Consider the following 142303-nt stretch of genomic DNA (forward strand, 5'->3'; position numbering starts at 1 on the left):
CAGGCAGAGCTCACATCAGGACCCCCAGACAACCCCACGGATGCCAGGGACACCTGACAGCACAACACTGGCGAATGCCGTTGGCAGGGGAGCTGCAGAAGGGGGTCACTGTTCCAGGAGCCCTCCTGACATCCTCCTGGCTCACCACAAGGCTGAGGTGGAGATGAGCAGCATGGGGCGTGCAGACGGGCCCCTTCCCTGGAGTGAGCTCCTCCCAAGGAGAGACCCCAACTGTGTGAAGGGCCAATGGATCATCACCATCGGACCTGGAAGCCAACTTAACATCCCTGACAGCGGGTCAAAGAGATGTGAACTGTCTCGGCATGGATTCCTATGAAGGACACATGGTCTCACTGAAATGCAATCTACCCAAAGGATCAGGGTGCATCTATCAAAGCTTTTAACATTCCAGGTTTCAGGACATGATGGAAGGCGTGCAGCCTGTAGGACAGCCTGGATTTCACTCAATTTCTGTAGCTCACAGCAGCAGAGCTCCAAGGGCATGGTGCTGGCATCTTCTTGGCTTGTGGCGAGGGCACTGTGCCATGCCACCGTGGTGGAGACACACAAAGCAGAGGTGGGAGTGTGTGGCAGGAGCCCGTGTGGGGCAGACAGAGGGGAGGCTGAGCCACTCGCCAACAATCCACTCTGTAACGGACCCATGAGCCCAAATCCAGTCTTAGTGAACCCACCCAGTCTCTCCATAAAGGCACCAATCCACTTACTAGGGTGCCCCCATGACCTGACCATCTTTCACTAGGCTCCCTCTTACAGGATGCCGTTCTCAGTGCGGCCACACTGGGACCAAGCTTCTAGCAGATGAAGCTTTAGGAGCAACTTGCATCCACAGCACAGCCCCTGCCTGGTCCCGCAGGCCGCTTTCATGGAAGGTAAGGAGCTAGTGAAGGATTCGACAAACAGAAGACAGATACTACTGACAGCCCCGGGCTTTGGCTGCATTCTGGCAGGACAGGCTCAAGGTGGAGACCTCAGGCGTTTCCAGACAGCTGGAGCCTTGGGTTGGGGGGAGCTGGTGTGCACCTCCTGTTCCTCCCAAGTGAAATACAGAAGGAACTCTGGGAACACGGGCAGGTGTCTTTCTTGACACCAGACTGGTAGTTGAGCAGCAAATGGTACTGAGGGGTGTTCGTGGTTTCCCACAGATCCCCCCCAACCCCGCGGCCTTACGGCAGGTAACACTCCACGTGGGCCGCTGGGTTGACCGGCGCTGGCTGAATGCACGCTGCCACCTCACTGTGTGGTCTCCCTTAAGGCTGTGACTCATCACTGGATGGAGTTTCAGAAGACTGATGAAGGTCGGAAGCTGGCAGAAGGACCAACTCAGAGTCCACTGCAACCCCACACAAGAGGGCCAGGGCTGGGCTGCAGGTTCCGAGTGTGACACAGCTGCTGAAGCTAAGGCCCCTTGGGAGGGTGTCAATTAATGGGGGGCGGGGGAGCCACTCATTTGAAGGGTGCACTGCTCAGGCTGAATCTGGAACTCTGTCCACTCCTGGGCCTGTATTTTCAGGGCAGCTGACAATGAGTGCCTGAGGAGGTGTGGCTCTGGGACCTTGTTCAGCCTCAAGTAGCTTGGAAGAACTTGGAGTTTGACTTAGAGAAGGGAAGACTGGGCCGGTGCCATGGTTCAATAGGCTAATCCTCTGCCTGTGGCGCCGGCACCCAGGGTTCTTGTCCCGGTTGCCCCTCTTCCAGACCAGCTCTCTGCTGTGGCCAGGGAGTGCAGTGGAGGATGGCCCAAGTGCTTGGGCCGTGCACCCCGTGGGAGACAGGAGAAGCACCTGGCTCCTGCCTTCGGATCAGCACGTTGCGCTGGCTGCAGCGCGCTGGCCGCGGCAGCCATTGGAGGGTGAACCAATGGCAAAAGGAGGACCTTTCTCTCTGTCTCTCTCTCTCTCTCTCACTGTCCACTCTGTCAAAAAAAAAAAAAAAAAAAAAAAAGAGAGAGAAGGGAAGACTGGACGCTGACCTTTCTAAGATACTTAAAGCCTGTCTGAAAAATGGGTCAGACTTGCTCTGTTTTACCCACAGGACAGGCCTGGGGCGCTGGGAGCCAGGTGTCAGCTCAATTTAACAAAACACTTTCTAAGAGTCAAAACGATATGAATTCAGTGGGAAGAGAATTTCTCTGGGAAAACCATCTGGGCAGAGGCTGGGTGAGGAGCAGCAAGGGTGTCTCCAGGTCGGGGGTGGGAACTAGATAATCTGTCTACTCCCATCATATGTGTGCAAATGAACACTTAACATTCTAAGAAAGTCACAGGGCATTTGGGAAGGAGGGAGAACATGTTTTTGGAGAAACAGCCATTTAAGTGGGAATCTAAGTGAAAATTTATTTCCAAGTTCAGCACAGTATCACGGTGAAATTGAGATGCCTTTAATTCTGTTTCCCTAAGCCTCCACTGTTGGTCTGCAGATTCAGCTTGAAACTAAGTCCTGTGTTCTCTTTCTGATGTCAAACCAGAGTACTAACTGGGGCAGGGCGCAGAGGGAATTTACAGCCGTGTGTGAGAGCAGAGTGCAGAGCGAGGCCATGGAACGGCCTGCAGGCTGCAGCTCCTCTGAGAATGTGAACCATCAGGATGCTGCACCTGACAGCGGCTCTTAACGCAGTGTCTGCTGGGGTCCCGGATTCCCTTGATGGTATTTTCCTAGGGGGAACGTTCCGGTTTTCGTGGTGGCTTCTCAAAGGTATTTACAGCCAAGGGTGAATGATGAGTCTCAGGAGGCAACTGTCGCTCGCGACCTGATGCTGGGCCCGGAACTCCTCTCTGGGGCTGCAGCCTCCTCACTGCTGCGTGGTGGGATCAGGCATGATTCCCACTCTCCCTTCTCGTTCTGGGACACCAAGGCAAGGAAACAGAGGCAGCAAGTGCTGCGGCTCTCGGCGCCAAAGCTTGGTCTGCAGGCCTTGGGGACACAGGGTAGGACTTGTCCCCAGAGACTGTGACAGACGCATCCACTTACACGGTCAACGTGTATCAGATGCTGGCTGCAGGACACATGGCTAACCACTCTGTCACATTACTGATTTTGTTGCCAACTTCCCTAATAAAAAACAAACAAAAAATCAAGTAATTGCCTTATAGTCAAAGGTAACCTCATACTTACATTCCCATGAGTAGACACAAAATCTTCTGGACAGTAAGCATACACGTTTTGACATGTTAGTGCACCTCACCCAACCCCAACTTATATGTACATTTCAGTTGTCAAACAAACCACATTGTAGTGCTGTCCACAGTGAAACTGGGAGAGCCTGCTATGATCTGGCTCTACTGGATGCTTAATGTCCACCAATGGCCCAGGTGTGAAAGGTGTGAGGAGATGGGGCCTGGTGAGAGGGCCTCAGGTCATGGGGGCTGCCCCTGGAAGGCGGGTCTCGGAAGCAGGTTTGTTAGAAAAGCTCAGCCCGGGGCCCAGCTCTCACGCTGCTTCCCAGCTCGCCACAGGAGCCTTCCTCTGTGCGTGCGTCACTGCTGCCAGTCACCATCCTCACCAGATGCCAAACCAGGGAGACCACCTGATCTTGGAATTCAGCCTCCAAAACCATGATAAAGCCAACTGCCTCAGGTATTCCACTGTGGGACACACACAGCAGTTAAGAGAAAAAAAAACTCACATCAACACCAGGAACACTTTTCTTCTCTTAGACCTTTAAAAACAGGACTGACACTCCCCTCTCTGGAGTGATACTGAGCCTTCGGGGGCCCTTCCGCTGCTGCGGTTTCAAGTATTGAACTCCCAAAATGCCTTAAAAGCCGTGGCACAGTGCACAGAGCCCATGCACCACTGGGAAAAGAGAGCCTGGGGCAGTCCCCTGGCTGCTCCTTACAGGAAAACAACTACACCGAAGCCCTGAGTATTCAATCTTGTACCCGCATGTTTTAGGAGTCAAAACTTACGGCCTCTGCTTTTGAAAATCTGGAAATTCAGGAATCTGCAGAATATGTTCATTGAGAGAACTGACAGAGAAATGTTTTTGTGTCTCAATTTACAAACATTTGCTGATACCAGATGGAATCATGGCACTCCAAAATCTACCTGTGTTCACGTGAAATCCTGTAATCGGAGGTGGTGATACAGAAGTACACAATCGTCATGAAAAACAAAACAAAAAATTGGACATGCTATACATTTCTCTTTTAAAATGTAGTCTGTATTATTTTCACCAATCAAAACACACACAATATATTTTATTATAAAACATTAGGCAATGTTACTTTTGAGATATGCAGTCTGAAAGGTCACACCTGTATTTGCTATCATATGAAATACCAGAGGAGTTACATTGGAAATCAATCAGACGGACTCAGACATCATTATCCTTACACAGCATGAAATCCGGATTAAACCGGTATTCCACTCTGTGTTTCACACTTGGGCTCTGGGTGTCAGCAGGGCCCCGGCGAGGGTGCTCGCCTCTCGGCACTGAGGCTCCCTGTTCCAGGCCCCCGAGAGCTGAGCCTTGTTTCTATCTCCCGGCCCAGAGCCCGGCCAACGTGGTGTGGCCAGTGTTTCCAGACTGTTCTATTCTGGTAGAACTCTCTCTGCTCTCCGGAACCTGCATTTGAAATGAAGACCCAGGCATCAGGGAGGCAGTCATTTCCTTCTGGACTGAAAATGAAGCCAATAAAAGAAACAAACCTAGTCCAAATTCCAGGATAATAATAAATTACCTGGTTTATAAAAATACATGTCCAAAATAGTTACTTCCAGGGTTGTGTACAATATAAATTACAAAAATAAAATAGAAAAAATGAGAAAGTTGAGCACATTTTCAGTTCTTTATCCCACGACAGCATTTATCCCCAGCACTCTTACTGCACCAGGACCCTGGCAGATGTCGGCTCACAAGGGGGGACCCTAATACTGGGTGAGGTATGTCCGTGGAGCTCGGTGCCTGTCCTGGTGCACTCTCTCTGGTGGAGACCCTGTCCACGCTGACACGGCTCCATTCAGGACGGCAGACTCACTCAGTGCACAGAGCAGTGCGCGGGCAGAGGCCACCCTGTAGGACCCAGAGGAGGCCTCACCTGTGGCAGGTGACGTGTTTGTAAAACTCTCCCTTTTCTTTGTTTCTGCCTTTAAACTAGATTTAGTAAAGTCTCTTTATTTGAATGTGTGTTAGAGAGAAGGCCATCATAAGATGCTGACGTGTGCATAGTGATGCCTTCCTCACCGAGACCATCAGGTCTACAAGGTGGAAATGCCCCCAAGCCACGGAACAGGTGTTTTGGCCTCAATCCAAGTTACTGTTTCCTCTTTGTTCTTGAAGGTGTCTAGAAGACACTTCAGGAAACTACTTCTTATCTCAATGTCAATTTTGTTCCTCAAGGGTTCCAGTCTCCAGTGACAAGACCGACCAACCAACCGATAAGATACAACCGGTGCAGATAGAATCATATATTTTACATCTAGCATGAACTTTCTTCCTCCTTCAGAACACATTCTATAGAATATTGACCAAATAGCTTCAAATAAGTGAATACGAGATAATGAATTGGTAACAACATAAGCTCGAGGGGAAACACATTAAGAGCACAGGCAGCCAAAGTGTGATCGCCCTAACTCCATTTCTGCAGTGACACTGTATACTCAGTATCTTAGTGCATCTTGAAAACCTGACATTTCATCACGTCTGAAAGCATCAATTTCAGGTGAGCAGTTTAAAATCAGAAGGTAGTCAACGTTAATCACTACTCTGGAGGGTTTCTCCTTCACATTCCTCTGCAGAGTGTCCCAGGACATTCACAGATTTCCCTCAGCGAGGGAGGGCAAGGCGGCTAGGCAGCCACAAAAGGCAACAGCAGCAGCAGGCGGGCCTCCCGACTCAGCCCCACCCTGCGACAGACCAAAGGGACACTCACCTGGCTTCTTTCAGCAGAGAAAAAGCCAAGTGAGAACGCGGGGTTGGCCGAGGGAACCGCTGCCTTTTGAGATCTCCTGTTTCACCCCAGGGACAGAAGTGAACCACCTACCCCAGTCTCTGACGAAGTCAATGATTGCAACAACTGTCAGCGACCATTTCGGAAAGTTTAACACGACCATTAGGCAGCGGATTCAGGAATCTGTTTGCCATCGTATTATTGAGACAGGTGTCATATGCTTAATAAAGCAGATGGGAGTTTCAGGTAGTATTTTAAATTAATAGTAAGCCCAGAAGACCCAGAGAAAACGGCATAAGGAAGACAGGACTTCAAAGGTGAGTGTGTTTTAAGTAGCACAAAATAAAACAGAACTTGATCATGCAGTAAAGCTGACTGTACAATCACCCGAGACCAGACCATTCAGAGAAGACAGCATCCAGGGATGTGGTCCTGGTGATAGCAGTGAGACTTCTCAGCCAAAACATGGCAAACTTAAGAAAGCTATATGTTTTATTTATTAAATAGATTCCATTATAATCTTTCTGAAATACAAAAGATAGAATAAATCATACCGTAAAAGAAGGTAAGATATGATAATATGATGGTGGCCAATTAATATACATGAACCTATTTTTTTTCCGGACATCCAATTACTTAGGAAGATTAGGAGATAATTCTAGAAGTAGCACTACCTGGAAGATTACTTGGCAATTAAATACTGATTTCCAAAGTGCTAGATGGGCAAGTCACGCAGGCATTTGTCGTCACATGCACATGAGACCCAGCAGTTACGGATGAGTGTCACCACCACCACCTACAACTCAAACAAAAGTCACCTTGTCTAATTGCTCACCTGAAATGATCTTGAACAAAATTTTTAAAACTGTGGCTTGCACTTTTTTTTTCTTCAGACATGATCTGCTTCGTTTTTATAATCTAAGCAGGCAATCCTAGCAGAACTGAGTAGGGGCAAGACATTGTGTTTCTTACATGCAGAACATGGAGTTTTTCTATTTGGTTCCATCAACTCCCAAGCATTTCAGGCCCAGGAAGCGAGAGTCCCTTCACTGATGACAAGTCTGCTATTTCTGACTCATCATCGACAACCTTCCAGAGGTCCTGTCGAGGCATCAAGACTGCTGTCTGTGTCTGAGGCCAGTGTCTGCTCCGTGGACATGGATGAGATGTCATTGATAGATGACGACTGGGAAGGAGTGGCGTTGCTACTTACTGCTGCATCTGTGCTAAGAAAACCAAGCAGAATAAAATCTGAGGCACGACATTGCTGCCAGTCCAGGGAAGCAGGCTCAGGCCCTTCCCTGGTGCTGCCCTTCTGCAGCTCCCCATCCTAGCTACTAGCAAAACACGAAGTCAGTCAACTGGGCATCACAAACTCTGTCTGGAGCCTGTCTTTAGGACCAGTGTCCCAAATATTCCCGTCTTTTCCCCTTTTCTTCCCGATGGTTAAACATACATAGATTATCAAAAAGTTCATTGAAAATATGTATCATGAAAAATCTATGTATGGTTCTAAAAAACATTTTATAAAAGATTTATGTATTTATTTGAATGTCCGAGTTAAAGAGAGAGAGGAAGAGAGACAGATAGATAGAGGCTTCTATCTGCTGGTATCCCCTCCCAGATGGCAACAATGGCCAAGGCTGGGCCAGGCAGACGCCAGATGCCAGGAGCTTTTTCCAGGTCTCCCACATGGATGTATGGGCCCAAGCACTTTGGGCCATCTTCTACTGCTTTTCCCAGGCCAGTCCCTGAATTTAAAAATTTTTTTTGCAACAAAATAAACTTACCTCTTGATTGTATTTTCCATGAACTTTTTGAATTACCCTTGCATGTAGTCACGTATAATTACACTATCTTAAAAAAAAAAAAAAAAAAAAAAAAACCCTGGTGATTTCAAATTGATGTTAAAAGGAAATTGCTGTACCTATCCTAAAACTCAGTATCACAAAGGCTTAAGCCTGGATGGGATTCAAGTATCATCAGACATTTCAGTTGGAACATTATTTATGTTCTAAGGAAAAAAGCATCAATATTCAAAGAAAACTTCTCATATAAAAACACCTTCTGGGTGCTGGTATTGTAGCATAACAGGTAAAGCCGCTGCCTGTGATGCCAGCATCCCATCTAGGCGCCAGTTTGAGTCCTGGCTGCTCCATTTTGGATCCAGCGCCCCATGAATGGCCTGGGAAAACAGCAGACGATGGCCCAGGTTCTGCACTTAACTGGATGGGACTGGGACAAAGACTAAATTCGGGTTTCCTCATCTGGGAATGGGGTTGGCAGCAGCTCTTGCAGCAGCTCAGTGCCTGGCACGTCAGCAAATTGTCAGCCACCAGCAGCACAGGCCAAAGGGCAGGCTCTTTCCACAGAGTCCCCAAATCCCAGGCTGGCCAAGCCAACACTTAACACACTACTGCCATCTGGAGAAGCTGCAGAGGCAAAGGAGACAGCGCACTGGCCCGCGAGCAGTCAGAGCAATCACTAACCTGAAGGCTGATCTTTCACAACACCATTCTTGCTTCTTTCTTCCCAGTCCATTACTTCTTTGTAAATTAGCTCTTCAAACAGAGATGCAGGTGAAATGCCTCATCAGTATCTCTGCTGGCTGAGCTCTGCTTCAAATCACCCCCCACCCCCCACCCCCAGCTCCAGGCTCCGTGGTGAGCGCTTTAAACTGTGACATTCAGGCAATTCAGTGACAGAGTCTGCCTAGGCCCAAACATCCACTCACAGCTCCTCCACACAACCAATAGGGTAGCTAGAAACACAGGGCCATTCTGAGTTCAACAGGGGGTGGGGAAGGAGTCAAGGGAGAAAGGGAGAGAAGAGTGGCTTCCACCGACGTTTTAAAGGACTGGATGTTCTACCCAGTGGCACGCACAGGCTTCTTTCCACTGTCACAGTGGTTCTGCGAGTGGCGCTGGCCCGTGTGGGCTATGGCCCCTGCAGCTTGGCCAGAAATCAATCTGTACACCTCAGTCTTTTCTTGGCTTCAGCTTTAGTTTTCCTCAACTTTCACTAAGAAGAACTCACTGCCTATCAAGTACGTTATTAGGGGTGTCTAAAATGGCAGTGATGTGAACTGACGTTGGCACACTGTAGCATTTCCTGAGGCCTGTGAGTGTCGTTGTGGGTACGGCCGGGCCAAGGGAACCGGCTCCCCGTGTCACACCAGCAGGGCTGACCCCTACTGGCCCTGGCTCTGGGCTCTCAGCAACCAGGGACCTTGCTTTTGAATGAGAACTTGTCAGTCAACCTCCACACTGCTGTCTAGGTTGTGGCGGTGGTCGGGTGCCTGGTTAATCTCAGGTGATAATAATATCTACTTGCATATTTTTGATCTGCAACTAGATTTTGTAATGTTGTGTGCAACTGTATGGCTTAAACACACCAGCAGAGTTCCCATGTCTGCTTATGTGAACAACCTGACACATCATCAGTGAGACCATCAATGGGGTTCAGTTTACAAAGCAACATCTGGGAACCTAAAGTCAGGTGAAGAAGCCCTTGAAACAAGCAGTATGAGGCCACACACGTTCCTCTCTCTCTCGGTTAGAAAGAGGTGAGTGGGCTGGGGTCTCTGGTCCTTCCCAAAGGGCTGCTAGCAAAGGGAAAGCCCCCTCCCCCCATTACCTTTCCACTCCTCAATCGCATGTTCTCTTTCTTCCAACTGGGCATCGTAAATCTGAGGTGGTGGCTAAAAACCAGATTACATGTAAAGTCAACTTCAAAAAAAGGTGAGACACTTGGCAGATTAGGATATAAATTTCTTTTCATTAACAAATGATTCATTAAAGATTTTATATCAGTTTCAATTTCAATATATATTTGAATACATTTCAATATATATATCAGTATATAATTTTATATCAGTTTCAGAATCAAAATGGTTAAGAAAGAATTAACCAGAAATTGAGCTATTAATAATAATCCTCTTAATAATTGCAGGACCTCAGATATTCTAATGACATCTTCTCAGAAACAGTTATAAAATGATAATCACAGGCCGCTCCCTGGAGCTCCCCAGACAAGGCCTTGTGTTGGGAGCTATGGAAGGGGTGGTACTTTCTTGGAATACATTTTGTTTCCTTGTGGTAGAACTCCCAGTCCCAATACCTAACTCACAGATGTGCTATTCCACACACCTGCTTCTAAGTCAGATGCTTTTCACACCAACAATGTTGAAGTTGGTGCTGGAATCCACAGGCCAATGCTCCGAACCTGCCAGCACGGACTGAGGACGCTGCTGTCGTTCACTGGCAGCTGGAGGTCATTCAGCCCAGCGTGGCCATGGACAGTACACCGGGGGCCATGGGAGGCATGGACGCCCTTGGGGTGGGTCAGTGTGCTCTCCAGCAAACTACTCAGCCTCTCTGAGGAGGAGCCTGAGGAAGAGGACTTAATCTGAGGCCAGGCACTGAAGAGACACAGAACAAGGGACGGATCTGGCTAACACCTGACGATGCCTGCAACGGCGCTCCTATAGATTATATTGCCTGGTGACACTGTGGTTTTGTTAGTGCCTACGCAACAGCGCACTGCCCAACGACAGGCTTCTTAGGACACAGGCTCGGTGTCAAGTGCCACGTGTTGGCATTTGTGTAAGTGAAGACAGTTGTCTCCACGTAAGCTTGTTCATGCTCTAAGCTGCAGCCCCAGCAGCAACTGCCCCAAACTGGTCCTGACCAGGTCTCAAACAACGCTTGGCCCTTTTGCAGTCAGGAGCCTTAAACCCCGCACCTGTCTGACCCCGCGTGGCCATGCTGGGCCAACCAGGGGGAAGCCCAGCATCTGCCTTCTCAGCATCCGCACTCACCGCCTCTGCCTCGGCGGGGTCGTACCAGACAGTGATGTATGGGTGGCGCAGAGCCTCGTCCACAGAGATCCGCTTGTCGGGGTCGATCACCAGCATTTTTGATAACAGATCCCTGGCTTGACTCGCTAGGGTGAAAACAAAGACTGGTGAACTCAGGAAAACACCCAGTGAAGAACTAAATGTGTACTACACACACAAAGATAAATGAACGCTGAAGAGATGTGACAGGTCAGAGATCACAGAGCCCAAAGCCTTAAGGAAAACTCAAACAGCCACTTTCACAAAACAACAACAAAAAACCCAGGATTTCCAACGTGTTCTTATTCCTCTGACCAGGAAGGGGAGGAGAAGTCTGTGTCCCAAGATGGAGTGGGAGGCCCCGAGGCACCTTGGGCCAGTGTCTGGAGGGGCCCGCAGCTGAGAGAACATGACAGGGAGAGGGGCGCGGGGTGAGCACTCAGGCGGCACTGCCAGGGGTGTGGGCATGAAGCGGGGGGTGAGTATTTTTTTCCCGTCACATTAAAATGAAATTAGAATGATCTTTTAAAACCACACATGAATCTGATATTCCCACAAAGATAAAACACTGCACAGATGCCTCTGCTTGGCCTAGCTGTATACAATGTTAGCAATATTCACTTTTTTTTTTCCCCTAAATCTAGAGATTAGTAGTTAGGGAAAAACCAACAAGTTCAATAACTAAAACGCAGGCTCAGCTAGGTTCTGGCAACTGAATGAAGTTCACAACTTGTACAGACAAAGCAAGGCTGCAGCTCGATGTGGATGAAAACAAATCGACCGTTTTCCTTAACAACCACATTTCAGTGAAGGACACTGAAGGGCAGGAAAGGTCTTTTTACTGAACAACGAGCATGGATTCTGACTCTGCAACCTTTATTCCAGCTTTCTTTATACCCAACGATGTTCTGAATTTCAGCTGCTGTGACTGTGGCCTGAGAACCTCTCAGGTTGATCTGAACACGGAGGACAACACTTCCGCATCTGTAGCCCCTCCCCACAGTGCTTTCACATATCAGGCGTCTGGCCTGCACCTGATTGTAGTCTGCAGTTTCAACTATTTCTCCTCCTAACATTCACAGGCTTTAGAATGGACACATTAAAAAAAAAAAAAAAAAAAAAGCAAGCTTTTCCTGGATTTCAAAAGTAAGTATGAGAGAAAGAGGATATCTTACTTTTTATTTTGTCTCGTTCTGATTCTGATGGGAATATCCAATCTGGAAAGAGCTCTTCAAATTTGATTCCAGGGTATTTCGGTCTGTTTTCCACATAGTTCCTCACAGTTGGCTGAAGTTTCTTCATGAACTCTGCAGACGGTGTTCCTAGCTGCTCAATGACTTTGTTCCACTGATCAATATCTAAGAGGTCTCTTGAGGAAAATGCAACTGAAATGCCTTACATTCACAGTACACTAAGTAGCACCATCTGAGGGAGTACTTAAATTACATTTATACTCAATGACAAGGAATTAATGAGGCTACCCCACTGGGTCAGAAGAAGCACTCGAAATGGTGTTCAAATAAGGTTTCTGTTTCTAGGTTAGATTATTTTTAAAACTCTTACACTCTGCACCTTATCATCATAGTTTATTAAATCAGCACAATGAGGGCTATCTACCTTTCCATTCTTGTCCAAAATTAACTTACAACTAAGAGCACCTAAGGCGGCAATGATTAAACATGGAATCAGATAGCCACCACTTGACACTGAAATCAGTTTCCTAAAGTTCTCTTAGATAAAGAGATCCCGGCTGGCTAAAGTGGGGAACTTGAGAGACCTGTGGAGAGAACTTCTCTGCTGTCCTCAGTGTACAGCTAGGGACTCAAAGCCCTGCCATGGGCCTGGCCCCAGGTGGCAGGTGGAGGGGCAGGGCAGGACCTAGCCATGTCTGTACCTGGCTGAGACAGAGCCAGGGCAACCAGAGAGCTTGGCCCTGACACAGTCTAACACCATGCGCATCTGCTTCCTTTCAAAGCACGTGACCTGGTTTCAGACTTAGCTGTGCACTAAACACTCCCACATCCATCTTCCCAGGGGTCAGCTTCCTGATTTGCTCGGCGCAGATGACAGCAGCCGTGCCCCTTTCCCAGGGTGCCTGTGAAGCTTAGGACGGCTGGAATGGCAACCATGGAAAGTGATACTGAAACCGCAAACTGAACCAGAGGAAGCCAGCCCGAGAAAAGCACGGACAGAGCGGCTTACAAAGTGACAGGGCCTGTCTCAACAACGAGCCCACAGCACTGTGGAGCAGCCCAGGCGGGGCTCTGACGAACCAACTCTGCGCTCCTGGGCGTGCCTGCTGGATCTTCTCCTGCATGCCTGTTTCACACACATTCCCACATCAGAGGCATGCCTACCTTATACTGTCCTATTTGACCAGAATGTGACAGCTACTTCACAACTTTCCTTCTCTCCTCTTTCCCAGAAGCACCTCGGGCGCCCAGGATGCCCCTCCCCACACCTACACAGCATTTACCACTGGGGGGCTGTCTGGGCCTCTGCTCGGCACCCCCATCTTCAGCCTACTTGAAGACACACTGTCATTGGTTCTCATCTGCTACCTATCACTCCATTCTTTATTCCTACATTCTCTCAAGAGTTGTCTTTTCCTGTGTCTAATTCCCAGCCTCTCACTCTCACTTAAGCCTCTCACTTAAACACATTCTTCCCAGGCTTTCCCCTACTCCAGGAAACCTGTGCCCATCAGGGTTGCCAGTGGCCAGCACCCCATCCAATGGTCAATTCTTAGGCCTTAGCTTGTTCATCCTTGGCCCTTCTCTCTCCTCTCTGCAGGCACTCACTGCCAGCCTCGAGGCTTCAGTGCTACCATCAGCCTGACGGTCCCCTCCTCTCTTTATCTCAGACTGTCTCCTGAACTCCTCACAGGGTTTTTCTACTAACAGACATCTCCTAACTCAGCTCTGAAGTGCTGACCGTCTCCCCACCTGCAGGCCAACCAGTGTGGTGGCCTCCACCATTCCCACGGGTCTCCTGCGTCCAGCCTTCCTCACCAGAATGAGCCATTCAAAACCTAAGTCAGATCAGGAACCTGGCCGAATAAACACCTGCTGGATAAAGAGTCATTTTTATAGAACCCACGGGCCCTGGAGCAGAACCCAACCAGCCTGGGGGACTTCTGGGAATATGCAGATGCTATTGTTTAACGCTCAAGATCCTGAGGGGCAGAAGGCAAGTCTCCCATCTTACAAAAGGAAAACCAAGGTTCTGAGCAGGATTGCTCAAGGTTGTGCACAGCTGCCATGGGGAAGAGCCCAAACTGGGGCTGAAGGTGGCTTGGCTAACACTTTCTCTTTCTCATAGGCCACAGTGGGTGAGGGCACAGGAATTTCCTGCTCTGGTTGCAAATCTGAAGCGGATCTCTGAGAATCTCAGTCTGGTTTCCAGAACCTTTCTTAATCCCTCAAAATCTCAATGCAGTATTTGAAAAAGCTGGCAAAATTTCCCTTAGAAAATAGTGTGGATCTCTATGTAAGGTGTGAGAACAACATTAGGTAACACTATAGATAAAAGCATGAATTACTGACATTATATTAAATATGAAGTAGAAATTTCAAATTACTAGAGTATACCAAAATGTACCCACATTTTTCATTTTTGTACTTATTGAAGAAAATATTTCTTAATTACTAAAAGAAAGGCATAAAATAGTAAGAATTGAGACAAACTAAGTTCAGTTTTTAATTATTAGACTACCATAAGTTTTCCCTTTTTAGTTGAATTTACTCAATTTTATTGCAAAATACTTATAGTTTGAAACAAATGAATTTAAGGTAAAGGTATGGAAAAGAGCTTGAAAATTTATAAGAACAAGACAAAATGCTATATTTATCTTCACATATTATATAATCTGTAATTACGATGTGGAAAATAAAAATAAAAATAAATAAAATGATAGGAATATAGGATTTTTTCATTTCAGGTTTGTGTTGTGAAGAATTCATAAGAAAACTATCCTTGTAAAATTATAAAGAACAAAAATTACTTTCATAAAGTACACACAAATCACTAACTACAGAGCCTGATTTCCTATCAGAGCAGCCAGCATCGGCTGGCAGAGGGGCCACTATTACCTTTCAGAGCAAAACACAAAATCAACACCAACAGAAAGATGAAGTGGTCAGAACACAAGTGGGAAGACGCATGCTGGGGTAGAGAATGCTGGAGATGGGAGAATCACGGGATGAGGAGGAAGGGCTCTCACAGCTACTGTGTGGTCAGCCTCCTGTCTGCTCATCAGGAACCTGATTGCTGACCACAGGATGGGTCAATCTTTGCATTTAATATTTACTTAACTTCCCCAGTGTGTCACAACTAAAATTTCTATAGAGTAACAAACAAGTAAACTTAAGATATTGTTTCTCCCCAAGTTCCTATTTTAAACTTTTTCACTCTGGTCTTCGGTAGTAAACTTCAGTTCTTACACTGGGGGAAAATCTTGTAATACATACTGACAACTAACTAACTAGTCTTTAATTAAAATCATGCAAGCATTTTATCCCATTAAATTTAGACAGCACCTTTTCTAGTTGATAGAATGAACTAAATAAAACAAAATTTTCATTTAAATGACTGAATGCATTTATCAAACAGTGAATAACTTATTCTGCATAAATTTCCAGTTTTTTTTTTTTAAATAAAATTAAGAGCTTAGCGCAACTCTAAATCTCAATGAAATCATCATAGGTAGTCAAGTAAAAAAGACCACTTGCTTTGTGACGCTAATTTAACAGACACAATAAAGACCCCTTTAGAACACAGTGTGGAGGACGCCGTTTTCCTTTGGAGCATTCGTGCAAGCAGGTGAGATCATGCTGCCTGTGGCATTTATGGAAAGCATGGCCGGGGTCAAGGTCCCGGGAAGGATACGGTCAGTGCCTTGGAAAATCACACAACCTTTCACCAGCTCTCCCATGATGCAACCCACTGACCAGATATCAACTGAAAATAAAATGAAATGATAAAATTATGACGTGCCATGAACAAAACAAAGGTGAGGAAGAGGAGTTCTAACAGTGCACTAAACACACATATACGGGAGATAAACTGCTAGCTAAGGGTGAACTTTTCACACAATATGAATGATTGCTGACCTCTATTTTAGCCTTCAGTTTGCAGCAATCTGGGATTTTACTGCCAAAGATTCCAATACTTTACGGCTTAAAAAAACAAAAACAGAAACAGAAAAGCAGAAACAAGAAGTGTGTGTGCACACCACGCTTTCAGGCCCCTCCCGTGAAGGATACAGTCTCTTCCTGGGAACAGGACTTTATGGAGGACCATTTCTGCCATGATGCACCCGACAGACCAGATGTCCACTACCAAACACCAGGTGGTTACTGACCAGCCAGAGCCCCCGCACCGCTTTCCTCCAAACCCCTCCCAGACAAAACAAATCTGCTCCATTGCACCAGGTTGTCAGGGGGAGCTTCTGTAAAACATGGGTACCACACCTCCGGAGACAGCCTTCCCCAGGGTGCCACGTCAGAAAGACAGCAGCGTCCAGTGGGCACAGCCACAGAGGCGGGCTGGCATGGCTGGGCTCAGTGAGGCTGTGCCAGAGGGGGCCCCACTTCTCCTGTGGGGCCTCGGACAGCACAGCAGAGCCAGGAGGGGCCCCTTATGGGGGAGGCAGGGGGTGGGGGTGGGCACATGAACTGGGAATCTGATTTTCTCTCCCTTCCACAGGAGGCACACAGAGCTGTGCCCCTCAGAGCAGAAGCACAGGCTACAGAGCATCTACACATGCCTGGAGCAAAACTCACTTCTGCTGTTTTCTTCTTTCGTACGAGTAAATGTGATTTAGTTCTTTTCAACCAACTTGTTGAAAAAGAACTCTTGTTTTCAAAGAGCTCTGATACTGCTAGAACAAGATGAGTTTTCAGGTTAAAAACACCAATTTTACATAAAAACAGCACGTTGCATTATTCTGTTTAAAACAAGTTCAAAAATAAATGAGGCCAGTCAGTGGTGCTGGAACTCAGGACAATGGCCACCCTTGTGGGCGAGGCCTGGGGGGTGTGGGAGGCCCTGGCACTGTTCTTCCTGGGGTGTGTTGACCCCAGCTGCACACCCAGCATCTGTGCACTTTTCTAGTAGTAGTTACATTTTTGTAAAAATTTCAAAAATAATTTCAAAAGTGAATTTTTAAAAGTGAATGCTTTTAACCATTGTAAATACAAAATTAATGATTTTTTTTAATCTATGGACTATGATAACCTACATATAACACTGTCTCCACATTACACTTCATACAGTGCGAAGAAAAAAGAAAAACTAGTACTAACCTAGCGCTATTTTTAAACAACAGCCTCTTCAGCTCCCTTCTGTACTCACCGTTCTCTTTGTAGCCCATACCCAGGATGACTTCAGGTGCCCGATAATACCGCGTTACCACATAGGGGGTCATCATGAAGTTGGTGCACGCTGTCCGGGCCAGGCCAAAATCAAGGATCTTAAGGGTGCAGTCTGATTTCACTACAATGTTGCTAGGCTTCAAGTCCTAGGAGAGAAATGGTTTAAATTAATAAAATGAACACCACATGGCTGAGGGCTGGTGCATCAGTGCCTACTAAAGTGAGTGAGTGTAGAGAAAAGGTCAGAATTGAACTCTGTTTTGGGAATGATTTTGGAAAATCCTACTCTTAAACTAATCCAAACCAGGCTGAGGAGATCTGGAGCTCCCCTTGTATGGAAACTTTGGGACCTTCCTTTATGTAAAACCTCCAGAATGGCACAGCCCTCCCCTGCCCAGGCTGTCCAGCCCCGGCACCCCCCTTGCAGCCACCACCCACTCCACCCTCCCACCTGCTCTGCCTTCACTTCCTCCAACTCCCTTTCCCCAAATCCTCAGACCAGGGCAGCATGGACCAGTAAAAATACAATGTAGACCCCATGTTTGCATTAGATTTTCTAGTAGTCATGTAAAAAAGTCTATGCAGAAGATGAAATTAATTTTAACCATCTATTTTTTTAGCCCAATACATTCACAGTATTATTTTAAAATACAAGTGACACAGAACAATCACTAATGTGATATTTTGCAATATCTTTCAGTGCTCTGTCTTCGGTCTGCACTTTATAATTATGGCCACATTTTGTGTGCTCCAATGCCTCACGTGGCCACCATTCCAGACAGCACAGGCCCAGAGTTTTCTGGCCTCCCTATGGCTCCTTCTCCCCTTGGAATTCCAGGATCACCAATTTCAACTCCTGCACACTGCCCCCTACAGGAACTTGCTTCTCCCTACAGCACTACCTAGGCTATGGTCTCCACAGTCCCAACTGGCACAAGTGAAACCACCTCCCTGACCCTCCTGGGTAGGAGGCTCCATTCAACACACACATTCAGAAAATTTTTGCTTGGAATGAACACTTTCCTCACCCTCCACTGACTTCCAGTGCCTAACACACGTCATAAGGGCCTTTCTTCATGTGGATCCCCCATGTCCCAGACCCTTCCTCAGGCCACAAGAATCTGACTTTTTGCCTGGGGACTACCATCTGACCCTAAAACTGACTTTTAGACAATCCATATCTGTTCTTCTTCCCAGAGTATAACATTAAATGGCTAAATCATTGCCATGTGAAAGAACCCTGGATACTTTTAAATGTGAAGTTTCAAGTTCCATAAAACTGTTCAGCAACTGAGTTTAAAACACCCTAGCTGCTGGGCCACAGATGGGTTGCAAACCTGGTGCCTCGGAGACGGTGACAGCTGTGGTGTTGTGATCAGGATAAGCAGAAATCCACTTAAAAATTTACAACAGCTACAATTATGTTTCAACACTTCAATGTTCTGAATTCAGGAAAATTTAAATTACAAACATAATATTTAAAAATACAACAAAGGCTGGCGTTGTGATGCAGTGGGTTAAGCTGCTGCCTGCAACACTGGAATCCCATGAGTGCTGATTCAAGTCCATGCTGCTCTGCTTCTGATCCAGCTCCCTGCTGATGCACCTGGGTAGGCAGAAGAAGATGGCCCAAGTGCTTGGGCCCCTGCCATCCACATGGGAGACCCAACTCCAACTGCTTGGCTTTGGCTTAGCCCAGCATTGGGCTGTTGTGGCTATTTGGGGATTGAATCTGTGGATGGAAGAGCTCCTTCCTCCCCTTGCTGTCTTTCTCTCTCTTCTTCTGTCTTTGTAACTCTGCCTTTTAAGTGAGTAAGTAAATCATTTAGAAAATAAAAATACAACAAAAATTTTCAGCAGGCCCCATAAGAGGACCTGCCCCGCCCTCCCAGTCCACCTCAGGGTATTGTGCAATTAGAGTTGTCCTTGGTATCCAGAGGAGACTGGTTCCAGGACCCCTCATGGGTACCAAAGTCTGCAGGTGCTCAAGTTCCTTTCACAAAAAGGTGCAGTGTTTTCATAGAAGCCCCACACAGCCTTCTGTATACTTTAAATAACCTCTAGATGACTTACCATACCTGATACAATGTAAATGCTTTGCAAATAGTTGTCATACTGTATTGCATAGGGAATAGCAACAAGGAGAAAAAGAGTATATACATATTCAGAAGAGATGCAGTTTTCTTAGAAATGTCTTCATTCCATGGTCGGCTGGATCTGGGGACACAGAGCCTGCAGATGCTTCACCACAGAAGCACGTGAGAGCCAACCTGGCCCAGGACCAGAAGCACGCCTGCAGGATGACAGTGATTGCAGCAGTACAGCTCTCACAAGGGCTAGTGCAACCATGGAAACCAGCTGAGGGGCTGGATGACCTGAGCCAATCAGCCACCTGTCAGGATGTGTGAAACAACACACTTTACTGCCATCTACTGGAAAGCTAAGATAACACTCACGTCTGGAATATCTGTGACTGGGACAGCCATCCTGACATGTGGAGCTCTGCACAAGGCAGTGCCAGCCCCACTTCTGCCCAATGGGGAGACAGTAGAGGCCACAGGGGCTCCAGAGAGCTCTCCCACACTCACAGACTCTGTCCAATCAGCCTCCACAGTACAACCAGTCAGCCTTCCCAAACCAATGAACCTCCAGAATCAAGACAGCAGAGTCAACATAGTTCTCCCCCTCAAATCTTTTTTTTAAAGATTTATTTGAAAGAGTTACACACAGAGAGAGAAGGAGAGGCAGAGAGAGAGGCAGAGAGAGAGAGAGAACGAGAGAGAGAGGTCTTCCATCCACTGGTTCACTCCTGACTGGCTGCAATGGCCAGAGCTGCGACAATCCGAAGCCAGGAGCCAGGAGCTTCTTCTGGGTCTCCCATGCAGGTGCAGGGGCCCAAGGGCTTGGGCCACCTTCTACTGCTTTCCCAGGCCACAGCAGAGAGCTGGATTGGAAGCGGAGCAGCCGGGACTCAAACTGGCGCCCATACAGGATGTTGGCACTGCAGGCAGCGGCTTTACCTGCTGCGCCACAGTGCCGGCCTCGATACCCCTGAAATCTTGAAAGCCATCAGAAACCAGAAAAACAATACACACCAGGGACGATTAAAGTGACCCAAGCCCCATGGATCAGGCTTGACCCAGAGCATGGTACTTCTGTGAGCACCCAACAATGTTCACTGTAGAACACTTGTGACCAAAACCAGGCAGGCGCAGAGTGGCAGCAGGTAGAAGGGTTGTCCTGAACAACCACCCTCATTGCTTGCTCAACTCCCAGGTCCAGGCTGGCTGAAGGAAGAGGTGTCCTAGGAGGGAGGACCCAGCACACAGGGACAAGTGTCTGCAGTCTGCATTCCCCTGGCTCTTCCGCACAGGGACCTTCAGCCACTGTCCCTGGTGGCTGCACAATGGGAAAGGAGAAAAACCTAACAGTGAGGACAATGAGACACAAGCTCCAGGTGGATCCTAAAGCCTGGATACCCAAGCACCACCACCCTACACCACCTCCACTGTGGGCTGGCAGGACCAGAACTACAGGCCCACATCCACCCTCAAGTCATGACAGAGGGCAGGAGAGCTAATCCAGGCCTTAGGGAAATGGAAAAGATACCACTGTCCATCCACACATGTGCAGAGCTTCCTGGGCCTGTTTCAGTTAGGATGGAGAGAGGCACGTGCTGGCTCAACACTCGGGTGTGGGGGCAGCAAGCTGCATCCTGCTTGGTGACGGTGTACCAGGCTGCCAGTTACTGAGCCTGTGTAGCGACAGCCACTCTCCAGCCCCATTGGGTTTCCCCAAGGGCCAGATGGGTGAGAGAGCGCAGGGGCCACTGTCTGCTTCCTCCTTTGCTGTTCCCACCCCCTGGGGTGCAATAACCTCTTTGATTCATTATCTTGAGAGGGCAGGTCCCCGTTTCCAGTTGGCCTTCCCTATTACAAAAACTCTCACTCCACACGCCAAGATTATTCAACTGCCAAGCACGTCATAGCCAGCTGTGTAGCTGAGGAATGGGGTGGCATCCACTGGGGTGGCCCATGGTGACTCCCAAGCTTGGCCCCTCAGGAATGGAAGTTTGGGCCACACAAACCTGCCCTGGCCAAGGCTGTGCATGACTGATCAAGAAGGAAGAGGAGGAGCAGGTGCTGTGGCCAAGAGCAGCTGCAGGCCAGGGGCCATGACTTACTCTGCTAAGCCCATCCTCTAAGCCTCCCCTGGGGAAGAGGAGGCCGTGGGAAGCACAGCAGAGCTGCCTCCTCAGCCCCCATGCATAAGCAGAGCTGAGGGGAACAGGGACTGTGGAGGTCATGGAAATGCACTCTGTGGTCTTCCACTGCACAAACAGAAGGGACAATGGCCCCGTGGCAGCTTCTGACCACATCACCATGACCACGCCTCCCATGCTGACTCGGCCATGACTGAGTGGACAGGAGACCAGGAGGCACAGAGTCCTCTGACAGGCTCGGACTCAGCTGCCTCCCACTCCCCGCTCCCCTCCCACAAGGAATGAGCCTGGACTGCCCTGACAGCCCTACCCTGCTGACCTGCTCCCCTTTTCCCTTGCAGGCCTTCTCCCAGTAAACCTCTCCTTGCCTAAGCCCATCATCACTGGTGCCTTCAACGGCAAGCCTCATGCTCTATGGGGTGAAAGGCAGCAGAGGAGTGAATGACTTAGAGCAGAGATGGGGATCCCAACCTCTGTGCTGGCCCGTAACAGCCAGGAAAGGCCCAGGAAATAGACCACAGGTGCTACAGAAGGCAGAACAAGGCGGGGAGCAGAACATGGAGGCACCCCCCAGAACCCCACCTGTACCCTGGGAATGAGGCCTCTGCCTTTTTCCAGATCTGGGAGGTCAGGCACAGGACCGACACATACTCTTGTGTTAGGCACAGAAAAGAGCGTGGCTGAGGCCCCACTTAAGACAGCACTGGTGAGCAGAAGTCTGTGTTCTGCCACGTTAGAATCCCAGCTACTCCTGGCCTTGCCCTGCCCCAAACAGCCCCATATTACCAGTAGCCAGGTGTGCATCGTGTCCCTGGCACTGCAGGAACCTTTGTGGAGAAACTAAGTAGCCCCAGAGATAAGACCCACAGGACACCTGTGGCTCCTGTGGCCCTGGAGAAATCCAACTTCCTGTCCATGCTTCCAGCACTGCCAGTGCCTTCTAATGCTCCTGTCTCAAACACCATCAGCCCACAAAGCACGCAAAAGCCCTGCACAGGACATGGAGAGATGAAACACACTGCAAATGGAGCCCAGGGCAGAGAAAACCAACACTGGGTGTAATAAAAAAAAAAACAAAAAAACTTTCAGAGTAACAGATACTCTCCGAAGGATGCCAGTGCACCCGGGCAGCAAGAAGAAATGCTATGAAAAGGCATGCGCTGAGGACCTGGAACAGCTTCCCGGAAGGGGGCACTAAAGCACAGGGCCAAAGCAGCGAGCACACATTTCTCAGAGCTCAGGACCACACAGCTGCAGACTGAAGGCCCTATGCCCAGGACCAGCATTGAAAACAATGTCCACACAAAGGCTATCACCATCACAGTGCAGAGTGCAAAGGACAAAATCACAACAAAACTCACACCAGGAACATACGAAGAGGGAGCACTAAGGCAGCAGTGGAACGCTCCAAGGCCTGCTGGGTGCCTTGCTACAGGCTACTGTGTTCACCACAATGAGGGCAACCGACTTTGGGCTCCTAGGTCTGTATCCAACCAAACGGCTACTCATGTGAGAGGGCAGAATGGAGATTCAGACACTTGAGGCCTCAAAAATTTTCCCTCCCTTGCACTGTATTTTAGAAGCTGTTGGAAGTTAGTTATGCTCCATCAAAAATGGAGTCATCTGAGCGAGAAAGAGATGAGAATAGTCAGGAAGTGGGACCCCAGGGAAACACCCGCATCCAGCACAGGAGCCGCCTGTGCAGCTGGGAGCAGGGCGGGGGCTCCAGGAAAGAGCTGCTCTGGGATGAAACCAAGGAGACACCCGGGTGAACCCAGAGCTTTAGACACCTGGCAGGCGCTCGGGGTCAGAGGAGTGGTAAGAACACAGAAAATCACTCCTCACTTCAAACATACAAGCCGACACTTCAAACACCCACAAGAAATGCTATTAACTGCAGGGATGAAAAGGTGAAGGAGGAATAAATATAAGCCCTGCATAAAGCTCAGCCGTGAGGAACAGTTACAGGGTCAGTGAAGGCACAGGGCGCCATCCTAACTGTGCTGGGTACAGGGGCCAGGGGAAAGGTGCTCTGGGCTGATGATCTAAATCTGTATCTTATGCCCAAAACGCAGAAGAGGTCAGTGAAGGGAGATCTCAACACACTATCTCAAGGTACAGAAGTAAATATCAAAATAATCAGCTATAAGAACTGACAGAGTTTGCTCCTAGGGAGAGAGAAACAGAGGTAGGGGGTGGGCATCTGTTTTTCACAGACACCTGTAGAATTAGCTGTTCCTTGATGAAGATATAATCCAACCTGTCCAGCAAGTTACAGAACAGTTACACTGAATGCTTTGAGAGCATTAGAGTCATACAGGACGCAGAGGTGGCATGAACACCAAGCAAACAGCAGTGGCACTGCAAAGCTGGAAGGAAACGCCCCCCAATGCTGTCATGGCCGCCTCTAGTGGCGATGGAGGACCACAGCCCTCTCATTTCTTTTAATTTTGTGAATTACATAAACTAAAGAGCAGTGGGACTATGGATGAAACTTTATAAAAAGCAAAACCAAAAGTGTGTGTGTCTCTGCATATGCATGGCAGTACAGACAAGGGTCCACACAAAATGGTTCCCACGTTAAGGGGCTAACTTCAGGTTCCTCTCCTCTAGGGGCCTGGACAGGGTTGGGGGTGGGAAGGAGGGAGCAGTGCAGGCCCTTCCCTCTGTTTTATACACCTGTGCAACATTGAAACTTTGCTACTTTAAGTGTGTATTATGTCCACCAGCAGACACTAAAGCAGTCAGAGCCTGGCAGAGCACCACAGGTGTGGGCAGTAGGAGGGGACAAAACAGGTGGGCAGTATGCAGAGGTGGGCAATGGAATAATTTTTTCAGGTCTTGATGGGTTTCTAAACACTGAACTGAGCCAATCCAATGCTTCTTTGGGCCCTACTGACCTGCTGGTCAGCAGCAGAGGACCTGGGCTGTACAGATCAAACACAGTTGTCATTAGGTATCCACAGGGAATTACTTCCAGGATCCCCGCCCCCAATACCAAAATCCAAGGAGGCTCAAGTCCCTCATATACAATGATGGAGGAGCAGGCATTTAGCACAGCAGTTAAGACACGACAGTCCATATTGTAGAGTTCCTGGTGTTGATTCCTGGCTCCTCTTCTGATTCTAGCTTCCTGCTAACGCACATCCTGGCAGGCAGCAGGTGATGGGTCAAGTACATGGGACCCCTCCACCCACATGGGAGACCCAAAATAAGTTCCAGGCTCCTGGATTCAGCCTGCCCCAGTCCTGGTCGTCATGGGTATTTGGGGAGTAAATCAGCGGAGAGATCTCTGTCTCACTCTTTCTGTCTCTCTGCCTTTCAAATAGATAAATAAAGTAAAAGAAAATAGTGTAGTAAGGAGCCCATGCAATCCTCCCCTACACTTTAAATCCCCTCTAGATGACCTACGATACCTAACACATTGTAAATGCTATGTAAATAGCTGTTACACTGTACTTTTAATTTTCTTAACATCTCCCACTGGAGGCTGGGTGGGTCTGTGGACCGGAACCTGCAGGTAAGGAAATCGACTCAATCTCACAGAAAAGTCCCACGTGTACTATAGCTCATACGGTGGTCTCCAGGAAATGAGGGACACTGTTTGCCCCTAATCTCTGGGCCCAAGAGGAATGAAGTAAGTTAGGCATATTGCTTCCCCTTCTAAAATTAATGAGGTCTAAGGATGGGGGAAATTATACTAATGCCTAATTTAACACCATGTGCATTAAGAGATATTAAGATTGCCTTAAATTATATAAAGGTTTGTGAAATTTTTAGCAACAGAAACAGAATGATATGCTAGGAAATCTTTTTAATTAAGAAGCTTAGTGTTATTTACTATTTGTAAAGAGAATTTGTCAACTAAGATACTGGTTATTTTTTACTTTTTAAAAATATATTCTATTTATTATGAGAGGTAGAGTCCCAGACAGAGAGAGGGAGAGACAGAGAGAGAGGTCTTCCATCTGCTAGCTCACTCCTCAAATGGCCACAGCAGCCAGAGCTGGGTCCATCCAAAGCCAGGAGTTTCTTCTGGGTCTCCCACATGGGTGCAGCAGCCCAAGCTCTTGGGCCATCTTCTACTGCTTTCCCAGGCCATAGCAGAGAGCTGGATAGGAAGAGGAGCAGCCGAGGCCCATATGGGATGTTGGTGCCATGGGCGGAGGTGTTAGCCCACTATGACACAGTGCCAGCCAGATACTGTTTTAAGTGACCACTTGGTGGCAGCAAAAGCTGTATTTGGTCACAAACCCAATGCTTATCAACTTGCCAGGCCCTGGCACAGAGGCCAGCCCGGGTGCTGGCCTTACGTCACAGACTTGAGCTCACATGGAGTGGTCAGGGCACTGCCACTGTGGGAGGCCTCTGTTCAGTGGCTGTGATGGACCCCACCTTTCCCAGCACCACCAGATCTAAAGGAATTAATGCTATTGAAACACCAAAAAAATCACCCATTCATTCCAGGCTTCATTGTCCTGGCCACACTATCTTCTTCCCCACACAGATTTTAGTTCCAGGAAAATAGGACTTCTTGTTGTTACAATGTAAAATCTAAAGACAGTCCTTCAACCAAATTAGTACAGTAATAATTCAGAGAATACTAAAAATAAATATTTCTGATAAAATGATGTGATACCCACGTCTGGTCTCACACAACATTTTAAGTGTTTAAAAAAATTTCTATCACGATGTTCTGCTTATAGTGGTTCAAGTCATAAAGCAAGGAAACACATAAAATCAGCTTAGAGAATGACATGTCTCCCCGCTTTTAAATGCAAGTCCTGGCAGCTCATTCACATCCCAGCCTTGACCAGTGCAGGGCCCCACCAGGGCCGTTCCAGATACTGTCTTGTGAGGCAGCTCCCCCAGAGAGGCAGGGGGCCTGTCACAGCAAAACTGCATGATGCAAAACACACATAGCTGGGGCATAATGTAAGTAAGAGGAGTCAGGAAACTGTCTTGTTTAAGTTTGTCCTCTGATCTCTCCCACCCCAAATCTAAATTCCTTGCCTGTTGAAAATGAGATTTTAGAGGTAAGGGTCTAGTCTAGCAGTTAAGGCACTGATTAAGACATCTACATCCCACACTGGAGCACCTGGGTTCAACTCCTGATGCTGTAGATGCTGGGAGGCAGTGGTGATGGCTGCAGGAACTGAGCTGCTGCAGCCATCATGGGAGAGCTGGATTCAGCCGCAGCTCCCAGCTCTGGCCTGACCTGCCCCAGCCCCGCCATGACAGGCATTTGGGAAGTGAACAGTGGATGGGAGCCCCCTTGCTGCATCTGTCTGTGTGTGTCTCTCAACTTTTTTTAAAATGAGATTTCAAATATGACAAAAAATAACAATAAGAGGTGAATTTGGATTTAAACGGCATTTGGGAGCTTTGTCCCATTCTTGTTTTAAGTTCAAAATGAAAAGTTAACAGGCAAGAAGTGTGACTACACAGTAAAATGCTAACCCAACAGCAGGAGCAGCGCTCACTCATCCCAGAGTTCCAGCAGCTCACATAGGCCTGCAAACCAGGTGCTCCACAAGCAGCTTCTAATCTGAACCACATTTTGAAACACAACAGCGTTCCCTAGGTTACTTGGATTTTCAACACCGATATTTTAAAAAACATTATGTTCTTTGTATCTAAAGGACTGACAACCAAAGGATGTCGACTTTAAAAACAAATGTCACTACACTTACTCTGTGAATTATCCCGGCTGAGTGCAGATGTTTGATGCCACAAAGCATCTGGTAAAGAAGGTAGGACATTCTCTCATGGTCCAGCTCCATGTGAATCACCTGACATAGGTTAGCATCCATTAATTCCATCACCAAATACCTGAGGACAAAAGAAACTGTCACCTGTGCACCTGGAAATTATTCAAAATTCCTGTATCATTATTAACCCAGAATGCTTATGAACCAGCAATAACTTACTATCCAAGATCTTCACTGGCTAAAGTAAACAAAGATAACTTGTTTCCTCTAGATTTTTATAACATATCTGGAAAAGAAGCAAATATAGAATGGAACTTTGTAAAATTTTCCCAAAGAATATATAAACAACTAACTTACCCAATGTCTTGTAAGTTAAGAACAATATCATACACTCAAATTCTCCTCCTTCCTAAATTGCTCTGCTGCTGGCTCAGTCTTGGTAGCACACAAACCACATTGTTCCAGGTTCCTCCTGGTAACAAATGCACTGTTCTGGCAGGGATGTTGGTAATGGGAGGGCTGTGCAGCTGTGGGGCCATGGAGCACATGGAAATCTCTGTAGCAACATTCAATTTTGCTATGAAACTATAAAACTGCTCTAAAAATAAACTCTAACCTTTTCTTTTAAATAATTATTTTATTTATTTGAAAGAGTTACAGAGAGAGGTAGAAACAGAGAGAAAGAGAGATCTTCCATTCCACTGGTTCACTCCCCAAATGACCACAACAGCGAGAGCTGAGCTGATCCAAAGCTAGGAGACAGGAGCTTCTTCTGGGTCTCCCATGTGGGCGCAGGGGCCCAAAGACTTGGGCCATCTTCTACTGATTTCCCAGGCCATAGCAGAGTGCTGGATCAGAAAAGGAGCAGTCAGGATTTGAACTGGTGCCCAAATGGGATGCTGGCACTGCATGCTGGGGCTTTAACCTGCTGTACCACAGTGCCAGCCCCTAAACTCTAATCTTTACAGAATTGATTATACAACAGCAAAAGTGAACTTCTGACCTCACTTCCCTACTCCTTTCTTGCTCCCTTTGAAAGCAAAACTCCCCAGAGGTGTCTAGACTCTACACCAGTGCTGTGGCATAGCAGGTAAAGCCAATGCCTGAGACAATGGCCTCCCACATGGGTGCTGGTTTGAGTCCTGGCTGCTCTACTTCTGATCCAGCTCTCTGCTATGGCCTGGGAAAGCAGCAGAAGATGGCCCAGGTGCTTGAGCCCGTGCACCCACATGGGAGACCTGGATGAAGCTCCTGGCTCCTGGCTTTGGCCTGCCCCAGCCCTGGCTGTTGTGGCCATTTGGGGAATGAATCAATGGATGGAAGATATCTCTCTCTCCCTCTTTGGTTGTAACTCTGCCTTTCAATTAAATAAAATAAATCTTAAGAAAAACAAAAACAAAACTGCAGCCCAAGGGCCAGTGTCATGGCGTAACGGGTTAGGCCACCACTTGCAGTACCAGCCTCCCATGCAGGCACTCGGCTGCTTCCACTTGGAAAAGTAGCAGGAAATGGTCTGAGTCCTTGGGCCCCTACATATCCAAATGGGAGACATGGATGAAGCTCTTGGCTCCTAGCTTCAGCCTGGCCCAGCCTTGTCCACCATGATCATTTGGGGAGTAGACCAGCATATGGAATATCCATCTCCCCCCCCACCACCCCATAACTCTGCCTTTCAGATAAATAACACACATCTTAAAAAAAATCAACAACAACAACAAAACCGCAGCCTAACTGCCAACTTTGGACCCTCGGACCCAGCCTGTCTTTTAGCCTACGTGCTCCTGGACTCCACACTTCCTTATGTACTATGTTTGCTGTCTGTCTGCTCCCGCTCCTGCTCCCCTGCCAAGCTGTAGGAAGGAGTCTGTCACCTACAATTCTTAAAATAAAAGGGGTGCTTGTCTGTGTGTCACTAATATGAGCAAGTCCAAGAGAGCACAGCACTTTATTGGCTGGATACACCAACAAACTGAGCATGAAGCTGGCATCACGCCTTAGTCAGCTACTATTCTGTCTCACTGTTGGTAAGGTAACTCTACTGAAGATTCTGGGGACATAATACTTAGTGATATAGCATCTCAAATAACACTTGTAAAGGCCTGATGTTGCAGTCCTGGCTATTGGAGCCTGGAGAAAGTGTTCAGTTCAGGGAAGCGCAGCAGCAGCACGCAGGGTCCCAGCCACTCTGGAGAATTCTCCAGTTGTACTTTCTCTGCGGTGGAGATGATAACCCTGTTATTCTGCTTCTTGTTACTTTACCTAACACATCTGAGAAAAGCTGCTTAGGAAGGAAGAAGATTGATTCTGGCTCCAGTTGGGGAGTTCACAGCCCAAGATCAGGGCCCCTGCTGGTTCAGGCACTGCTGAGCCAGGAAGCAGAGGGGCACGAGGAGGCTCTTCCTCACGTCCCGGGTGCCTCCTTACACGGCCACAGGGGCTCTCCCTACAACCTAACCCAATCTGCTCACCTTCTGAGATGCCGCCTTCAGACACCATAGTCTAGTAAGTTCCATCCTTAACCCACTCACAGATGATTCGGGGATCAAAGCTTTAACACACGGGCCTTTGGAGGATATGCAAACCACAAGACCCTCTAGGCACAATAATTGTTCACACCCATTTTTTTGAGTATTTCCCTTCCATGGAGAAAAGTGTCTATATTATTAAAATGTATTGTCATCTATAGTTACTTCTTTTTTCTAAATTTTTAGTTTTTGGGAGCTGGTACCGTGGCACAGTGGGTTAATCCTCTGCCTGTGGTGCTAGTGTCCCATGTGGGCGCTAGTTCTAGTCCTGATGACTCCATTTCTGGTCCAGCTCTCTGCTGTGGCCTGGGAGAGCAGTGGAATATGGCCCAAGTCCTTGGGCACCTGTGTACCCACATGGGAGACTGGGAGGAAGTGCCTGGCTCCTGGCTTCAGATCGGCACAGCTGTTGCAGCCATTTGAGGAGTGAACCAACGGAGGGAAGACCTTTCTCTCTGTCTCTCGCTCTCACACTCTGTAACTCTACCTCTCAAATAAAAATTTTAAAAAAAGAATAAATTTTTAGTTTTTGATGCATAGTGAGTTATTGAATTAAATTATACTTACACATCTTGAAATTCTTCTAGAGTTTTTTGTGGTGTAAATACATTTAACAAACTAATTATCTGAAAAGAGAAAATTAATTACATTATGTCATGACTGCTTGAGTATAAAAAATTAAACTTAGCATTAAAATGTATTAAAACTGGAAAAAAAACAAAGTAGAACTCAGTGTTTCTTATTCTCCTTATTATTATTGCTTTTGCGAAACATTTTATTTCTTACATGGTTTTTGAAAAACATTCAACATCAATTGAAAAATAATATGTACTTTTAATCAAATCACTAGCATATGTCCCAGTAAATTCTATTATTATAACAGAATTCAAACATATGACAATACTTCAAAAAGTTCATGGAACATGGAATTAAGAGATCCTAGGGGCTGACGCTATGGCGTAGTAGGCTAAGCCTCCATCTATGGCATGCGAGTTCCTATCCAGGCTGGCTGCTCCTCTTTGGATCCAGTTCTCCGCTTATGGCCTGGGAAAGCAGTAGGTGATGGCCCAAGTGATTGGATCCCTGCATTACGTGGGAAACCTGGAAGAAACTCTTGGCTCCTGATCGGCCCAGGTCTAGCCTTTGTGGCCATTTGGGGAGTGAACCAGTGAATGGAAGCCCCCTCTGTCTCTGTCTCTCTCTGTAACACTGCTTCTCAATTAAATAAAATCTTTAAGAGAGAGAGAGACAGACAGACAGACAGACTGATTCTATTTTGGTGCAAAAATTTTTGAAATCTATGCATTTTTTCATAATACTCATTTTATATAAATTTTATGAAGGTCCTTCATTTTCTATGGATTTCAACATTTTTTTTGGCAGCAAAATAAACACCTTTTAATTCCATTTCTCATGGACTTTCTGAAGTGCCCTTATATAATGTCTTTTGGTCTCTAGACTTAAAAAAGCAGAAGAAACTATGGATTGAAAAATATTAAGTAAAGCAGTCTTGTCAATTCTGAAGGCCTAAGTACTATGTATATACTTCTATAAACTTTTGAAACCTGACAGTTAAGCTCACATTTTTCTTCTGATAAAGATGGAACACTTCATAACATCATATATTTACTTAAAGAGGGCAGCTGGGCTGACCCCACAACAGGCTCCATGGCTGAGACAATGGGTTCCACTGTCTGAGCATCAAAGGCACCCCCTCAGCCATTTAAATGACGAAGGAAAACATCATTATTCACAGAGAAGGCTGGCATTACTGGCTGACCAAGGCTAAAACCACAAAACTACATTCACACTTCAAATACCACACAAGATAAATGCAAAACAAAGGCTAAAATCTAAAACATGAAACCACAGAATATTTGACTATGGATAAACATTAATATAATCCTGATAAATACAGGTCTCTTTTAAGCATGATAGGAAACCTAGGAGATTTTATAACATTAAAACAAAACCAAAAATAAACTTTACAAAAAAATCAGTGTGGCAAAAACAATATAAATAATGTGAAATGGAAACAAAAGTGAGATTGATAGCTTTAGTATCTAAAACCTCCTACAAATGCATAAGAATGAGACTAACAATCCAACAGAAAAATGGACAAAGTTCATGAAAACCAAATTCTCAACAAATGAAAATAAATGACTAATACATGTATGGAAATAAACTGAACCTCACAAATAAAAATATCATTTGTTATCTATCAGCTTGGCAAAAATAAAACAAAAAAATATATAATATGTAGTATGAGGGGATTTTTGTGAGATTCTCAGACACTCTTAATCAAAGTGTGAAATTGACAGTCGCCTAGATGTCAACATCTATTAAGACAAGCAGGGGGCCTGCCCTCTCACCCAGCAATCCTAGCCAAGAAATTCATGGGACAAGTGTGAATTTCAGTACTGTTCAGTAAAGTATTATAGGTTATAAGAGAGGAAAGCTGAAAACTACCTAACAACAAGAGATTTATTAAATAAATTATTGTACATACTACGCTGCCGTTTTAAAACGATTTCTCTCTCTGTTCCTTAAAGCATATGAGTGCCACAGATATTCTCCGGGCAACAAAAGCAGGAGGAAGGGTAATACAACTGATCTCACTTAGGTACAGTTGCACACAAGCCTAAGAACACTCACCAACACGTTAATGCGAGTGATCTGTGGGTGGTGGGTTCTGAGATTTTTTTTTTTTTTCTTTCTTGTTTATATTGCTTGAGTTAAAAAAAAAAAAACACATTTTCTTGTAACTTGGGTAAAAAAATTTAAGAACTAAGTTAAATAAAGCATGTGCTGGAGACAGTAAAACCAACTGAGACCACAGACTCAAAATAACGAACCTATCTTGGTTTTGTATTTAATGTTCCCTTCACCAGGAGGAGTCAGCGTAAGTGTAAAAACAAAGGGAAACATGAGTTTAATGTAATCTGGAGTATGTTTTCCCCTTCAGAAAGGGGATCCCATGAGCTGATCTCCAAAGTCCATTCCAGATTTGCCACTTGATGATTTCATCAAAGTGATGCTCAGAGAGCACAGGAGTGACCCACAGTGTGCCTGGCTACAACCTCATTTTCAAGAACATACTATTTCTTCTTAAAATTTAGTGTTTTGATTTCTGAGGACATGCCTATATAGCTATATAGAATGCAATACTAAGTAAGAATATGCACGTAAAATTGAAATGTCAGGACCAGCGCTGTGGTGTGGTAAGTGGGGCCGGCGCCTGCAGTGCTGGCATACCATGTGGGAGCTGGTTCGAGTCCTGGCTGCTCCACTTCTCTGCTATGGCCTGGGAAAGCAGTGGAGGATGGCCCAGGTGCTGGGGCCCCTACACCCGCATGGGGACCCCCAAGGAGGCTCCTGGCTCCAGATTGGTGCAGCTCCAGCTGTTGTGGCCAGTTGGGGAATGAGCCAGAGGATATAAGACCCCTCTCTCTCTGCCTTTCCTTCTCTCTGTGTGTAACTCTTTCAAAAAATAAATAAATCTTAAAAAAAAAAAAAAATCCTGAAATGTCAGGGCCAACGTTACGGCATAGTGGGGTAAGCTACTGCCTGTGATGCTGGCACCTGTTATGGGTGCTGGTTTGAGTCCCAGCTACTCCACTTCCAATCCAGCTCCCTGCTGAAGGCCTGGGGAAAGCAAAAGAAGATGGTCCAAGTGCTTGGGCTCCTGAACTCACATGAGAGACCCGGATGAAGCTCCTGGCTTTGGCCTGTCTCAGCTCTGGCTGTTGTAGCCATTTGGGGAGTGAACCAGCAGATGGAAGATATCTCTCTCTCTCTCTCTAACTCTTTCAAATAAAATAAATAAATCTTTAAAAACAAAACAAACAAACAAACAAAAACCCAAACCTGAAGTGTCTGTATGTAAGGAAAAAAGCTGCTATGAGAACAAGTTTCCTAAGAAATAGTTGTTTCTCAATTGGTTGGATGGAACCTGTTCCCATTTAACAGAGAAAGAAAGAGTGGACAGCAAGCGGTTCTGGGATTAACTGGCCCCTCTCCCTCAGCGGAGCGACCTAGATTCCCAAATGGATCATGATGCCTCCAATAACTTCCATTTTTCTAATGTAAATTCAGAATTTTATCAGTAAAATACAGACATTGCATTAGTCATTTTGTCATTCGTTTACCTTGTGTCTGAACTCCGTGTATCTCCCAACGGTCTGAAAACCATGTTATCACTGACAACATCAAAGCATGCAAACAGGCGTGGGACTTACGTTTTTATGATTGACACACTTTAACAGGACAAGTTCTCGATAAGCTCTCTTTGCGTGAGTTTGATTTTGAAAAGGACGGCTTAGTTTCTTGACTGCAACATTTATCCCAAGAACTGTATCAAAAGCAGCACTATAAATTAGGAAATAGAATAATCAATCTATTAGGATGGTTTTTGGAAGAAACAGAAATGCAGAATATACATTCAATGTATTATTTTTCTAAAGTGTAAGAAATAAGGAAAATCTTTCTACAGGTGGAGGGCATGGGGGTTGACTGGCTCAGGATGGGCTAACTCTTCACAGAGGCAAGGACCTTGGTGGTGCACTAGCATGGGGTTCAGGGATCCTTGGCACACCCAATTCTCACCTTATTAGTTGAGATTAGTATTTCAGAAGCAGGTAATTTCACACTAAGCATGTGAGACTGGTTAAGAAATGAAACCTTCAGTTTACACATGTCAGTAGGTTGAAAAAACAAGTCCTTGCCATCATAGATGAAAAGATAAACATATTTTGGAGTATTGCAGCAGAGGGAATGGTGGAATTTTGCTCATGACAAAAATATAATGCTAAATTATGACAGTATTTTCCCCAGGCAAAAGGATCTAGAAAGAAAACAGAAGCTGAAACCTCAGCTTGTGATAAGTACCCAAGGTATCAAAATCTCTGAAGTAAGCAGTTTCTATCCCTAAAATACCACTGAAAAACACCCCTCATCCTGCTGAAAGAAGAACAAAGTCCAACATCACTTCCCTGCTGGAATTCAGTGTTTGCGTTCCTCTAGAAAACAGACGTGAAAAACTGCGAAGCTCAATCACACGCTGCCAGGTTACAAGCTGGTACTGATGCCCCGTCAGTGTCAACGCCTCCGCCTGCTCGCCAGGGGTTCACAGCTGCTGCAGGCCACCTCCCAATCTAAGCACCATTTAAAACAGGGTCTCATCTGTTCTCTTAAGTTTATAATACTGCTGACACTAATGTTCTTTTAGTAAACTATATATTTTCTTTTGCCCAACAACACTGAACTGAATTCTTCAAGCTGTCTTTGAGTTGAGGGCAGCCTACTATAGCCTTTAGGATACCAGAACCTCCATGTCTTGGGCTGATTTAATTCAGTTCACATTATGTGTGCGCACATAGGAACATGTAGAGCCCATGCCCAAATTTAACTCTACCATTTAAATGAGTTACAAAGCACTGCAGGTAAACCTATTTGTGAAGCAAACCATTAGTTAATGCACACATACACATTTATCTGTCTGTATTTATGTTTCTCAGACAGGAGGAGTGAGTTTTAGAGCTCTATTGTACACCACAATGACTGCAGTTAATAACAATGTATTATATTCTGGAAAACTGCCAAGATTGTAAGTGTTCTCAGGACAAAAAAAAAAAAGTATCAAGTAATGCATAGGATAATTAGCTTAATTTAGCAGTTCCACAATGAATACATAATTCAAAATGGTATGTTATATGTGATAATTATAACTTTTATTTATCAACTTATAAAATAAGTGTGGGTCCACAATGAGCCAGACCAACAATCTGAGTGAAGAGAGGCTTCCCACGACCAGCGCCAATGCCAGGAGCACAGTCTTCACTTATTACGGGTTTGTGTTTCTTGAGGTTACTTCTTAACTCGAAAGAATTCACTCTACTAGTTTTATTCTTTTCAGTGTCTTTGTCAACTTTAGAAACTAGCTACTTTCTCCCCACTATGAAAAGTGAGGAGTCAGCCACTTACTTCAAATCTCTAGCACCTCTCAGTTTTCTGTTCTTACATTAGCAAGGGTTTTTTTCCCCTGGGTTACCTTTAGACTTTTGAGTAACAAGCCTAAACTTCTCATTCCAGCAGCCCTCAGAGGAAACTCCTGCCTCCCCAGCAGCAACCTGAGCCTGTTAGACTCCACCTCCTCCTCCTCCAGCTCTCAATCCTCTCCCTTTCCTTCCAAAACCCCAGGTCAAGTCTGAGAACACAGTCATTTTGTATAAACAATTTAGCCTTTTGTGTTTCTTCTTTAGGATGTGTCTACAAGTTGAAAACCATGAGAGAGGGAGAAAGAGCATCAGAGAAAACTCGCATGCATTTGTGACATCACTTGTTGCAGAACTGGGGTTGACTTCAACTTCTACATGACACTTGGCCTTTGTTGCCACTCCTAATAGAATGAGACTATTCCCAGCATCAAGGGCAAAAGGAGTCCATTTTCTTACACTCTGTCAATTGCTCAAACATCACATTCTTCTTCTTCTTCTTTTTTTTTTTTTTTATTTAAAAAAGTAGTTAAAAGTCAGAGTTACAAAGAGAAAGAGATCTTTTATCTGCTGGCTCACTCCCCAAATGGCCACAACTGCCAGGGCTGGGCCAGGCCAAAGCCAAGAGCTTCATTGGGGTCTCCCACGTGGGTAGCAGGGGCCCAAGTACCTGGGCCATCCTCTGCTGCTTTTCCCAGGCCACGAGCAGAGAGCTGGATCAGAAATTGGAAAGGGACCTAAACCCATATGGGATGCCAGCACTGCAGTTGGCAGCTTAACCCGCTACGCCACAGTGCTGGCCTTGCATGTCCTTCGAAAAATCAGTTTTACTTTAAAGCCCTGACTTTTTCTAGCTTTCCCCCACTTTTTTTTTTTGGACAGGCAGAGTGGACAGAGAGAGAGAGACAGAAAGAAAGGTCTTCCTTTTCCATTGGTTCACCCTCCAATGTCTGCTGCGGCTGGCACGCTGCGGCCGGTGCACCGCACTGATCCGAAGGCAGGAGCCAGGTGCTTCTCCTGGTCTCCCATGTGGGTGCAGGGCCCAAGGACCTGGGCCATCCTCCACTGCACTCCTGGGCCACAGCAGAGAGCTGGCCTGGAAGAGGGGCAACCGGGACAGAATCCACCGCCCCTGACCGGGACTAGAACCCAGGGTGCCGGCACCATAGGCAGAGGATTAGCCTACTGAGCCGCAGCGCTGGCCTCCCCCACATTTCTAAAAATTGTTTTTCTTATTAAGAGAAGAAAAACACTGTTTTTAGCCTGTCGGCAGACCAGCACTTCTCAGCTCCGCACTCATGTGCTGTGTTCTCTGGGATCCACTCCACTGTTTGCAGACCTTTCTCCTGGGGTTTGCAGAGCCTGCCACGAAGCTGTTACCCTGGGATTTCTTCTCACTGGCCTCCGCTGCTTCTTAAACCCATGTTCCTGTATTATCTTCCCTGCTGGGCTGCACTGTCCAGAGATCCCCTCAGAAAAAGCCTTTGGAAGGTTAACTGATCGGATTGTGCGCTCTCCCTGAATGACTGTCTTCTAGGTGGAAAATCCACTTTTTCTGGAACATGAAAGGCTCTGCCCCACTGACTCTGGGCTCAGTGCTACAAGGGAGAGATATCTGATGCTTGCCTGATGCTTCTGTTTCATTCCTGAGCTCAACGCCTCATCACAAACAGCCACGTTTTGTTATAATCCCCAACATCCCCTCCCACTCTCTAGTAACCACTGTCCCTCCTGCCTACTACAGATCACTTCTGGCTTTTATGATGGCCATTTCCCGCTTTTTCCAGCCAAAGATGCATCCTCCTGTTCCCATAGTTAATTTTTGCCTGGTTTTTGCAATGTCCTAGGTCTGGCTTCTTACACCAGCTGGTGGTGTGTGAGGCTGTAATTCATCACGTCTCATGGCTGTTACAGTCCTTTGCATGACTGTATCACACTACATTGGCAGGTATTTTGGCTGTTTTTAAGTGATTACCAAAAAATGTTGTCATAAACATTTCTTGCACTTAGCTCTTTACCCCTATGCATGCAAGTTCTTATGACCACACAGCTGACAGTGTGAACGCATACATCCTATTTTAGTAGGTGTCAAACTCTTTTCCCAAGTGGTTCCATCAGTTCCTAGGTCCACCAAGCAGTGTTTGCGAGAGCCATATCCGTCTGAGCTGTGTGTCCGTGGTTCCACATCCTCCCCAACACTTGGCATTATCAAGTCTAGCTTTTAACCACTGCGCTGCATGTCCAGTGGGATTTCATTGTGGTTTTAATTTATATTTCCCTAAATAATAGACAGTGAGTACCTTTTCCTATGTTGATTTTGTTATTTGCATCCTCTTTTGTGATGAACTACTAGTTGGTTGTCTTCCTGGTTAGAGTTCTTCGTATGTGATGTATGAATGACTGTGCAAGTCATTTAATTTTTGAGGATTTATTTATTTGAAAGGCAGAATGACAGAGAGACAGAGAGACAGAGAGCAACAGCATGCGAGAGTGAGATATATCATCCATCTGCTGGTTCACTTCCCAAATGGCTGAAACATCCAGGTCTAACTAAGGCCAACGGAGGCAGGAACTATACCCGAGTCCCCCACATAGGTGGCAGGGCCCAAGTACTTGGGCCATCATCTGCTGTCTTCCAGCTGGATCAAAGGTGGAGAGCCTGGCTGCTGCAGCCATTTGGAGTAAACCAGCAAATGGAAGACTTCTCTCTCTCTGCCTCTGCCTCTCTGTAGCTCTGCCTTTCAAATAAGTAAAAAAAAAAAAAAAAAAAAAAAAAAAAAAAAAAAAAAACTTTACAAAAAAAAGAAAAGAAAAAAGAAGTGGAGCAGCCAGGACTTGGACTGGTATTCCAATATGGGATGCAGGCATCGAAAGCAGCAGCTGAACCCGATGTGCCGTAACTCTGGCCCCTATATAAGTCATATGCTTGTCTTTTGTTTCTTTATGACATTTTTGAAAGATTTTCTTAATTTTAATACAGATTTGTCAATCTTTTATGATGAATTCTTTTATGAGTGCTTTTTATATTTTGTTTAAAGCCCTTCCTTGCCCCAAAGATCATGGAGAAAGTCTTCCATAGTATCATTAACAGGTTTTATTGTTTTCCCTACACATCGAGCCAGGCACCTGAGACTGTTTTGCCTGTAATTTCACCTTTTCCCATGTGACTTGAAAGCTTGTCTTCTCCCCACTGCTCTGTAAGGCTGCTCTGGTTCAGATAGGAGTTTAGGCATCCTCATCATCCCGTGTGTTAAAGGCTGGGTCTCCAGGGTGACACCACTGGAAGGCGTTAGACCCTGTAGGAGATAGAACCCAGTGGCAGCTCCTCGGCTCATCGCGGATGTGCCTAGGAGGGTAGTTCTTGAGTAACCTCTTGAGTTCTCAGGAGACGGCTGTTAAAAAAAAATAAATCAGGGCCGGCGCTGTGGCTTAACAGGCTAATCCTCTGCCTTGTGGCGCTGGCACACTGGGTTCTAGTCCTGGTCGGGGCGCCGGATTCTATCCCAGTTGCCCCTCTTCCACCAGCTCTCTGCTATGGCCTGGGAAGGCAGTGGAGGATGGCCCAAGTGCTTGGGCCCTGCACCCGCATGGGAGACCAGGAGAAGCACCAGGCTCCTGCCATCGGATCAGCACGATGCGCCGGCCGCAGCGGCCATTGGAGGGTGAACCAACAGCAAAAAGGAAGACCTTTCTCTCTGTCTCTCTCTCTCACTATCCACTCTGCCTGTCAAAGAAAAAAAAAATCAATAAAAAGGCCTGAGTTGGGTTCGCCCACCTCTCTGCTTCCCAGCTCGGCATGTGATCCTTCCTTCACACAAGCTCTGCCACTGCCATCCACTGCCCTCTCAGAGCCCGAACCAACAGGGCTGCCCCATCTTGGACTAACTCCACACCTGTGAACTAAATACATTTTTTTCTCTTTATATAGTTACTTGCTGGGGGCTGGCGCTGTGGCATAGCGGGTAAATCCACTGCCTGCAGTGCCGACATCCCATATGGGCGCCGGATCAAGTCTCGGCTGCTCCACTTCTGATCCAGCTCTCTGCTATGGCCTGGGAAAGCAGTGGAGGATGGCCCTAGTCCTTGGGCCCCTGCACCAACATGGGAGACCTGGAAGAAGCTCCTGGCTCCTGCCTTCAGATCAGCACAGTTCCAGCCATTGTGGCCATCTGGGGAGTGAACCAGCAGATGGAAGACCTCTCTCTCTCTGCCTCTCCTTCTCTCTCTGTGTAACTTTGACTTTCAAATAAATAAATAAATCTGTAAAAATAAGTAAATAAATCTTAAAAAACTTACTTGCCTCAGATATTCTGCTGTGGTTACAAAAAGCTGACTAACACAAAGGCCACCACTATCTGAAATCAGAAGCCCATCTGCATCTGTGTGCCTCTCCTTGCACCACACATTTTCATCACCAAGGTTCTGGTAATTCTTCATTTCTGATATGAGTCCTTCTTCTTCTTTGTTAAAGGGTATCTTTATCATTTTAGGACATTCATTTTTACATTATGAGCATAAATTTAATATCAGCTTGTTAAACTCATTTTTTAAATAAAAGTCTGTTGAGATTCAGATTATACTCAATCTGTTGACAAGCCTGAGAATTGGCACAAAATATTAAGTATGTCATACACATAGTATACCTCATCACTATTTGGGTTTTTTCCTTATTTTTTTAGCTTTCTGCGCAGAGGTCATTCTGTGTTAAGCGTCCTCCCCCTAACATATGTGAGCCCTGTGAAGGAAGAGCTTGCTCCGGCCGCTGGGAAGAGAGGAAAGATCGGGCTTGCCACTGCTGCCTCTAAGGTTGAGGAGGGAAACAAGTGACCTCTAGGAGCACAGAGAGGCCCCTGGCTGGCAGACATGAGGCTGCCAAGAAGGAGATTCTGCCAACAACGTGACTGGGCCTGGGCGCACAGGCTTTCCCAGGGCCTCCACATGAGAGGTATCCTGACTTCAGCCAAGGAGAAATGCTGAGCAGAAAACCCAAGCGAACCCACTCAGATGCCTGAGCTCACCAACTATGGGGTAACACATGCTGGTTGCTTTAAATGACCAAGTTTGTGGTAATCTCCCATGCAGCAGTAGAAAATGAACGTAGCTTCTCTTCAGTATCTGTATTTTTATATTCATTTGTCTCTCCATGCTTCATTCTGGGTATTTTTTGCTGACTTATTTCCCAGATCATTCTTTCTTCAGTTATATCTAACATACTGTTAAATCCATTAATTAGGTTTATTTAATTTTTTAAAGATTTATTTTATTTATTTTCAAAGAATTACAGAGAAGTAGAGAGAGAGAGAGAGAGAGGTTTTCCATCCACTGGTTCACTCCCCAAATGGCTACAATAGCCGGAGCTGAGCCAATCTAGAGTCAGGAGCCAGGAGCTTTTTCCATGTCTCCCATGTGGGTTCAGGGGCCCAAGGACATGGGCCATCTTCTACTGCTTTCCCAGGCCATAGCAGAGAGCTGGATCAGAAGTGGAGCAGCCGGGATTTGAACTGGCACCCATATGGAATGCTGGCACTACAGGTGGTGGTTTTACCCACTACGCCACAGCACCAGCCCCTGCATTGTTTTTTAAAACTAGTTTTCATCACCGAAATTCTTCACTCTGTCTTTTATCACTTTAAATATATTATCATAGTTAATACAACTTCTGGATCTAATTACACCAACATTTCCTATGGATCTGTTCTTTTGTTTATTGTTTCTTGTTCGTGTTGTCTTCTCTGCTTGCATGTCTGGTTACTTTTGACTGGTTCTGGACCTTGCACTTGCAATGCTGCCATCTAGAAATTTGTTGATATCTCGCATGATGCCGTCTCCCTCCAGGGAGAATTTACACTTATTTCTGCTGGGTACCTGAGGGCACTAGCAGTGTAGGTCCACTTCTGTGGAAGGTCAGCAGGAGCTGATGCCGGAAAGGACACACAACTCAGTTGACATTTATGGACACTTTAAAATGATATACATTTCAAAATTTGCTTCCCAATAAATTTTACTAACATCTCTTTAGTGAAAAAAAAAATCAAGGACAACTTAGAAACAATTTAAAACTGGGAGTAAGAATATTTTACTCTCATTCCAGCTCTTCCATTTAATCCTGAACATGCCTGGGCCTCACCTGCACTTCTGGTGTACCTGCAGACCTGTCCCTATGTCTTCCTAAAGCTTACATTCAAATATAAGAGTGACTAGCTTTATATATCATACACTATTGCTTTGTGACATTTTTTTCTCAAAAAGATGAGACCACACATGCCCCCTGTGTTGTTCCTACTGCTGCTGTAACAAATCGGCACCAATCACCGACTTACCAATGACACAATTATCTCACAGTTCTGGAAGTCACAGGGCTGCCATCAGGCTCCCCCTGGAGGCCCCAGAGCAGAATCTATTCCTGGGCCGCTCAGGCTTTAACAGGATCCCTACATCCTGTGCTCACCCCAAACTCTGCTTCTGTTACGGCATCTTCTCTTTTTTTAAGGTCTTCCTTTGCCGTTGGTTCACCCTCCAATGGCCGGCGCACCACGCTGATCCGAAGCCAGGAGCCAGGTGCTTCTCCTGGTCTCCCATGCGGGTGCAGGGCCCAAGCACTTGCACCATCCTCCACTGCACTCCCAGGCCACAGCAGAGAGCAGGCCTGGAAGAGGGGCAACTGGGACAGAATCCGGCGCCCCGACCAGGACTAGAACCCGGTGTGCCAGCACCACAGGCGGAGGATTAGCCTAGTGAGCCACAGCACCGGCCTACCGCATCTTCTCTGACTGTGGCCCTCCTCCTTCCTGTTTCCAAGAATACTCTTAGTTACACAGGACCCCCCAGGCCAGTCATCCATCTCCAGATCATCAACACAACCCAATCGATAAAGCTCTTTATGCCTCGTAAAGTAACATACCCATGAGCTTCAGCTTCAGGGATTAGGACATAGATATCTGGGCAGGTTGGGGGGGGGGGGGAGGGAGCAGCGTTATTCTACCTACCACAACCCCAAGGGCATCAAAGTACAGTTACAGAAGGGGCTGGTGCTGTGGCATAGCAGGTAAAGTCCTGGTCTACAGCACTGGCACCCCATATGAGCACAGGTTCAAGTCCTGGCTGCTCCACTTCCAATCCAGCTCTCTGTTATGGCCTAGGAAAGCAGTAGAAGATGGCCCAAGTGCTTGGGCCCCTGCACCCTTGTGGGAGACCCAGAAGAAGCTCCTGGCTTTGGATCAGCTCAGCTCTGGCCATTGCGGCCAATTGGGAAGTGAACCAGTGGATGGAAGACCTCTCTCTCTCTCTCTCTGCCTCTCCTCTCTCTGTGTAACTCTGACTATCAAGTAAATAAATAAATCTAAAAAAAAAAAGTATAGTAACAGGGGCTGGTGCTATGGCACAGCCAGTAAAGCCACTACCTGCAGTTCCAGCATCCCACACGAGTGCCAGTTCTAGTCTCGGTTGCTCCACTTCTGATCCCCTCTCTGCTATGGCCTGGGAAAGCAGTGGAAGATGACCCAAGTCCTTGGGCCTCTGCACCTACGTGGGAGACCTGGAAGAAGCTCCTGGCTTCAGATCAGCCCAGCTCTAGCTGTTGTGGCCATTTGTGGAGTGAACCAGTGGGTGGAAGACTTCTTTCTCTCTACCTTGCCTCTCTGTAACTCTGCCTTTCAAATAAATAAATAAATCTTAAAAAAAAAAAAATAAGGTAACAATGAAAGGAGGCCTCATACTACCAAGTTAATTAACTGTAAAATGGAAATATTTTAATAAGAAATATGACAGAAAAACCCAATTCCTGTTGCCAAAGTAGTAGCTAATTTATTACTGAGTTTATTTTAGGAAAATAAGTTTTTTTTTTTTTTTAAATGGCAATGTGTCATTATCATATTATTTTCCAATCCTACCGGTAAAGGATTGACACAACATAGAAAGGGGAAAAGAAAGCTAAAATCACTTAGAAACCTTTTACTTTCTCAATTAGAAATCTAAGAGAATACCATAAAACTGAGAATCAGTTATAGCTATAAAAATTAAAAGTGTTCATCATCATAATTGTGTTGAGATAAATACAAGTAGCTGAAAATTTTCAAATATTTATTTATTCATTATTACAAAGATTGTAAACAAAGACTGGGTCAGAGTCCTGGTCACATCAAAAGTAACGGACAAGCCCTTCCTTGGGGCAAGCAGCGAGGGCCGAGGCCAGGAGCTAAGCTTTGGTCCCAGGCTACAGCTAGCACCCAGGAGACGGGAGAGGCCCCTGGCTTCCCCATCTGCCCCGTGAGGGATAGGGTAGAGCTCACAGTGAATAGGGAACATCTGCCACCCTTCACAAACAAGACAACTGGAACAAATGCAGAATGTTACTGGCTGCCTCGCTAGAGCCACAAGCCAACTCCCCCGAGATCTTTGTATTTCCCGCCTTTCCCCTCTTCCCCCTTTTCTCTCTCCCTCTATGTCTCTCCCCAAACTGTTTCTGTAAAATTACCATCTAATTCCAGATCTTCTTGATTAGAAATGAAAAGAATGTCTTCTTTTTTACAACGTATTAACATCAACATTTCCTAGTCTGAACCAGCCCACAACGGTAAGCCTTCTCTTTGCATGGTGCATTTAGGTACCAACACAGCACGTTACCACTAATGAGTGGAGCCAGGCATTCCTTCCACAGAGCCCCATCTCCTTCTCTCCTTTTAGCTCCCAGGGCCTTCACCAGCTTCAGCTGAAGAAAACACCTAATTCCCTGATCATACACCTCTCCAAAAGAGACCAGCTGAAATCACTGATAAAGACTGTCTGAGCTCAACGCCCCCATGGAAACATAGACTCCCCTGTCAGCACATCCGAAAAAAGTCCCTTTGACCTTGAATCCCCAAAACCTACTAGCTGTAAATAGCAGACGTTAAGATTCAGCATCATTTATTTCAAAGGCAAAGATAATCTGTTTTATTTGACAAATAAAAAGTTTTGCCCTGGAATGAGGGGTAACAAGTCCGGGGCGTGCTGTAACTGTCATCTAGAAAACATGTGGAGACGTTACCTTTAGCTGGCCAGTGACGCTGCTGCCGCTGACTGTCTTACCATGCATGTGACTAGGGTTCAGGGTCAGACTAACGGTTCTGGCGTCCTGGGCTGGACACATGGCTGAAGTGAGACACCAGGAAGAGGCGGCCAGCCCAACCCCTCACAGCATCCCTTCCTGGTTAATCCATGGAGTGATAATGACACTGACTGGCCTCATCCTGCCAATGAATGGCAAAGGCACTGCAATGGTGGCGCCTAGAAATGAATAGGAGTGATTGGGAATAAAAGGGGGAGGGGAAAAGGTGGCCATGATGAAGAAAAGAATAAAACTCCAAATTCCTGTTCTACAACTCTCTGTCATACCTATTACTCTGAAATCATAACAGCAGGGGGATGAAAAGAAAATAAACAGAGAAATAAACAAAGCCAAGGAAAAACTGCTACTTATTTAAATTTATGCAGCATTCTAAGACTATGGGATGTATACTACAATCTGACTACATCTAACTAGAGCAAGAGGTTGATTCAAATCAGCTCATAAACCTGTATCAGAGCTTTTAAAAAAAATCATCAGTGTTCCTAAATTCTGAAGATACAGTAGTATGCAACAACTCAACCCACGCGATTAAACAGGCCACACTTACCAAACGATTCCTTGGGCTCCAGAGCCAATTGGTTTCAACTGCTGGTAACGTTTTAGGACAGTGAACGTTGAGTCTGCCACTTGCACACTGTAAAACTGACTGTCACATTTACTGTCACTCATGATGTAGTGTCATACAGTGTTCCCAAGTGCTGGTACCGCTGTCAGGTTCCTTAAAAGAGAAATGGAATGAATATGCATTCTTACCGAAATTATACACACACCCCTCACTGAACAGTTTCAAGTTTATCGACATAGAAGATGGTGTGACTGTAAGTGGATAAAAGTTTAGTTTGACCAAGGGCTGAACATAAACAAGACACAAAATAATGCAAAGGTATGTCACTGGTACAAGGCCATTGGGAACAGAAGAAATTTCCAAGCCCTGCAAGCTCCCATCAAGAGACTGGATCAGAAATGAAATTCTGCATTGTTGCCAGCAACGAGAGTTGCTATGCGTTAAGATCTTAACAGCCTGCTGCCTGTGGGCCCACTTTCTGCCTGGATACCTTGACCAAAGGTGGGGCACTGTTGCAAAATGATCACCTCTAGAGTTCCCAAAGGAAAGCAAATGGATCTGCCTTCTGCTGAGTCCACAGATTCAGGTCAAAGGGATAAACCAGAAAGCATGAATCATAGGCCACAATGACAGGCCTATGGTGGTATTAGTGTGTCACGCATATCCATGGCAGTGCACCTGTCTCGTGAGGCTGGGTCCAGAGCAGCACCATGCTTCAACACTGACATACATATCCAGAGAACTCTGCTACGACCTGCAGTCAATCATACTGACACGTGATGTTTATTCACATATGTATAGGCTGGCAACCACAGAAGTGCCACTTCTGTGGTTTAGGCAAAAGGCTGAGAGTCCCCCTCTATAGCAGCACGGATGATTTCATACGGCAAACCAGCAAACCGGAATAGGTAACTGTCCACAATTCCTTGGTCTCCCGGCTTTTGCCTGATGACATTTTTTATTTAAAAGTTAGTAAGTTAATTTTGGGTCTTTTTTTTTTATATTAAAAAACCTAAGAATAAAATCATGCAGGTAAACATTCTATTCTGCCTTAAAACACAGAATTTATATTTTACTCTACAGGTCCATCAAATGCCTTCCTTTTTCTACTTTCTACTATTCAATGTCTACATAATGAATCACAGTGACGATTTCTATTTCAACTCCGTGATGTCCAGGATTCCTCTTAAAGATGGAAACACACTGATTAATAACTAGCCTCAGTAACAATTTCAAGTCAAAGTAACAGCCCCTCCAAGTAACCATTGCAGTGTGTTTCTGCCCCTGTGCTCAAGTGAGCGGCTGAAGTGCAACTGCAAGTGTGACGAGCCACTCGGCTGACAGCCATCGGCACCTATGGCAGGATGTGCATCCAGGGACACTGCACTGCCTGAGATGCTGGACAGCATGACTGCTCTTGCAACAACCCAAGCTTATCAGCCCTGCCACTCCAGAGCAACTGACGCCTGCTGGGTCGCACTGCCCTGGGGGGGACTCAGGTGTCTGCCGGTCACACAGCCCTGGGGAGGACTCAGGTGCCTCCCAAGGCCAGCAGATCCCTGCCCCCTGGGCTCTGGGAGGACAGGAAAGCCTCTCTTGTTCATCAAGCATCTCACGTGGCAAGGACAGGACAGGCAGGGCCTCGTCCCTGGTAAAGCACAAGTATCCAACAATCTCCGCTGATCTGACACATGCCAGGGCATTGACTCTCACAAGGCTGCCCATGTAACTGACCTGAAAAAAGAAAAAGCCTTTTCTTTTTTCTATTATTTAAATAAAGCAAACAAATTTCAAGAGCATAATGACACTTCATACCCTACTCTCCCTCGTCTTTTCTTATTTTTAATTTTTACAATGACATACTTTTTTAAAAATTTATTTATTTGACAGAGTTAGAGAGAGAGAGAGAGAGAGAGAGAGAGAGAGAGAAAGGTCTTCCCTCCGTTGGTTCATTCCCCAAATGGCCGCTACGGCTGGAGCTATGCTGATCTGAAGCCAGAAGCCAGGTGCCTCCTCCTGGTCTCCCATGCGGGTGCAGGGGCCCAAGCACCTGGGCCATCCTCCACGGCCTTCCCGGGCCAAAACAGAGAGCTGGACTGGAAGAGGAGCAACTGGGACTAGAATCCGGTGCCCATATGGGATGCCGGCCAGGTGGAGGATTTAACCAAGTGAGCCACGGCACCGGCCCCCAAACTCTCCATTAAATAAAGAATTCAACAAGTTGGGGTTGGTGCTGTGGCACAGCAGGTTAAAGCCGGCATCCCATATGGGCACTAGTTCTAGTCGTGGCTACTCTACTTCTGATCCAGCTCTCTGCTATTGTGCCTGGGAAAGCAGAGGAGGATGGTTCAAGTCCTTGGGCCCCTGCACCCATGTGAGAGACTAGGCAGAAGCTCCAGGCTCCTGGCTTCAGATCAGCTCAGCTCTGGCTGTTGCTGGGGAGTGAACCAGCAAATGGAAGACCTCTCTCTCTCTCTGTGTGTCTCTACCTCTCTCTAGCTCTTTCAAATAAATAAAATAAATCTTAAAAAAAAAAATACAAGTGGTAGTAGAAAATGACTGGAATAGCTTTTTCTAAAGATCAACTTACAGTCTGTCAGAGGCTATGACAGTTCAACATGTATGGGTGCCTCTGTCCGTCACAAACAGCTAGGAGCCAGTCTTGAAGCAGCAGATTATCCACCACTTGGGGGAGAAGTATAAGGAAGAGATGTCTCTCTTTGGGTATTATAACATGAGTTGCAATGAGGGAAGGGCTATAGACAAAATGTCAACATGCAGGAGACGGATAATAGAGGCAGAGGTCTCACACTGTGTCCAGACAAGGTAGCTTCTTGTTTGGTGCAAGGACAGAGGACTGAGACAGACTGAGCCAAAAGGCAGGTACCCAGAGGGGCAGTTGCTCCTTTACCATTCCTAAGAACAGAGCTACCCACTGCAGACAGGGTCCTGTGCCAGATCCCCGGGCCTGCCTTCAGCATGCTTACAAAGCACAGGCTGTGGGCACCCACAGGAAGAGCTATGAAACGAGGAGGGCCCTAATCCCGGGAGGACAGGGAAAGGTTTGGGAACGGGAGGAGGAGCAGCATGGGCAGAGAAGTGGAGGCGCATCCCTATGGCAATGAGTCACCCGAGACCTGGTATTACTGGGCGGTGGGGGAGTGGAGCCGCAGAGGGAAAAGGAGGCCAGATCTCCACGGGCTGTAGAAGCCATCCAAGCACCAAGGGCTGTTGGCTTGCTGTTCACACAGGGTTCTGGGGAGGTTAAGGCGGGGCTGGATGAGTGTGGCAGGTGGGAATGGAATGAAAAGCACAGCTTCGAGGCAGGCTGTGCGTGACCTGTGGGTCTGGAGAGGAGGAGGAGGAGGGCAACGAGGCTGGAGGAGGCAGGACAGCCGGCGGGAAGTACCTACGGGACAGCAGCGTGACTGTGCGCAGGCTGCTGATGGCCTCCAGGACCCATTCCTTCCTTGCTCACTTTAGCGACAGAAACCTCCTATCCCTGGAGTACAAAAATAGCTGCCCTGCTGGAGATGAGTCTGGCAGCCTTCCTGGTAGTCAGGTAGGGCCAGACAACTGATGCTGGCCAACAGGACAAGAGCAGTGATGGAGGCAACCTTCAGGTCAGAAAGCTACCCACCCTCCATCTGCCCTCCTTCCTGCTGCTGGCCGAGGAACCGGCTGTCTGCGATCCGGAGACAGAGGTCACAAGGTCACAAAGCAGAGCTGCCCACCAGCCGAATCCTGAACACCCTGGAGGCACACAGCCACCCCCACGCTGCACCCCTACCCACACTGGGACTGGCACCAGCCAACCCCCACCTCGGAGCAACACTGGACTCGGCCACAGTAGCTTGCAGCCTATCTCTGAGCAGTAGTGTTAGGTCAGCTGTTCGCATTTGCTGAGGACATCCAATCATACTGGCTTGCAGAAACTGAATACAATTTCACCTCGAGACTTAAATAATTCCAATATTATGTCGTCCTTATTATGCAGGAAAAAATATCACGTAAGAGGGCACCTGTCAAAACCACCTTCTCTATCAAGTTTGGATCTCAGCAGAACAAGACGGAGAACCTCGCAGCAGCCTAGGAAAGCATGAATTCAGCTCTGGATGAATAAGCTCTGTCAGAAGAAGCCTCCACAAAATGCACCATCAACTGGGGCTTGGAAAACAGGCTTACAAATTGGTAAGTGTAAGAATTCTGCCCCCAAGCCACATCATTCTGCCCTGGGCTTAGTACACAGGTTTTGCAGGTCCATCTCCTTCCCCCAGGCCGTGAGCTCTGCAAAAGCAAGGAGGGAAAGGTGTGAAGCAGGGCAGGAGAGAAGGCTTCCTGGAGAAGGCAACACCGGAGCTCAGGCTTGTCCACGGTATCAATCAATGTGCAAGGAAGCAGGCACCTTCACAAAACTGGCGAGAGCTATACACTGGTGAAACACACTGGTGAAAGAATACACGCAATAGCTAATGTAAACTTTAAACACACAGGAGTTCTAACCTGAAAACTACAAATCTATGAATGTATCTGACAAATACATGTATTCAAACATTTGAAGATATCCATGGAAGGGTTTGTAGTACTTTTTTTTTTTTTAAAAGATTTATTTTATTTGAAAGACAGAATTACAGAGAGAGGTTGAGCCGGGGTGGGGTGGGGGGAATCTTCCATCTGCTGGTTCACTCCCCAGATGATTGCAACGGCCAGAGCTGAGCTGATCTGAAGTCAGGAGCCAGGAAATTTTTCCGGGTCTCCCATGCAGGTGCAGGGACCCAATGACTTGGGCCATCCTCCACTGCCCTCCAGGGCCACAGCAGAGAGTTGGATCAGAAGTGGAGCAGCCAGGACTAGAACCAGCTCCCATATGGGATGCTGGCACTGCAGGCGGCAGCTTTAATTGCTGAGCCACAGTGCCAGCCCCTGAAGTACCTCTTTTTTAATAGGCAAAACACTAGAAATAACCTTAACTACACACTGGGTTGACTAGATGATGGCATATAAGTAGCATAAAGTCATTACATAGGAGGCGGGGAACCCGTGTACTGATATGCAAGGTATCTCAGATGTATAAAGGAAATAAGGCAAGTTGGAAAACAATACACACATCAATGCCAATCTACATAAGAACACCCCCACACACAAACCCACAGTCTATGCCAGGAAGCCCAGAGAAACAGTGGGAAATGAGAACTTTCACTCTTCCCATTATAACTTTCTGTTCTGTTTTTTAAACCATGCACACATTTCACATTTAAAAATGGACTGAAAAGTTTTTCATGAAAGCTGTGGGATGGTGGTTCTGCCAGCTGTATGGTGGACGGGTCGGAGACAAGACCGGAGGCAGGAGAGTGGGCCAGGCTTTTACAAGTTACAAACAGCTCGTGAAGGGTTACTGTCACCATTCTGCCAACGAAGAAACTGAGGCTTGGAGACAGTCCAGGAGTTGCCCAAACTCCCAGTACGGCCCAGGTGTGAACTGAGGCGCGTGTGACCCACACAGCACTCTCCCATCTAATTGTGTTCAGGAGGTGAAGGTGTCCCAGACCTGGAGAGGAGCAGGAGACACTCGGGCCTTCCCATTTCACCCTGGTGGCTTCTCCCTGCCAAGATGACTCTCAGGCACACCTTCAGTCACAGCAGCCTCCCGAATACTCTGGACACACTATTGAATTAACTGACGGCCAGTCACAGGGAAAAGCGGACTCTCACAATCCCTCTGCTTCAGCACCCGCTGCTGAACTTCTTAGTGGTTCCACTGCCCTATTTTAATTCTTATGAACAGCTCAGCACAACAACTTAACAGTTCCTGGATAATCAAGACCTTCTAGCCTCTTGAACCATCAGTTCTTAAAGCTATGTCATTTACTGCGAGACAGAAAATCAAGTAGCATTTGGTTTTCACCTGACCCATCGTGGGCTCCAAGGAGCGAGTGTGATTCCCGGCCTCCTGTCCTGCTCACAGAGACTTGGGCTTTCTTGTTATTCCTCCCTGGCCTCGCTCTCAGCACTCCACAGATGGGCAGCAGAACTGCTCTCTCAGAAGCAACTCCTGCTACTTCCAAACGGCCACAGCACGCCGTTCGAGAACGGGAGGAACGGAGGGAGGCCTGTCCACATGCTAACCTGTACACGACTGTCACAGCAGCTTTGTCTGTACCAGGTCCTTCAATGGGTGAATGTACAGCCACATCATGGGACACTTTCCATCCTTAAGAAGACACACATTACACTAAGGGGGTTCTCAAGGACATCTCACAGTCCTGAACCTGTGGAGTCAACCAACAGCACATCAAAATGTGTCTTCAGAAACTGTACTGAACACAGACAGACTTTTCTCTCATCGCCACTCTCTAAACAATACAGTACAACTATTTACATAACACTCACATCGCACTGGGTATTCCACATCATCTGGAGATGACTTACACGGGATGATAGGTGCGTTCTAGCAAATGCTATGTCATTTTCTATAAGGGACTTGAGCTCCCATGGATTTTGGGTACCTGGGTGGCAGGAGTGGAGGGGTGCCTAGAACCTAGTCCCCTGAGGATACTGAGGCATGGCTGTACTTAAGGGTAACAAGGCAATCTCAAGTCATATATATATACATATAATATATATAGTTCCATGTATACCATATTCCTGAAATGACAAAACTACAGAGATACAGGAGAGATGAGGCGGTTGCCAGGGGTTGTGCATGGTGGGGGCCTAGGAACGGTGCAGCTACAAAGGGGTGGGGCAAAACAGTTCCATGTCTTGATTGTGGTGGTGGTGGCTGTCACATGAATAGCCGCATGTGAAGGCAATAAGCTGTACACACGTTGCACCAGAGCCAACTTCCTGCTGTTTGATATCTACTGAGCTAAGTAAATATGCAATCAGGGGGAAGACTGGGTGAGCGGCACCTGGGACCCCTCTGTACTGTCTCTGCAACTTCTCATGAATCTATAACTATTGCAAGATAGAAAATTTTAAAAAGAGAGGGATTTGCTGGAAACATGCAGTGATCATACCATTCCCTGGATTCCTTCAGGAAGACTGGAATCCTGATCAGCACAGCACAGGAGACGGCAGGCCCTCTGACCTGCTCTTGGGCAATGTCGGCCACCTGGGGTCAGCAGCCCCGCCCAGCTACTGGATACCTTCAGGACTCTACCCCAGCTGCTCCATCTGCCTGAAATGACTCCCCTCCCCTCCTCTCCCCTGCTCCTGGGTAACCTCCTTCGAGCATCTGCCACTCTTGCATTTCCCTCCACAGCCTTTCCCTTCATGGTATGCAGGACGTGCCCTCTTCCCTGCCTTGTCCTGAACTTGTTTTCTATTGTACCACCAGTGAAACTCTTGCTTCCATTCTGTGAGCTCCTTATGGGAGAAAATCGTCTGACCTATTTTTCAATATTCTGCTATTAAAGGGCATGCCCAGTAAATGTTTATTCAAAGATAAAACTATGTGGGAAAATAAACGTATGGGGCAATGGTTAAAACCAGGATGCAAGAGTCAGATCCCCTGTGGGTCTGCTGCTGATCTGAGCCAGAGCACATGCCTGCACCCATCTATGAAATGGGGACAGACACGATTCTCGCCACCTCCAGAGGGAAGAGCCCAGCTCATCTCAGGAGGTCAGGGCACAGGAGTGCACCCCGAGTCTGACTTGCTGGTTCATCCCCGAATGGCCACAACTGCCCAGGCTGGGCAAGGTGGAAGCCAGGAGCTTCATCCACATCTCCCACATGGGTGGCAGAGGCCCATGCACTTGGGCCATCTTCTGCTGCTTTTCCCAGACCATGAGCAGGGAGCTGGATCAGAAGTGGAGCAGCCAGGAACTCGAATCAGTGCCCATACGGGATGCCGGCGTCACAGGCAGCAGCTTTACCCTCCACACCAGCCTTGGGTCCCTACCTCTTAGTGGTATACAAGTATATAATGAAAAACTCATGGGTGAAATAACACTTAGGATTTGTTTAAAAATAATATGGGAGGTAACTGTGTACAGATAAGAGGCTACCAATGAGGCAAAATCAGCCAGAGTTTCTAACTGTTGAAGCTGGAAACTATTCTGTTTCTTTTTGCGTGTGTTTTCAGAGTCACTATCATAAACAGTTAAAAGACTAATGCTGAAGCCTTGTTCATACAATCAAGTACAAATGATTAAGAATTAATTATTAGGTTGGAGCCAGCGCTGTGGTGCAGCAGGTTAACACCCTGGCCTGCAGTGCCAGCATCCCCATATGGGTGTCGGTTCAAGACCCAGCTGTTCCACTTCCCATCCAGCTCTCTGCTGTGGCCTGGGAAAGCAGTGACAGATGGCCCAAGTCCTCTCTCTGTCTCTACCTCTCTCTGTAACTCTTTCAAATAAATAAAAATAAATCTTTTTAAAAAAAGAATTAAGGAAAAAATATAAAAATGGAAACTTTCTTGCCAAGTGTGAAGTCCAGGTACATATTTAGACCAAAAATAGTTGCCCTGCAGCCAAATCAGCAGTCTTAAGAAAAATCCCTGACTTCTATGTTACCTGAGACATCAGGGAATAACTGGTTACTAAAAATCACTTTGCCTGGTACTTTATCCAGAAACCTGATTTTATTTTAAGTAGAAACATTCAATTCTACCCTTTAACACTTATTTCAAAGTTATGCCCTTTCACTAAATTATTTTAAAGTCCCAGGATCCTGAAAGTTAAATTCTCAGGCAGATGAAAACTTTCCACAGAAGTCTATGCCAAAATAGGAATTTTTTAACCCCACTGGGTACTTCTGAAGAGAAGAAAAAAAGGTTAAATGGAGGAAAGCATTACACAGATTGAGTGTTGTTGTTTCAGAATGAATTAAAAGCCAAAAGAGCACAGGCAGGGCTGGGGGCCCCAGGGAAGCATCGTCTTGTGAGGGGCCATGCTGCGGAGCGGGGACTCGGGGCTCTTCTTCCTCTGTGAAAACAGGTGTCTTCACTGCTCCTTCCAGGGCTCTAGGGACCATTCAGTAAGCACCTGAGCAGGCCGGGCTCCCGCCTGCAGTCCATCCCGGAGGCCCACAGTCCCGCAACCAGGCTGAATGAGGTCTGTCTGTATTTGGCTTGGCTCACAGTTGTTTTTTTTTTTTTTTAAAAAAAAAAAAAAAAAAAAAAAAAACAGCTACTGCCAATATTGAGAAATCAGGAGAGTGCTGTGGTTTGAGGCTTCTTTTAGAAAATTGCTGGGCGAGGGGCTCCTCCTCCAGGGTCCCCACCACTACACACTCCCACACCTGGCCAACGCCACACAGCGTTAGGTTCCTTCCTTGGCCCTGCCCTTTCACACTCTCTGCACCTCTCCTGGCCTGGCAAGCGTGGAGGCCCACCAGCACCACCTGTTGCTCCACCCTTCCGCAGGCATCATCCACTGTCCTGGAACCAACCCTGTGCGCCAGGCCTTTTCCACGGGGCTCCCAGGCTCTCTGGGGGAAGGGACCCTGTCGCTTCCCTGTCACTGTCCCTAGGGCCCAGCAGAAAGCATGACCTAGATAATGGAGAATTCAGTGGCTGTCTCCTGGATTTACTAGGAGGTCGTTAGAGCTAAACCATTATAAAGATGTAACATTTTATATCATAGCTCGTTACCATAGTTATCAAATAACGAGGTCAAGGACGTTAAGGTGTTCTACAAAATGAGAACAAGCTTCGGAGTTTCACAAGTCACTCAGAAGTCACTAAATGAACAGGTAAAGCGGAGACAACAGGTAGGCACGCTCCTTACATCATTCATTCATTCGCTGAACTGAGACTATCAAATACTTACTGTGTGCTTTCTGTAAGTACCAAGAGAAAGCAGACAAATCAGATAACTACCTGTTTACAGAAAGCTACAGCCTAGTGGGGGAAGACAGAAAAGGAGAGGCAAATAAATAGAACAGTTTCAACTCAGAGTTCTAGGAAGAAAATGAAACAAAATAACAAGACAGAATGATCCTTGCAGAGGGTAGCCGAGGAAGGCCTCGCTGAAAATGAGACATCTGGACAGAGCAAGGAACAAAAAGATCCCGGACGCGACGTAAACAGGAGAGGCAGCAGGTGCAAAGTCCCGGGGACACGGAGGTTAGCAAGTTCCTGGCAGGTGGGAGGATTAGCGGGCCCAGGGAGCAGTGCTTTGGGGAAGAGCTGTGGTGGGCAGGGCCTGCTCCGCGTAGCTGAGCACTGGGCGCGCAATGACAAGGCACAGGAAGGGTGGGGAGGGGGCTCCCACCACACTCACGCCAGCAAGGGGCAGTATCCGGCCCGATGGTCCACCAGTGTGCACAGACTCGCGTCCAGATGCTCCCACAGACAGCCCAGTCTTGAAGAGCAGACATGGCCCCACTTTCCCGAAGGGGCAGCCAGCGCCTAATCCAAGGTCGCGGGGACCACCGAGCATCCGGGGCGAGAGGACAGCTGCGCGGCCCGCCTGGAGGAGGGGGCCACAGACCCCCGCGGGCGGGTCTGCGGGGCCAGACTCCGCGGTCCACGCCGCTGGCTGCGGGCGGGAGGGGGCGACTGCGGCACGGGCGGGCAGGGGCGGCGGCCGCGGCCGCCAACAACCCCGCGGCTCCCGCCGGCCCCGGAGGCCCGGCCCCGCCGGCCCCGCGCCCACCCCGCTCCCCGCCGCGCCCGACCCCAGCACCCACGCCGGGCCTAGCCAGCCCTTCGGGCTCACCTTGCCTCCCTGCAGCCGCGCCGGGGTAGAGGGCGGGCGGGCGCACTGGCGGCGCTGCGCGCTGGCCGCTCCCGGCTAGGCTGGCCGCCCCGCCCCGCCCCGCTCCGCCCCGCCGCCGCCGCCGCCGCAGTGGGTGTGAGGGGCGCGGGGCGCTTCGACCCTTCCGGTCGGCTCCCTTCCCCTCAGCCGCCGCCGCCGCCGCCGCCGCCGCCGCCGCGGCGCCCGGCCTGACCGATCCGTGACTCCACCAATCAATGCGCGGAGATCCTGGCGGGTGCGGCCAATCGCGCTAGGGGGCGGGCCGCTGTCGGGCGACTCGGGCGGGGCCGGGCCAGGCCGGGTCTGCGTCCGAGGTCTGGTGCAGGGTCCGGCGGCGGGGGGCAGTGCCGGCGTGTAGCGGCGTGTAGCGGCGTGTAGTGGGCTGGAGAGACGGGCGTGGCTGAGGTCGCCCCATGACCCCGCTCTCCGGGCAAAGAGGGTCCGCAGAGCTGCGGCCGAACGCCGAGCCGGGAGGAGGCGAGAGAGGATGGACCGCCGGCGGGGCGCGGCGCCTCAGGACCGGGGCTACTCGTGGGTCCGAGCCCTGGCGCTGCAGGTGCAGGCGCCCAGCAGCGAGGCGACCTGGAAGGAGACAAGGAGGAGGGAGGCGCGGCGCCTTGGACTCAGCTCGCTGCGGACGTGCCACACGCACGCCCCACGGGACCGGTTTAGGGGTGCGGCCAAAGGTCAGGGTGCAGGCGCAGGGTGCGAGGAGGTGACCGTTCGTGCACCAGTCTTCCCGGCCGACAGGAGCAGGAGGGAGTGTGCTGGCTGACAGGGCTCAGGGGGAGCAGGAGGGCCCCCTAGGGACCGGACAAGTACAGCTGGGATGAGGGGCGGAGGCGGGGCTCCCCGAGGGGAAAGCTCCGAGGCCAGTCGTGGGCTAGGGGCGTCGGATTTCGGGCACCGAAAGAGTTGGGGACCGTGATTGATAAGTGGTGAGTAAGGAGCTGGGGCAGCAGTCCCGGGACGCCGAGGTCCACAGAGCAGGGGGAGTAGCAGGACCCTGCGGGTGGTGGTGGTGGTGGTGCAGAATTTGGGGAGAGAAGCGAGCCTGTGACCCAGGTTAGGAAGGACCGGGCTCGTGCAGGCACCAGGGCCTCAGAGGAGGGGTGGGGCAGAGAACAGGATCTAGCCGTGGTATCCTCCCATGGCCACCAGGGGGAGTTTTCTAAAATTGAGTATCACTAATTCCTGCTCCTGAACGTGGTCTGCATTGAAATGGACCCGTCTGGTGGGCTCCTGCCACCTGCCTCAGCTGCTCAAGAGAAGACAGGGAACCTAAAATTGCCGTTACTGAAAAAGATGAGAAGCTAGTAAAAGCCGGGCTGTCAGAGATGAAGTCCCAACAAGGAGCAAATGTGCATAGACACATCCCCCAGGCTGGGAAGGGACGGTGGGTTTCCAGAGGCACTTGGGCCTGGTTTTTAGCAGTCACCCCGTGCATGGTAAGGAACCTAAGTTTGCTGTATGTGCATACGCAATTAGGCATATGTCACTGAGGTTTCTGAGGGAATTCTGGTTATTCCTGGTTTGTCCAACAGTAGACATTTGTGGACACAGGTGGGGGAACGTGGGAAAGGGCAGCTGGTCTGGCACAGAGAATCCTGATTGAGGCCTGCAAGTGTGATGTGAGCCAGGCAGGACTCATGCGTGTGACTGACACCAGTTGTACCTGGCAGGCAGGGAGAAGCAGGGGCAGCAGCAGAACTTCCAGACAGGAGGAAGCCCCTGCAGAGGCTGGGCAGGCAGAGAGGGCACTTGGGTCCCAAGGCTGAGCAATGAGGAGCCATGTGCTATGTTCAGGAACCTGGTCTGCTGGTGATGGGGCAAGCAGACTAGAGTTGTGAGCCTGAGGGTGAACTGGCACTGCTGACTTGGGGCACAAGGACTCAGCTCACCAACAGCTCTGGTTTAACCTGGAGCACTTGTTGTTGATGTATTTCATTTTTTAAAAAAAGATTTATTTTTATTTATTTGAAAGTCAGAATTACACAGAGAAGGAGAGGGAGAGAAAGAGGTCTTCCATCTACTGGTTCACTTCTCAAATGGCTGCAGTGACCGGAGTGGAGCTGATCTGAAGCCAGGAGCCAGGAGCTTCTTCCAGGTCTCCCATGCGAGGCTCCTGGTTTCAGCCTAGCCCAGTCCTGGCCATTGTGGCCATTTGGGGAGTGAACCAGTGGATGGAGGATCTCTCCCTCTCTCTCTCTCTCTCTCTCTCTCTCTCTGTAACTGGGACTTTCAAATAAAGTAAATCTTTAAAAAATATTATTTTTAATTCCAAAAATTACAAAAGGCAAAACTTGAATTTGCCAGACAAGGAGTAGACCTATGCTCAACCCACTCAAATATGTGATGTGTACATGTTGCATTAGGTAAAATCTAGAGATGATTGAAAGTATACAGGAGGGTGTGCCTGGGTTCTCTGCAGATAGCATCCTGTTTTACAGAAGCGACTTGAGCATTTGTGGGTATTGGCATCTGCGGGCTCCTCTACCAAGGGACAATGGGATGGCCTAGTTCTGAAAACGGAGGACAAACACCCACCAGTGAGTCAGCAGAGGGCAGCACTGGGCTAGGCTGAAATCAGGAGCCTGGAGCTTCCTCCAGGTCTCCCACGTGGGTGCAGGGGCCCAAGGACTTGGCCATCTTCTGCTGCTTTCCCAGACATATCAGCAGGAAGCAAGATTGGAAGTGAAGCAGCAAGGACTTGAACAGGTGCCCACATGGGATGCTGGCAACACAGGTGGTGGCTTAGCCAGCTATGCCATAACGCTACCCCCCTCCAATATTTTTGATCTGTGGTTGGTTGAATCCATGCCTGGGTGACAGACACAGAGGTGGAACATTGAGGAAAAGCAGGGGAACTATGAGCACAAAAGTCAGGATGGCCACTGCCTCCTGGATATGAGGATGACACATTTTCTAGATCTCACCCAAATCAAACATCTCAGTTGTGGTATCAGCTGTGGTTTGCTTAGGAAGAGGGATTCGAGCAAGAGTCCCTCATTAATTTGTTAGGTGTGCTAAGGATGGAGGTCTTGGAATGCTGCCTTGGCTCTCGGTTCCCACTGGTTCTCCTGAGCTGGCTTTGGAGGAGCCACAGGAAATCTGTTCATCTCCATCCATTGCTGCTGGGAGTACCCAAGGGCCATAGTAGAACCTCCTGTCAATTGGACCTACATTTTGTTCTTTTGTTTTTAAGATTTTTTTATTTGAAAGGCAGAGGTACTGAGAGAGATGGAGAGCCAGAGATCCCTTCCAACCCCTGATTCCCCTGGTTCACTCCCCAAATGACTACAACAGCCAGGGCTGGGCCAGGTCAAAGCCAGGAGTCTGGAATTTCATCTAGGTCTCCCACATGGGTGGCAGGGATCCAAGGACTTGGCCCCTTTTCTGCTGCTTTCTCAGGTGCTTTGGCAGGGAGCTGGATAGGAAGTGGAGCAGCCAGGACTCGAACCAGTGCTTATATGGGATGCCGGCATCATACACAGTGGCTTAACCTGCTGTGCTGTAACACTGGCCCCTGAAACAGCATTTCTATTGGCCTCTGTCAGAAGAGAAACAAATACACATGCTCCTCAGTTTGCAATGGGATAAGTCTGGGTAAATCCACCCTAAGTTGAAACTGTCATCAGTAGAAAGTACATTTAGGGGCTGGCGCTGTGGTGTAACAGATAAAGCTGCTGCCTACTGTGCTGGCATCCCATATGGGTGCCACTTCTAGTCCTGGCTGTTCCACTTCGGATCCACTCTCTGCTATGGCCTGGGAAAGCAGTAGAAGATGGCCCAAGTGCTTGGGCCCCTGCACCCATGTGGGAGACCCAGAAGAAGCTCCAGGCTCCTGCCTTCGGATCAGCCCAGCTCTGGCTGTTGCAGCCATCTGGGGAGTGAACCAGTGGATGGAGGATCTCTCTCTCTCTCTCTCTCTCAGCCTCTGCCTCTCTGTAACTCTTAAATCTTAAAAAACAAAACAAAACTGTATGTAATCCAGGGGCAGGAGATGTGGTGCAGTGGGTTAAACCACCACCATTTAGGACTCTTACATCATCCCATATTAAAGTGCCTTGGATTTAGAGCTGCCTCTGCTTCTGGTCCAGCTCTCTGCTAATGTGCCTGGGAGACATCAAATGATAGCTCAAGGACTTGGGGTCCTGCCACCCACGTGGAAGACCCAGATGGAGTTCCAGGTTCCTGCCTTCAGCCTAGTCCAGCCTTGGCTCTTGAGGGCATTTGAGGAGTGAACCAGTGGATAGACTCTCTCGCTTCCTCTCTTTTTAATAAATAAATACTTTTAAAAAAGATTTATATATTTCAAAGTCAGAGTTACACAGAGAGAAGGAGAGGCAGAGAGAGAGAGAGAGAAAGAGAGAGAGAGATTGTCCAAGGACTTGGGCCATCTTCCACTGCTTTCCCAGGCCATAGCAGAGAGCTGGGTTGGAAGTGAAGGAGCCGGATCTCGAAACCAGTGCCCATATGGAATGCCAATGCTTCAGGCCAGGGCGTTAACCCACTGTGCCACAGCGCCAGCCCCATAAATATTTTTTTAAACAAGAAAATATTTAATCCACCTAACATCATAGCTTAGCCTAGCCTAGCCTACCTTAAACATGCTTGGAACACATTAGCCTATAGTTGTGCAAAATCATCCAACACAAGGTCTATTTCATAGCAAAGTGTTGACTATCATGTAATTTATTGAGTACCATACTTAAGGATGAAACAACTCTTTAAGTATTACACAGTTTCTGCTGAATGTGTATACTGTTTGCACCGGTATAAATTTTAAACATCCTAAGTCAGTTCGGGACTATCTATGATTTCTGTTCCTTCACTCTCTTCCAGATGTCCCATGAGTGCCTCTCACTGGTGGAATTGAACCCAGAATTGCAGTTCCCACGTCTCCAACACCAGCCGTACAGGGGCGAGCCTAGCAGAGGCTGGAAGAGTTGCTAAGGAGCCCAGCAGAACCCACAACAAAGGCTGGCTGGGCTCTGAGCCCTCCACGTAGGTGTCGTTCACGCTGAGTGTGAGGGCACTCACCCAGGGAGCCTACATCCCAACTGTTCAGGCCTCCAGAACTGTCTCTGGCTTTCTGTCTTCCTGCCTTATGGCATTAATATCAGCCTAGTGAGAGGCTCCCTGGGGAAACAAGTGCAAATTGGAGAACTTCACCCCTGGTCGATGTCTCCAGTGTCCTGGCCACCATCCCAAGCAGCACTGTGTTTAAGGCCCAACCTCTCCCAGGGTCAGTGGAACATCAGCTGAGAGTTCCAAGTCTCCTGTGTTTTGCTGTATCCTGTAAAACGCTTTTCATTTTCACCCCAGAAGCACACAGGTCCTAGGCATAAGGCCAAGACCAGTGATTACAAAAACAGTCTGTTTCGTATTGCTATAGCAAACTACTGGAGACTAGATAACTTTATAAAGAAAAGAAGTTGATTTAGCTCCCAGTTCTGCAGGTCTGACGTTGAGGGGCCCCATGTGATGGTGACCTCTTTGCCTGCAAGTAATGAGGCAGCACAGGGCATCATATGCAAGACTCAGAGGTCACACACAGACACACATGTATGCTTGTGCGTGTCTTCTCTCTCCCTCTCCTTATAACGCCACCAGCGTCCAATCGATAACCTTCCCCAAAACTACCCGCAAAGCCCCACCTCAGAGTCAGACAAGCTTCCACTCTCTTCAGTGCCTCACCGTGGGATAGAATTTCACCCCAGGAACCCTTGAGAAGCACCCTCCAACCATGGCCCAACCACCGCCCTGACAAGCAGGGCTGTTCCCACCACACACTGCCCAGCTCCTGTAGGGTCTTCTGCATCCCAAGCACACAGGGCGAGGATAACAAAATCCAACACACAAGACAAAAAAAGTTGTACTGTCTTTATTGTCTTAAAATTGCATAGTACTCTGATTGTGCACGCTTTTAAAGAGAGAGCAAGGTAGCCCCACGTAAAGCTACCCTCTTGAATGGGATACCTCAAGCTGTTTTCCTATGGGCAGGGAGCAGGGCTGGGCTTAACAGGAAGGAGGATCGGATCAAACAGAAGTTGGAGAGCTGGACTATGGCCAAGAAGAAAAGGCTGAAGGAAGCCGAGATTTCAACTGGACGAACAGGAGGCACAGGAGATGGCGGGGGGGCCTCACTGATGTCGGAATGGGATGCGGGAGCAGCCCAGGGAGGAAGGAAAAAGAGAGTCCTGAGGGCCAATGCCTTGTGCTCAAATCTGAGAGGAGTGCCACCCGCCAGGGGTGAGCCCAGAGATGCATGCAGGTGTCACCGCGGCCACAGAAAGCCCCGTGCTAGAAAAATAACTTAAAAGCTATACAATCATCATTATAAATATTTTGTCTTTTAAAACTAACTAGTGTTGGTTTAAAAAGGTTCACAGTTATTCTAAGGAGAGCTGTATCTCTATTGCACAGTAGTGGAAAAGTCCGCTCTGATCCCCATGTGTAAACAACGATCCCCTTCTCCGGCAACTTCAGGACACAGAGAAACAGTATCTGCTGGAAGCAAAAGCACTTGGGTACAAGGCACATCGAAGCTGTCAAGCTCTACGGAGCGCGTGGAATGCCCACTCCTCTTCCCACGCAGCTCCCCTGCTGTCGGGACAGGGCTTGTATCAGACTAAAGATGGCGAGGTTTCGTCCAGCTCTTGTTCTCATTCCACGGTCACAGACTTGGCCAGGTTCCTGGGGAAGTCGACCTGAAATGAAGGAGAGTGGCTGCTGTCTCCACACTGAGGTGACAGACGTTCCTGGTCACCTCCAACCAGGAGCCACCTGGAGATTTGCAGCTGGAAGCACCCTCCCTGCTCAGAGCCTTCCCCAGCCCGAGAGCGGGTTAGCTCCTTCCATCAACAGCCACTGTGCACCTAGCAGGTGTCATGCTGAGCTAATGCTATTAAAAGAATAGGATTTCTGCTTTTAAAACCAGCAGCTCCATTGGTACTGCTAAACACTCACACACTTGGCATTTCATTGAGACTCATTAGGGTAGGGTGGGAATTGGAAGGAAATGGGGGAATGATTGCTAAAGTGGGCTTCTACTCCACGTACAATGGCTTATCTCATTTCTATGTTAAAAAAACGATTAAACAGGGGCCAGTGCTGTGGTGTAGTGGGTAAAGCTGCCGCCTGCAGTGACGGCATCCCATATGGGTGCCGGTTCAAGTCCTGGCTGCTCTACTTCCAATCCAGCTTTCTGCTATGGCCTGGGAAAGCAGCAGAAGATGGTCCCAGTCCTTGGGCCCCTGCACCAGCATGGGAAGACCCGCAGGAAGCTCCTGGCTTCTGGCTTTGGATCGGCACAGCTCTGGCCATTGCAGCCAACTGGGGAGTGAACCAGCAGATGGAAGACCGACTGACCTCTCTATTTCTCTGCCTCTTCTCTCTCTGTGTAACTGACTTTCAAGTAAAATAAATAAATCTTTTAAAAAAAGATGAAACAAAAATATAAAATTTTAGCAGACGTCAATTCTGGATGAAGCATACATTCAGCTTTTTGTTATGTTATTCTGTTTATATTATTCTTTTATGGCTATGTATTTTTAAAAGCTTCTAAGCTAAAATTGTAATAAAACTTCCATTTCTTTGCACAATGAATTATGTCTTCATACACAATGCTGATGAAGTTGTAAATGAGTTCTCTTCTGGAACATAACTTGCCAATACATGTCTCAGAATGCTGAATCATTTGCTAGAGTAAGAACAAAGCTTAATGTGTGAAAGATATATGTATAAATATCTTCACTGAAGTGTTAGTTATGAAGAAAAAATGGAAAACAATTCAATTAATAGGAGGCTGGCTAAGTAATTTTTACAAAAGTTGTTCTAAGATTGTGATAGCTATTATGCAATGATTAAATGTTGTATAGGGGGCAGCATTGTGGTGTAGTGGGTTAAGCTGCCACCTGAGGTGCTGGCATCCCAGATGGGTGCTGATTTGAGTCTTGGCTGCTCCATTTCTGATCCAGCTCCCTGCTAATGCACCTGGGAAATCAGTGGAGGGTGCCCCAAGTATTTGGACCCCTGTACTCATGTGGGTGACCTAGATGAAGCTCCTAGCTTCTGCCTGGCTCAAATGTCCCGGCTATTGTGGCTACTTGGAGAGTGAACCAGTGTATGGAAGATCTCTCTATCTCTCCCTCTCTCTCTGTGACTCTGCCTTTACAATAAGTAAATAAATCTTAAAAAAAAAAAAATAGAGGAAAGTTACTTTGGGGCGAGCAGTTGGCCCAGCAGTACAGATACCCATTACCCACATCTAAGTGCCAGGGTTCAAGACCCAGCACACTCCTGACTCCAGCTTCTTGCTAATACAGATTCTGGGTGGCAGCAGGTGATGGTTCAAGTAAGTGGGTTTCTGCCACTCGGGTGGGAGACCTGGATTGAGTTTCTAGTTCCTGGTGGTGGCTTGACCTGTCCCCCAGCCAACGTGGGTCCTGGAGAGTGGATCAGTGAATGGGAGCACTCTCTCTTTTTCTTTCTTTCTCCGTCTCTCCACCTCTTAAAAAACCAAGAAGCTCATCTTGGGGAATTCTGCCTTCCATTTGCACAGCCTCTTATTTGTAATGAAGAAACTCATCAAAAGCTTAAAAGAGATACTTTAAATGAAGTTACTGTTCCTACCACTGTTTACTCCTAGTCAGTCTTTAAAGAACAGAAAGGGACCGCTTGCTGTGCGAGGGGCGTGTTGACCTACGTCGTATCCTCGGAGGACAGCCAGGTGGAAGGACAGCAGCTGCAGCGGGATCACGCTGAGGATGCCCTGCAGGCAGTCCACCGTGTGGGGCAGCTCGATCGTCTTATACGCAAACTTGGAGCTTTCCGTGTCGTCCCTGGAGCACAGGATGATCGGGCGGCCCTAAGGCAGAGAGGCAGCATCATCAGATGGCCTGAGAGACACAAACCGTCCTACACGGCAGAGGTTCCGGGATCAACAGGACTGGAGTGGTCATGGTGACTGTGTTTGCTGGAATTACAGGGGTGGTGATGTGCAGCATGGCTAAGGGGCACCATGTCTGACACGCTGCTGCTTCCTCACCGGCTGGTGGCCGCAGTCGGTGCCCAACTGCTGAGCTGCAAAGGGCGGGGCAGACTCATTCCAACCTCCCCTGGGGCTCATATCTAGTGATGGAAACCAAAGTTCAAAGCCAGCAAACCAGTGAGAACAGATGGATTTCAGATGAATGTCACCAGTGCAATACAAGGTGTGGAAAGCCTCTCAAAAAAAGGCAACATCTGGACAAGGCCTCAGTGAGGAGCTGCCCCTCTCTGGAGCTGTGTGCAGGACATTCCAGGCAGAGGGAACCTCTAGCACAAAGGCGCAGAGGTCGGCAGGAGTGGGAAACAGGAAGATGGTGATGCCTGGAACTCCTTGAGACAGTAGCAGGCGGCTGCATGAGGCGCGCTTGTGGCTCACTGTGGTTGGAGGGGAAGCTGTGGGGAATCTCAGCAGGGGGATGATGTGGCTGTGTTTCGTGCCAGTGCTGGGCCGGCTGTGGCGGCAGCCAGCTGAAGCACCTGCGGGACTTCGCCCTGCTTTGAGTCTTTGAACCGTCCCAGATGGATCTGCTGAGGCTCTGCCCGCCCACACAGGGCAGCTGTTGATGACGAAGCTTCTGACCGGACTTTGTCCCCAGTTCACAGATGGGAGTTTCTCAGCCCTCAGACTTCCCCAAGTGATTGTGGTGCCTCTGTTAGTCATGGTGGGCCCCTGAGCTTATGCTAATGAGGTGACCCAAGACAGGCTCAGATACAGGTTCAGGATGGGGCTGGCCATGACAGGAAGACCAGCTGGAGATGGGTTGGTCAATCAGATGGCCAGTGATCCAGTCAACCATGCCTGCTTAATGCAACCCCATCAGAAATGCTGGGCACCGGAGCTGGAAGCCCCTGCCAGCTCCCTGGTGAGACAGATTGTGTGCTGGGTGCCTTGGGGCTCTTCTTTGGGCTGGTTTTCATTGTACCCTTGATAGTACACTTGGTTTTGTTTATTTTTTTGACAGGCAGAGTTAGACAGTGAGAGAGAGAGAAAGAGAGACAGAGAGTAAGGTCCTCCTTTTCCATTGGTTCACCCCCCCAAATGGCTGCTACGGCTGGCATGCTGCGCTGATCCAAAGCCAGGAGCCAGGTGCCTCCTCCTGGTCTCCCATGCTGGTGCAAGGCCCAAGCACTTGGGCCATCCTCCACTGCACTCCTGGGCCACAGCAGAGAGCTGGACTGGAAGAGGAGCAACCGGGACAGAATCTGGCACCCCAACCGGGACTAGAACCCGGGGTGCCGGCGCCGCAGGCGGAGGAGTAGCCTAGTGAGCCGCAGCACCGGCCCCTTGATAGTAAACTTGTAATAGTAAGTATAAGGCCGGCGCCGCGGCTCACTAGGCTAATCTTCCGCCTTGCGGTGCCGGCACCCCGGGTTCTAGTCCCGGTCGGGGCACCGATCCTGTCCCGGTTGCCCCTCTTCCAGGCCAGCTCTCTGCGTGGCCAGGGAGTGCAGTGGAGGATGGCCCAAGTCCTTGGGCCCTGCACCTGCATGGGAGACCAGGACAAGCACCTGGCTCCTGCCATCGGATCAGCGCGATGCGCAGGTTGCAGCGCCAGCCGCGGCGGCCATTGGAGGGTGAACCAACGGCAAAAGGAAGACCTTTCTCTCTGTCTCTCTCTCTCACTATCCACTCTGCCTGTCAAAAAAAAAAAAAAAAAAAAATAGTAAGTATAAGGCCAAGGCTGGTGCTGTGGCCTGGCAGGTAAAGCCGCCACCTGCAGTGCCGGTATCCCATATGGGCGCCGATTCTACTCCTGGCTGCTCTACTTCCGATCCAGCTCTCTGCTATGGCCTGGGAAAGCAGTAGAAGATGGCCTCAGTTCTTGGGCCCCTGCACCCATGTGGGAGACCCAGAAGAAGCTCCGGGTTCCTGGCTTCGGATCAGCACAGCTCTGGCCTTCGTGGCCAACTGGGGAGTGAACCCACAAATAGAAGACCTCTCTCTCTGCCTCTACTTCTCTCTCTGTGTAACTCTGACTTTAAAATAAATAAATAAATCTTAAAAAATAAAAAAAAAACTGCATTACAGCAGCCTCAGGGCTGTCACACAGGAGCAGCTCCCAGGTGTCCAGGCAGGATCCAGGGCAGCTCAGGGCAATGTGGACAGTGGGGTCTCACCCAGGAGCTGCTGTAGGATGCGGCTGCAGGCCGGCCACTCCCTTCCCCAACGTGCACACTGCTCACAAGGGGTCTGGGGGTGGGTGTGGTCACTCACAGCAGGTGCTGTGAGGAAGGGAGCAGGGGCCCCAGCCCAGCAGGCAGCGCTCACCTGGCGGGCCGTGACCTGCTGCAGTGCGTTCTGGCACTTGGCGAAGCATGGGTCCTTCATGATGAGCATGATGACGGGCATCTGCTTGTCAATGAGCGCCAGGGGTCCATGCTTCAGCTCCCCAGCCAGGATGCCCTCCGAGTGCATGTAGGTTATCTCCTTAATTTTCTAGGGAGACAGAAGGCAGGATTGGTGTCACCCTGGACACACAAGAGGTGGAACAGATCAGTCGGAGGGGAAGGTGGGGGACCTGGAGGATGACTCCAGAGGGCAGGGAGCTGGCAGTTGTCTGGCAGATGTGCAAGGAGCGGCCAAGAGCACTGAGGGTCCACCTGGGGCCAGACCCCATCACATCCCCTGTGTTGCCGGCCAGTTCCATGGCCAGCATTGCCTTGGGCAGAACACCACCCCAGCATAGCCGGTCTCCCCCCACTGCCAGCCACATGGCTGCTCCTCATTTATCCTTTATAATGACGGCATTGTGTTCTGCCTAGACACGCCTTTATCGCAAATTTTACTAATCACATCCTCAATTTTCGAGCCAGTATCACCACCTATGTCTGCCCCAGCTGACCTATGAAGCCAAATCACATGCCGTGCACTGTTAGCTGAATTTCCCTCTGTGTTCAGTTCCCACTGAGTCCATGTCACTGGACTGGTCAGCGTGTTCTCCATGCCCTTGCCACTATTCAACTGGGTCAGGGAAATGTGGTGAGGCGGGTGGCTCCTCCTGGGGGCGGCAGACAGCTGGAGTGACCACAGAGGGGCCATTGACTCCTGCCGGCAGCAGCCTCAACACTTCTTTCTTTCCCCAAAGAAGAACGTGGAGGCACAGCTGACCATGCATCTTTCAGCAGCACGCTCCCCAGCGCGGGGTGGTGCAAAAGGGGCTGAGACCCACTCAGGCACACAACTCCTGAAGTTCCTGGACTCTTCAAGGGCCAAGTGCCTTTCTATGATAATGACTGACCAACGGCTGGCAAAACCCTGGGTGGCTTCAGGATGAGGACTATTCAGCAAACAAACAAACAAACAAACAAACAAAAAAACCAAAAAAAACCCAACCAGGCAGGATTAAAGGGTTGGGACTTTCAGCCTCACTCACCAACATCTGGGACACAAAGAGGGCTGAAGGTTGAGCTTGTCTCTGATGGCCAGTGATGTAATCAATCGTGCCTAAGTAATGTGGTTTCCATAAAACCCCCAGGGACAGCTGATCATGTAGGGGGCACAGGGGCCCTCGCCCCTCCTCCACACCTCATGTATCTCAATCTCTGTACTCTCCGTAAAGTCCTTTGTAACTGACCAGTAAATGCAGGAAAAGTCAAGTCTCCATGGGACACATGTGGAGGTGGCAGCTCACCGGGGTCTCAGCTGGGGACCCCCTCCCTCCCCTGGAAGAGGAGGGAGCCAAGCAGGGGAGTGCTGGGTGCTCTTGTCCCCGTGCCCAGTGCTGCCTCACCTGGACGCGGTCTCCCCCTCCCCGTGCCCGAGCATCGTCATGCACAATCACAAGCTCACAGTGAGCCAAGGGCACGCTGAGCCGCATGTCCTGCGGAGCTCTCTGCCCACCCCGTTGGCGGCCTGCAGGCCTGGCACCTGGGCTCCTGCTGCAGCAGCTTTCAGTCACACAGGTGCAGACCACCCCTGCTCCGGCAGGCAGAAGAGCTGGGCCCTAGTTTACAAAGCAGGACCTCACGCTTCCCGTGGAAACCTGAAGAATCACGAAGAACCTCAGCACAGACCCTACCCTGCCACTGTGGTCTGCGGAAGTCCGCCACGCAGGCTGCCCCGCTGCACGGTTCCTCTGTGTGGTCTCGAGCAAGACTCTCAGCCTCTAGGAGGCATCGCTTTCTGCAGACGATACTTGCCAGCCTCTCAGAAGGAGCTCCTGAGCTGTGACTGGCTGTGCCAGAGGGTGCCTGGTGTGGCTTGCATTCCTCAAGAGATCCACCCAAGGGTGCCCTGACCCTTTCTCCCCAGGAGATTGGGAGCTGTCTGGGGGCAGGCACCTGCCTCACCTTTTTCTGTGTCCCAAGAAGCAGAACAGCCTCATTGCAGTGCTCCGTGCAGGTTCTGCCACCAAGGGGTCCCCAAGCCCCAACCCCCACCCCAGCCCAGTGCCCTGCCCGCCTTCCTGCTGGTTTCTTGGGCTATCTACTATACCTGCCCTAAATGATGTCGGGGAGGGCTGCACGGAGGGTGCTGGGGTGGGGGACCGGGCAGAGAGGGGCTCACCAAGGCTCCTTCCAGGCATGTGGCGTAGTTGTAGCCTCGCCCCATCACCAGCAGCGACCTCTGTGTGTACAGCTCCAGGGCCAGGTCGTGGATCTTCTCATCCAGCGACAACACTTCCTTGATCAGTTCTAAGGCATACACAGAGTGAAGTTAGTTCATTTTAAAATATTCGCAGGGGCCAGCATTGTGGCACAGCAGGTTAAAGTGTTGCCTGCAATGCTGGCCTTCTATATAGGCACTAGTTCAAGTCCCAGCTGCCCTGTTTCCAATCCAGCTCCCTGGGAAAGCACTGGAAGATGGCCCAGGTGCTTGGGGCTCTTCCACCCATGTGAGAGACCCAGATGGAGTTCCAGGCTCCTGGCTTAGGCCTGGCCCAGCTCTAGAGGTTGCAATCATGTATGAAGTGAAGCAGTGGATGGAAGATCTCTCCCTCTCTGCCTTTCAAATAAATAAAATAAATCTTTTAAAAATAGTAATATCAATAAAGAACTCATGTTTTTTTTTTTTTAATATTACAATACTTCCAAGGTAGATGGCCTGCAAGTTGGAAACCATGCTCCCCACTTTTTATTTTCTCATTTTATTTGAAAGGTAGGCAGACAGAGATCTTCCATCTGTTAATCACTCCCCAAACACCCCCAGTTGTCACAGTTGGGCCAGGTTGAAGCCCCTGTCACTTGCTGAGTCTGAGGACAAAGCCAGAACATGCTGGATTAGCAATTTTGACTTTTTGGTCCCAGGACACCCTAACACTCTTAAAAATTATTCTGAATCCCTAAGAGCCTTTGTTTTTATGGCCTAAAGCTAGAAAATGCTATTAGAAAATAATACTGAGAAATTTTAAAATCTTAATTCATTAGAAATAACAATAAACCCATTACATTATGGTATTAAAAATTAACTAGTGAGAAGAGTGGCAGTACATTCCTTTATGTTTTCGCACATCTTTTTAATCTGCTGTGATATGTTCTTTTCATTGAAGTATAGGAATGAAATCTGGCCTCACAGAGAAGCCTAGCTTGAAAAAGGGGTGAGTATTTAAAAAATACTACAGTAATAATTGTGAGTATTCCTCTTTGGTATTACATTAAATTCAAGAAGCAACTGTTTCTTAAAAGAGTATTGTAAAAGTGAAGTCTATGGCCGGTGCCGCGGCTCACTAGGCTAATCCTCCACCTTTGGCGCCAGCACACCAGGTTCTAGTCCTGGTTGGGGCGTCGGATTCTGTCCCGGTTTCTCCTCTTCCAGTCCAGCTCTCTGCTGTGGCCTGGGAGTGCAGTGGAGGATGGCCCAAGTGCTTGGGTCCTGCACCCCATGGGAGACTAGGATAAGCACCTGGCTCCTGCCTTCGGATTGGCGCGGTGCACTGGCCACAGTGCACCACGGGAGCGGCCATTGGGGGGGTGAACCAATGGAAAAAGGAAGACCTTTCTCTCTGTCTCTCTCTCACACTGTCCACTCTGCCTGTCAAAAAAACACACACACAAAAAAAGTAAAGTCTGAAATTTACCTTAAAATGTACTTGCACCTGAAATCGTTCTGTTTATTTTGTGCATAATTTTGTACCATTAGGCATTGGCCAGAAAGTTATGCAAATCCTCTAAAAATGGACACATTTCACTATAAAACACCATGATTTGATTGGGGGAATCTTTAAATACTAGTAAGTGGTCAAATTCATGGCAGTAGATACAACCAAGCAAAACCTAGAGCTTGAAGTTCATCCTTGGTGATAAATTGGTTGTCTTTCTTGAAGTGTCAGGCTAATTGAACCTCAAACAGTTTTTTAAAATTACTTATTTGAGAAGCAGACACACACACAGAATTCCCATTTGCTGGTCTACTCTCCAAATGCTCCCAACAGCCAAGGCTTGTCCTGGACCAAGGTCCGAAGCTAGGAACTTAATTCAGATCTCCCACAGGAGTGGCAGGAACCCAACTGCTAAAGGCATCACCATGGCCTCTCCGGGCCTGCATGAGCAGGAAGCGAAGTCAGGAGCCAGGAACTCGCATCTCACCGCTAGGCTGAATGCCTCTCCCAACTCTCTTCATATGTGAGTACACCTGGGCCAAGCCTGACCAGCCTGTACACAAACACTTGCTGAGGTCAGAAGGTCGGGGAGGCAGCTGGGCAAGGGAGGGGAGGACCGAGGGCAGGGGCAGCAGGGGAACAGTGCCCCGGGGCTATCGGGCCTGGTGAGGGTGTGCTTTCCATCTTGCAGTGAATGGTGGGATTTGGTGCGCACAGTGTTAGGAGGAGGCGGTGATGAACGGCACCGCTAACAGCAGCGGTCAGGGAAGAGAGTGGACAGGAACAGCGGACCCATTTGAAAACATGGAAAGCTGCGATCCGGCACACACCAGGCAAAGCTCTCAGGCCCCGGATAATCTCCTGCCGGCGGCTCTGCAGCGAAATTCGGTCTTCTGACATCATCAAACCAAACATCACCAGGGAGATGAACTGGCTGGTGTAGGCCTGTGGACAAGGAAGGAGGGGCGGGGGCTGTGAGACAAGCACCTGGCAGCCGTGCCCAGGCCACGACGCAGAGGGAACGGGAATGGAAAGTCACATACACACGCTCACACGCGCACATACACACACACACACCGGAAGGAAAAGAGCACCGGGCAGAGCCGGGGCAACCATGCGCCTCCCCGGGGCAGCAGGAGGGCACCCGCGCCAGGCTCCTACCTTGGTGCTGGCCACGCCGATCTCCGGGCCTGCGTTGATGTGGACGCCGCAGTCGGTCTCTCGGGAGATGGAGCTGCCCACGGTGTTGGTGACGCCCACGGTGAGGGCGCGGCGGTCCTTGCAGTAGCGCAGGGCCAGGAGGGTGTCCGCAGTCTCGCCTGCCACACGGGGCCCCTTTCAGTGCGGACTCTACCCGGCCCAACCCATCCCGCCAGCTCCTCCGCGGAAGTCAGCACGTTCCTCGAGAGGAAGAAGCCTACTCCGCAACGCGCGATCTTGTTACTGCTCACGTGCAAGACTTTGTCCTGTGCGAGGATGCCCGGTGGCAGCCTCCACGCCCCCTTCCCCTTGCGGCTGAGGGCTCAGTGTGGCGGGAATCGAGGCCTCAGCAACTGCAGGAGATGGCTGGGCCCGGGTCCCGCATTCTTTCTGGGATTCTGCACAGCCCTATTCAGAAGTGCAAGAATGCCCCCAAATGGTGTTTCTCAGATTCTTGCAACCTCCTAATGTGAACTCAAATTGTTTTTGTAATGAAGCTAATTAAATAAGTTCATGCATAAACCAGCAAAATTCCCTATGTTTGTGAGTCTTAAAGGATTCAAACTAAATCAAGCATGAACCAGTCCATAACATCAAGGCCATCTGAACGCATAGGAGTGGCAGGAGGCTGTTCTGTGCCCCCTGGCCCCTGCTTTTGGCTCTGTGTTCACCAGCTAGTCCCTAGTTTTGATGTAGGTTTTTTCCTTGTGACATCATTAAAAGATTGAACATCATATTCTATAGAGACTCGGGCTGCTACAGTATTCTTTTCATAGCCAATTCATCTCTGTTCTTTTGTTGCTGGCTCAAACCAATTGATGAAATCTGTTTAAGCTCGGATGGGACTATAAACCCAAAGGCGACTGTGGCAGAAACTGGGCAACCAGGTGGTCAGCAGCCGGGGGTGTGTGTGTCTGTTCTAGTGTTTCTTAGCTTCTGATCAAAACAGAAATGATATTAAAAATCAAGATAGATGCAGTGTTAACATCCACAATACTACCGTCAACTTTTAAACCATGATGAGGACACTGTGGCTGTTTTCCTTTGATCGTTTTTATCATGCCTTCTATTTATGAATTGAATGTGTCTGGGACTGGCTTCAAAATAATCTCAGAGAAGGGAGGCGTTACCACTTGTGTGGCTGACGTGAAAGGGCTGAGCCCATTCTTGCATTCTGTGGCATCTCTACTTCCATACATGTTTGGAATGCTCCAAAGCCAAGGTTCACCTCGGGATGCCATGACCTAGTGCTGGGGCCCCACCAGGCAGGGCGTGCTCAGCTAAGGGAATGCCTTCCACCTAGCAAGAGCAGGGTTGTGCCACACTTCCCCCTGCTGGGCACCCTGGGCACTGCACACAGTGAGCTGCCAGGGCTGGAGCTTGGAGCCTGCAGAGTCCCTGAAGGGATTCTTAACTTAGAATTTCAAAGGATTTTTTTTTTCCTCCACTAAATTAAGTCTGGCAAACAATTACGAACAAATTGGTGAGTGGTAGCTGAAGTCCTGGACTTGGGATGGCAGGAGAAAGGAGAAACCATGGGGCAGGGGAGAGGCCAATGGACCTGGATCCCCAGCTCAATTCCAGCTCTGTCTCACATGGCTGCCCTCCTGGTAAAACGGGACAGTGGCAGACAGCTCCAAGGACCAAGTGACTTGGTGCTCAAGAGAGCGTGTGGCACGTGGTAGCGCACAGAGGACTTAGTGGGATTGTTACGTAGGAAGTCAGAAATTGAGCCTATGTGTGTATGAGAAAGGCCTGAAGACCAGCACCCACTGCCGGAAGCTCCTTGCACTTCAAAGTCCTGCTCAGACCCTGATAACCTCCTAGGTGGTCCCAGCCCTTCCCCCCAAGGAAAACTCCCAGGAGAATTCCCTTCTCCTCAGGACCAAAGAGGTTACCTGGTAACGTGGGGCAATAAAATCATCTCAGACACACCCTAAGGGAAGCCCCCCTACTCTGTCAGGGGCCAGCACTCTGGGGAGGAATTTGCTAATTCTCACCCAACAAACCCTTCCTCCAGGACTCTCCATCTTTTGTCCTGGAGGAGAGGGGTAGGTGGGTAAACAGACTCCCTTAAAAACCTAGGGAGTCCAACTGGGCTGCACGCTAAGCCCTGCCTCTCTGCTGAGCCACCTACCCAGGTGTATTCTCTCACTCGACCATGTAACCTTGCTCGCCCCCAGTCTGGTCGCTCTCTCCCTGTCCCTTCCGTCCTGACGGATGCCCTGTCCCCAGTAAAGCCTTTTCATTCCACTTTCTGTCTCACGCCTGAATTCTTTCTTGCATGAAGACAAGAGGCTTCCGCGGCCTTCCCTCCAGTAACAGGATGAAGAAGGGAGGGAGGTATACGGAATGAACACAAACCTGTCTGTGCCCATCCCTTACCTGATTGGCTTATGAAAAAGCAGACGTCATCCCTGAACACAGGTGTGTTCCTGTCCAGAAAATCACTGGCAAGTTCAACCATCACCGGGAGCTCTGTCAGTTCCTCCAGCACTTGCCGCGTCTGAGGCCAAGAATGGGGACTCGAGTCAGTCCTGGGGGCCACAGGGACATGGGAGGCTGGGATTCTGGGGCAGTGTGTGACACGGCAGCTCAATGTCTGGGATTCTGGGGCAGTGTGTGACACGGCAGCTCAATGTCTGGGGAGGGGTGAGAGGGGTTCGGCCACTCACAGGGCACTTGCAGAGACAGGGCTCAGGGCCACTTCTCACACTGGCTCAAGGGAATGAGTGCGAGGGCTTTGCCAAATTCAGAAGGCCAAGGGCACGAGAACATTTAAGAGCCATGTCTCTAGCACGTTGCACTTACAGCCACGGCGGCATGGTAGCTGGTCCCACAGCCAATCACTATGAGCCGGCGGCAGCGGCGAATCTCCTTCAGATGGTCCTTCAGGCCGCCCAGGAGCACTGTGGGCACACGGGACGGGGTGGGGGGTGTCAGTGCTAGCACACGGCCACTACACGCTATCAGCACAGGGCGCAGTGGCGCTTCCCCCAGCAAAGAGGATGTTAAGGGAACTGGGTTGACATTGGCCAGGGTGTGTTGGGTGAGGACGGAAACACAGAAGCTAGCCTTGGGAGCAGACCTGCATTACAAATCTAAATTACTGCTTTTGTTCAGTCACCTGCTTGGGTGGGTCCCAGCCTCTCCCTGGGGGCAGCTAAGTGAACTCTTATCTGCTCTGCACCCAGGGGGCTGTTAAGAACTTTCTGGAGGAATTTTAGGAATTCCACACCAGAATCCTCCCCTCAGGGAGACATCCCCAACAGAGAGGAAGGAAAGGGCTCAAGCCTAAATCCATAAACGCTCCAGTCTGAATCCAGACAGCCAGCATCCAGAGATGCCTGCTTGGTCTATCAGGTGTGTTTCTTTTCATTAAACTTTACTTCCGTAGTCATCCTCCTGGGCCTGTGCCTTCGTCCTCCTAGAGACAACAAACTCAACAGGGCTAGGAACAGCCACCGACTCCTGTTTCCAGGTTACCTGTGTTGGTTTCAAAGTTCACCCGACCTCTCATGGTGTTGAAAACCGACTCTGGCTGCTCGAAGATCTCCTTCTGCATAAACGCGCTGAAGTTGCCTAGCAAGGAAGCACCAGGAGACGGGTCAGTTTCAAGTCAGTGACATTTCCAGTACTGAGCTTTCAGTCAGGAGGAACAGTCTTTCCGTGGCGGTGACACCCACTGCAGGTCCCCAAGCGTGTCCCCGGGGACCATCCTGCCTCACAGCAGGTCAGCCTCTCTGATTCACACCTGAGACCCTGCAGCTTGAGGAAGGAAGAGGTTTGCCTGTGGCCTGTTGGCGAACAAAGAGTGAGGCTGGTCTCCCAGGTCGACATGCTCCTTAGCTCCGCCAGGAGAAAGTAAAGGGATAATGTCAAAGCTGCCACGGGCTGCAGGGTGCTGGCTCCCCTGACCGAAGAGCAGCTTCGGAGGCTTTGGAGAAGTCCACAAACTTGGTGGGCGGTGTTCTGTGGGATATAGGCCTGGGTGAGGCCACACAGCACCAGTGTTCCCTGTCTGCTGCCACGGGACAAATAAAGTGGCTGAGAAGGAGACCATTGCGGGTACTGGTTCTGGGGAGAGGCCAGAGCAGATACAGACTCAGGGAAGGGATTTTAGGCAACACCCCAGAGGGAGCTCAGGGTCCTGTGATAACAATAAGTGCAGGACTGTGGCACAGCGGGTAAAGCCGCCGCCTGCAGTGACGACATCCCATATGGCCACCGGTTCGAGTCCTGGCTGCTGCACTTCCAATCCAGCTCTCTGCTATGGCCTGGGAAAGCAGTAGAAGATGGCCCAAGGCCTTGGGCCCCTGTACCCGCATGGGAAGACCCGGAGGAAGCTCCTGGTTCCTGGCTTTGGATCGGCGCAGCTCCAGCCATTGCGGCCAATTGGAGAGTGAACCAGAGGATGTTAGACTTCTGTCTTTCTCTCTCTGCCTCTCCGTCTCTCTGTGTAACTCTGACTTTCAAATACAAGTAAAAAATAAAAGTGCAGGGGCCCCAGGTGGAAGCACTCAGCCTGCCTGGGTGGCAGGGAGGTAGCCAGGCCCATGGGGGCCACATAGTGGGCAAAGGGGTAAGTGTGGCAGGGCCAGGTTTGGCTTAGTGGGGGTGGATGCAGCAGGGAGTTTGGATTTTATTCTAGGGATGGGAGAAGCCACTGGAGGGCTTTGAGTAGTGGAAAGATAGCAGGGCCTGACTTAAAAGTTCTGAAAAGTTCACTCTGGCTGTGCAGTGGGGTAGAGGTTGAAGGGGACCAGTGTGGGTACAGAGAGAGAGACTCTCCTTCTGGGAGCAGTGGTCCACACCCGCTTTTCTGCAGACCCCACAGTGGAGGGGAAATAATGCCTGGGCACAGATGGACCCCAGGGAGTCAGGTCCTGACTCAGCGGGATCAGGCAGATCCTGGATACAGACAACAGGGCCCATGGAGCTGCCAGATTCCTCACATCCCCTCTGCTTGTGAGCCACAGGCCACCTGCAGTCCGCCCAGGGCTTTGGTGCAGGAGGGCTGTGGCACCTACACAGGGTGGGGCAGAATGTGGGGAGCGCCCTTGCCGTCAGGGCCCCAGTGTCTGCTCCACACAGACTCTCAGAGGACACCTGCCTTTCATGATCTGCTGCAGTTCCATCTGCAAGGTCTGGATGGCTCGAGAGGGGTCGTCACTAGCCGAGCGCTTGACCCGGTGAATGGAGAGTTTCCCATCAGCCACTGCGGCAATGTCGTCGTCCTCGAGGAAGATGACCCGGTTGGTGTGCTCTATGATGGCGCTGGGCCAAGGGAGACACAGAGGTTAGGGATGGCGCCTTGCCCTCAGTTACGAGGTGGCAGTCACTCACTCTCCCGAGCATAGAGTCCGTGCCCTGGCATTATATGGGGTACAGGGACACCACCCCAAAAGCATTCATTCCCCTTCTTCCCTACACCTCCTCCCCACCCCTCCAGTCCCAGACATTGCTCCCAGAATCATTTCTTCTGTAAACAGTTCAGCTTGTGTCTCTAAAAAACAAGGACGATTTTTAACCTACTACAGCACCATTATCCTTCCTAAAATTCATAGTTTCCTTCAGATCACTAAACAGCCAGTACGTTCAGATTTCCCCAGCCATTTCGGGGATGTCTTTCTGTGACTGATTTCTCCAAATCAGAGTCCACACAATGCTACCTGGGGAGAATGCTCAGGAAGCAACACTTGTAGTGAATTGTAAAGGAAAAGGGTGAAACACTTAACTTGTATTTTAAAAACGTCTCTTTCAGAACACCTCAGTTTATGCAGGCAAGTTTCCCTTTATAGAAGTAATACTGGGGAGGCAGACATTAGGCACATCGGTTAAGATGTGCTTGGGATGCCATATTGAAGTGCTTGGGTTCTAGCCCCAACTATGCTTCCAAGTCCAACTTCCTGCTAACGCAGGCTCCAGGAGGCGGCAGATGACGGCTCAAGTAGGAGGACTCCTGCCACTCACATGGGGGACCTGAACTGACCAGAAGATGAAATTTCTGTCTGAGTGTCTATCTTTCTGCATTTCTGTGCCTTTCAAATAAAATGCAAATCAATCAATAAACAACTAAGTAATACTGTTAACAAAAAAGGAATGGTTGAATTAGAATCATGAATTTAAGGGCTTCTAATTATTAGAAGCTCTAATCAAGACTCCTTTATGGCTGTTGAACCATGAGAGATAAAACTGAGAAGCTTTATGGTGGATGGACAAGGCCACCAGCACTTGGACCCCAATCATCTTAATAAAAGAAGGAGACAGTGAAACATTGTGTGTCTCCTATGGAAGGACATACCCCACCTGCGTAATCGTGCAAAAATAAATAAAAGCTGAACAAGATAAAGCCCCTGGAAACGGTAAATTCTGGGTTACAAGAAATGCAGTGGACAGAGGAACATGTTAGACAACACCACGAGGACTTTCTCTCTCTCTCTCTCTCTCTCACACACACACACACACACACACACACCAGACTCACATAGAGACGCAGACATACAGAGAGTCACACACACACACACACACACATTCAAATGGAAAGAAACAGTAAAGGCTCGAGTGGAAGAGATGGTACTGGTGATCACAGTGTTCTATTAAATAGCAGTAAGGTGGTTTGGGATTTTTGTTCTCTGTCTCTCCTCTCCTCCTGAATGATGTCTGGGACTACAAAATGTATATGAAGCTGAATTTCTCACATTTCAAAAATTATTATTCTGTGGATTGGTGATTTTTGAATTTTGGAACCAACTGGGCAAACCCTTAAATCCTGGCTCTGGGTTGCAAATGGCCAGAGCTCAGAAGAGAGTGATGTGGTGGCCACTTGGGCCATCTAAAGGAGCAGTCGAGTACAGCCTCAGGGAGTGGGGCCAGGGGGCAGCAGTGTCCAGGGTGCCCAGATCTGCTAGTTTCTCCAGAGAAGCAAGAAATCAGCTTTTTCTGTGACTCTTTCCCATTATAAAATGTTGGCAGCTAACACAATTAACTTGTGAAGGCCCACACCATGCGGCTCTTGGCCACTGGGCTGCCCAGAGCCATCACACGTGTGCCCACAACACAGAGATCTCAGAGGGAGGACGCCTGAAGGCTGAGGTCTGCCTCGGCTCCTAGTCCTGAGACAACAATCCAAGGGGCATGAAGAGGAAAGACTGGTGTTCAGACAGCCACTCTTTGATGACATGATCCCAGCAAAGAAGGCACCTGGACGCTTACCTTGCATCTGAAGCGAAGAAGAATTCCACGGCCTTATCGCCCACAGCATGAAGGCAGGTGGAGCTGTCCAGCCTCCTGGTCCTGGCTTTGCAGGTGCTCTTTGCATTCTCAATCGTGCCTAGCAAACAAAGTGACGATGCAAATCCAAGCAGCCTCTGGGTTGCTTCACACGCGGCAAGGAGCCCATCTCCCTTTTGAATACGTGTGGGAGATACTGCAATTTTTAGCTCTGGCTGTGCCAGCCAAATTGTATAAAAGCTCCCCAAATAGCACAGTACCACTCCCCTCAAGAGCATTTGAAACGGCTGCAACGTGAGAGCAATGCAAACAGAAACAAACCAAAGAAACACTCCAATCAGCACACAGTTGCCATTATACTGGGCTCTCTACTTTTGTGCATGTTTGAAAATATCCATAATGAAAAGCTTTTTTTAAAATGGAGCCAAATCTCAGTTGCTTGAAATTCTCTTAGACCTGAAGCTGCAGGCTGGTGGGGCCCCAGGGGGTTGTGTCCTTGCCTTGGAGGGGAGCTGCCTGTTCAAGTCCTGCAAGGGGAGACTTACATGATCTGTACAGGATGGGGATCTGCTCCGTGGAGAGTTTGTACTTGCTCCGCACCCCGATGAGCAGTGGGCTGCCTCTCCTGGAGGAAGAAGTCAAGTCAGCCATTGCCTCAGACACTCAGGACTGGATGTCACCTCATATTGGGGTGGCATTCCCAAATCAAGCTTTTCCCCTGTAGCAGGGAGCTGTGTTTCTGTCCCATGGGGGTAGATGCTGTGACCACAGGAAGATGCCCTCAAGGTCTGGAGTAGGAATGGCAGCCCAGCATGTGAACCCTGGATCACTAACAGCCTCACCCACTGTCCAGTGAGCCTGGTAACCTGTCCGACCTCCATCTTCAGGGGACCAGAGACCAGGGACCCCTCCAGTTCATGGTGGTCCGCCCAGAGATGCCCTCTTGTCTAGCTCTGTCACTCCCTAGCTTGAGTGGGCACTCAACTAACTGCATTTTGTGTGCATAGTTGGTCTTCTGAAGATGTGTGCTCCATATCCAAGGATCAAACAAACCACAGATCAGAAATATTGGGGGGGAAAAAAGCCCATAAATGAGGAGAAAGCAAATCTTAGTTTGCTGTGCAAGGAATACCATCTCAAATGCACACGAATGAAGTGACAAGTAGATACTGGACCAGGCGTTGTGATAGTCTAGAGATGCTTTCAAATACACGGGAGGGGCCAGTGTCTGGCCGGGTGCCACATCAGTGTGCTTGTGTTTAATCACTATTGCAGTAGTGATGGCCTGGTCCCTGCCACCCACACAGAAGACCTGGATTGAGCTCCTGGCTCCCAGCCTTGGCTCTGGTCCAGCCCTGGCCATTGCAGGCATCTGGAGGAGTGCCTCTCCAATGAGTAATTTAAAGTGTACAGGAGGATGTGCACAGGTTCCACGCAGACTCTATGCCACTTTATAGAAGGAACCTGAACATCCACAGATTTTTGCTGTCCTCGAGGGTTCTGGAACCAATCCCTCACACATACTAAGGGATGACTGACCTCTGCTTTGGGGGCTGCCTCAGACCCTTTCCAGGGGGCTTCGTTTCTGCCTGAGTGACACCTCACAGATGGAGTGCAAGGTGGCCCTCATCATCAAGGAAGAGTGATTTGCATGAGGCATATTCTCGCAGCCAGGTGGGTGAGGGGCTCTGACTCGGGTCTCCCCTCCTGGGGACCCACTTGGCCAGCAGCTCTCCACACACATGGAGGGAACCCTCGGGACGGTGCTTCAGAGCACTGCTGGCTCACTACTTCCAGTGGTGAATGAGTTTAAAACCTTATTCCGGGCTGGCAACGTGGCTCACTAGGCTAATCCTCTGCCTGCGGCGCCGGCACCCCAGGTTCTAGTCCCGGTTGGGGCGCTGGATTCTGTGCCAGTTGTTCCTCTTCCAGCCCAGCTCTCTGCTGTGGCTCAGAAAGGCAGTGGAGGATGGCCCAGGTGCTTGGGCCCTGCACCCACATGGGAGACCAGGAGGAAGCGCCTGGCTCCTGGCTTTGGATCGGCGCAGCACACCGGCCTTAGTGGCCATTTGGGGGGTGAACCAATGGAAGGAAGGCCTCTCTCTCTGTCTGTCTCTCTCTCAATAAAAAAATTAAAAAAAAAAAAAAACTTATTCTGTGACTTTTAATGGCACACTGCCTCCAAAGTCTAATTCTTTGCTTATTCTTATAAATGAGAGCATGCGATCCAAATTTACAATGGATGTGCCTAGAAACCAGCTGTTGACTTTTGAAACTCAAACTTTCTAACACTGTGACCCTTAGTCAGAACCCAGGCAGGAAAATCTCCAGAGCCAAGCTCCTGACAGCAGGGACTCACTCCAAGATCCCCAGGGATGCCTGAAACCAGACAGTACCAACCGCTATATAAACCACGATAAAGTTTAATTATAAGTTAGGCACAGAAAGAGATTAACAAGAGATGAAGAACTCAATAAAATAAAGCAATTATAGCCATCTACTGTTTAAAGGTTTTTTAAGACTCTCAAATTGCTTCTTTCTGGAATTTTCTTCACTTATTTTTTCAAAGATTTATTTATTTATTTATTTGAAAGGCAGAGTCACAGAGAGGCATGGGCAGAGAGAGAGAGAGAGAGAGAGAGAGAGGTCTTCCACCTGCTGGTTCACTCCCCAAATGAACACAATGGCCAAAGCTGGGCCAATCTGAAGCCAGGAGCTTCAGGGACCCAAGCACTTGGGCCATCTTCTACTGCTTTCCCAGGCCATAGCAGAGAGCTGGTTGGGAAGAGGAGCAGCTGGGACATGGACTGGCGCCCATATGGGAGGCTGGCACTGCAGGCAGCGGCCCTTCCACTTAGTATTTTCACACTAAGATTGACTATGGGTGAAACTACAGAAAGCAAACTTCGGGGAAAGAGAGACCTACTGGACTAAGTGTGTGCTTTCCTCTCTACATATTCACTTATTAACAAGAAGAAAACCCTGAGGGTGTTTTAATAAGGCAAAGTGAGAGAGCTGCCTCAAACTTGTTAATTCAATACAATGGGTAACATTTTACCTCAATCAAATGTCTTGCTAACTGAAAAGGGACTAACTTGATAGTGAGCCTGAAGGCAGCCCACGGATGTGCCTTAAATTTGCTACCCTGCTTCCAGCCAGGCCCTCACTATTTTTGCAGTAACAGCAGACCCTGTTTCCACAAGAGGTGACTTGTTTGGGCCTCTTCTGGTTTCTCAAGGTAGGGGACACGGTTTCTGACTTGGAGACATACCTTGATTATTTTGGACCATCTTTCACTATATCTAAAGCAAATCACAGACAGTTCTGGGTCCAATGGGGAAGCAATTTAAATTGTCTTTCTAGGGGCCAGTGTTGTGGCCTGGTAGGCTAAGCCTCCACCTACATCCCATATGGGTGCCAGCTAGTGTCCCAGCTGCTCCTCTTCCAATCCAGCTCTCTGCTATGGCCTGGGAAAGCAGTAGAAGATGGCCCAAGTTCTTGGGCCCCTGCACCCATGTAGGAGACCCAGAAGAGGCTCCTGGCTCCTGGCTTCCGATCAACCCAACTCTGGCTGTTGCAGCCATCTGGGGACTGAACCAGTGGATGGAAAACCTCATTCTCTCTCTCTCCCTCTCTCTGTCTGTAATTCTGCCTCTCAAATAAATAAATTAATTAAATCAAAAACAACCAGAAGCTCTCAGCATCACCAGCTGCAGAGATGGTGGGGCACAGTCTCAGCTCGGCCACAGGTCTGCTTTAAGACAGAAAGCAGCCTATATGTGCCAGAGGCCCCACCTCTCCCTGTGCCTCGAGCTGAGTGGCTTCATGGTTTTTGTTTGGTACTGGAAATGGCAATGTATTGCTCCTCACCTTGTGGCAACAGCTTCTCCTGGGTAGTGGATGCTCTTGAAAACCAGCGCGAATGCCCCTTCCTGAAAACACATGAAACAGCCAAGGATCACTCCCTCTGGCCAGCCAAGCCAGTGGCCTGCACAGACTGGTCTTCCTGGGCCTCTCTTCTCAGCAGTCAAACCTGGGATCATGTGTGTGGGGAGGGGGAGTGTAGATGCAGAAACAGCAGGTGCAGGGTGATGTTAGGAGGAAAGCATGGCAGACGGTAGGCTCCATGCTGAGATAGCAAAGGCCAGGGCTTGTGAATTTCAGATGAGCCCCATCAGCCACAAGAAGCCCCATCAGGGATGCTGCGCTCTGTGACCAGCTGGGTGGCCACAGGAAATGAGAACCGGGGGCGGGGTTGTGGGGAAGCTCTGCCTTAAGCCTCAGCCTGGTGCCTATTCAGGGAGGACTCCAGCGGCTAATCTATGAGCTATGCTTACCCAACACAGAGCTGCAGGGTCCACCCCTTGACCCAGCAATCTCTTTAGCTTTCTTTGTGCCTGGTTTCCTCGCGTGTGCAAGAGGTAAGAACAGTCCTACCTGTGTGGCTTCTGGCAAGATGATCAGCCTGACACATAGAGAATCCAAGAGAAACCGAAATTGCTTTCATCATTGTTATTGTGGTTTCTGAGGGGCCAGCTGTCACTGGCTCTGTGCCCCAGCCCACTGGCTTCACTCCACACACCAAATTTAGATTCTTGGTGCCAAGATTTTCCTATATCCTCTCCATCCTGTACTAAGTCACCATGACCCTTGTAGACCTCAGTTATACACAACCAACTGCAAAATCCAAATTTCCATGTGAAACCCCCCAAGTGAGGGGACCCCGGGCAAACCCAAGGCCCTGGTGTCAGCATGTCACGTCCAGGTTGCAACTCAACTTCACAGCCTAGGGCGCCAATACTGGGCATTGGGTCCTCAAAGGACCTTTTAAACAGCCCAGGATGAAGGGGCTGCAGGTAGACCCTGAGCAACCTGACATCCAACTGCTGCTTTGTAAACAAGGAGGAGGAAATAGAAAAACACCTCCGGGTCTCTGCCAATGACAGCTCTGTGCTGTTTCAGGTAAACGAGGTGCCAGGAGGGGGAGGTACCTCCAAAATGTAAAATTACCAATGGGAAAGAGGAAGTACTGTGCTGCAGTACCAAATTTGTTCACAGTATTTAATACCAGAAGTTATGCCTTACATTAAAGTGTAGTCTGCCCTGCAACCAATCATGGATGGAAACTATTTGGAAAAAAATGTTACAGCGTTGCTGACACGTACTATGTAGTTAGCTACAATAGTTAGGATCATGTCTGTACTGAAGTAGTGCAGTCTTTTTTTTTTCTTGTCATTATCCCCTAAGCAATAGAGTACAGCAAAGAGTCACATAGCACTTACACTGTATTAGGGATTATAAGGAATGTGGGACGATTTCAAGTATACAGGAGGATGTGCTTGTGTTCTATGCAAACGCTACCCCATTTTTAAAAAATTTTTTAATTTTTTGACAGGCAGAGTGGACAGTGAGAGAGACAGAGACAGAGAGAAAGGTCTTCCTTTGCCATTGGTTCACCCCCACAATGGCTGCTGTGGCCGGCACACCGTGCTGATCTGATGGCAGGAGCCAGGTGCTTCTCCTGGTCTCCCATGCGGGTGCAGGGCCCAAGGATTTGGGCCATCCTCCACTGCACTCCCGGGTCACAGCAGAGAGCCGGACTGGAAGAGGGGCAACCGGGACAGAATCCGGTGCCCCGACCGGGACTAGAACCTGGTGTGCCGGCGCCGCAGGCGGAGGATTAGCCTATTGAGCCGCGGCACCGGGCACGCTACCCCATTTTATGAAAGGGACTTGGGCATTGCAGATTTTGGAATCGATGTGGAGGGGCGGAGGTGCTGGAACCAATCCCCTGAGAAACAAATGTATGAGATGAGCTCTTATTTATAAATATATCCTCTAAATTAGGGATTCCCTAAATTGGAAGTTATAGGGCAAAGGGCTTCGCCAGTAGACTGACTTCACACTTCACCCCTGGATGATGATATACAGTAAACCCCGGGGTGGCGCTTCCAGCGGCTACTGAACAGGATGTTCAGGATTCCCAGTCCTGACCGCTGTCTCCAGGTTGCCACCACCTGGGAGAAGCTATCTGATAGCAATGACGGCAGGGAGGATGGGCTCTGGGGACCCCTGCTCATGTCTTCACTTCCTCCCTCTCCAAAGAGGGAGCCAGTTCCCCCGGCGTGCACACCCCTCTGCAGGGGCTGTGCTCCCTTGCGCTAGCCCTCTGGGACATCTCCAGGTTCCTGGCTCTCCAGCCTACAAGTGACCTCTGCCATCTCCCACCACAACACCACAAGCCTTTCTGTAATCAAACACCTCAGAAATCCGCACCTGCTGGCTCTACTTCCTCTTCTTTTTAATCCCATTTAGTAACTGAGGGCATGGCTTCCCTATGACCAATAATTGCTTTACCAAGAAAAGAGGAAAGAAAACAATGACAAGTCTCTAACATCAGTTAAAGTCATGCTGGGTACATTAACATGGAACACAACTCAGCTGAAAAGACGACAACCCAACTGCCATGGCCATGTTCACATGTGATGTGTCGGATTGCAAGGCCAGTCACGATGGCACAGGGTTAAAATGAGGCAAGGCACTCTTTCTGCTGGATGTGTGCTACCCGAAGCACAGAACTTTCCCCAGTTTTACAAGGAGGTAACGTCTTAAGGCCACCTACTACAGATGAGTCATCTTTCACCCTCAGTGCTTAGTGCCAGTTTGCCCCGGAAGTGCTTAGGGAAATGAAGGAATAGTTTAGACGGATGGAGCGTGTAACTCACCAGTTGCTGAATGACCCTCTCGACCAGCGTTGAAAACGTAATGTCCTCAGTTTCTCTGTTGTCGAACACATATTTAATCAGCTTGGCGATGGTCTCCGTGTCTGTTTCTGACTCAAACTCATAACCTTTGCTTTCCTGGAACATGTGGTTGGACACAGACTGTCAGATAGTGGTGGCTATTGTGCAATGCTGGCCGGGCAACTCCTTCTACTCCCTGATGATTTGCCCTCAGAGTGACTTAAGGCGAGGCCGGGGGAAACCGGGAGGGATGAAAAGTGTTTGCCAGAATCGCACAGCCAAACACCTCTGAGTCACTCCAGAACTCCCTGAGCTCATCGTTCCGCGGAGTCTGTCCTTGCCAACAATCTGGATGTTGCAAAATCCCCGCAGCCGAAATGATAAAATATGTTGAGTCAAACCCCCACACCCCCACCAGCACAACACCCCCTGTCCCACCTCAGCCGCGCCCCGCCGGACTGCCCACCGCATTCCATGGGCTAGGAGGGGACGCATTCCACTATGTGGCTACTTTAACAGAATGGACTTCCGGAGATTTTAATTCTGCGACTCCACTGTGGTCCCTGAAGGACAATGAGTGCCCTGCTGTCTCCTTAGACGAGACCTAGGGAGGCTGGCCCGGTGGGGTGGTGGGGGCTCTGTGGGTGCTGTGACGGGGTTATGCATGGGTCTCCCCCAGTTCCTGGGAGTATTTCCGGGCAATGTTCCTGGGGAAGGCCAATGCCATTCAGCTTAGGTATCACTCAGGGGAAGGTTCTTACCAGAAACTTCCTCAGATCTTTGTAATTCGTGATGATCCCGTTGTGGATGACAACAAATTCTGAAAAACAGTTTGGGAGAGATGCTAGCAGGAAATGAAGCTCAAGTCTAAAATGACTCGGCTGCTTGAAGCTCAGCTCCAACAAAGCCTGCTGAGCCACCTTGGTGTGTGTGATGACCGGGGACTTAAACCCGAGAAAATATGCCTTCCTCTTTCAGAACCAGCATCCCCCAACCTGGCCATGCAGTGAGCTCTTATGTAGGGTCTACAGTATTATCAAATAGGCCTTGGTATGTAAGCTGAATAGCGGACGATTAAACCTTTACTGTCCACAAACCATTCCGGGCATTCCCTTTAGACTGTGAGCTCAAATAAGTCACAAGGTCACAGTGCATGGGTGCCTTTTTGTTTGAACCGCATTGAACTGTGAAAATACTTGATTTCAAAAGTTTTGGGAAGTTTAGAATTTTTTTCACTTTAAAATCCTGGAACATTCTTCTGGGGGGCAGACCCAAAAGTTCTGGCATCCCCTGGGCCACTGGCATTCCTGTGTGGTCATGGGAGTGACTTTAATAAGGCTGTTGCTGCAGCTTCTCCCACCTCCCCCTGCACCAGCCACTTCCTGCACAGATGGGACCCCCTGGCAGACCCTGGGAGCAGAGGGATGTGTCTGCCTCAGTCACCACTGCGTTCTTCCCAGTAAGTACTAGTGATTGAACCTGAGGGAGAGGCCCGGGGCTCAGGGTGTTCCTGGGCAAGCAGCTCCCTCCCTTTCCCCCTATCCTAGATGACAGAAGGACTCTTGCTGCCTGTCAGTCACCCCACGGAGATGTGCGGGACATAGGATGCTCTGCGCGAACACTGTGTTCAGTGATTCTTTGCGTCATCAAGTTTTTCTTCAGTTCCAGAAAGCTCTCTCCTAGGAGATCTTTTAAAGCCTTCTCCATTATTGCTCTTCTTTTTTACCATCACTTTTTTTATTTCTTTATTTATTTTGTTTTTTGTTTTTTGACAGGCAGAGTGGATAGTGAGGGAGAGAGATAGAGAGAAAGGTCTTCCTTTGCCGTTGGTTCACCCTCCAGTGGCTGCTGCGGCCAGCGCATCTCGCTGATCCAAAGCCAGGAGCCAGGTGCTTCTCCTGGTCTCCCATGCAGGTGCAGGGCCCAAGGACTTGGGCCATCCTCCACTGCCTTCCCAGGCCATAGCAGAGAGCTGGCCTGGAAGAGGGGCAACCGGGATAGAACCCGGTGCCCCAACCGGGACTAGAACCCGGTGTGCTGGCGCCGCAAGGCAGAGGATTAGCCTGTTGAGCCATGGCGCCGGCCACCATCACTTTGTTTTTTTGGGGAAAAAAATCTACTGTCTATGAGGGTATCCCCAAAAACTCACAGAAACAGAATTGAAGGATAAGTTTATTGGGAGCAGGAATTCAGCCTAGCAGTTAGGGTGCTGGTTGGAATGTGTGTGTCCCACATGGAGCACTTGGGTTCAATGCCTGCCTCCAGCTCCTGACTCCAACTTCCTGCTAATGTGGACCCTGGGAGGCAGTGGCATAGACTCCAGTAGTTGGTTTCCTGCTAACCACATGGGAGACCTGGATTGAGTTCCTGGCTCCTGCTCCAGCTCTGGCTCAGCTTGCTGCTTTGGCCTATTGCAGAGCAAACCTGCAGATGGCAGTTCTCTCTCTTACTTTCTGTCTCTCAAATACATAAATATTTAAAAATATGTTTATGTTGCTGCAAAATGGTTTGAAATCTATATAGTTTTTTTTTTTTTTTTTCAAAATTTCTATGAGCTTATTAAAGACCCATCATATGGTGTCAATGCTGTGGTGCGGCAGGTAAAGCCATCGCCTGTAGTTCCAGCATCCCATATGGGTGCTGGTTTGAGTCCTGGCTGTTCCACTTCTGATCCAGCTCTCTGCTGTGGCCTGGGAAAGCAGTAGAAGATGGCCCAAGTCCTTGGGTCCCTGCACCCATGTGGGAGACACAAAAGAAGCTCCTGATTCCTGGCTTCAGATTGGCTCAGCTCTGGCCATTGCAGCCAATTGGGGAGTGAACCATTGGATGGAAGGCCTCTCTCTCTCTCTCTCTCTCTCCCCCTCTCTGCCTCTGCCTCTGTAACTCTGTCCTGCAAATAAACAAATAAATAAATAAATATTTTTTAAAAAAAAGACTCATCATATGCATGGATTTCTTTGTCTTGTCTTTTTTTGTACTAAAATAAACATCTCCCAATTCCATTTTCCATGAATTTTTGAGGTCACACAAAAACCAGGAGGGCCCAGTTCCAGGAGGTGTGCTGGCCACAGCTGAGCTGGAAATACCAGATATCCATGCTGAATCTCCACCAACAGACTCTATAACCACGCCATTCTCCACCTTTTCTTCACATGTATTACAACACTGTTTCTTTACAGTATTTTCTTAACTCTATCACGCCTTCTTTCATCAGTCTATCATCTTAAATCATTAACTTGTTTCCAAGAACCCATGTTTTCCCTGCAAAAACTCCTGTGGGTAATTTCCTTCCGTATGCAGTTGCTGGGTGTAAGGCTTCGCTGAAATGATGCTTTTCGGCTATTACTGAAGAAACTTTGCAAACCTCTGCATATGGCCGTGTTGTTTTCTTTTCAGTTACTCATCCTGAGTCAGGGCAGGAGTTTCCAAGTTTGGGCGTGGGTGGGTCTCCTCGGAGCCTCCCTTCTTTGGGGACACAGAAGCATTGTCCACACTGGAGTGGGGGCTTTTCTGATGAGGTTCATCTTATCACTGGGTGGGCAGGAGGCTGAGGCTGGAGTTGGCAACAGCCCACGGCACGTGGTCTCAGCAGTGTTTTCTAGGCCAACATTGCTTGCTCCTCCAGGGATCAGCTTCTCCTCTGATTTGGGGTTGGGCCACAGTCCCTCCTGGGTTGTCACACCATGGGCTCTGCTGTCTTCCTCCCAAGGACAGGGATACCCTATCCCAGTCCTGGGATACCCTATGGTTCAGGATATGACCCAGACCCCAGGGACATTTCCCAGCCAAATCCTCACTACCAAAGACTCTGACCACATGGACACAGGTGCAGACCCAGCTCCTGGGCCACCTCCAGCTGCTCTGCTGAGCAGGATGCATGGGGCTCTCCTGTCCTTCAAAGTCGGCAGTGTGAGCCAATGGGCCTGTGGGGTGGTTTGGAGAGAGGCCACGCTGCCCTGCACTTTCTGTGGGAGGTGGAGGTGCTGCACTCCACCTTGGGCACCACTGACCTGTGTGGGAGAAGGGCACTGAGCAGGGATGCGTGGTTCTTTCCTGTGGCCCAGCATCCCCAAGGATTTCCTGCAGTGGGACTTGTGGAGTGTGTGACAAGGTGCCCACGGATAAGGCCCCAGACACTGTGATATATTTGATCTCTGCTATGGGGCTGGGCAAGAACTTGTGCTATGCCAGGGAATGTCTTGGAGTGGGTGGGCGGGGAGAGGCAGATGACTCTACAAATTGTTTTCTCTGGGCCACTGTTACGGTGCAGCAGGTTACGCTGCAGCTTGCGTCACTGGCATCCCATATCAGAAAGCCAGTTTGTGTCCTAGCTATCTACTTCCCATCCACCTTCCTACTAATGCACCTGGAAGGCAGCAAGTGATAGCCCACGTACTTGGGTCCCTGCCAGCCACGTGAGAGAACTGGGTGGAATTCTGGGTGCCTGGCTTCAGCCTGGACTACACCTGCTGTTATGGCCATTTGGGGAGTGAACCAATGATGGAGGATATCTCTCTCTCTCTCTGATACTCTGAGATAAATATATAGATACAGATAAATAAATATATAAATATATTTATATTTTCAAATAAATAAGCTTTAAAAGTCATCTTCTCTGCTAGACATTTCATCTGTCCTGCTCAGATGGGGGTCACCGGGTGCTTGTCACCTGACCAGCCCTGACTGAGTGGGGAGCCAAGAGAAAAGCCCTGGTTATTTCTTGGAATCTTGTCTGCCCTTGGGGGACCTGGGAGGAGTTAGGGCTTCAGAGCTCTGTCTCACACATCCATCGTGTCTCACTGCAGGAGGCTCTGTGAAGCCCAGGGGCTGGGGGCTGCAGCCCGGGGCCAGGGGTGTCAGGGAAGAGGACGTGGCAGGAGAACTGGGCGCCTGTGAGTGGGGGCTGGTGTGAGGAACAGTTGGGAGAACTGTGGAGCCCAGACCTGTGCTTGTTGGGTAGGAAGACAGAAGTCAGCCTGTGTGTGGGAGACAGGCCTGGCTCCGCGAACACGGCGAGCATTTGCTGTGTCCCTGCCCTGCAGCCTGGGCCTGCTGCCCGTCAGCAGTGGTCTGGCCCAGGCATCAAGTGCCCAAGGTTTCCGTTTTTTCAAGGGATGCCAAAGGTCTGGATTCTGTGTACAAAAAGTCTCCACTTCTAAAACCATGAAGGGAGCCATGCTGAGGACTCTCCTGCTGGGAAGGGTGCTAGGGCTGCCTCCTGTAGTTCCCGTTTCTCTCAATCTCTCAGTCTGAGCTCTGGCTGCTGAGGCCTCGCTGTGGGGCAGAGGCTGGGCAGGCACCTCCAACAGACTCCACCTCCTCCTTCAACGGAGCGCGCTCTGCCGGAGGAGGCAACCCTGCCTTCTGCAACACACCGGCCTCTCTAGGCAACCTGTCCTGCTGCCATATTTCACTCATGGACTGGGTTCCAAGGCGCCAGCAGTAGGGCTGGGTAAAGTGGCCTCATTTTCCTGTGGGTGCTGGGGAGGTCAGCACTGCCCGTGGGCCAGGCTGTTTGTTTGCCTCCTGGCCAACCCAGCACCAGCAGCCAGGGACGGGTGTGTGTGTGTGTGTGTGTGTGTGTCTGGCATCTCTCTCGGGGACATGGGCAGGCTGGGAAGCCTCCAGCTGGTATCACCCTGGCACCGGGGAACAAGGCCACACTACATACCGTTGCCTTTGTCTGAGCGCTGTGGGTGGCTGTTGACGGCGTTGGGGACCCCGTGGGTGGCCCAGCGCGTGTGGGCAATGCCGAAATGTGTCTCAAACTCCACCTTTAAGTCCATGCTGTCTTGCTCTGCATGAAAGAAAAATCAACCTGCAGCACCCACACAAGACTATCAGGGTGAGGCGGGGTCCTTGCCCCGACACAAGCCATCCAGGCTGCTGGCCAGTCCCGCCTCCGACCACGCATGGCCAGACCCATCCTGAGAACTTGCCAGTGGCCTCACTTCTAAACCAAAATAAACCGACTTAAAAAAGAAAAAGATGCATCACTACTATCAATAGAAAGAAGTATCGTTTTGCAGAAGAATGAAAATAAACACTTTAATTCCTGTATTAAGATTTTCAAAAATTTGTCCAGATGCTACTGCCTAAAATAGGCCGTCCCGCATTCTGCGAGCAGTTTCAGGATGGTGGCTCCGCCCCTCCTCTGCGCCCGCCCATGCGTCTCCGGGCTGCTGGTCCCCCCGCCTCCCCCCCACCCCCCCAGCCCTGTCACTTACTGTACAGTTCCTCGTCCAGGGCCTTCACCTTGCCTCTCTTCTTGACCAGCTGGATGTGTCTTTCTTTCACTTCGTGATTATTTCCATCGATCGCCACACCTGGAGTTGAAACATCGTTTGCACGCCGCGGCTCACGCCTTTCATTCCCAGGCTCCACCCATGGTTAGGGGTAGGCGGTGCCGTTTGTCGGCTGCAGGTGTCCCGGGTGTGCAGGCCCAGAGACACCACGGCCACACCCCACACACTGGGGCCTCCGGCAGTGACAGGCCACATCTATGGCGGTGGTCCCAGGGGAGCTGAAAGATTCCTGCTGTCTGGCGGCACCACAGCCACCTTGGCCCACGCGGCCCGCGCGCTCCTTGGAGTGTGGGAGCATGCGGTGTGAACACCCCGACCGCAGTGCCCCCGCGGGAAAGCACAGCCCACACAGTCACGTGCAGGATGGCACACTTGACAATGCCACTCAGCGACTCTGCTGCTTTATTTACCGTACTTTTTATCGTTCCTAGTCCTCATTACAAACAGGAAGGTCAAGGCAACCGGCATGCCACGTAGAGCCCGCTGCAGCCTCCTCTGAGGCCCGGGCCCTTGACTGACCTATGCCAGGGAGGTGTGTGGGCCAGTTCTCTAGAACGCCCTGGGGCATTCCTCAGAATGCACCCCGCTGTGCAGCCAAAGGGAGCTTAATGTAGTTCTCAGGAAATCTGCTTTGCATGATGGGGCGTGGCTACTGGAACCTGGGCCTGGATCCCTGGGCTGTGGCTGTCCCCTGCAGCTACTGCCAAGGGGGTGCTAATTGGGCACACACAGCGGGCGGCTTCCGGGGGCAGGACAGGTGTCCCCACGCCCACCACTACCTCTACCTGAGAGAGGGGCCCTTATCCCGCACTGCAGGGGTGAGCCCACGACCTCTGGCTGACTGGCTTCCCGGAGCCATGAGCTGCTTTTCCCTTCCTTCACAGGCTGTTTCATTAAAAACGGGAACAACTGGATATCCACCAGCTTGTGGATGGAGGAAGAAACCCGGAGACGGCCACCCAGGGAGGGCTGTGCAGCCACTTCGATGTTTGGGATGTGGAAATGCTAAGATCAGTGAAAAACTAAGAATATAAAATTGGAAAGTTGCAGAATTAGGACTGGGTAAAAACACAACTATGGAGGGGCCCAGAGGTAAAGCTACGTTGCTGAGGCGTGTTTGAATGTGCGCAGCTTGCTCGGTTGGATGAAGACACTCGCGCATGCGTGAGAGCGCAGCCCATCTCCAAGAGCCTCCTCCTGTCTCAGGTCATTGGTGTGCGTGCGCGCGCATGCGCGTGTACGTGTGTGCGTGCGTGCATGCGTGCTCTTTAACAGCGGCTCTAGGCTCTCTGCACGCCGCCAGGGGCTCAGCACAGTATTACCGAGCGCAGGCAGATCCCGCTCTAGGATCACGCGTCCCGCGAAACTGACACTTTGGTCTCTTTCATAAACGCCTCCCTGTTTTTTACGGCGGTGTGATTTTAGTGGAGTTCTTTTCCCTCCCTGTTCCTCTTTTTCTGTCGTCGTCTACAGGTTATTATTTTGGCTGCTTTTCTACAGTTTTCAGACTTCTTCAATGAGCAAGAGTTATTGTTACATTGAAAAGAAACGTTGAAAAGCAGCGCAGCAAAGTGACCCGTGGCGCCGCCCTACCTGCCGAGTCGTAGCCCCTGTACTCAAGCCGCTGCAGACCCTTGATAAGGGTTTCAAAAATCTCCTTTCTTGTCCGGGGGACTCTGTAGTTCATGTAGGCAAAGATGCCTGTTCAAAAAGAAAAAAGAGGCATGTTAAGAAAACACTTGTATGGGGCCAGAGCTGTGGCATAGTAGATTAAGCCTCTGCCTGTGTTGCCAGCATCCCATATGGGTGACAATTAGTGTCTCAGCTGCTCCTCTTCCGATCCAGCTCTCCTGCTATGGCCTGGGGAAGCAGTGGAAGATGGCCCAAGTGCTTGGGCCCCTGCACCCTTGTGGGAGACCCAGAGGAAGCTCCTGGATCCTGGCTTTGGATCAGCACAGCTCCGGCCCTTTGGAGACTGAACCCTCTGATGGAAGACCTCTCTCTTTCTTTTTCCTTCTCTGTAACTCTGTCATTCGAGTAAAATAAATAAGTCTTTAAAAAACAAAAGCAAAAAAAAAAATCTTTAAAAAAGAAAGGAAAAAAAAAAGTTTCTGGGAGGAGTTTGATGGTGGTTAGGATCCTGCTTCATGGGACATCCAATCCCATACCAGAGTGCCTAGTTAGAGTCCTGACTCCTCCACTTCTGGTCCAGATTCTTGCTGATGTACACTCTGGGAGGCAGCAAATGATGGCTCAAGTACTTGGGTCCCTGCCACCCAGAGGGAAGACCCAGACTGAGTTTCCAGCTCCTGGGTTTGGCCTGATCCAGTTCTTATTACTATGTGTATTTGGGGAGTGAACCAGTGGATGGAAGATATCTATCCAAATATCTGTGCCTTTCAAATAAAGTGCAAATAAATAATTTAAAATTAAAAAAAAATAAAATACTTGTGGGGCAGTCATTTAGTCTAGTGGTTAAAACTCCAATTAGGATGCCCACATGCTACATTGGAGTGCCTGGGTTCAAACCCTGGCTCTGGTTCCTTTTTTGTTTTGGACAGGCAGAGTTAGACAGAGAGACAGAGAGAAATGTCTTCCTTCTGTTGGTTCACCCCCCAAATGGCCGCTACGGCTGGCGCGCTGCGCCCATCCAAAGCCAGGAGCCAGGTGCTTCCTCCTGGTCTCCCATGCGGGTGCAGGGCCCAAGCACTTAGGCCATCCTCCACTGCACTCCCGGGCCACAGCAGAGAGCTAGACTGGAAGAGGAGCAACTGGGACAGAACCAGTGCCCCAACCAGGACTAGAACTGGGGTGCCGGTGCGGCAGGCAGAGGATCAGCCTAGTGAGCCGCGGCCCTGGCCTGGCTCTGGTTCTTGACTCCAGCTTCCAGCTAATGTGCAACCTGGGAGACATCAGTAATGGTTCAAGTATTGGGTCCCTGGCACCCACATGGGAGACCTGGGTTGAACTGGCTCACAACTTCAGTCCCTGGCTGTTTCAGGTATTTGGTGAGTGAACCAGATGTGAGTGCATGTTGTCTCCCTCTCTGTCTCTGGGTGTCTCTGGTTCTCAGATAAAATTTTAGAACCACTCTCAGATACAATTTTTTAGGGGATACAGACTGGAAGGCCCCCAGGCTGCATGCCAGCAGAGGTGTGGCCTTCCCTGGCACAGCTGGAGAAAAAAACGGCTCCCCTCTTGCTTCTGGAAAGCGTTTGCTCAGCCCTTGGCCCTTGTGACACAGATGCTCATGAGGCCTTGGCCACACCCCTGGCCATGCAACCCACTACCAGGGTTCACTCTGCCTCTGCTTCCAGGAGGCAGCTTTCACTGAGGCAATGCCTATAAAGAAAAGTCAGCGCAACAAACCAACCACCTTGGGACAGCCGAGGCTCCCACCTCTATGCACCCCCTTGCTCGGCATAGAACCTGCAGGTGGGGACAGGGTCAGGCCTCTGCTTCCACTTCCCACTGCTCCGTACGCCTTGGACCACAGCTGTGACTAAGCACCACTTTTACAACAGTGAGAATAAAGCCATCTCATGCCTCTTGGCCACCTGAATTCATATCTTTAATACAGGCTCACAAGCCAAGAAGATTTTGTTTTGCTTCATTTTCTATATCTGTGCTTCAAAATTAATATTTTTCCTAATAGCAAGTAATCATCATCATGGTGGTTCTGCCTTTCTGAACTTCTCTCACGCAGTGTTTGTGACTGTGAACCTTCATCCTCCACTCTCCTGCCCTGCAGGTGCCCTTCCCTCCCACCTCCATCCTGCACCCTCTCTCCCCACCCTCCTTACAGCTCCAGCCCCACCTCCTGCTGTCCTGGTCCCTGGCAGAAGTGCTCCCAGCCCTGGGCCACCCTCATTCAGGTCTATATCATGAGTCATGTGCATATGCTGATAAAGACACAGGCTGGGGGCCAGCACTGTGGCACAGTGGCTTAACGTCCTGGCCTGAAGCACTGGAAACCCATATGGGTGTCGGTTCAAGTCCTGGCTGCTCCACTTCTGATCCAGCTCTCTGCTATGGCCTGGGATAGCAGTAGAAGATGGCCCAAGTCCTTGGGCCCCTGCACCCACGTGGGAGACCTAGAGGAAGCTCCTGGTACCTGGTTTCAGATCGGTGTAGCTCTGGCTGTTGTGGCCAATTAGGGAGTGAACCAGCAGATAGAAGACCTCTCTCTCTCTGCCTCTCCTCTCTCTGTGTAACCCTTTCAAATAAAATCAATAAATCTTAAAAAAAAAAAAAAAAGACACAGGCTGGTGCTCTTTGTATTTCTCACTGCATTTGGCACGTGGTCATAGTTCACTGGATGTGTATACAATGGACTGGCGGTGAATCTGTGGTTAATGGAGGGAAGTGACAGAATGGGTCATGGCCAAGGGATGGGGCTTCAGGCACAGTAACTGTCTTGGTCTGGTTGGCTACTGAAGCAACACCACACACTGGGCAGCTTGCAAGCAACAGAAACCTATTTTTCATGACTCTGGAGGCGGGGAAGTTCAAGATCAAGGGGTCAGCAGATGTGGCATCTAGTGGGGGCTCCCTTCTTCATAGACCAGACACACACTGGGCCAGATACACACTCTACCTTTCATCTTTATAAAGGCACTAATAACCACTCACAGGGATTCTATCCTCTTGGTTTAAATCACTCCCCAAAGGGTCACTCCTGACCCATCACCTTGGAGATAAGGATTCTGACATATGAATTTCAGGGGGCATACAGGTTCAGATCACAGCAGGAGCTAATCTCCTCAAGAACCCACTGTGGTGCCAGGCACTGGGCCAAGCGCTCCTGCATAGCCGTCAATCAAATCTTCCAACTGCCTTCTGAAACAGAAGCCTGGGGAAGCTGACTTGTCCGGAGCTGGGCATGGAACCCAGATGACCTGACTGACTGATAGGCTCCTTCCTGGCATAGGGCAACGTGGCCCCTCGTTGGATACTGCAGGGGCTAAAATAAGGTTTATTTTTTCCAGGAAGAAAGGTAGGACCAGGGTAGACATCTCCCCAGAAATGAACCTCACTTACAGGACACCTTGGCTGCAAGTACTGATGCCGCATTCCAGTCAATAAAGATGAACGAATGATTAGATTTCAATGAAATGCATGCTACATTCTTTAACAATAAATAGGATTCCCTCCTGCAAACATCTACCTCACTGAAACTCATCAATACACACTAGGCCCAAAATTAAATGGTATTTAAGTCCATGGTTTCATTAAGTCATATTTAGCATTCCTGTATGGGGTCCATTCCTGCACATGGGATGTGCTTCCTACTCTCGCGTATTAAGGTGCAGGGGTTCTGGATAGACGCATGCGCACTGTGCTTTCTGAACCGGTTCTCTTTTTAAAATGGCCAAAGTGCGATTTTGGCATCGAGCTATTTCTGTATTCCTCGCTGTCTCTGGGTCGGGTAGGAGGTGCTGAGTGTAAGGCCTGTGTGTGTAGTTCAGGCCTCAGCCCAGCGAGACTAAGGTGCTCCCAGGATCTCATGTGTGTGGCCAGGATCTCATGCTTTGTACCCCACACTTCAAAACAAAAATCTGTCTGAGCGCAGAGTGTGTTTTTTGTTACCTCACTTTTTTTTTTTACAAAAAGATAGCTACCTTTTAATGTCAACATCAAAAAATGTTCACAGCTTTCCTTAGATTTAAGTCATGTACCATAACAGTCTCTCATTTAAAGGGCACAATTTTGCAGTTTTCAGTATATTCAGAGTTGTGCAACCATCACCACAGCCTACACTTAGGCAAAATTTTCATGATGCTAATTTTTCTGCAAATGATCAGAAAGTTCCCTGAGAGTACATGGCCAAATCCTACTTAACATAAAGACCCTCCAGCTATGGGAGACAGGTATGCAAAGGATGACATCATTGTTGGGAGTCTTGAATTAAATGTTCCTGATATCCTGGGAAGTTCTAGAATTACACCTGCACTTCACCAAGGGGAGCTGACATTGCAGGTGACACAAAGGCCCAGAAACTAATGATCACTAATTGTGAAAAGATTTTAAAGCTACACAGCACGCTGTCTGGTTCAGCTCTCCAATTTTCGAGCCACACCTTGCTTCTGAACACACGCCTGGCACATACATTCTGTGTGGCAAGTCTGACCCTCAGACCCACAGTGGTGCCTTGAGGGGGGAGCCACTGGTGGACTAGGACTTTTAAAGGGTCCTTGTCCTCAGGACCACCAGCTGTGTGCACCCCCAGCTGGGAGGTCTGGGGACATGGGGGGCACAGTCGAGTGATGACTGCAGTGAGCACAGCTGCCAACGACTGGTTTCAGGACTTTGCACAAGAAGGCATAAACCTAGTTTTCTGCACAAAATCTCTCGCACCTACTCAGTAACATCTTTCAATGCCAAAGCACTCTTTGAATTTGCAGCTCATCCTCTTGGCCGCATTCTCTTTGTATTCCACCAAACTGGAGTGAATAAAACATCCTTTGCACTGTGGTCCTGTCATTTAAGAAGGAGAGTAAACTAAAAGGAAGCTGCTTTCCCAGGAATTCCTCTTGCTATTCCTGTCAGATTCCTTTTTGGAATCGCTCCCATCCATAAATAAAAGAATCCGTGCCTTTAACTATGGGATCAGTCATCAGATAGTCAGACAATAAGAGAGTTTAAATTCATGCACCCTCTTAGGAAGGCAATTTGGCAACCTCTCAGAATTAAAAATGTATACATCTGTTGACCAGAGCTGTTGCATTTCTAGAAATGCATTCAGCACACATCTTTGCTGAGAGGCCTGTGTACATGTACGAGGACAGCTGCTCAGGGCTGTTTCTGGTCCCCAAAGACTGGAGACAGCCTGTCGCCTGGCAGGGACCACGGAAGGGCTGGGGCAGCCACACAGCAGGGCCTGTGGTGGGAGCGTGGAGAGAGAAGTGAAGCTGTGCACTCTCTCAGAAAACAACCTATATCGCCAAGGTGTGTCAAGTGAAGAAAGCAGCTTGCAGAAGATAAGCAAATTCTGCAAAGTGGGGCAGGGAGGTGCGGAGAATACAGTGCTGCCTTCAGGGGACTGGGGCCAGCACCCTCAGCTCACACCCAAGTCCTTGGATGCGCAAGTTCCTTTCACACAAAAGTGTAATACTGACATAGAACCTACACACATCCTCCAGTATACTTCAATCACCTGCACATGACCTATAACACCTCATGTAGTACCTAATAAACTGCATTTCCATGGATTCACCTTCTGGTCTGTGGGTTCCCCATCCATGGAGTCAACTGACCGTGGATGGAAGTCTTTTTTAAATGCACTTGACCTGAACCTGTTCAGATCTTTTTCTCTTGCCGTTATTCCCCCAAACAATGTAACAGCATTTTTGTTGTGTCAGGTATCCTAAGTCATCCAGAGATTACAGGGGCCAGTGTGTGAGTTACATGTAGATACTACACCACTTCACAGTCGGAACTTGCACAGCTGTGGGTGTCAGTGTCCATGGGAACCTGGAGCTGCTCCCCTACAGGTACAGACAACTGTACTTCCAGAAGGGCATCCAAGACCTGTGGGGCAGAGGCCACTGTGAGGCCACCGTTGGACACTGGGCAGAGACTGCTTCGCACTGCACGTGTCTTCTGTGTGTAGTTAAAGATGCTTAGCTGGGCGCCAGGCTGTGATGTTTCAACACAGGCCACCATAAGAACCAGATGATGGTGAGGGCATGGCGGTTCTCTGCATAGCTAGATGATGCCTAAATAAGAACAGGTCTCAGGGGCCGGTGCCGTGGTGCAGTGGGTTAATACCCCGCCTGCGGCGCCGGCATCCCATATGGGCGCTGGTTCTAGTCCCGGCTGCTCCTCTTCCAATCCAGCTCTCTGCTGTGGCCTGGGAAGGCAGTGGAGGATGGCCCAAGTCCTTGGGCCCTTGTACCCACATGGAAGACCAGGAAGAAGCACCTGGCTCCTGGCTTCGGATCGGCACAGCTCCGGCCGTTACGGCCATTGGGAAGTGAACCAATGGAAGGAAGACCTTTCTCTCTGTCCCTCCCTCTCACTGTAACTCTACCTCTCAAATAAGTAAAATGTTTAAAAAAAAAAAAAAAAGTAGAACAGGTCTCATTTTATCAGGAGAGGGGTGTTCCAGCCAAGGCATGAGAGCTGACAAGAACCAGCTGGCAGATGGTGTCAAACATGACACTGCCCTGGTCCTCCCTGACTTCACAGGCATCCATGCCGGGGCTCCCAGGCACAAGAGCAGTGATGGTGCAGCACCTGGGACATCTGGCAGGGTCTGTGCCTGCCTCTGCCTTCCCTGGGAACAGTGCCCTCATGGGCTACTCTACACCACACCATGGTGGCTACTCTGCAGCCACCAGCCTGCCCTTTGCCTGAGGTGAGCCCCACACATCACAGAGGGCAGAGCGGACCACCATACACCAAGACAGATGGTCACCTGCTAGGTGGGCCTCCTGCCCTTCCCCCACAGCCTTTCACCAGCCATGTGACAGGCAGGAGCATGAGACAGAGGTGGATGGATGTCTGGGGACAGTGCCAGATGCCAGCCTCCAGTTTCAGCTCTGCCTCCTACTCTGGGTGCAGCTTCAAGCAAGTCGCTGGACCCTGGACTTTGCTTCTCCTATCAGTGACACAGAGATGCTATGAGAACTCAGGGTGTCTGCAGCTCACAGAAAGGTGCCTACCCCATAGCTCCTGTTGTTCAAATGAGACAAAGCAGGGGCCCCTCCGCCTAGTCAAGCAGGGAGAAATTACCTTAAGTAAAACCAAAGGGAGAGGTGGGTGTTTGGCCCAAATCTCATCTGAGTGACTGGGCTTGATCCCCAGTTTCCGAGTCACCTTCCTGCTCATGTGGACCCCGGGAGGCAGCAGTGATGCTCCAAGTACACATGCAGCTCTCTCATCTTTCTAGCAAATACATAAACGAGGGCTAGTGGAGTAAGCCTCTGCCTGCAAAGCTGCCATCCCATATGGGCGCTGGTTCAAGTCCCACATGTTCCACTTCCGATCCAGCTCCTTGATAATGTACCTAGGAAAGCAGCAGAAGATGACCCAGGTGCTTGGGCCCCTGTCTCTCATGTGGAAGATGAAGTGAAGCTCCTGGATCCCGGCTTCAACCTGGCCCAGCCCTGGCATTTGTCGCCATTTGCGGAGTGAACCAGTGGATGGAAGATTCTCTCTCTTTCTTTCTCTTTCTCTCTCTCCCTCTAACTTTCAAAGAAATAAAACTTAAATAAATATACTAAAATTTTTTCTTAATAAAACCAAAGGGAAAACAGTACCATTTCACTCTTATTTCTTCTTGGCCCTCTGCCTGGGGAAAGGATGTTAAGCCAAGTTCATGATTTGGCTATGTCTGGATCAAGGCCGAAGTGTTCCATAAGCATTCCTCTGGCCCATGAGGATGCTGTAAGGACATAGATGGGGCCAGGATGGCTCTGTCAGGGCCTCACAGGGAGCATGGAAGCCCAGGGCCTTTGGGGGATTTTCAGGCTGAGGGCCTGTGATCTGAGGCAGGGGTGGGACAGACAGCTCCCAGACTGGCTCTTCGTGAAGATGGCTTCCACCCAGGCTGCAGGTTTTGGCACACAGGTTACCTGGGGCTCTATTTATTTCCTCCATAGCCCTCTCTTCCTTTCTCTAAGCCTCACTCTCTGCTGCCTGCTCTCTCGTGACCATGGACACTGCATGCACCCTACCCACTGCTGCCTCCCTGCACCTGGCCCGGCCACAGGTCAGGGACCCAACAAGCACTGGCTGAGCAAAAGCGTACAAGAATACAGGGCTGGGCGGGGGGGTGGGCTTGGCACTGGGCCCGAGACTCCGCCCACTGTGCTCCAGCCACATTCCCCTCCCTTCTCTGCCCAGGGCACAGAGCTGCAGTCCTTAGCCTGGGGCCAACCTCCCTTCCCGTTCACTGTGACCCCCTGCCCTTATTGCCACCACCACCCTGTAGTGTCCAGGTCCTGGGTCCCAGTCCCCTTCTGGGATCCTCCGTCTCATGACGACTCCCACAGAACCCTCCTCTGCCTCCACTTCCCACCCCACCACTCCAAGTGAAAATAATCTCTCCTTCCTCTTCTGAACTCCTTTTTCCATTTTTCCATCCATCATTCAAGACAGCTGTCACTCTCCACCCTGACTTTCTGTCACTCACTTGCTCCACTGAAGGCAGGCAACAGGATTGTAAGGGAGCCAGGAACAGGGCAGCAAAATGGCTCCAGGTCATTTCTGATTCTCCTTGGTCTTTCCACGAAGTCCAAAGGAAATTTCCAGCTCTGTATACTCGAGAAGTCTCGTAGCACCACGAGGCCTACGTGGTTAGGAAGTGGTCCTATCTGTCAAGCTGGAGTGACAAAGGAGCAGCAGAGATGTGGCAAGGGAGAACACGGGTGCCCATGGTGGCTGCCTAGAGAGATGCCTTTGGGCTCCTGCGGAGGCCACAGCAGGCTGGGATTAGAGGCTGGGGAGGCAGGTGCAGGAGGCCTGGAAGTGTGAGAGAGCAGGTCCTATGAGATCTTTTACAGAAAAGAAGCACCTGCTCTGCAAGGAGGGTCCTGGTCACACACTCCTTCCGTGACAGAAGAAATGCCCAGCTTGGGGCCAGCACCCGGCCCAGCCTCACAACTCTCCGCTCACACTGCCCCTGGCACCCAGAGACTCCAGACAGCTTCTCAGTGCCCCCCTCTCACAGCAGAAGAGGCGGTGAGTGAATGAGAAAGAGAGACCCTGGTGAACTCAAGGGGGCCCCCACTGAGCCTGAGAGGGGACTGTGGCCCCTGTCCTATCTCCCCTCAAGTCTTAGCACTCTCTGCATGGGGCTGAGCAGTCACACAGGAGCCAGGACCGAGACACACAGGCAGGGGCCTTGGACACTCAGCAAGTGACAGATAATGACAATGACCAGCTGGAGTGGGGGCACTGGCCCTTTTAGTCCACAAACCTAATATAGATTAGGTTCCCTAATATAGACTGGATCACGCCATGCCCAGACAGAAGAGTGTGGCCACGTTGCACCTCCAGACTGTGGAGCTGAGGATGACAATCCCTGCTGACTCCTCGCAGAGATGAGACCAAGGCGAAGGTCCCTGGAGGCACCCGTGTGGCTCCCACAGCCAGAGGCTCTGCAGACCTGGCCAAGGACCCTGAGCAGACTAGGAGCTGGCTCAGGGTCAGGAGGCTGACTTGGCTGCTCTAGGGACAGCCTCATCCTGCCTAGTTAGAGCCACGGCACCACAGAATCCAGGAACCAACATGGGCTCTGCTTCCTGCTGCACCCTGGACAAGGCAGGTCTACTTTTAACCAATAGTTTCTAGTGTCTTTGTCGTTTTAGGATTTCACTAAGAACAAAGTACTGACATATATTCTCCATTTCAGCAAAAGAAAAAAAAAAAAACAGTTGTAAGAAAAAAAAAATACAAATCTTGTTTAATCTGAAAGAAATTGGCTATAAAGGAAGCCAATTTTTTTTTTTCAGGAAGAAATATTTCCTTTGAAAATTAAGAGGCAGATAATCAGATTAAACTGGTTAACTGCCTCGGCACTGAGTCATCTTCAGCGACTGTAAATCCAAGTTCACCTCTCTTTAGAAGCCACTTTTACTGAAACGAAACAAAAATAAAAACCATTCCATTTACTGTTCAGTAATAATGCTGTCACAAATTTCCCAGAAGGTTTTTGACCTTGGGAAACCCCTGATGGACAAGGCTGAGGGACGGAGGACTCCCACAGTGAGGGAAGAGGCGGAAGAGTAGCGGCAGCCCCCACTGCTGGGGCCCCTTGCAACTCCTCCATCTGACAGCACCCACAACAGGGTGGGTAGGGAGACTCCAGGGCAAGGAGTCTGCGAACGCCACGCCCTAGAGCCGGCTGTGTCCATCCCTTCCCTCACACTGACGACCTGGAACCGGCCATGGTGAGGATGTTTGCACCGCAGAAGCTGGCAAAGCAGAGAGCCTGCTGCCAACACCAATCAGCGCCTCACTGAGCAGGAGTCTGTACTTCACCAGCGAGGCCAGTGGGGCTGTGTCCAAGCATCCTGCCCTGAGTTTGCACCTCACCAACTCCAGTCCATCCAAAGAAGCCACTTGCTTCCTAGGGGTCCGATGTTACTAAGCGGAAGCGGGTCTCAGATTGATGGGGCTTTGAGAGCCGGAAGAAGAATAGGGAAAAGGGTGAGCCCTCCTCAGAGTCCTTAAACTTCTCTGGAGAAAACTGAAGGCGTCGTCTCCCACTGAGATGGGAGAGAAGTCCTCAGTAGGCACTGGACAAGCTCTCTGGAAGGAGGATTCTACTCACACAAACAGATCCATGTGCGTGTGTGTGTATGTGTGTATGTATGTGTACGTGTCTCCCTGGTCTCCTTTGATTGTGGGGAGTAAAAGCTACACCCCTTCTTGCACAGAAGAGATAAAGGGGAGGAAAGCACCAGGCCAGGGAAGGAGTGGGTATTTACCTGATGCCAGTGCTCACCTTCTGACTGCCATGAGTCAGGGTGCTGGGACCAGCGGACTTGGGTGTATGTGTGGGAGGGGGAGGCTGGTGAATCTCTGGTTATGTCCTCACCACTGAGACTCGAATATCTGAGAGTCACTGGTGTATCCGGGGGGCAGGCACCTTAAAGTAGGGTGAATAATGGCCACCAAGATATCAGGTCCCGTTTCCTGGAATCTGTAAATGCTGTTATTTGGGAAAGGTCTTCGTAGGTGGGGTTGTGTTAAGGACCTCGAGATGAGCAGCATCCTAAGAGCAGTCCCAGGTGTCCTTGTTAGAGGGCAGAAGAGGGAGATTTGGTGTAGAAGAGGAGGGAGATTTGGTGCGGATGAGGAGGAGGTGGGTGAGGGGACCACGGAGGCTGGGACCGGCGTACTGACGAGGGACCCAGCCCAGCACACCAGCCATCCCCTTCTCAGTCAGTGGAGCTCATAGCTGAGCCCAGGTCCTTGCTCTTCGCCTTCTCCAAGCTGCAATCCCATGCTCAGGCTGCCTGAAGCTGACAGGTGGCACCAACAAGTGAGGCAGCGGTGAGGATGCTGGGAAAACTGGCGAGCATGTGCCCATAACCCATGCAAAAATAGACACTCCAGGGTGCTCATCTTTGGATTTCTTCAAGAGAAGCCCAAAGTCCCACCTACTTTTGTGAAATCTTCCAATTGTTTCATTTGGTAACTGATTTTGAAAAGCGTGTAGATGCTGTGCACGGAACGAAAAGACACCTGTTTGCTTGGGCTGTCCTTGCACTGGGAGCTGCGGCAGGGGCTCCTTGCTTTCCCTCCAGGGCAGCATTTACTGCTGCTCTTCCTCTCCCTGGTCGGTGACCAGCCCCAAACTGGTCCTCAATCCCCCTGCCCTTCTTGCAGGGGAGTCCCCAGGGCTTGGAAGACAGAGAGCCACTCTGCAAGAAGACAGGAGAGAAGGAAGAAGGAAGTGGGGGATGGAGGCAGGGAGAAAATGTCATGACCTTTCTGGAGGCAGAAAGTCAACCAAACTGCATGTCAGTTCCCAACCATCATCCAGCTAAGCTCTCGGTGCCCTGAAGGGTTCTGGGGGCACCTGCTCAGTGTGCAGAGGATCGGCTGCTGGGGGGGGGGGGTCCTTGCTTTCTGTGGAAGAAGCAGCAAAGGCACAATCCAAGCAGGCTCATCAGCACACTCGGACAAGGAAGAGCCAAGGTCTCGACCTCTGCAGGAACAGCCCAGGAGCTCTTAGATCTCAGGGGGTTTCCAGGTAGCAGCAACAGCTCTGAGAAAGGCCCTGCCCAGACAAGTGGCACAGAGCTCGAAGCTCCATTTCCCTGCTATAAAGTAAAGAGATTACGTGATTCGTCTCAGGATCATACTAGTGATTTTTTTTTGCTTGTACATGGAACAATCATTTTAAAAACTCCTTTCCTGTAACATGGACTAAATTTTCAAAAACTTCAGCGTGTTGATTACAAAAGAAAACAACCACAAAAGGAAAATGAGTACTACTTGCCATGCATCCTCAGACCCTGATCCCCGAACAAAGCAAAGCAATGTGTCTGACTCTGGCCTGCTGCTGTCTGGGGTGGGGACAGGGGGCAGCTTCTTCAGTGCCAAGGGTGCTTGGCAAGTGTCAGAGAGATGTTAGACACATCAAAGCCAAGTGGAGCCTTTCTCCTGCTGTGCTGGAAATGGAAATACTTTTCCTATGCAGGATGCCACACGACTCCCAGCCGAGCTGCACTGCCACCCCCTTCCTCATCATCAGCAAGGATCATCCTTAGGGAAATGAATTTTGAGATGGCCCCTGGGTCCACCACACTCTTTCTGCCTCTGAGTGGGCATCCACTTGGGTGGCCACTGCTCCTGAGCTCTGGGGGTCCTTTGGAGACCTCAAGGCAACCCCTGGCCCTACAGAAAAGCAGAAAAGATTGCTGCTTCTGAGAGTCGAGAGAAGTAGAGCCCCTCACAACTCAGGAAGACGCTGGAGGAAACCAAACTCCCTAGGCAGCAGGATGGCACTCTGGGGGTGGTGGTGGTAAGGGGCACAAAAGCCTCCGGTGCTTGGGAGGTGGTCAGAGCCTCCTGGTTCAAGGGTATGGTGCACAAACCGAGCTCTAAGGCTGCCACTGAGGGGTCTGGAGCCGGAAGAACTGGGAGACCCAACAAATCGACCCGTATGGTCTCATCTGCCCCCCAGGATTGCCCAAAGGCAGCCCTACCCGTTGGGAGCAATGCCTGGGAGCCCTGAGACTTTTGCTGAGGAATTAGAAATCTTAAACAGATGCCTGCTCGGCCTGGGTGAGGCTGCCCACTTCTTGGTGGGGGCGTTTCTCTGTGGAGAGCAGTTGGCCTCTGAAACAAGGACTGTACAGACCTTGGCCCCCGGCTCACCGCTGGCTCGCCCCACCCTTCAGCCCTCAGCAAAGTCAGAGAGGCCTTTCATGGCTTCAAAAGTTCCACCAGGTCCTCCAGCCACGGGAGGCTGGAATGGGTAACTGAATCCTACTCCAGCAAAAAAGAAAACACACACACACACACACACACACAGTGACCTTTTGTCCCAGCATAATTTCCCGGCGCTATCCCCGCCGGCCAGGCGCTATCCCCGCCGGCCAGCGGAGGCAGCCGGGCCAGGAGGGGAAGGAATTGCAGATGTGCGCTCCCGGACACCTCCCCAAGCGCAGCCCGGCGGGACAGCGCCCGGTGGCCGGTCCGCGCCTGCCCTGGACTCCTCCTGCTCCTGCCTCTCGCCCGCACCTCGCCCATAGCCCTTCACAGCACAGACGCGACAGCACGGAGCCCACCCTCCCAAGGACACGGGTTCACTCCAGGTCTGAGCGCCCCAGGCGGAGCCGCCCCTCGGCGGTGGGCGCGGTGCGCAGAGAGGCGCCGGGATGCGCGAGCCTGCGCGTGGCCGCCTTTGTGGCCGACTGGGAAGTGAAAAGCGCCCTCGCTGGACGTGGGGTGGGGACACCTCTGCCGTGCGGAGCTCAAAACCCGGACCACATCGATCCCTCTCTTTTGGGGGTGAGGGAGGCTGGGTTGGGCCCCCCTCTCTGTGTCGGGGGCCGGGGTCGGGGATCCTCTTCCCAAGTCCCGGAGACCCCACTCGGTGGCCGGGGCCGGGAGGCCGGGCCAATGTTAGTCCCACGGTCGGGGGGCTGGGCACATTGGCGTCCCCACCCAGGTGCCCAGCGCGTGGTCGGCGCCGCGAGGCCACGGAGGAGCGGTAGCGGCACTCACCGCACATCTTGGCTGCTGCTCCGGCGTCTTCCCGCCTCCCTTCGCGTCTGGGGGCTCGCTAGCTCCGGACTCTCCTGGATCTCCGTGCGCGCCTCGCGCCCCGCGGATTCGAGCTCCCGCCGCCCGGCCCCCGGGCCCTTATAGCCCCAAGCACCTCGGGAGGGGTGGGGCCGAGGCGGGGCCTCCTTCCCTGCCTGCTCCCCATTGGCCTCTGGTTGTCGTGACAACGGCGGGGACAGGGCCCTGGGAGTCGGGGAAGTGGGCGAGGGGCGGCTCCCAGACGCCGGTCCAGGCTGGCGCGAGGGCGTGGGGCGGGGGATCCTGGAGTGGGGCGGGAAGGGGCAATCGGCCTGGATCCGACCAACCTCAACTAAGCTGGAGCCTCAGGCAGAGACGCGTCGCTCCGTGCCTCCGTTTCCCCACTGTGAAACGGGAGTGACAATGGAACCTGATTGCCAGGTGCGTGCGACCACAGGCTCCTACCCAGGCTCCAGAGGACCCTGCCGAGGGCAGGTTCCGTGGCAGCGCCGCCTCCAACAGGCCTGAAATCCCAGCCCATACCCCGCGAGGAGAGAACTCGGAGAAAACCGAGACCCCCTGCAGTGGAAGGGACTTTGCCAAAACTGGGCAGCCGATAGCCCGGGCGGCGACAGAATCTAACCCCAAGGCCTACTGCAGCGCCAGACTTGGGGGCGGGCTCCAGTGGAGGCCCAGGGAGCCCCCACCTCTCACAGCAGCGCTCCCCGCCCTGACCCGCGCGCAGCTGGCCTGCGAGCGCGCGAACGGCCCGGGCAGTCGGACCCTGCGTGAGTCACCCCGGGCCGGCGTTCCCCGCCCTGGTTCCTGGCCGCCCCTCCCTCCCTGCTGCGCTCAGGGCCCCAGATCTCCCGAGGAAGGTCACGAGAACTGGCCCAACGTTTACGCACTCTGAGCCATCTGGTGTTTTTTTTTTTTTTTTTTTTCTTTTTCCTTAAAAAAAAATCCTGAAATTCTAAACAGATCCTCCCTAGTTGTTAGAGAACAAAATGGAGCTCTTTATGTCTGTGTGGAGCCTTTTTCCTGACGTCATCTCCAGCTCCACGGCGCTCCCCAGGCCCTGGGAAGAGGTCCCGTCTGGACCTTTGAGGAACCTGAGGCTCTGCCTTGAAGGAGGGGCTCTGGCTGAGTCACGCTGCTGAGAAATAGCTGACTCAGGGGCCACTGCATTTGCCCCTTACCCTCCAGGGGCAGTCACTTCATTCATTCATCCATTCATTCATCTCATTCCTAAACACCCACTCCGTGCCTGTCCTGGTTCTAGGAACTTGATGAGGAATGGAAACTCATCCAGCCTGTGGCCTCCTGGCACTTTCAAAGTGTTGGGGAAGCAGATCCTAACCCTGTGGTCTCACAGGGAACTGGACCATTCTGGGTGGGCTGTGGGGAGGGGGCTGGGCCAGGCGACCGAAAGAAGTGAAAGAAGTGAACAGACTAGAAAAGGCAGAGTGAGGCAGGCAGGTGCAAAGCCACCTGCTGCTGAGGTCTACCAGAGGCAGCAGGTGAGGCCGTTCTGCCCTGGACTGACCTCCATGGTTTGTAACTGATGTGAGGATTAGGAGGTCAGCAGATCCTTGGATGGCACCAAGACACTGGAGCCATGGGCCTTAGCAGGGTCCAGATCTGCCCTCCGCCCTCCGCCCTCCACCCTCTGCGCTCCTTGGGGACTCACAGTCCCATGGTTGGAAGAGATATGAAGGAATGCTGTGATTCCTGTGGAGGCATCTGCAGCAGCAGCTGCTGGCCTGGCAGCTGCCTTACTCTGGGAACCAGTCTCCCGAGAGTCCTTTAGGGTGATGGTAGCCTACGTCGGGCCATGGAGCCACTAGAAGCCTCGGGCTACAACACTAGTTCAGGGATCAGCAGATGTCTGGTGCTGGTCCTTGACAGCCAGCCCAGGGTCATGGTAAAAGCAGTTTATCCTCTGCTGGACTGTGCAGCTGGACAGACTGTAGCCTAGCAATACTGGGACTTCTGGTCACTGTGGGGGTGAGATGGGGGAGGCCTCTGAGAGTGCAATGGTCCAGAGCAAAGTGGGTTCCTAGAAGGAGAAAGACGCACACCCTTGGAGCTGCTGGATTCAGCCAGGTCTGAAGTCAGGATCTATTCTTTAATGTCCCAGTATCTGGGCCCAATAAACTTCCATCTTTGTTTGAGGTATTCTCTCGTGTTTCTCATTTATAACCAAATAGTGTTCTGGCTTCTTCTGCCTCTAGAAACTGGGATTTGAGGTCCAGAGGAGCAATTAGGCAGGCAGCTGGTGGTCCCAAACTGTGAGGTCCTGTTGGCTGGAAGTGGCTCCCCTTCCAGCTCTCTGCTTTGTCAAGGACCTGTCCTGACACCTCGGGTTTGGCAAGATTAAACCATCTGCCAAGAGTTGCATGGTGTTGATGGTGTAGGGTGCTGGTGGTGATGGTGCAGTGGGTTGAGCTGCTGCTTGCAACACCAGCGTCCTGTATCAGAGTACCGGTTCGAGTCCCACCTGCTCTGCTTGTGATCCAGCTCACTGCTAATGCATCTGGGAAAGCAGTGGAAAACAGCCTGAGTGCCTGCACTATGCCTTTCAAATAAATAAGTAAATAAAAACATGATTTTTTAAAAGGTTGCGGGGCCAGGAAAGGGGGACTGATCTGCGTCAGAAGTCCCAAGTGTGGCCACTTCCAGAGGAGAAAGAATGCAGGGCCATGCCTCTATACCATCTCTTTGCCTGGCCTTGCACCTGTGCTTCGAGGAGGGCGCCTGGTGTCCATTGCCCAGGCTGATCTGCACACTGGCTCCAGCCCCACTTTCCAGGAGTACCTGGGAGAATTGAAACACAGCTCCAGGAGTGGTTTCTACACCTACACACAGTGCTTTCCGAGCTCTTCACAGCTGAGAGTTTGAGTTCCTCACAGGTGAGAGGTTGGTTCATTGATCTGGCTTCTCCCAAACAACTCAGAGATCTGCTCCACGCTCCTCTCCCCATCACTTCAACACTCACAACCCAACAGAGTCCCATGGCTGCCCTTGTGGACATGGAGCATGCTACCGCCCCTGTCTTGGGTCCTGTTCAGCTGCTTTCCCCTGTGACATTTCCACTAAGGTCGGGGGAGGGGTCCAGGGTCCTTAGTGTGGGGAGGGCTACCCTCTAACCCTCTGGTTGTCATCAAAGTCCTCTGCACTGGTGTCCACCTGGCCCAGCTCTGCCTGAAGCCTGCTGGGCAGCCTGGAGTGGTCACATGTCCTTCCTGCTCTCCTACCCCTCAGGAACACCAGGGTGTTGCCCAGAGATCCAGCCCAGGGCCATGGAGCACGGGGGCACAGGAGGTAGGGGTGCAGGGCACAGGGGCAGCAGTGGGAGCCTGCATTGGATCCATCCGGGGCAGGGCACTCAAGAGTGCCTGTGAGAAGTGCCAATGTGGGCAGCAGGTGGGGTTCTGGGTGTCCTGACTTGGACATGTGTTCCTGTCTCACAGGGGCTGGTCCTCACCTCGGGGAGGGGTGAAAGAAGCAACCACAGGGACTGGGGCGGGATCTGAGTGTGGGGCAGGAAGCTGCTCTGTGGGTCTGGGTTGGGCTAGGGCGGGGAGGGGTGGATAGGGCACAGACGGCCCACAGTTATGGAGGGTCTGAGCGACTGCTCCGGTGCCAGAGTTCCCGGACAGCCAGCAGTGGGGCACTCCTTCCGATGTGCGAGGGCCTGGGCAGGAGGAAGACTGGCTCAGTTGGGGCATGGGAAAAGGGAGGGCCATGGAGGTCAGGTCTGGGCTGCCAGATGGCTCCAGCACCGGCACCCCCTACCAGGCGCTGAGGTGAGACGTCCTCCCCTGGTGGAGAGCAAGCTGCGGTTGCGCAGTGGTGACCGCCCCTGGCGTCCTGGAAGACACCTGTTTGCCTCGCCAGTTGTCCAGTCCTCCCCAAAGCTGAATTCGTGTGTTCTTTCATGATTGTAAGCTAACTTTAAAAAATTGGCCGGCGCCGCGGCTCACTTGGCCTGCGGCGCCGGCACCCCGGGTTCTAGTCCTGGTTGAGACGCCAAATTCTGTCTGTCTGCTCCTCTTCCAGTCCAGCTCTCTGCTGTGGCCCCCCGGGAGGGCAGTGGAGGATGGCCCAAGTGCTTGGGCCCTGCACCCGCATGGGAGATCAGGAGGAAGCACCTGGCTCCTGGCTTCTGATCGGCGCAGCACGCCGGCCATAGTGGCCACTTGAGGGGTGACCCAACGGAAAAAGGAAGACCTTTCTCTCTGTCTCTCTCTCTCTCACACTCATTGTCTAATTCTGCCTGTCCAAAAAAAATTTTAAAATTTATAAAATTAAAAAAATAAAAAATAAATAGAAGAGCTTATACATTTCGGTAACTTTTTTTTTCTTAAAGAGGAAATACATACTCATTTTAGCAAATACAAAATAGAAAATTTTTTAAAGGATTAATTTTTACCAGCTTCTCTCTCTCTCTCTCTCTCTCTCTCTCTCTCGTTAAAGATGTATTTATTTATTTGAAAGTCAGAGTTACACAGAGAAGGAGAGGCAGACACAGAGAAGTCTTTCATCCACTGGTTCACTCCCCAGTTGGCCTCAACAGCTGGAGCTGTGCCAATCCAAAGCCAGGAGCCAGAAGCCTCCTCTGGGTCTCCCACGTGGGTGCAGGGGCCCAAGGACTTGGGCCATCTTCTACTGCTTTCCCAGGCCATAGCAGAGAGCTGGATCGGAAGTGGAGCAGTCAGGACTCAAACAGGCGCCTATCTATATGGTCTATCCTATATGGTCATCTATGTATCTATCCTATGATGCTGGCTCTGCAGGCGGTGGCTTTATCCGCTATGCCACAGTGCCGGCCCCCAGCTTTTTACTCTAAATGTAATTCTCTGCTTGTATAATCATGATTTAAACAACATTTTTGGCTGGCATTGTGGTGCAGCGAGTTAAGCTGCCACTTGGGATGCCAGCATCTGATATCAGAATGCTGGTTGGAGTCCTGGCTGCTCTGTTTCCAATCCAGCTTCCCACTAATGTGCCTGGGAAGGCAATGGAAGATGGTCCAAGTGTTTGGGCCCCTGAACTCATGTGGGAGCCAAGGATGGAGTTTCTGGCTTCTGGCTTCCACCTGGTACAGATACGGCTGTTGTAGTGATTTGGGGAGTGAACCAGCAGATGGAAGATCTCTATCTCCCTCTCCCTCCCCCACTCCTTTCTCTCTTTCACTGTGTTTTTCAAATAAGTTCTGACAACAACAACATGGTCATATGCAAATACTGTTTTGTAGCTGAAGTTAAACCTAGAAAGAAGTTCAGGCTGGCATTGTGGTGTAGCTGGTTAAGCCTCTGCCTGCAGTGCCGGCATCCCACATGGGCAACCAGTTCGAGACCCAGCTGCTCCACTTTCAATCCAGCTCCCTGCTAATGCACTTGGGAAGGCAGCAGAAGGTGGCCCAAGTGCCTTAACCCCTGCACTCATGTGGGAGACCCTGAAGAAGCTCGGAGCTCAGCTCCTCACCACTGCCCCTGCTCCATGCCCTGTGATGCTGGCTCCATCAGGGGCCCCAGGCCTTCTGGCTTCCAGGTGGCCTTGGCCAGTAGGAGGTGCCCCACAGGAGGCTGGGGAGGGAGGGGAGCAACATCAGGACCTTTACCTCTTAGGAGGTGAGTGAGTCTCCCCAAAGCCCTCAGGTTCCGTGCAGTTGTCCGTCTTGATTCCAGCACCTGCAGGTGTAGGAGGGAGTGCACACTCCTTCTGGGGTCTCCTTTTCCCCGCACATACCCTTCAACCTGTCTGGGTTACCTGTCCCACCCAGGGTACAATCGAGGGGGACCAGCTGTCTGAGTTTGCCCAGGACTGTCTTGATTTTTGCATTGAAACTCTCATAGCCCAGGGGATCCCTCAGTCCTGGGCAAACCAGCTGCCACGGATCCCTGCAGAGATCCTGACACTGCATTCTAATGTCTTCGCATCTTGTCCAGGGCTTAAAGCCATCCCTGGACTTCGAGAGTCTTGGAGCTCGTGGGAAGACCTGGCTGTCCCAGCCTGGCATGGGCGAGCCCCCATGTCCTCCCTACTCGCACTCCTGATGAGTGCTGGATCCTGCCTGCCTGGGTTTCCTGTCTGGTCCCTTCTGCAGACTCCACGGGCTGCGTCAGGAGGAGCTCCCTGAGTGCTGAATGTGCCTTCTGAGTCCCCCACTCCTAGCAGGGGCTGAGAGTGGTGATTTGGGACTCTGGACTCTCCTGATGTCCCCCACTCCCATCAGGCGACAGAGGAGGTGGGACTCTTGGGGGACAGGATGACGGAGGGCATTGCAAGCCCCCAAGACATGGAGCCCCTCCCCGCCTTGCATATGACCTGTCTCCTTGTTCATCAGGGCAGCTGAGATGGGGGTCCCTCCCAGACCTTGAGGTGCAGGAAGCAAGGCCTGTCTGGTGTCTTCTCGGTGTGTCCACTCTGGATGGAGTGGGCAGTGGACAGAGAGGACATCTTGCCCATCTCCCTGCTGTCTGCGGATGGTACCCTGGAGTTTCTCTGTGGTATTTCAGCCTGTGGACTTGCATGGGGGTGCCTTGGCCTCCTGGCTGCACTCTGAGGGCACCACACTCCAAATGCAGGTCTTTGCCTCTGGGCTGGGTGAGTCTCCTCTGGCCATTACAATCCAGTGAGTGTCCTCTCAAAGGAATTTTGCTGGACCCATCGACCAGAGGGGATCTCTTCCTCATGAAGCTGTGAAGTTGTTAGAACACAAGATTGGGGTTTTGCATGTGAGGTTTCGACTTGACCCCAAGTGGAGCAAATCTGAGAGTGGAAGCAGATTGTGCACCCTGACCCAGCCATTCCTGCAGTCACACTTGCTTGGACCTCTCAGGCTCCTGGTTCTTTGCTTGGGTGGGGCCCTTGGCTTACCTGGTAAGGTTGACCTCCAGGAACCACGGCACTGTTTGTCCTCACCTCTGGCTTTTGCTGCTCCAGCCCTGACAGCATTTAGGGGTCTTCCAGGCAGCCTGCCCAGTCACTTATGCCGTCCTCACCTCCACACACACTGCATTGTAGGGTGAGGGTCCCTCCTGTGCTATGTTCCTCTAAGCGCAGGCCTTTGTGAGGTTCTTCCAGGTCTCTCATGGGTCCTGGTAGCCCCACCACCTGTCTACGTGACCTGGGAGCTGATTGCTGCAATGGCTCCATCTTCCCTGGAGAGCTGAGTGGAGCCCCGGGAAACCAGAGCAGGAGGACACTCGGGCACTTGCTGGGCATTTTTCCTGTCCCCTTTGCATCAGTGAATGGCACTGTTAGTAGGTTGGAGATTTCCTCTAGCCAGCCCGGGCTGACACGAAGGAAACCTAAAGACCTCTGCGAAGGCAACACCATCTGCTTAGAAGCTGAGTAGCTGGTGAAACACGGCTTCCACGTCCGCCCTGCGGCAGCCTTTGTTTGTGCTCTGAAATGAGCTGAATTGTCTGCACTACAAAGAACAGGTTCCTTTTCTTCTAAATGGAAACCACAGGGCACACTTTGTAACTGCCTCCCCTCAACAGTGTTATCTTTAGAACATGTTCACGATCTTCGCAGGTAGGGATACACACACACATCCATGTTTTTGCCATGAAGAATTTCAAACATGAAGCGTTCTTGGAAATGTTCTGGAAAATGCATAATACGAAAAACTGCGTGGATCTCAGAATAGTTTCACATCACAACAGACATCCGTAAATTCTGTTTGCCACGAGCTTTCTGAAGTCCCCGCATGCACTTGGATAATCTGATGAACCCTCCTGTGCATGTCACTCACAACCAACTGTTATCAACTTTTAACCAACTTTGCCTCGCCTTCCCCTCCAGCTTTTGTCTTATTTGGGCATTGCTGGAACAAACTCTGATGGGATTTGATTCATAACAATGCATTACATGGATTTCCTTTTTTTTTTCTTTTCTTGAAATAGGAATCATGGATTTTCAGACGAAGACTTTTAGTACCATACCAAACAAAATCAGCAGTCATGCTTAATATGACCCAACACTCACTCCATATTCAAACTTACTGTCTCATAAGTATCTTTGTACAGTTACAGTTAGTGGGCTAGATCAGGATACAAACAACATCTGCCTGTTGCCATGGCAGGATGTTTGTAAGACTCACAGACTACGTAATCCATAAAGATGTTCACCACTTCCCCTGTGTCATCTGCTCTCCCCTACTTGGGATGGTCTGATAGCAACAAGTGTTTCTCTGCCCTGCAAAGCCTGGGCCCTAGGTTCCCATGGACACCTGTTTCCTGCCCAGCTCATGAGCAGCCCCTGAGGCTGTGTGGGGACCCTGTGTTGCTGGGAAGGGCCTGGGTGTGAAGCCAAAGGCTGGGGATGCCAGTGCCAGCCAGGGCAGCTGCGAGGGCGGGGAGAGCTCAGCCAGGAGCTGGGCTGGCCAGGGCTGAACCTGGGTTTCCCGCAGCCTCAAGCCAGGCATTCTCCTCTCCCATAAAAAGGGGAGAGCAAGCACCACCCCAGGCACTCCTGTGGAATCATCAACAACTTTCTAGAGAGAAATGTGACAATATACAGGGGTACTACAAAAAGTTCATTGCAAGATTGAATTTAAAGGTAGGTTTATTTTGGTGTAAACAATTTGAAACCTGTGCATAGGTCTTTTTTTTTCCCATAATATGCATTTTCCATGAGTTTTATGAGGACCCTTTAAGCATCAAAGATCTCCAAATGTATATTCTCTGTTGCAACACTTATAACGAGATCACAAACAACTGTGCAAAAAAAAAAAACAATTCAAGATATTCACCTATCTGTGTGCTATTTGTACTTGGCAAACATCAGAGATAAGCAACATCCATCAGCAGGGGAGTGGTACAAGGAGAACGGAGCCCACCCATGGAGACACACCAGGTCACCCAGACCAAACTGTCCAGCAGAGAGAGGGGGCTGCACAGGCCTTACTGTACCACATAATCCTGATTGCATTTTTGTTTTCTGTTTTTCAAAAAGATTTATTTATTTGAAAGGCAAAGAGACAGAGAGAGAGAATCTTTCATCTGCTGCTTCATTTCCCAAATGCTACAACAGTCTGGGCTGGGCCAGGCCAAACCCAGGAGCCAGGAGCTCCATCCTTGTCTCCCACATGGATGGCAGGGGCCCAAGCACCTAGGCCATCTCGTGCTGCATTCCCAGGCACATTAGCAGGGAGCTGGATTGGAAGCAAACCAGCCAGGACTTGAATCGGCGCTCAAGTATGACATGTGGAAGCAGCTTAATCCGCTGCATCACAACTCCTGTCCTCTGGTTTCTATTTAATGCCTTTATTGAGATGTCATTCATTTATAATTCACCCACTTAAAGCACAAAAGATGGGCAGAAAGGGGTCCAATGTTAGGGTGAAGTGGATTAAGTCGCTGCTTGCAACACTGGCATGGAGTTCAAATACGGGCTGCTCCGCTTCCCATCCAGCTGCCTGCTGATGTGCCTGGGGAGACGGCAGAACATGGCCCAAGTGCTCTCATCAGTGTGGGAGACCCAGATGGAGTTCCTGACTCCTAGCCTTAGCTTGGCCCAGCCCTGGCTGTTGCAGCTATTTGGGGAGTGAACCAGCAGATGGAAGACTTCTCTCTCCCTCTCCACCTCTGCCTCTCTGTAACTCTGCCTTTCAAATAAATAAATAAATCTTTTTTCTTTTTTAAATGGGTAGATGATTTTATTTTTTTTTTAAGATTTTTTTATTTATTTGAGAGGTAGAGTTACAGACAGTGAGAGGGAGAGACAGAGAGAAAGGTCTTCCTTCCGTTGGTTCACCCCCAAATGGCCGCTACAGCCGGAGCTACGCCTATCCGAAGCCAGGAGCCAGGTGGTTCTTCCTGGTCTCCGATGCAGGTGCAGGTGCCCAAGCACTTGGGCCATCCTCCACTGCCTTCCCGGGCCACAGCAGAGAGCTGGACTGGAAGAGGAGCAACCGGGACTAGAACCCGGTGCCCATATGGGATTCTGGCACCGCAGGCGGGGAATTAGCCAAGTGAGCCATGGTGCCGGCCCATGATTTTCAAAAGTTACGAAGTTTCAGTTAGCAGGAGGGACAAGTTCTGGGGACCTAATGTGCCGCGTGGCGACTACAGCTGACACTGCATTGTTCACCCAACATTCACTGAAAGGGTACATCCTAAGTGTCCCCACCAAACCCCTCCATGAACACAAGACCAGAGGGCCCTGGGAGGTGATGGCATGTTACTTAGCTTGTTTGGGTCAAGTGCTTCACAGCGGCTATGTGTATCACAGCACCGCATTGTACACTGTAAACAGGCAGCATTTTTATCATCAATCCTGCCTCAGTAAAGCTGGGGGGAAAGCCAAGTGTACAATGTGTTGGCGTTCTCTGTATTCGCTCAGCTGTGCAACCATTACCGCAATCGGTTCTAGAAGCTTTCACTCCCTTGGGAAGGAACACAGGGCCTCTGAGGTGCAGAGGGGCAGCCTGATCCTCCCGTGAGTGCTCTGGGCCAGGGCCAGGTGGAGGCAGGAAGACCTGTGTGCTACTCAGGCAGAGCCGGACCCGGCCCAGAGCCCTCCCCGGCTCCTTGAGCACCTGCAGCCGCCAGGGCATGGGATGGGACTGGGCCTCCCCTGCTGCCACTGGCACGCCCTGCGGACCCCTTCACCTCTGAAGCCTGCTGAGCAGCCTGGTGGGTCCACTTCTCAGCAGGGGTGCTCCGGCAGGGAGATCCTGTAAGGTGCACACTGGCCCTCCCGCTCCCTGGTCTCCGGAGTGAGAGGCTCCGGGTGTTGCGGTGTTGGTGAGGAAAGCTGAGAAGGAGCTGCCATGGGGCTCCCTGCCTTCCCCTCCGGTATGTCCACGTGCACAGACGGAGTCAGAGTGGAGATCCTGAGGCTGGGGTCCCCACCCGCCACCCATGTCTGAGCTCCCCACTGACCCGATGCACACGGGGAAGTCCCCGGGACAGCCTGTGCTGGGGAGCCCAGAGCCCGGGATTGGTGAAGGGATTCCAGGGGCCTTCCTCACTCGGCTGTCTCAAGGTCATTGAGGTTTCCCAGATGCCTTCTCATTCATCAACAAGAGATTCCTTGTACTCGTGTGCCTGGGACACCGCGATGGCTCAAGGTGCAGGACCCCAAGATCCCTACTCTGCCCAGCCCCCTCCTGTCTCCCCTTCTAACTTTTATCCCCAGAATCCAAGTCCCACACAGTGCTGGTGGGGCAGGAGCTCATCTTAAACTGGCTTTCGCGAGAACAAACAATGGAAATTGCTTCCGAACATGACTCCGGGGGGCTCAGACAACACCCTCTTGGTGCTGCCTATCCTGTCTCTCAGTCAGATGCTTAAGGGGGGTCTCCAGGCTCAGGCAGGTACCCTGCCGCCTGCCCAGGTGACAAGGCCTGCACAATGAGCACCTGCGGTGAGATGAGAGGCGTGAATGTGCTTCCCCAGGGCTGGGCCTGTCCTGGGGCTGGGGTCGGGAGGTGAGCCTGCAGTGCAAGGTGAACAGGAGGGTCCTATGGAGGAAGGAGGAGGCTGCTGGGGAGCCCAGGACACAGCATCCACTGCACTCCCTCAATCTGACTGCCCGGATGCTGAGGGTCACTTGAGTTGATCCCAGTGGTGTGAAATTGGGAGGAAAAAAGAACCCTTAAAATGAAAAAGAGACTTATTGGTTGACACACCGAAACTGTTAGGGAGGGTGCAGGTACAGCTGGATCCAGGTGCTCAGCTTGTGAAGATGCTTGCTGTTTCGGGCTCTCAGGTCTGCTCGTCTCTGTGCTGGCTTCAGGTCAGCTTTCTTTGCCTGGTGGCTCCTGGCAGCTCCAGGCATATGTCCTGCTGACTCAACATTCCACAAGAGACAGGGAGTATCCGTACCACCATTTCCATAGAAATTCTGGACTTTCCTCGGTTCTCCAGGGAATCATGTACCCCAGAGCCCATCGCTGTGTCTGACATCATCGGCTGGGGTAAGGGTGAGTGACTCCCAATCTGAGGTGGGGTTACCACACAAAGGGCGTGACTGCAAAAGCCAAACAGCAGAAGTGGTTGTAAAAGCCTTTGGGACATCTTACGTGGGTTGGAGTTTGCCTGGCGGGGAGGGGGAGACACCTGGACAAGCAGATCCAGGAGGAAGAGAGAGGAGGTGGGGGCAGCTTAACCAGTACAAGAATCTTAGAGTGGCCTAGGTCAGAGCGCGGGGGCTCCCGGGTGGGGACCAGAGTCACGGTAGGCTAGGCAAGGCCTGCTGTCCCATCGGCTGCAGGGTCCTGGGGGCAGTCTGTAGGCCGAAGCGAGCTGCGGGATGTGCATGACCAAGGAGCTCTCTGGGAAGATGGGAGGCAGAAGGCTGGCTTGGTGCAGCGTGGGGTAGGAGGAAAGGTGCACGGGAGGGAGTCCAGGGAGGGTGGCACAGACAAGGATCCAGGCAGCGGGAAGGAAGACACGCCTGACCCCGGGCCGCACGCATGCAGTGCAGGGCACCAGGAGAGCCACCTGTTGGCGCTGGAATACGAGAAGGCAGCAGGCTGAGCAGGGCCACTTGGGCCCTGTTGAACCTGAGGTGCCAGTGGGCATCTGCAGGCTGCTGGACACAGCCTGAGGCTCACACGGGGAACTGTGCTGGAAACAGGGGACCTAGTTTCAAGCAGATGGCTCTGGAGGGCAGGGGTGGTGGTGGGAGGCCTGGTCTGAGTTCTGGGGCCCACTCTTGCTGGCGTGTGACCATGGGCAAGACTCTTTTCATCTCCCAGAGCCTGGGTTTTCTCCTCTGGCAGGGGCTCTGAAAAAGCTGAGCACTCAGAAAGTTTTGAGGACAGATGGGTGGGTGCTTAGTGGACAGCAGGGAGGAGGGCGGAGGCACTGGGGTGAGGCCAGAGAGGGCCCCCGGGAGCTGCAGCCAGGAGGCACTGGGCCGTGTGGAGAGGACACGGCTGCCTCTGGGGCCCCAGGAGCTGACCGCCAGTGGCTCTGGCAAGGACCTTGGGTGGGGCTCCAGCCAGGGAAAGGGAGCCCGGTCAGTGGGGGCTCTTCTGCAGGGGTCATTGCCAAGGACAGCCGCAGAGCCACCCTGTTGGCAGCATCCAGAGCCTTAATTATTTTCTCTTAAAAACACAGCTGGGAAATGGATGGTGACCAGCCACAAGGGCGGGTGTTGGCCAGATGGCCTTTCTGTTACCCCTCCCAGCTGAAAGGGCTCTTTGCAGATTGTCTTGTCGTCGACAGAGCGTGTGTGTTCCGGGGTTGCTGAGGGTGGGGCTGCAGGGACCTGGGGCCCTCTGCACCAGTCGGCCCACCACACGGCCGGGAGAAGTGCCAGAAGCGTTTGGGCTGTTGTGGGGGTGGGAGTCAGGTGGGCCTTCCCTGTGCAGCTGCGCTCCTGGGTTAGGCACTTGCTCTGTCACAGCCCACCTGTGTCCAGTTCACCCTCAGAGGAGCCCGAACACTCTGTGTGTGCTCTGTGTGAGCTCTGAACACAGGGCGAGTCCGAGGCCAGGGACAAACATGAAAGACCTCAGCCTGGGAGCACAGTTCTCCAACACAGAGTGGGTGACATCATTGTTCCTCTCCAAGGCCATGGCCCTCACAGTGGTTTCAGCCTGGAAGGCTTTTTACTATCCCAATCGGCTCTTGTCACCTCCTCAGAGAAGCCTCCCCTGATTGCCCTTATTGGAGGGGGCACCTCACAGTCCTGCCTGCCTGCTTGACCCCACTACCCTTCCCAGTAGTCCTGGGGGTGCTCTCTTTATGGGCCAGGCACTCACACCTACCCTCACCCCGCACCCTCCTCAATCAAGCCTCCACTCGGTTTGCAGCTCCCACTGTGTGCCCTTGCTCTGCTCACTCGGCTGCACTAGAGGGAGGCTCAGGCAGTGGGGCCCCAGCTGTTTCTGGGCACCAGCGGTCAGGAACTTCTCAGGCCCGAGAGGGTGCTGCACAGCCCTGGCTGCCCAACCTCCGTCCTCTACTGTCACCTGTTGAGAAGATGCAAAGCTGGGGCCCAGAGTCCGGAGCACCTGCCCGGCAGCTCTCCCTGCAGTGGGTGAGGTCGTCCTCTCTGCTGGGCTCCAGGGTGCAGCCTTTGAGGCACCCTGACTGCTCCCCGGCAGGGAGGCAGCACGGCTTCAGCAGCTCTAATCACTGAGCCCTGCTGTGCCTCAGTTGTCTCAGCCGTGGAGTGGGAATGATACCTGGGCTCAGTGAGCTGGATCATTAAATCAAAGGAATTTTCATAAAGTTGCATGATGGACTCAAACATTTCCACACTCAGAAGCTATGCAAGAATGCCGCTCTGGTTACCAGAAGAGGACAACTTAAGACATCTCCTGGAACATGAAAAGCAGAATCCTTTTTTTTTCCCTAAGAATTATTTTTTATTTATTTGAAGGACAGAGTTACAGAGAAAGGTAGAACCAGAGAGAGAGAAGTCTTCCATTCTGCTAGTTCACTCCCCAAATGACCACGATTGCCAGAGCTGAGCTGATCCGAAGCCAGGAGCCAGGAGCTTCCTCTGGGTCTCCCATGCAGGCGCAGGGGCCCAAGCACTTGGTCCATCTTCCACTGCTTTCCCAGGCCATAGCGGAGAGCTGGATCGGAAGTGGAGTAGCTGGGACTCGAACCAGCGCCCATATGGGATGACGGCACTGCAGGCTGGGGCTTTAACCAGCTGTGCCACAATGTTGGTCCTCAGAATCCTTTTAAGTGACGTGATTTAACAGAAGAGGGCATTGGAACTGAAACTGTGTTAGAACATGCCTGCTAAACTGGGAGGCATAAAAATGGTATTCAGAGGTAAGTCGACAGCTTTAAAAATCTCTTTCAGCTGGCTCTGTGGCACGGCAGGTTAACACCCTGGCCTGAAGTGCCAGTATCCCATATGGGTGCCGGTACAAGTCCCAGCTGCTCCACTTCCGATCCAGTTCTCTGCTATGACCCGGGAAAGCAGTGGAAGATGGTTCAAGTCTGTAGGCTCCTGCACCCATGTGGGAGACCTGGAAGAAGTTGCTGGCTCCTGGCTTCAGATCGACACAGCTCCTGCCACTGCAGCCAATTGGGGAGTGAACCATTGGATGGAAGACCTCTCTCACTCTGCCTCTCCTCCCTCTGTGTAACTCTGACTTTCAAATAAAACCTCTTTGAAAATTTTAATAGGGCTTCCCCCCCCCCCCAATAATATTCCACCAGCCTAGAACCAAGGAAGAAGACGCTGAAAGAAGGACAGAACAGGGCAGGTGCCATGGTCAGGCACAAGGAAGAAGCTCCTGGAACTTTAAGGGTGGAAATCTTGGGGCCAGACTAGATAAGGGCCATGTGGCTGACTGCTGGCCATGTAATGTGGACAAAGAGCAAGGCTGGCTCGACAGACAGTCCTGGTAGCTGGTAGGCAGGGTCGCCATGGAACTTGCCATGTGAACCAGAGACTTGTGAGAATGAGGTGGGGCACTGGTGATGACTGTGCCAAGGCCACAGAGCCAGACAGGGCATGGCCCCCACTCTATTCACACAAGCCCAGAGAAAACAGGGGCAGGTGTGTGTGTGTGAAGCCTAAACGAAGGCTGACTATGCAAAATCTCCTAAAATGGAACCCAATCCCTGTAGCATAGGGCTCAAAATTCCAGCTAAATTTCAAAATTAAGCTATTTTTTTTAAAAAAAAAGATTTATTTATTTGAAAGGCAGAGAGTTACAGAGAGGCAGAGAGAAAGAGAGAATTCTTTCATCACTGGCGCACTCCCCAAATGGCTGCAATGGCTGGAGCTGGGCCAGGAGCCAGAAGCCTCTTCCCGGTCTCCCATGCAGGTTCAGGAGCCCAAGGACTTGGCCATCTTCCACTGTTTTCCCCGGCCACAGCAGAGAGCTGGATCAGAAGTGGAGCAGCCGAGACTTGGAGCAGGCAAGACTCGAACTGGTGCTCGTATGGGATGCTGGGACTGTAGGTGGTGGCTTTACCCTCTATACCACAGCATCAGCTCAAAATTAAGCTAAATTATTAAGAAAAAGTCAGTGAAGGCCGGTGCCGCGGCTCACTAGGCTAATCCTCTGCTTGAGGCGCCGGCACTCTGGGTTCTAGTCCCAATTGTTCCTCTTCCAGTCCAGCTCTCTGCTGTGGCCCAGGAAGGCAGTGGAGGATGGCCCAAGTACTTGGGCCCTGCACCCGCATGGGAGACCAGAAGGAAGCACCTGGCTCCTGGCTTCAGATCGGCGCAGCGCACCGGCCGTAGCAGCCATTGGAGGGTGAATCAACAGAAGTAAGACCTTTCTCTCTGTCTCTCTCTAACTCTGCCTGTCAAAAAAAAAAAAAGAAAGAAAGAAAGAAAGAAAAGAAATGAAAAAGAAAAAGTCAGTGAAGACATGTTTACCACCAACCAAATCCCTAAAGGATAGAGGTGGCACCCTCAAATGGGATAGCTTGGGACAATTGGGGGGTTACAGACAAGGAGCTGGGAAACCACAGGCAGCCCTCCATTCCTGTGGTGCCAATAACAGCAGGGGGCCACTACTGCTCCTGGACTTCAAGGGGAGGGGGAAGAGAGAAACTTCTGGAACTCTGTGACTGAAAGGGCTGTGTGGGTGTTGTGTGATAGTGGCTGGGACCTTTGATTATGGGGTGGAGATGACCCTACAAGAAGCCTCTTACTCGCCTCTCTCCCTTCAGTCTTCTGCTCTATACCGCCCACCACGTGGACCCAGCTGGAAGTGTGAGGAAAGAGCTAGCCTTTGGGCAGCCAGGACAGCTGAAGGGTGGGGAGTCAGGCCAGAGTGGCAAACACAGGACAAGGAAACAGCTTCTCCTCCCACATTTTTAAACTTTGTAAGTTATAGTATCTTTGTTGCAACTCACTCTGCTCGTGCAGCCTTAGAAATAGATAAGCCATCGCAGTTGACTGTGCCCCAGGGAAATTTTGTTTCCCAAAACAGGTAACAGGGCAGATTCAGTGCAGGGGCAACCCTGAGCTATGGTGTGGTTGTGAGTGAGTTTATTATATTATAATTATTTTTTTTATTTGAAAGAGTTATACACAGAGATAAGGAGAGGCAGAGAGAGAGGTATTCCATCCCCTGGTTCACTCCCCAGTTGGCTGCAACGGCTGGAGCTGCGCAGATCTGGAGCCAGGAGCCAGGAGCTTCTTCCGGGTCTCCCACGCGGATTCAGGGGCCCAAGGACTTGGGCCATCTTCTACTGTTTTCCCAGGCCACAGCAGAGAGCTGAATCAGAAGTGGAGCAGCTGGAACACTAACTGGCGCCCATATGGGATGCGGGCACTGCAGGCTGCGGCTTTACCCACTATGCCACAGTACCGGCCCCATGAGTGGGTTTGTTTCCTTGGTCTGGTCCCACTGGACTGAGCCCCAGAGCTCTAGGACCTCACCCATATGGATGGTCGGGAGTCTGCAGAGGGTAGAGAGAGGGTACAGGCCGAGGGAAGGCGCATTCCAAAGCATTTGACAAGGAGGTGAAATGTAAGCTTCAGCGCACACGTGTCACCTGCCATGCATGGAGTCTGGTGACCTTGGAGTCCTGGCAGCTTTAATGTGCTGGCTTGAGTCTGGGGGAGGCGCCCGTGGGTTCTCCTTCTCTGAAGGAGCCTGGCCGGAATGCTGGAGAGCACGCAGCCTGCAGGCTTACGAGAGTGGCGTCTGCAGCACGCCCTCTGCCGTGGGTGTCCCTGGAGGGTGTGCACGGGGGCTGTAGATGCCACCACCATGTTGTACGCCCTGGTCATGTGACCTGCTCCTGACCCACACCACCTGCTCCCCAAGTTTCCAATATCGTTCTTCCAGGTCCTTCCTGCCCAGATTACCACCCTGTTAGCCATCGTGCTGAGCTTGTTGTCTTTACCCAATTTTGGTTGCTGTAACAGAATACTTGAGACTAGGTAACTTATAAAGAAAAGAGGCTTAATGGGCTCAGGTTCTGGAGGTCCAAGAACACGATGCCAGCATCTGCTCAGCTTCTGGTGAGAGCCTCATGATAGAAAACAGAGGGCAAGACATGAAGGCTCAATTATTTGGGTTCCTGCCACTCATGTGCGAGACCTGGATGAAGTTCCTGGCTCCCGGCTTTGGCCTGGCCTGGCCCACCCTCGCTGTTGCAGGGTTTTGGGAAGCAAAACAATGGATGGAAGATCTCTCTCTGTTTCTCTCTCTCTCTCTCTCTCTCTTTTTTTTTCTGTTGCTTGCCTTTCAAATAAATAAATAATAAAAGACCAACCTTAAAAACTTTACATGAGTAACATCACTAATAGTCCTGGCTATATGTGACAAGGACAACTTGCTCTGTGCAAATGTGGTTGTGGGTTTAATGATGCCCATACAGGTATTATGCAATACGACAAAAGTGTCGGTCGTGTTCTCAGATGCACTTGGATCTCAAAGCTATACCGGGATGCTATGAAGTTTCCAAGCATGCTCAGTTTGTGAACTTAGCTCATCTCTGACCAGCACCGAGCAGTTAGTGGACAGCGGTTCTCTACAGATGGGGACCACATTTAGAAAGTCGATGCTCTAGTGTGTCATTACTATCCTCTAGGCCATGGTTGCCATAGCAGTTGAGTGCCTCAGCAGCTAATGCTCCCACACCTTGCCCTCCACCTGCACTTATGTGATGCCAGCACCTGCTGTGCTTGTGTGAGGAGTCAGATGGGTTAATATATGGTCAGGGGATCCCCCAGGATTTGGGGTGTAAACAGGCCTCCCTCCTTCCTTCAGAATCTCCAAATTTACCACGAGAATAGCAAGGGAGCTTTTCCTGAGCTCACAGCTTCTTGTGAAAACAAGTTACCTATCCCACCCTTAGCAGGCCAGACAGGATGGAGAATTGTAAATGAGGTCTTTTGATGGTTTTTGTCCCCACCTACTAACTGAATGCCAATCAGATTGTCAAGTCGGATTGTCAAGTTTTGTTTTGTTTTTCCTTCAAAATTGTACTTAAAGCCAACTGCCACCAGTCCCTTTGGGTTTTCCTCTCTCAGAAGCCCCCCTCCATGCTGCTCTGGCTGGAGGTCCTTAATTCTAATAAATACTTTTAAATCTCTTTGCCGGGGCTGGCACTGTGGCACAGCAGGTTAACGCCCTGGCCTGAAGAGCTGGCATCCAATATGGGCGCTGGTTCTAGTCCCGGCTGCTCCTCTTCCAATCCAGCTCTCTGCTATGGCCTGGGATAGCAATAGAGGATGGCCCAGGCCCTTGGGCCCCTGCACCTGCATGGGAGACCCAGAGGAAGCTCCTGCTCCTGGCTTCGGATCAGCACAGCTCTGGCTGTTGCGGCCATCTGAGGAGTGAATCAGCGGATGGAGGACCTCTCTCTCTGTCTCTACCTCTCTCTGTAACTGTCTTTCAAATAAATAAAATAAATCTTAAAAAAAAAATCTCTTTGCCGTCTACTTGGAAATTCTTCTTCCATGTGAGACAAGGACCGAGGTAACAATAATTCCTCCACTGCTATTTTCCTCTAACTCTTGGGGCAATCACAATGCCACCTGGGGCCAGACATCCTACATCCCAGGCCTGGTGTCCCACATCCCACTCCTCCCTGGCCAGGTGTGACCTGTGTACTCCTCAAATGTATGAGCGACCAGATCCCAGAGGCCATTAAGCTCCTGGAGTACAGGCAAACATGGCAAATTGAAGAGAAGGTTTTTTGGGGGAATGGGTCAAAACTTCATTAAGGCATAATTGATACACAAAAATTACACACACAATTAACACATGTTTTTAAAAAAGATTTATTTATTTGAAAGGCAGAGTTACAGAAGGAGATGAGAGAGAGAGAGAGAGAGATAAAGAGAGGAAGAGAGAGAGAGAGATATCTTCCATCCACTGGTTCTCCCCCCAGATGGCCACAAGGACCAGGGCTGGGCCAGGCCACAGCCAGGAGTCAGGAACGCCAACCAGGTTTCCTATATGGGTGCAGAGGCCCAAGCACTTGGGCCATCTTCTGCTACTTTCCTAGGCCCATCAGCAGAGAGCTGGAATGGAAGTGGAGCAGCCAGGCACTGCATTGCAGGCAGCAGCTTAGCTCACTGTCCCACAATGCTGGGCCCCTGATGTATATATCTTGGTGAGTTTGTACATATTCCTACCCCTATGATACCAGCACAGCCAGGTGCTAAATGTGTCCATCGCTTCTCCAAATGTCTTTGGATGATTCTTCTTCTTCTTTTCTTCTTCTTCTTCTTTTAAGATATATTTATTTATTTGAAAGCTGGAGTTACAGAGAGTGAGAGAGAAAGAGAAAGAGAGAGAGAGAGAGATTTTCTATCTACTGATTCACTATCCAAGAGGCCACAATGGCCAGGGCTGAGCTAGGCCAAAGCCAGGAACCAGGAGCTTTTTCTGGGTCTCCTATGTGGGTATCAGGGGCCCAAGCACTTGGCCCATTTCCACTGTTGCTTTTCCCAGGCCACCAGCAGGGAGCTGAACTGGAAGTAGAGCAGCCGGGATATAGACCAGCACCCATATCATAGGGTGGTACCTGCTGTGCCAAAATTCCAGCTCCCTTGGATTCTTCTGTGTGTGTTGTAAGGATGCTCACAGTGAGAAACATCCTCCTAACATATTTTTTAAAATATTTTTATTTATTTATTTGAAAGGCAGAGTTACAGGGAGGCAGAGGCAGAGAGAGAGAAAGAGAGAGAGAGGCCGGTGCTGCAACTCAATAGGCTAATCCTCTGCCTGTGGCGCTGGCACCCTGGGTTCTAGTCCCGGTCGGGGCGCCAGATTCTGTCCCGGTTGCCCCTCTTCCAGGCCAGCTCTCTGCTGTGGCCAGGGAGTGCAGTGGAGGATGGCCCAAGTGCTTGGGCCCTGCACCCCATGGGAGACCAGGAGAAGCACCTGGCTCCTGCCTTCGGATCAGCGCGGTGCTGATCAGCGGCGGCCATTGGAGGGTGAACCAATGGCAAAGGAAGACCTTTCTCTCTGTCTCTCTCTCACACTATCCACTCTGCCTGTCAAAAAAAAAAAAAAAAAAAAAAGAGAGAGAGAGAGAGAGAGAGAGAGGTTGCTGGTTCATTCCCCAAATGGCCACAATGCCCTGATCTGAGCTGATCAGGAGCCAGGAGCTTCTTTCAGGTCTCCCACAAGAGTCAGGGGCCCAAGCACTTGGGCCATCTTCTACTGCTTTCCCAGGCCATAGCAGAGAGCTGGATCAGAAGTGGAGCAGCAGGGTCTTGAACTGGCACCCATGCGGGACGCTGGCACTGCAGGCAGCGGCTTTACCTGCTATGCCACAGTGCTGGCCCCCACCTAACGTATTTTAAAGGGCACAGTTCTGTGTTGCTCACTGCAGGCACCATGTGGTACATCTGATCTCCAGAACCTTCTCATCCTGCATGACAGAAGTGACTCCACATTTGCCCTTGACCCCAGTCCCTGAAACCACCATTCTGTCCTCTGCCCCTGTGAGTTTGGCGCTGTTTTCGTGATCAGCTGTCAATGGAATCTCGCAGTGCTCCTCCTCCTGTGTGTGGCTTCCTGCACCTAACACCATGGCCTCTAGATTCATCCATGTGGCTACAGGTGGAAGGATTTCTTCTTTGAAGATGAGCTGAATAGGAGACTCTACCGAGGTGTGGGCAGGGTTAGGAAAGCTCCAAGGGAGAGGGCAAGTCTCTCCTTCAGCAGGGACAGGAGCAACGGGCGTGGCTAGGGACCCGGGATGCAGGCTGGCTGTGTGGCAGAGGAACACACGCATCCCTCGGTGATCCTGCAGGGTGGGGACCCGGGGAATAAACACCCAGCATGCCTTGGAGAGGACAGGGAGCAGAGTAGCTCTCCAGCACCAAGCGAAGCTACTGACGCCTGTTTCTCCTAGTTTTGAGCTCCTAGATGTCAGGTCTCCTGCAATTTCACGTCGTGTGGATGTAAGGAAAGTTGCTCTCAAACCAGGAGAGCATTCAAACTGTGCCCAAGGAATTGCTCCCTTGCATGTCCCCTTGGAGACCAGTCCCAGGAATCTGTGTGAGGCACAGGCCGGCTGCCCCTGAGTATGCACGGGGAATGGCTCCAGGCCCTGCAGATACCAAAGGCTGTGGAGGCTCAGGTCCTGGACATAAAGCAGTGAAGCAAATTTCCGGGAGCCACGCACATCCTCCCATAGGCTTCCACCCACTGTGGTGTAAATGCTGCGTAAACAGTTGTCACTCTGTGTTATTGAGGGAATACCAACAAGAACAATTATTTTTGAACCTTTTGCATCCATGGTGACTTGAATCCATGGACATGGATCCCAGAGATACAGAGGCTGATTGTAACTTTTTAAAAATAGTTTTCATCATTTAATTTTTATTTATAATAAAAAGACAGAGAGGCAGACACACACACACACACACACTCACACAGGTCTTCCATCAAATTCTCACAACTGCCAGGCTAGGCTAGGCCAGGCCAAAGCCAGGAAACCAAAACTCCATCCAGGTCTCCCCCTAGGGAGCCATGACCTGGTGTCTCCTTGGGTGCGCATTAGCAGGAAGCTGGCCTGGAGAACAGAGCCAGGTCTCAAACCAATGCACTCTGACTTGGGAGGTGGGTGTCTCCAGGGGTGGCTTACCTGCTACACCCCAACACCAGCCCAATATAGAACTATTGTTCTATATGGGTTGAAAAATTCAAGTCAGAGTCACAGGTGCACGTGGTTTAAAACCATCCAGAGCAAAATCAACTGCAACTAGACATCCGTGCACTTCACTCTCTCCCTCAACACTGAACCCCCAGTAAGACTGGGCTCACGGCAGAACTGTTTCCACTGCTGCTGGAGACCTCACCCCGCTTCAGACCTTTCAGTCACAGCCCCCTCTATGGGAGGCCTGGGACCCTGCTGTGAGATGCCTGGGGTCTGGCCTGACTTCTGTGCACCCCCTCCCTGTGTGCCCCCACGAGATGGCCTCTCTCTTCCAGCCTTCTTAGGATCCTGTCTCCCACCCAACTCCGTCGTGAAAACCCTCTTCCCAACTCAGCAGGTGTGGGATGCCAGCACCACCCTGGGCTGGCTTTGTGTGAGCCACTGTGTCTGGGCCAGGCTCTGGGACATGAGCGCGAGGGGACTACAAGGAGGGAGCAATGCCAATCTTAGGGGTGCAGTACCTCGGACTCACATGGTGGAACTGACCCACACCTGCTGCCCCTCTGGCTCCAGTCCTGTTTTGTATCTTTTTTTTTTTTTTTAAAGATTTACTTATTTATTTGAAAGTCAGAGTTACACAGAGAAGGAGAGGCAGACACAGAGAAGTCTTCCATCCGCTGGTTCACTCCCCAATTGGCCTCAACGGCTGGAGCTGTGCCAATCCAAAGCCAGGAGCCAGGAGCTTCCTCCAGGTCTCCCACGTGGGTGCAGGGGCCCAAGGACTTGGGCCATCTTCTACTGCTTTCCCAGGCCATAGCAGAGAGCTGGGTCAAAAGTGGAGCAGACAGGACTCGAACTGGCGCCCATATAGGATGCCAGCACTGCAGGGGACGGCTTTACCCGCTACTCCACAGTGCCAGCCCCTGTTTTATATTTTAGGCAGAACAGGAGAGCACAGACTCTGAGCCCGTGGCAGTGGTGGAACACGTCATCAGAACACAAGTACTGTTTTGTTTGCACTGAATTCGTTTTCATAACTACCTTCTATTTATGGAAAATGAATCTAGTTTTATATTTGACTTTGAGATGTAATATTGCACTTAAAAATAAGGTTATGTAAGTGAAAACAGGGATAGACTTCTTTTCCTTTTCTTTTTACAAATCCAGGTGGCTGAATAAACATGGGAGACACTGGGTGGCTGTGTCTTGGGGTCCCCCATCCCTGCTGCTGGTCTCTCACTGGCCTTCTGCAGCGGTGCGTGGGTCTCCTGCAGTGGCCGTAACTACACAGCAGGTGACTGCACACAATGCACATTTCTTCTCTTGGTTCTGGAGGTCAGAAGCTGAAATGCAGCAGTCAGCAGGGCTGCGCTCCCTATCTGTAGGCCTGGGGCCATCTCTCCTCGCTTCTTTCATTTTCTGGAGGCTCTGGGCGTTCCTCGGCTTGTGGCTTTATCACCTCCATCTCTGCATCTGCCTTACATTGACAGTTCCTCTTCTCCCTGTTCTCCTTTTCTGCCTGTCTCTTAGAAGGATGTGTGATTTTTCCTGGAGAAACTACAGGCTCTCATTACGAGGGTCTTGCATTAATTACACCTGCAAGGAATTGCTTTCCAAATAAGTGCACATTCACAGATTCAGGTGGACAGATGGTTTTCGGAGTGTGGCTTAGTCCTCCCTCTGTAGCTACAACTACAGATGGCTTCATTCATCAAGAATAAAAGATGTGGCCGGCGCCATGGCTCAACAGGCTAATCCTCTGCCTTGCAGCGCCGGCACACCGGGTTCTAGTCCCAGTCGGGGCACCGGATTCTGTCCCGGTTGCCCCTCTTCCAGGCCAGCTCTCTGTTATGGCCAGGGAGTGCAGTGGAGGATGGCCCAAGTGCTTGGGCCCTGCACCCCATGGGAGACCAGGAGAAGCACCTGGCTCCTGCCTTCGGATCAGCGCGGTGCGCCGGCCGCAGCGCGTCAGCCGCGGCGGCCATTGGAGGGTGACCAACGGCAAAGGAAGACCTTTCTCTCTGTCTCTCTCTCTCTCTCACTGTCCACTCTGCCTGTCAAAAAAAAAAAAAAAAAAAAAAGAATAAAAGATGTTGGGGCCGATGCTGTGGCACAGCAGGTAAACACCCTGGCCTGAAGTCCAGGCATCCCATATAGGTGCCGGTTCGAGACCCGGCTGCTCCACTTCCAAATCCAGCTCTCTGCTATGGCCTGAGAAAGCAGTAGGAGATGGCCCAAGTCCTTGGACCCCTGCAGCTGCATGGGAGACCTGGAAAAAGCTCCTGGCTCCTGGCTTCAGATTGGCGCAGCTCTGGCAGTTGCAGTTAACTGGGGAGTGAACCAGCAGATGGAAGATCTCTCTCTCTCTCTCTCTCTCTCTCTCTCTCTCTCTGCCTCTCCTTTCTCTGTGTATCTCTGGCTAATAAATAAATAAATCTTAAAAAAAAATAAAAGGTATTCAGTTCATTATTCTGAAGGCTAGGAGATTCAGGACTGAGTGGCTGTGGTTGGTGCAGTCCTTGCTGGGTCATGACATGGGGGAGGCAGAATGTTCCAGCTCAGGTCTCTTGTTCTTGTAAGGCCCTTATTGCTTTGGAGTAGGGCCCTATCATTATAGCCTCCTGAACTAAACCGTACTTAACCTTAATTACCGCCTCATGAGCCCACCTCCAAGTATCACCATTGGATGAAGTTTCCAATCTCTTAAAACCTCACAGTGGGGATCAAACGTCAAAATGGGGGCTGGTGTTGTGACGTAGCTGGTAAAGCTGTGGCCTGCAACTCCCGCATTCCATATGGACACAGGTTCAAGTCCCGGCTGCTCTACTTCTGATCCAGCTCCCTGCTAATGCTCCTGGGAGAACAAAAGATGGCCAGAGTCCCTGGGCCCCCGCCACCCACATAGGAGACCAAGAGGAGGCTCCTGTATCCTGGTTCCTGCCTTCAGCCTGGTCCAGCTCCAGCCATTGTGGCCATTTGGGACGTGAACCAAGAAATGGAAGATCTCTCTCTGTCTCTCCCTCTCTCTGTGTAACTCTGCCTTTCAAATAAGTAAATAAACCTTAAAAAGAAAAAAAAAAAGAAAAGAAATGTCAAGATGGGTTTTGGTGGTGATGGCCACATCGTACTGGGGGGTCCTCATTCAACTACCATGGATGCTGCATCAGACTTCAAGATCTTATCCATCTCTACTCATCCCCCTTGTCTTGCTACCCAGCTGAGTCACTTCACTCCAGCCACACAGAGAGGAACAAGTCGCGCCCTTCCCTCCGCGTGGAGCTCCACCTTCACTCCTCAGGTCTTTGTTCCTGGGCTTTCTTTCCAGCTATGGGAGACCTGTGCCGGCACATGCAGCCTCATCCCTCCTCCATGCTCCCGCTGTCTTCAGTACTGTATATGGGCCCTGGGCATGTGCCTATCCCTCACTAGAACATCGACTCAATAAGGATAAGGATTTCTGACGCTCAGATTCTAGAAGGGTGCCTGACATATAATAGGTGCTCAATAAATGAATGTCGGGTAGGCATTTAGCCTGGCAGCCAAGGCACCAGCTAAGGTGCCCCGTGCCACATTGGAGCACCCATGTTCAAGTCCTAGCTCCTGATTCCAGCTTCCTACTGGTGTGTATCCTGGGAGGCAGCAGGGAACGGCTCAAGTAGTCGAGTTTCTGGCTCTCAGCCTCAATCTCAACCCAGCCACAGTTATTGTGGGCATTTAGGAAGTGAACCAGAGGATGGGGAACTCTCTCTCTCTCTGCCTCTCAAATAAATGCATTTTTTAAATAATGTCAACTGAAGAGAGTGGGGTCGGGATGGAATGTAGCATCACTGGGAGGAGGGGGATGACCTTGGGGCCCACCCAAACCTAATGAATAGATGTGGAGCCCTGGACCTGCAGGGTCTTGACAGCTCCTATACCAAGGCGGCCTGTAACAGGCTCTCCACACAGTATTGGGCTGTGCCAAGCTAAAGGCAGGATCCAGGAACTCCGTCCAGTTTCCCATGTGGGTGGCGGGGACCCAAGGACTTGGGCCATCTTCCACTGCTTTCCCAGGGTGCTGGATTGGGAGCTGAGTAGCTGGGGTTTGAACTGGAACTCCAACGTGAGATTCTGGTCCGTCACAGGCAGTGGTTCAACCCACTATGCCACAATGCCAGCCCCTGTTTCCTCTTTTTTTTTTTTTTTAAAGATTTATTTCTTTATTTGAAAGTCAGAGTTAACACAGAGAGGGAAGGAGAGGCAGAGAGAGAGAGGTCTTCCATCCGCTGGTTCACTCCCCATTTGGCTTCAATGGCCGGAGCTGCGCCGATCCAAAGCCAGGAGCCAGGAGATTTGTACAGGTCTTCCATGAGAGTGCAGGGGCCCAAGGACTTGGTCCATCTCCTACTGCTTTCCCAGGCCACAGCAGAGAGCTGGATTGGAAGTGGAGCAGATGGGACTCGAACCAGTACCTATATAGGATGCTGGCACTGCAGGAGGTGGCTTAACCTGCTATGCCACAGCACCTGCCTGAGACTTATCTTTTTTTTTTTTTATTTGACAGGTAGAGTTATAGACAGTGAGAGAAAGAGACAGAGAGAAAGGTCTTCCTTCCATTGGTTCACTCCCCAAATGGCCGCTACGGCCGGCGCAGCTCCTGAAGGCAGGAGCCAGGTGCTTCTTCCTGGTCTCCCATCCGGGTGCAGGAGCCCAAGCACTTGGGCCATCCTCCACTGCCTTCCTGGGCCACAGCAGAGAGCTGGACTGGAAGAGGAGCAGCCGGGTCTAGAAGCCGGTGCCCACAGGGGATGCCGGTGCCGCAGGTGGAGGAATAACCAAGGAGCCACGGCGCCGGCCCCTGGAGACTTATCTTTTAAAATGACTTTCTGTTTTGTATTTTAAAAATGAAGCTGTGATTCATTGCAACTAATCAAAACAATACAGAAAGACTGCAGCGAGTAGGTTCAAAAGGCTCTTTGCAGAGAGCATGCTGTGGGCAGCTGCTTCCCTCTCTATTCCTGTGTGCAGGGTGCTACCTGGAGCAAGAGCTCCCAGAAGCCTAAAGCTGACTTGGTGACATGTGGGAGGCCTCCGGAAGCCAGTCCTTGCCAAAAATCCAGAGAGGAACACAGAGACTAGTTTAAAAGTTGGAACCTGGAGTCCCTGAAACGGAGAAGGCGCCTGGCTGAGAGCTGTGTGCTCTTTTTCCCCGGTGGAGCCGTCTGCGGGGCCAAGCTCCTCCCCTCTGGCCCCTGCTCTTCTCCTGGAGGAAGAAAAGAGGCTTTGTTCAGCCAAGTTTGAGCACCTGGTCTTTTCAACTGTGGACTGCATCCTGTGCCCGTGAATTTGAACAGGAAAGCACTGGGAAAGGGCTGCCTTGGGGGGTGGGGGTGGGGGGGTGGGAACCCGCATTGCCAGGAATGCACTGGGGACAGGGTGGCTGGGAGTGGGAGTTGCTATGGGGTCAGGGTGTCCACTTTGCCTAGCACTGGGCTGGCCTCACTCTTCCTGTCTTCAGGGACATCCCTGGGCCACTGAAGGTTCCCCATTTGTCCCAGGACCTGGGGGAGCAGCAGTCCTCAGCTTGTGACCTTGCACAAAGGACCTTGTTTCTGAGCCATAGCTTCCCATCTGTGCAGGGGCTGACAGTAGCCCAGGCCATCATTAGCAGACTGTAGGAGTCTCTGCTTTTGGCACCCAGCTGGGAAAGCAAACAGAGCTGTGGGGGAGGGGCTTGAAAGGGTCCCCAGTCCCTGCCCTAGGGGCCAGGCCTGGAAGCAATGCCCCATTGGACCACTGGACCTGGGGGTGGGTAGAGGTGGAAGTGCATCCCAGAGTGTCTTCCCGCTCGGAGAGATGCACTGTTCTGGCTCTTTTGCCCTAGAAATCTGAGTGTTCTGGCTGCTGAGCTGAGCTTGCGTTTAAGGGAGGAGCTGAGAAGTGAAGGCAAGAGCTCGGGCCTCGCTGGAGGGTGGCGTTTTCACACGTGGCCTCCTGATGGTCACACCCCCTAAGGGTTTGAGATGTGCACCCCCCACCCCTGGGCCCCCCGGGCCCCACTCCTGCGGCCAACTCTCAGTGGGTCCCTCCCTCAAAGCCTCGGTGTCACCAGGATGGCCGAGGAGAGTTCCAGAGAGGCCATTCCCTCTGAGGTGCCCTTCAACCCCTCTGAGCCTCTGTGTCCTCCTCTGTGAGGACACAGAGCTGTGGCTAAGGTGACCCAAGGCTCCCCTGTCACAGCTGCCTGTCCCGCTGGCCTCTGCTGGCGCTGGGGCAGGCCCCCTCCTCCACTGCAGAGATACGGGCACCCACCCCCACCCCAGGATCTGCTTGTCCTCTCAGCTCCCTGCCCTCACTCTCACATCTCATATCCCATCTCATATCCCCAGCTGGCTCCTTCCTGGGGCCAGGACTGGGGGAGCCTTTCAAGCCCCTCCCAGCTCTGTTTGCTTTCTCGGCTGGGTGCAGACGGCAGAGGCCTCTGCTGTCAGCCAAGGACTTCCAGATGTGGCTTGAAGCCCAGCTGAGCAGCCAAGCAAGCAGGGGTGAGGAGAGCCAGGGCTGCTGGGGAGGGAGAATCTGTGGACAGGCCGGGTGGACAGGATGTGGTTTCCCCTGAGGGGGACCCAGAGGCATGCTCTCAAGCTGGAGGGCTGTCCACTGCTTCCTGCACCTGGGGACAGGCCTTGCACTCTGCAGCTGCCTGGCAGCTGGGTCTCTGCACCTGCACCTTCTGCCTCACCCTTCCTGCCTTTGCTCGGGCTATCCCTCACCCACACTTCCAGGCCTCCTCTAGGGAGCCTTGTGTCTATCACAGGTCCTTCTCCCTGTGTTGCCTTCTTCAGGCTGCTGGACGGGGCCCAGGACTTCTGCAGGTGCATGCTGGTCTCAGGCTGGGACCTGTGAATGCAGCTCTCACTCCTGCGTGTTTTCAGCCCTGCTTGAACCACAGGAGGAAGATAGCTCTGCAGAGAAGAACCAGGATGACGTTCACCTGAGGAACCTGGGAGTTGCCAGAGCCCCTGAGACTTGAGGAGATGTCTGCTGAGATTTCCTGGAGTCTGGCCTTCCTCTCGACACGGTGGGAGCTCCAGGAGAGGCCTCTGTGGGGGAAGCACATGAGCTGAGAGAGGAGCCTGAAGGCGCAACAGCCACCAGAGAATGACGAGCAGAGAGAAGAGCTAGGGTCTGGGTGATGTGGTCTGAGTGGCTACAACAAGCCTTACCTGAAGTCCTTTCCTGGACTTTGCAGGTACGGGACTGAATGCATTCCCTTCACTATTTTCATCAATTTTATGCAAGGTACATTATAAAGGTTCCTCACTGAGAGGATCTTGGTCTGCAAAACAAGAGACAAATGGAGTCTGCAGTGGAAGGGTGGAGAGAGGAGGGGTGCAGGCCGGGCAGTGTCTCCATGCGGGTGCAGAATGCAGCCCACTTCTGTCCAGTCATGTCTGGGGGTGGGGTCTGAGGCTGAGCAAGGCTCTTTTTTTTTTTTTTTTTTTTTTGACAGGCAGAGTGGACAGTGAGAGAGAGAGACAGAGAGAAGGTCTTCCTTTGCCGTTGGTTCACCCTACAATGGCCGCTGCGGCTGGTGCACTGAACCTATCCGAAGCCAGGAGCCAGGTGCCTCTCCTCGTCTCCCATGCGGCTGCAGGGCCCAAGGACTTGGACCATCCTCCACTGCACTCCCGGGCCACAGCAGAGAGCTGGAAAGGAAGAGGAGTGACTGGGACAGAATCCTGCGCCCCCGACCGGGACTAGAACCCTGGGGTGCCGGCACCGCAGGCAGAAGATTAGCCTAGTGAGCCACAGCGCTGGCCGAGCAAGGCTCTTGAACACCAGACGCAAGACACAGGAAACCTGAAGACCTCACATGTGGCAGCCCTTGTTCAGATGTGCGCTAAGCTTCCTGGGCTTGTCAGTTCTGGCTGCCCATGGCCAAGATTCGGGCCTCTGATCGCGCCAGCTGCATTGATAGGAGGCTGGGCTTTGCAGAGCTAGCGGCACAGGGCTTAGCTGGCTGGGACCTGAGCACTGGGAGGTTGGGTCTTGATTTGAAGACATCAGAATCCTTTAGGGCCCAGGAAGGCCTGGATGCAAGTCTCTAGGGGAAGCCTGCGAAGATGACTAGCTGCGGTGGACAGCAGGCCTCCAGGACAGCATGGGTGACACCACAAGCATCCTCATGGGGCTGCAGGGTTGGGTCGCAGACCTTGGCCTCGTTCTTCAGGGTTGGCCTCGAGCAGGACGCAGCGGCTGGCAATCTGCAGGACTCCACAGTGGGGTGCGCTGGCTCCCTCGATACTTTTCTTAGTTTGGAATTATATTCAGGAAGTGTCAATGGCTTCAAACAAAACAGAAGTGTGTTTCTGTCGCACGCTGATGCAGCCTGGGCCAGGCAGACGTCAGCCAAGGCAGTGGCTTCGTGTCAATCACAATGATGCTCGTGTGTGTGTGCGCACATGCAGGCATGCATGTGTGTATGAGTGAGCATGCATCTGTGTGCACATGCAGACACCCTAGCACCATATTTTCAACATGGAAACCCCAGGATCTCCTGGCTGTCCCTCCTCCCTCGTGTTGACCCCTGCCGACAGACCCTTGCTCCCAACAGGGGATGTAGCACTGCTGCCCAGAGCACCGGCTGCCCTGCACCTGGGCTCATGGCTCCCCACCAACCACCTAGTTCCCCCCTGGCACTGCTTACTTGGGACCCCTTCATTGGGCCTCTGAGAAGGGAAGGCAGGATGAGGCCACCAGGGCTGAACGTCCCCCTTCCGAAAGTTCCTGTGACTGGGCTTTCCAGGGTCTGTCCCCATCCCACAGAGAGGCCAAGTGGCAGTTGGGGTGCCCCACAGCCACGCTGCACCAGACTTGAGCTAGACAGCCACTGGGAGGGTTCTTCATCCTGAGGCCAAAGTGCTTTTCTGATGTTCTTGTTATCCCAAATTGCAGACAAACAGCTCTGACCCACGGTCCCCGCTGATACAGCCACGAGAGGGGCAGCAGTGATGCCAGCCCTTACGTCAGAGGCTGGCTGAGCAGGGGAGGAGAGCTGTTTGTCCCAGCAGGGAGGAAATGACGGGTGTCACAATAGGCATGACCTCATGCTTATCCCCGCACACGCCCCTCTGAAGTCAGGCAGACCCCTCCCGTCCCCTGGGCCTGCTGGTCACGGGCTCTGACACTACAGGGCTGTGCACCACTGGGGGTGGACCGTGGGCTGCACGCAGGCTGATCAGGGAGGACATGTCAGTTCTACTCTGGGGACCACGAGTGAGACGCACTGGACACCTCTGAGTGCCAGGCCTTGGTCTGGGGACTGAGAACACGAGGTGACCCCTGCCCCTGGGATCTCAGATTCAGTCAAGTGAATATTTGACCTGGGTGTAGGGAGGCCGGTCAGCAGGATAATGAGGGCAGGAGGGAGGGGGGGGTGTCTAGGGTGCCCAACAGAAAGGTCTCTTCTGCCTGGGGATCAGAGGAAGGTTCTGGAAGGAGGAAACAGCCCTGCTGTGTCTTTTTTTTTTTTATATTTATTTATTTGATGTTAGAGTTACACAGAGAAGGAGAGGCAGAGAGAGAAAGAGAGAGAGGTCTTCTATCCACTGCTTCACTCCCCAATTGACCACAACAGCCAGAGCTGCGCTGATCCAAAGCCAGGAGCCAGGAGATTCTTCCAGGTCTTCCATGAGGGTGCAGGGGCCCAAGGACTTGGGCCATCTTGTACTGCTTTCCCAGGCCATAGCAGAGAGCTGGATGGGAAGTGGAGCAGCTTGGACTTGAACCGGTGGCCATATGGGATGCGGGCACTACAGGCAGCAGCTTTACCCGCTGTGCCACAGCACCTACTCCTCCTGCTGTGTCTTAAAGGAAGGGAAGGGTAGGAGCTACAGGCAGGAAGGACAGGAAGTCGAGGGGAAAGCCAAGGGCAAGGGCCATAGGACAGGAGCCTGGGCCATTTTGGCCCAGCTGCCTCTGGATTCTTCCATTTCTCCTCCCAGAGGGACCTTGGGAGTCAGATTCCAAGCAGCTGAGCACTCCTAGTTCCACGTCCCCTACCCGTAAGGGTGACGGGGAGGCCACACCCCGCAAGCTTCCTGTGGTGGGACCCTTCCCTCCCCACCCCAGGCTCTGTCAGTGAGGAAGGCCTATCTGCTGCCCAACCCCTCTGCCAGAGCGGCAGTCACAGAACCCCCGCCCCCAGCACCCCTCAGGACTCCCACTACCACCCGTCCCTCCCCCTGATCTGTTCCTCACTTTGGCTGCTAACTCCAGGCCAAGCTACTCACCACTGTCATCTCTTGGGTTGCCTAGGTCAGGCCAGCAGGTGGGGTTCGGGTCACCCACCTGGGTGTGAAGCAAGTGGGGTGAGGACAAAGCAGTGTGGGTCCCACCCTTCTCCCTGTGTCCCCCTCATTCTGCTCAAGCCCACAGCAGATGCAGGGAGACCGACCGGGATGACACGTGCTTGGGGCCACAGCTGGGATGTGGCCCAGTCTTGCCTGAAGCTAGAGCAGCCCTGTCTGACCCAACAGCCTGGCCCTGTTGGCAGCATCACTGGGGTGGCCAGCACTGTGAGGCCCGCAGGGCCCAGGCATGGCCACTGCTGGAGGGACAAGGAGTTGGCTAGGACTCTGGCCAAGTGGAGAAGGTGGTCCTGCTGGGTGAAGAAGGCTTCTGGCTCCAGCGCCCTGGGCTTTGTGGGACTGCAGGTTGTAGGTGGCCAGACCACAGCCCCACCCATTCGAAAAGAGAAGCTGGAAATCCAGAGTTTAGGTGAACATCTCTGTAAAATGGGAAAGCGCTCCATGTCGACCAGATGACATGAATTGCGGACTGGCATGGCTGCCAGCAGCCATGCGCATCTCTGCTTTTCACCAAAACTGATCAGGTGAGTGATTGTACCTCAGCACATGGCCGCCACTGTGTTCTTGCCGGCTCGTATTCATGCACACTCACAGCAAGCCGCATCCTGTGCTAAGTGCGTCCGTACACCGGCCCGTGCGCCCCTAGCAGCACACCTCAGAGTCACTCGCGCTTTTATTTTCATTACATAGAGATGGACTTCAATTGCCCACAGCAGTACTGGGACTGAGTGGCAGGACTATCCCTTGGACCCAGCCTGGCAAGGAGCCTCTGCTGCTCATTGCTGTGTGGCCTCTGTTCCTCACAGTCCTGAGTTCAAGTCCCTGCCCCACCTGTCATGTTTCAGCCCTGAGCCTCGGTTTCCTCTGCTTGGGAGGGGAGAGTGACTGGGTGCTCAGCTCCTGGGTGTTTCCAGGGGAGTCCTGGGGAATCCTGGGAATGTGGCTTCTGGAATCTTCCCTTTGCTACTGACTGATGATGGCTTTGTGGATGTCCAAATCAGTGGGGCGTGACCGAGAAGTACCAGTCTCTGCACTTGGCAGGATTGTTCTGTGCAAGCACCAAGGTGGCTGATGTAGCTGGTCTCACCATGGAGCCCTGAGTCCCAGCTCCTGTGACAGGATGAGCCTGTGGGACCAGCCCTCCGTAAGAGCCTTGAGCAGGCGTCTCTGGACAGATGAGTGCCTGTGCTGTTTCC

General features: G+C 50.7%; 2 protein-coding genes across 5 annotated transcripts; both read right to left on the reverse strand.

Annotated features, from left to right (window-relative positions):
• Nucleotides 1-4130: 4130 nt before the first annotated feature.
• MAPK9 (mitogen-activated protein kinase 9) lies at nt 4131-55998 on the reverse strand. Of its 4 annotated transcripts, none has more exons than XM_062188575.1 (12): nt 55910-55998; nt 45225-45395; nt 33817-33946; nt 30146-30204; nt 27036-27174; nt 17101-17266; nt 15634-15705; nt 11922-12104; nt 10729-10853; nt 9546-9609; nt 8399-8470; nt 4131-7130 (listed from the first exon to the last, which is right to left on the reverse strand). In XM_062188575.1, exons 2-12 carry the CDS (start codon nt 45344-45346, stop codon nt 6988-6990), a joined length of 1275 nt encoding a protein of 424 aa, XP_062044559.1. In that variant the 5' UTR covers nt 45347-45395; nt 55910-55998; the 3' UTR covers nt 4131-6987. The 4 variants fall into 4 exon arrangements, with proteins under 4 accessions (XP_062044559.1, XP_062044560.1, XP_062044561.1 ...); XM_062188576.1 differs by lacking the exon at nt 15634-15705 and adding an exon at nt 16011-16082; XM_062188577.1 differs by lacking the exon at nt 55910-55998 and adding an exon at nt 55472-55622.
• A 6570-nt stretch (nt 55999-62568) lies between these two features.
• On the reverse strand, nt 62569-108338 carry GFPT2 (glutamine-fructose-6-phosphate transaminase 2). The gene is made up of 19 exons (XM_062188579.1): nt 108212-108338; nt 94115-94222; nt 92444-92542; nt 91888-92013; nt 86978-87036; nt 86199-86333; nt 83344-83405; nt 80019-80098; nt 79456-79573; nt 77354-77517; nt 75727-75822; nt 75052-75149; nt 74626-74746; nt 72202-72359; nt 71871-71985; nt 69510-69637; nt 67272-67439; nt 64659-64820; nt 62569-62661 (listed from the first exon to the last, which is right to left on the reverse strand). Exons 1-19 carry the CDS (start codon nt 108216-108218, stop codon nt 62617-62619), a joined length of 2049 nt encoding a protein of 682 aa, XP_062044563.1. The 5' UTR covers nt 108219-108338; the 3' UTR covers nt 62569-62616.
• Nucleotides 108339-142303: the final 33965 nt, after the last annotated feature.

This window comes from Lepus europaeus, chromosome 4 (assembly GCF_033115175.1).
Source record: "Lepus europaeus isolate LE1 chromosome 4, mLepTim1.pri, whole genome shotgun sequence".
NCBI lineage: Eukaryota > Metazoa > Chordata > Mammalia > Lagomorpha > Leporidae > Lepus > Lepus europaeus.

Bases quoted from the DNA above. Each gene is read 5' to 3' on its own strand.
- MAPK9 (XM_062188575.1), bottom strand. From the start codon at position 45,346: ATGAGTGACAGTAAATGTGACAGTCAGTTTTACAGTGTGCAAGTGGCA. The intron at 27,175-30,145 runs GTAAGTATAATT...TTTTGTCCTCAG, and splicing joins CTAGAAGAATTTCAAGATGT to GTATTTGGTGATGGAATTAA. The intron at 9,610-10,728 runs GTGAGTGCGGAT...TCTGGTTTTTAG, and splicing joins ACCCCGCCGAGGCAGAGGCG to CCACCACCTCAGATTTACGA.
- GFPT2 (XM_062188579.1), bottom strand. The intron at 92,014-92,443 runs GTAAGTGACAGG...TCTTTCATGCAG, and splicing joins CCTGGACGAGGAACTGTACA to AGCAAGACAGCATGGACTTA. The intron at 79,574-80,018 runs GTAAGTCTCCCC...TTTGTTTGCTAG, and splicing joins CCCCATCCTGTACAGATCAT to GCACGATTGAGAATGCAAAG.